The sequence below is a fragment of the Borostomias antarcticus genome (assembly GCF_949987555.1).
Source record: "Borostomias antarcticus genome assembly, chromosome: 1".
In the NCBI taxonomy this organism is placed as follows: domain Eukaryota; kingdom Metazoa; phylum Chordata; class Actinopteri; order Stomiiformes; family Stomiidae; genus Borostomias; species Borostomias antarcticus.
In genome coordinates, this window is record NC_140234.1 from 50,854,253 (window position 1) to 50,998,431 (window position 144,179).

The 144,179-nt window shown below is 43.0% G+C and overlaps 9 protein-coding genes and 1 long non-coding RNA gene across 10 annotated transcripts; 7 read left to right on the plus strand and 3 right to left on the minus strand.

Moving 5' to 3' along the window:
* Window positions 1-5,754: 5,754 nt before the first annotated feature.
* On the plus strand, window positions 5,755-6,417 carry LOC311312473 (claudin-4; the record flags this gene model as incomplete). The annotated part of the gene is made up of 1 exon (XM_084442435.1): window positions 5,755-6,417. The coding sequence occupies one exon, from the start codon at window positions 5,755-5,757 to the stop codon at window positions 6,415-6,417; it is 663 nt and encodes a 220-aa protein (XP_084298561.1).
* A 3,333-nt stretch (window positions 6,418-9,750) lies between these two features.
* Window positions 9,751-11,044, plus strand: LOC311312484 (claudin-4-like). The gene has a single exon (XM_084442446.1). The coding sequence runs from the start codon at window positions 9,856-9,858 to the stop codon at window positions 10,510-10,512; it is 657 nt and encodes a 218-aa protein (XP_084298572.1). The 5' UTR covers window positions 9,751-9,855; the 3' UTR covers window positions 10,513-11,044.
* Window positions 11,045-12,889: 1,845 nt separating this feature from the next.
* LOC311312494 (claudin-3-like) lies at window positions 12,890-13,537 on the plus strand (the record flags this gene model as incomplete). Its single annotated transcript, XM_084442455.1, has 1 exon — window positions 12,890-13,537. The coding sequence occupies one exon, from the start codon at window positions 12,890-12,892 to the stop codon at window positions 13,535-13,537; it is 648 nt and encodes a 215-aa protein (XP_084298581.1).
* A 5,329-nt stretch (window positions 13,538-18,866) lies between these two features.
* Window positions 18,867-41,772, minus strand: LOC311309568 (BICD family-like cargo adapter 1; the record flags this gene model as incomplete). The annotated part of the gene is made up of 10 exons (XM_084438898.1): window positions 18,867-20,127; window positions 20,564-20,684; window positions 20,981-21,087; window positions 21,736-21,813; window positions 23,348-23,512; window positions 31,320-31,502; window positions 31,756-31,902; window positions 34,372-34,488; window positions 39,647-39,862; window positions 41,527-41,772. The coding sequence occupies 10 exons, from the start codon at window positions 41,770-41,772 to the stop codon at window positions 19,891-19,893; spliced, it is 1,617 nt and encodes a 538-aa protein (XP_084295024.1). The 3' UTR covers window positions 18,867-19,890.
* A 3,208-nt stretch (window positions 41,773-44,980) lies between these two features.
* On the plus strand, window positions 44,981-47,374 carry chchd2 (coiled-coil-helix-coiled-coil-helix domain containing 2). The gene is made up of 4 exons (XM_084440381.1): window positions 44,981-45,158; window positions 45,715-45,976; window positions 46,274-46,460; window positions 46,928-47,374. Exons 1-4 carry the CDS (start codon window positions 45,109-45,111, stop codon window positions 46,936-46,938), a joined length of 510 nt encoding a protein of 169 aa, XP_084296507.1. The 5' UTR covers window positions 44,981-45,108; the 3' UTR covers window positions 46,939-47,374.
* Window positions 47,375-51,333: 3,959 nt separating this feature from the next.
* phkg1a (phosphorylase kinase, gamma 1a (muscle)) lies at window positions 51,334-72,072 on the plus strand (the record flags this gene model as incomplete). The annotated part of the gene is made up of 9 exons (XM_084448117.1): window positions 51,334-51,416; window positions 53,194-53,372; window positions 53,811-53,865; window positions 67,731-67,796; window positions 67,955-68,118; window positions 68,727-68,817; window positions 70,993-71,146; window positions 71,429-71,554; window positions 71,806-72,072. 9 exons carry the CDS (start codon window positions 51,334-51,336, stop codon window positions 72,070-72,072), a joined length of 1,185 nt encoding a protein of 394 aa, XP_084304243.1.
* Window positions 72,073-73,533: 1,461 nt separating this feature from the next.
* Window positions 73,534-84,731, minus strand: LOC311308837 (T-complex protein 1 subunit zeta). The gene is made up of 14 exons (XM_084437906.1): window positions 84,545-84,731; window positions 84,029-84,092; window positions 83,585-83,719; window positions 83,119-83,292; window positions 82,096-82,199; window positions 81,253-81,363; window positions 79,073-79,232; window positions 76,750-76,832; window positions 76,365-76,461; window positions 75,935-76,082; window positions 74,559-74,692; window positions 74,264-74,366; window positions 73,990-74,062; window positions 73,534-73,883 (listed from the first exon to the last, which is right to left on the minus strand). The coding sequence occupies exons 1-14, from the start codon at window positions 84,679-84,681 to the stop codon at window positions 73,811-73,813; spliced, it is 1,596 nt and encodes a 531-aa protein (XP_084294032.1). The 5' UTR covers window positions 84,682-84,731; the 3' UTR covers window positions 73,534-73,810.
* An 806-nt stretch (window positions 84,732-85,537) lies between these two features.
* Window positions 85,538-88,759, plus strand: psph (phosphoserine phosphatase). The gene is made up of 7 exons (XM_084444733.1): window positions 85,538-85,595; window positions 85,688-85,738; window positions 86,313-86,456; window positions 86,981-87,115; window positions 87,311-87,456; window positions 88,134-88,282; window positions 88,424-88,759. The coding sequence occupies exons 3-7, from the start codon at window positions 86,317-86,319 to the stop codon at window positions 88,532-88,534; spliced, it is 681 nt and encodes a 226-aa protein (XP_084300859.1). The 5' UTR covers window positions 85,538-85,595; window positions 85,688-85,738; window positions 86,313-86,316; the 3' UTR covers window positions 88,535-88,759.
* A 305-nt stretch (window positions 88,760-89,064) lies between these two features.
* On the minus strand, window positions 89,065-96,762 carry nipsnap2 (nipsnap homolog 2). Its single transcript, XM_084440604.1, has 10 exons — window positions 96,659-96,762; window positions 95,659-95,798; window positions 95,505-95,550; window positions 93,694-93,788; window positions 93,204-93,274; window positions 92,643-92,783; window positions 92,391-92,422; window positions 91,497-91,591; window positions 91,285-91,368; window positions 89,065-90,318 (listed from the first exon to the last, which is right to left on the minus strand). The coding sequence occupies exons 1-10, from the start codon at window positions 96,748-96,750 to the stop codon at window positions 90,254-90,256; spliced, it is 861 nt and encodes a 286-aa protein (XP_084296730.1). The 5' UTR covers window positions 96,751-96,762; the 3' UTR covers window positions 89,065-90,253.
* A 17,139-nt stretch (window positions 96,763-113,901) lies between these two features.
* On the plus strand, window positions 113,902-114,935 carry LOC311310942. Its single transcript, XR_014630528.1, has 3 exons — window positions 113,902-113,953; window positions 114,296-114,450; window positions 114,631-114,935. It is a non-coding gene; the product is annotated as an uncharacterized lncRNA (long non-coding RNA).
* The last annotated feature ends 29,244 nt before the right edge of the window (window positions 114,936-144,179 follow it).

Sequence of the window (144,179 nt, forward strand, 5' to 3'; positions counted from 1 at the left end):
TTTGCTGGAATGAACCAAAACAACTTTTAAGAACTCTGAAACAATAGGATGCCTGTGATTATTATTCATTTCCTCTTTTATAGAACATTCATTTCCCTGTCTAGATGACACAACAGGAACTAGGAGACAACAAACAAGTCACTCATGAGCAGAAGTTAAGAGCAGGATGTCCATCCTTAACATTTATTTTCAAGCAACAGAAAACAATAAATCTTTGTCTATGGACTTCTATGGACAGTGTATGGTCAAAGTTAATTATATACGTAAGTGTATAAGTATGAACAGATTCAGGGGCTGGAGCCAGGCTACAAAAATGTGTTAAGCACCCACAACATGGATAACAGTACAGTTGTTCCGTTTCCATGGCCTTTAAAAAAGCCTGTTGGGACACGACTTGTATGTTTTCACACAGGACACACTCTGATACTGTTAGTATCACATGACTTCAGTGTCACAACAACAAAAATCCCTGCCACCTCACACTGCACCTTTCAAAACCTTGCCACACCTTACAACAGACAAAAAGTAGAATAAAATTAAAAGCAGCTTAATCTCGCTAGCTTTACTTTAATATTATTATGTACAGGTGTATGACATATTTTGATATGGGATCGCTTTACATGTAGTTGTAAACAAATTGCAGATGTCACTCATAATTAACAAATATTTAAAAAATAATATTTCAGAAGAAATAATTTGCAGGTTAGAAGTAAGTGATGGAACACACCATTGTTCCTCACTGGGGAAAAGAAGAAGAATAAACTGCCTGTCTGTCTCTGAGGCTATTCAACCTACCATGAGAAACCCCTTCAGGGGAGCAAGTGACAGGTGTCAGCAGGCAGAGAGGACAGGCCTGGGCTTCACGCTAACGACTGCTGGCTTGATATTCATAAAAGCACAACCAGTCTGGGAAACTGGCTGGCCAACTTTTTATTCTCGTATAAAAGGAACATTTAATAAAGACTCATTTAACTTTTTTTTTTTTTAAACACAAAGCTTTTGTTATGTTTTTACTCTAGGCCATGTAATATACATTCATTGATACATAAAAGATCTTGGAGAGAATGCACTGATGAGTTCTGATTCAACTAAGGGGTAACTTCAATGTGGTTTTAGGTTACATTGTTGTAATCATTGAGGAAACCGAGATGAGTGTTTCTCCTCAACAGTTTAGGGAGAGTATGCATGAGTGGGTGTGCGTGTCTGCGTGGGTGGTAGGCCAGGATTGAGAAGGAGATGTGCGTGACGTCATTATTCCGTGCACTAGGGTCATTCTGAAGGTACGGAGTCAGAGTTTCAGTGGGTAATCTAAGCATCTACCCTGCGATTAGGTTCTTGGGTTACCTAGCAACTATGAGAACTGAGGGACCTTTAGTGACTCATGCATGTTCTGGAATGACGGCCGTGTCACATGACGTGTTAAAAAACATGCCTTTGACGGGGCCATCCACAGAATTAGAATTATAACCCTCTATTTTTAGATTTAATTAGGCTATCTATATGCAGTCATCAGGTGTATGACACATACACTTTATCTCGTATAAGGACTTATCAGGGGAGTCTAAAATACTTTTCTGAAGGATTTTTGGTTTACGGCCTTGAAAAAGCAAGTCCACAGAACAAGTTCCATTTAACGTTAAATATCACACTGTTTCCCACTAGATCATAGCCTCGTGAGACCATCCTGATCTCACAAGCTCGCATTCTGTTTCTCTCAAAGCAAACCATTTGGCGTGTCAGGTTAGGCCTAACTAGATCATACATCATAGCTGAATGATTCTATTTTGTGAGGCTCCGCCCGAGTAGATGGGGTTCAGCAAAGTCTGCGCCCTGTGGGGCTTCGCTACACTCATAGAACTAGGGTTACAATACGTAACCATCGTTACGTTCACAGACTTTACAATAAGATCACATACAGAGATAGATGTATGATGTGCAATAAGCATGAAGCGTTCAGGACACAAACAGTCTTGATTGCGCAATACCCTGAAAAAGACTGGGAGTGATGATGGGTGTGGTGAATTTTTGCTAGCTAATTTGCATATACCTAACTGTGAGAGTCAATGAAACACATTTTGATAATGTTTTACTGATGTGTAAGCCATTCATATTTTTGCATAGTTTTATCTAATCACTCTTTAGCTGATTGATCATTATTGAAAATGAAAACCTTCAGTAGCCTACACATAAGCAGAACAAACATGTTATTGACAAGGAACAGAGTCTCTCTTTCTGTCTCTCTCACCCTCCCTGTATGTGCTAACTGTTCCCAGAAGGCGAGTCTGTACTTGTTAGTAATTCATGGGAAATGTCATGTGTAGGAGTGACGGCTATATGCACCTGTTGTTACCATTATAAACCGGTCTAACCTGCTTCTGCTCCCATGGCAGGTGTTGAGGGTAAGCAGTCAAGTGTCTACATGTTACAGGTAGGTCTAACATATCCAGAGAAACGTCTGATAAAACACCTTTCAAAAGAGACTCCTTAAATGATAGGCTACTGTGCCGATGATTGGGGTAAACAAATAACTTTCACAGTAAACACCTCTGTCTTCATTTAGAGAAGATATCACACATGCAGTTACAATGTGCAATGCACACCCAGGATACCAAACTGTGACATCAAGGAGCTTGATATATATCCATAAAAATGTACATTTTCAAGTTAAAAACAGTACGATGTGTGACAATTTACTAGCTGTATTAAATTATTTTGAAAGCACCCACTGATGCCACATGGTGGCGCCTTGTAACACGTTAAAAAGCCCACCAATCAGAGTGGTGTTGTTATTCAAACTATCAGGAAGATATTTTGAAGGTTAGGTGTTTGCTTCCCTCTGAAAATGTAGGGGTGGGATCAATATACTGTATCCCCTCTTTCTTTCTGTGAAGCGCATTGTGTTTCCTTTGTGTATGAAATGCTCTATAAATAAAGTTTGATTGATTGATTGATTGATTGATTGATTGATTGATTGATTGAAACAATTACAGATACATAAAAGAATGGATTGCTATGGCTGTAATCTTTGTCTTAGGCAACCTCTACAGATATGAAGAGAATAATGGTATGGAGTGGATATTTCTCGAAGAGAATAGCTGTATTATAAAAAGTATAACGGTTTCTCATCAAAAATACATTGTTATATGACCCTTTGAGCGGAGAAATACCCAGGCCCTTATTGGTTCGAAAGACTAATAATATGTGTAGTAATCACCTTGTCAGAAAAATATTCTGAGCTCAGACCAGCTATTTTCCCAAATCAATTATTTTATGGAAACAGAAATATTAGGAGAGACTCAAGTAAATTCTTCATTCCAAATAAAATAAAAGAAGTTCACATTCTTACATAGATAGTACTGATAGCCTACATTATTACATACATTTAAAGTAGATAATTCTCCACTATGTTCTTTCTGTAAAACAGAAATTGAATCCTTTCTCACTTTCTACTGTATGCACTCTCAAGAGTTCTGGGTTGAAGTTGCTCTATTTTTGCTCTATTAGTTGATTTATCTGGGTTTTAAATGATTGACACCAATATTAGAAGACATGGTCTTGTTTCTGAATTGTAACACAGGGTCATAATCTAATGATGATGCTCTCAAGTTTATAGGAACAGGGTATATGTGTTGTTGGCAAACATCACACACAAGGCTAGAGCGCTTCAGACCACACCTAATATCCAAATATCTGTTTTGTGTTGAACTATCTCTTTATCTCTGTTTCTAAGATAACAACGAACAAGAAAGCTACAGTATTAAGACTTTATTGGATTTTGTTTTCTTTTCTTTATTATGTTTATTTTGTTATACTGTCTTTGTATTGTTCCACAAATCAATGTAAGGTGTTAATTTATATATATATGTGAATGTGTATTGTAATATTTGAAGTATGATCAATTAAAAATAAAATAAACCGTGTTAGCAAATGACTGTTCACCTTAGAGCTACCCTCCAACTGGTACAAGGATGAAGCAACAAAATGTTTTTTCTAATGATTTATATTTGAGTCAGTCATCATGATTGCGTTGGCCAGGGAATCACTTGGGCTGCTACTGTACCAGCAGCCAACATGCATAAATTAATAATGCAGAGCTTATCAAAGTCTCTCTCACTCTTTTCGTGATAAGGATGACATTATTTATATGACTTACAGTATGATAACATTATTTATGATAAATACCATGCAGCTGACGACTCAGGGATCTTTGATTTTCCTGCTGATAGTTTTAGCACTGTTAAACCTAAAGTTATAGGCTACAGTACATATTTAGCTGAAGGTAATTTACAGTTGGAGGCCTTAGAAACATAAGAAACTTCAGATCTAATTTATTCATTACTCCATGATTATCTGGTACTAAAAAACATAAACTGGAAACGAGACATGCAACGGGCATGTTTGAGGTGTTAATTTCTCTACCTGGGGGAGGTATGAGATTGTCTAGCTGTGGCCCCCATGCTGACCCTTGACCCTCGAGATGACCTCTGATCATGGGAAGAAGACTTATTAATCAACCGACCACGACAGGCAAGATAGGAAGAGTGTTGTTTATCAAAGTCATCAAGGCTCACAGGCGCACACAGAGGGATTCTCTTGCCTTTTATATACAACAAAGCACAGGAACCAAAACTAAGCCAAACCAAACACTGACCAACAAACAAGAGGCTAAAGGTGATATGTTTAACTGATAGTAGTGGAAGCAAGGAGCCGAGAGAGGATCAAATTGGGACAGAGATCAAATAAAGATGGCACTGACATTGAGGGACCTAAAGTATCTACCCATTTGAGCTGTACCCTAAACCTTAGGTATACAATAAATACATGTATTGCTTGTGATTTTGCAAAGTAATGTTTGTGTTGTGAATCATAGAGATCAGTGTGGGTCAGGTGGGATGCTCAAAGAATACAGTGGTATCCAGATGTATGGCCAGGCAGCTTGGTGTCCAGACATCTTATTTAATTTAATCGATTCATGTTTTAACACATTTTATTCAATTTATCAAAATAGCCTAATACTGTACACACATTCTGTGATGGGGCCCTAAATTCCCTTGATTCTGCCAGGGAGGGATTAGGTGTAACTCAATAAACAAAGCCTGCGATTGTCTGTCTTTACCTTGCTGCAGATCTCCTTCAGAAAGTGATTCAGCATTTTTGCTCAAGGTTAATGGTATAAAATGGACATGTTAGAAAGACTTGGGGGACTCTCTCACAGGCTTGGACATTGTTATCTATTTACAACTGTCATAGTAGGGAAACTACTTTCTCTGTGTTTGATATCCCATTAATGGGTGAAATTAGTATGATATGCATAAAGTCAGCATGAATTTATTAACACTGAAAAATACTGAATTCCTTTATGCCTTTGGCATGTATTAAAAGTGAAATATGTATCCCTGGCATTTTATTAGGCAACTGATCAATTAATTTTCAAGTGACCGCCCAGATGAGACCAGTTTTTCATAGCTGGAGAGTGGCTGTGAGAATATCAAAGCAACCCCTAAATATTGGTGTTATTTGAACGTAAATATGATGCCACTTTAAACTGACTCCACCTTCCATCTTCTAAGCAATAGAAAGAAGGTAGAATCTGTTTCTCCCTCCTTGCTCCCTCTCTCACTTTAAAGGCTTATCCAGGACTCTGAGCCAACGAGATCCGATATCGGCTTCATCTTAAGAGGGCTGAGCCTGAGACACAGAGCACCTTCTATCCAGAGCTACAAGGGAGAGAGAGTGTTCAACCCTGTACCAGCAATGTACTCAGCCGGCCTGGAAATCCTGGGGATGATCCTGTCAGTGGCGGGCTGGCTGGGGGTCATGGTGGCCTGCGGCCTGCCCATGTGGAGGGTGGCTGCTTACATCGGCCAGAACATCGTCATCTCGCAGGTGATCTGGGAGGGCCTGTGGATGAACTGCTCGGTGCAGAGCACGGGCCAGATGCACTGTAAGGTGCACGACTCCATGCTGGGGCTTCCGGTGGACCTGCAGGCGGCCCGTGCCCTGGTCATCGTCTCCATGGTGCTGTGCATCATCGGCATTGGCCTCTCGGTGGCCGGAGCTAAGTGCACCAACTGCAGCCCGGATGTAGGGAGTAAGCCTCGTATTGTGCTGGCGGCCGGGGTGACCTTCATCGTGGCGGGGCTGCTGCTGCTGGTGGCCGTTTCCTGGACAGCAAACGCCATCATCCTGGACTTCTACGACCCACTGCTGGAGGAGACGGGGAAGAGGGAGTTTGGTAATTCGCTGTACTTCGGTTGGGCTTCCTCCTGCCTGCTGATCCTAGGGGGAGCTATCCTCTGCTGCTCCTGTCCCCCAAAAGCACCGCGGAGTGGAAATGGCTCCATACCTCAGAGAATGGACTATTCAGCAGTGAAGCCCATATCTGCCAACGGATATACAAGGAGGGACTATGTGTGAACTTGCACTCTAAAGTTTCAAAGACTTCCCCTTTCTAGTTATGGGAAAAGCATAACCGAGCCCTATCTTTTGCCTAGGAGGGGTGCGTCCTAGGGCTACATGGGTATATGAAGATGAGGGACCATTTTGGACTAAGAAATGAAGATTGATGCAAACTATGTACTATTGTGTTATTTCATATTACTATATTTGTAGTATCAGGGCCAAGCATAGATGAGTCAAATACGTAAATTGGTACAATTAGAGAAAGTTTTCTATTTGAAAAAAAGTGTTTTATTTGGTTTCAGAAGAAAAACGTACTGGTAGCATTGCTCTTGGTCCTGAATGCTTTCCACCTCCCCCCTTTTTTTCTTTTGACACTGCACCTACTCTGAAAATTATATGAGAAGTAGCTAGGCTATTTCTGTGATTCATGCCAGTTGATTCCAAATGATTTATAATAAAACAAGAAACATATTTCATTCTGTGAGTAAACTTTCCTCATTCTGATTCCTTAATTTCACCTTTTACACTATTTATTACATTAATAAGATTATTAGGCCTATGAGGCATCAGCATCAGAATGCCAAGGAAGGAGAACTATCCCTGCAGCATTATGAGAGAAAAGAGCTATAGCCAAGATCAATCAACCTAACATAAAACCCAGCATGTAAACGCAACCTAAAGCTGCGTTTACATGCACACTTTTTTTTCAATCTGATTTAATTCAATCCGATTGAAGATTTCGGGCAAATGTTTAGCCTACATGGGTGATCTAATTGTTTACGCGTGTAATCATAAAAGCTGTGTGACATGCGCACGCAGGTAGGACTGAGTAAGTTACTATGGTTACAGAAGCTCAAGTCAACACTTTGGATATTGATATCGTCTGTTGTGGTGCTCTTAATGAAACAACAGCTTGTAGTTGGGGGAGCTACTGACTCTCCTACTGGACAACAACTGACTCCTACTGGACGTTTTGTGGACTTGTTTAAATAGGTCGTTATTCCTTATTTTCCTGCCGTCTAGTCGTCCAATAATGTTCAGTTCGGCGTTTGGTTTGAAAACAAACGCTCCGTTGTGGTCCAGTACTGCTTGGCAATTTACCCGCAAAAAATACGTGCCCTTTGACAGAGAGCATGCGCAGGAAGAACGCAGCCAAAAGTAATCCGTTTCTACATGATACTTGATCGTTTTCTGAAAGGTTTTTACACTACCCCTCTGTTTGGGCCTTTTTATTCGGATTGAGGTGTTTATATTGAGATTTTTTTCTTCGGTTTGGGCTTTTAAACCTATTATAATCGGATTATTATGCCCCATGTATACGTGCATAATTGAGACAGGAATAGCCTACTATTGAAGAACCAGACCTAAATAAATAGGCACAAGTATAAGGAAGGAGTTCATGCTGCAAAGCTTAACCCCATATCATCTGAAATCTAACCAACCCAGGCCTGCTACCCACTCAAACTAGGTTTTTATTTTATTTAAATGCTAATTTGAGCAGCAACAATGTCCTGCTTGTTGCAGAGTGGTGGATACCTTCTGCTGCTGTCTATTGTGCCCTTTGTTCCATTTGGCAGAGTGAAACCGAGACCCAGATAAAAGCCTCCATTTCAGTGTGGAGGTAATACACACTGTAATAACAGGGAGCACAACAACCACAATGCCTCCTTTGACTGGAAAATAGCCTTCTTGTAGCCTACCTTTGTTTACATTACTAACTTTGGAAAATACTAGAAGGAAGGTCTCTAAACATAAGAAAGTTGTTGTAAAACCAAGGGAGACATGTAGGCTAGCTAAAGAAGAAAACGTTTTGCAACTTAATTGCATTTCAACCACTAGAAAATACACAGCCAATCTGCAGCGCTGTTGCAGTACTGTACAGCATTACCATAACAGTCTTACAGCCTCCATACTATCAACTAAGAGTGCTTCCATGGAATTGAACCACTGCTTAATTAAAAACAGACTGTATTGTGTTACTATAGCAGTTCACCTGTGGTGCTCGAGGACTAGTAGTCACCTGTCTGTACCTGTCTACAAACAGTAGATACTGAACCATCTAAGGGCAGCAGCTGCAGTTTATAGGACTACTGCATACATACGTACTCCTACACATATCCTGAGGATGTAATAAAGCTGTTGGTGTACAGGCTGTTTGATCAAAATATAGACAAAGTTTGACTGATATGAAAATACATCACTCACTAAATTAAGGAAAACCACACATGTTTTGACCTTGAAAGATCTGGACTCTGATAAACAGATTGCAAAGGGGGCATGTGGAAACTTCTCATTTAATAGGATCTGACCACAATCAGGGCAGTACTCTTTCAGAACACAATACAGCCAGAATTTAAAGAGGCCCTTGAGACATGCATATGTGCTGTACCAATAGAACAATAGAAGCCATTGGGTCAAATACCCAAACCTGCGCTGCCAAATAATATACATTAATTGAACAGTAGGCTGTCAACACTAAACCAGACAGTTGAAAATTAGGTGAAATTCCCACTGTGACCTTGTTGGCAAGGACACTGATAAGACCAACTCCACACTAAATCAACTCTTGACAAAATTGCCCACTCACTCTGCATGCTTGTTTATGGGAATCATTTGAAAGCCTGTTTGTATCCCAAAACTTTACAATCGGCAAACAAAAGATAGAAGATAAGGCTGCTCACTTAATGCTATCACTCTTCAAAGACAGTTCTTTATGGAGATAGTAGTTACTTAAATGATTAAAATGTCAGACATCAGTACCAGGATATAGTCAAAATAAAGTGGAAATAACTCCACCCTGGATCTCAGTGTTACATTACATGGAATCAAATACAGCCCACCTGTACTAAAAGAAGGTCACACAACTGTGTTTGGCCAATAAAGAACTACTGAAAAGCAGCACAGGTGTTTCTAGCCAACTGCCTCTCAGGGTCACCTGCAGGGCAAAGCAGACAGAAAGCTGTGCATTCTTCCTGTGAACCGATCATGAGTCTACAAAGGCAGACGTCTAACCTGTGGAGTGGCAACCTGGTGTCGTTGGGAGTGGACACAATGGACATCTCACAGGAGTTCATGTTGTGTCCTCCACTTGTAATCATTATGTCCTTCCTTAACCTGTCGGCTATCCATTAACTATCTTTGCATCTGAGCTCTGGGAACTCATTTACCCTTCCTCCCCTCACCCAAACAGTTGGGGGAGCTACCGGTGACTGAACGGCTAAATCATTAATCTGAGCCATTTACATGCCAGGGCTGTGGTGGTTCAAAAAAAGAAGAAAAACGTTTTTTTTTTCCTTGGCCAATCCCCATGAAACTCCACCTTCTACTGTGAAGATAGCAGTGGGTATATGAGTGTTGAGAATTCCACAGTAGACTCAGTCCTTTGTGTAACGGGGATAGGGAAGACACCTGGACATTAACAGAAGAGGTCAAAAGTTGCAACAACAACAAAAAATGGCTGCAGTGGGATTAGAGATCCTGGGGGTGACTTTTGCTGTCCTGGGATGGATTTCTGCCATCGTGTCCTGCGCCCTGCCCATGTGGAGAGTGTCTGCTTTTATCGGGGTGAACATTGTCACGGCCCAGACCATCTGGGAAGGGATCTGGATGAGCTGCGTGGTCCACAGCACTGGACAGATGCAGTGTAAAGTCTACGACTCCATGCTGGCTCTGAGCGCTGACCTGCAGGCCGCCCGAGCCCTCACCATCATCTCCATCCTGGTGGGAATCGTGGGGGTACTGGTGGCCGTCATGGGGGCCAAGTGCACCAACTGTGTGGAGGAGGAGACAGCCAAAGCACGGGTGATGATCGCTGCCGGGGTGGCCTTCATCGTGGCCTCCCTAGCCCAGGTGATCCCCGTGTCCTGGACCGCCCACACCATCGTCATGGAGTTCTACAGCCTCGTCACCCCCGAGTCACAGAAGAGGGAGATCGGAGCTGGCCTGTACCTGGGCTGGGCGGCAGCCTCTTTCCTGCTCATCGGGGGATGCATCCTCTGCTGCAGCTGCCCCCCGCAAACAGAAAAGAGGTACAGCCAGCCATCGCGGATGGTGTACTCGCCAACCAGGTCAGTGGCCCCAAGCGGCTACGACAAGAGAGATTATGTCTGATCTGGCACCTATCTTCTCATGCATTTCCCAAGTGGAAAGGACATTAATGGCAACACTGAACTCCAGAAAAATGGTTTATAGCCACAATAATTTTTTTTGTTTTTTTGTAAGTTTTTGTATAGGGAAAATAACAAAAAGACTGATGGTTGCTGTACTAGAACCACATTAAACTGGACATACTTGGTCCAGGCCCTTTGCGGACATGAACTTGTATTTCAAACTAGATGTGGTGTACATACAAAACTAATTTACAGGATGTTGAAACCATTGATGTTTATTTTTTCCAAGTGCTTGAATGAAGACTGCTGCGAGGACAAATGCTGTTGCGTACATATTGTATGTCTGAAACACAGATTTGATATGTTTGATCATTTTTGCAATGTCTATCATATCTGTGATAAAAGTGTTTAATGTGTGTGGTGCATTTTTAAAAGTTTATCTAGAAGAACTTCAAGGATGTGTTGGCTTATTATAAAAATTAAAAAATAATTTTTGAGGATTGTTGGTGTGGCAATTAAACTGTTTTCTAATATGTAATTTCATGTGTCTTTATTAAAGTTGACTAAAGTAGAGAAAAGAAAGTAAATGTGTTACATTACAATACAAATATGTTTCTTGTAAATTCCAATAAAATTGCAGTTTCCCTGGCATAGATTAGGTCAGTCCCGCATATGTTAAAACTAACTTTCAATTGAAGTTCTCCAGGGAAAGTATTAATGGAGTTGTCACTGACAAGTGCACACATGATGGATCCTAATGCCAGCTTCCCAGGAATATTAAATGAACATCTTCCAAGGACTAACCTTTATCTAGATATATGCCCTTTATTTGTGCAACAACATACAGCTGCTCGTAGTCCATACCTTCCTTTACACATATTGCAGAAAATTTACAAAAATCACTCATATTTTGATACTGCATTAGAGGAAGTGTAGCTTATAAAGGCATCATTACACCTTCAAGCCTCTATAAGCACTAAATAATGTGTCAAAAGCAGCTACAACTGTATGTTATGCTTCATAAAAACCCATTATGTTGAATATGTCATATACCTGTGCTTCTTAAAGGGAGATATAAGGACAATAACCATGTAAATACATTGTCCTCAGTGATTTTGAAGGACTGATTCAAAACAGCATGTAAAAATGAAAGTAAGTAAAGTAAAGCACACTTCTTATGAATCCAAATCCAGATGCTTTGGAGTAGACCTATCTGATGCTACACCAGAACAGATCTCTCTTAAGATACCATAAACATTTTGTCTAAATGTGATGGCTCTGAATATATTCTTCTAGCAACACATACAAGAGGCCTTCAGTGGACTTTGAATAATAAGCTAGGGGAGCTTTGGGCCTCTTTCGTAGTCACTATCTACCTGGCTGTCTCCCATATGTCTGTTGACTCTCTGATAACAAGAATCCTTTCTTGTCTGACCCCCACTTTCGACCATTCCAGAAGCCCCAAAACAATGTGGTTGTTTGATAGTAAGGTGGAGGCCAGGCTGGCTTGTCAACACTGGGGTACGGAATGTTGGAGGAAAGTCTATTATCCCAGTTCCTGGGGCGTATCTAAGGAGGCCATCCTGGCCCTAAAGAATTCAAAAGCATTTTTGTGACAGACAAACATGGCCGTTAGACCCCATCAAACAAATGACCAGAGATCATTACTGGGAACCGGGGTTAGGCATTCTTCGCTTATGAGTTCTTTCAAAAAATGCTTTGTGAGAAAGCTTTGAGGAGCTTTGATGAGAGCTAATCTATTCATGGGATTTATGGGGCAGAAAATGTTCACAGAATATTTCAGTCCATCAATAATTATTAACCTATGTCCCACATTAACTGTGGTAGGTATTATGTGTGTGCTGCATTATATGCATGTCACCGTTCCTATCATAATTCTAATTCTAAGGAAAACGAATAACAGCTAAGGTCTACTTTGGCACGGAAGTATAAATTCTATTGTGTATAATTTACATTATATGCAAAGCTGAAGTTAAGATTTGATATTATTTTGACCCTGTTTTTAACAGCAGTAGGAATAACACTTGTGTGTCTGTTCAACTGTAAAAGCCATCCTTTGTAGCTCGAGCCATTGTGAGGGCAGTCATGTAAGTCGATAGCAGTCACGGTGCTGAAGAGCTTCCGTCCTTCCTCCACTTGGTGATGTCACCTCCCTCAAGGACTCCTCCCTTCACCTGATCTGGGATATAAAGGATACTTGTTTAGCGGCAGCCCCAGAAACATCATACACTCACAGGTAGGGGCTAAATTAAGTTAATTGGTGTTGAGTCTCTGGACTGTATCTCTCCAATAGACCCTCTGTCAGATCCTCTCTCAGGTGTGAAAGACACTGAAGGAGGTCAGGCGAGATTGACGTCATGTCTATAGGGTTGGAATTAGTGGGGATCACTCTGTGCATCTTGGGATGGATCATCGCCATCTTAGCCTGTGCTCTTCCCATGTGGAGGGTGACGGCCTTCATCGGCAGCAACATTGTTACGGCCCAGATTATATGGGAAGGCCTGTGGATGACTTGTGTGGTGCAGAGCACTGGACAGATGCAGTGTAAGGTATATGACTCCATGCTGGCCCTCTCCCAGGACCTGCAGGCGGCCCGCGCTCTTACGGTTATCTCCATCTTGCTGGCCATACTAGCCTTGCTAATTGCCGTCGCGGGGGCCAAATGCACCAACTGCATCGAGGACGAGTCGTCTAAGGCCAAGGTGATGATCATTTCTGGGATCTTCTTCATCGTGTCAGGGGTCATGCAGCTCATCCCAGTGTCCTGGTCAGCCAACACCATCATCAGGGACTTCTACAACCCCTTGCTGTCCGACGCACAGAGGAGGGAGCTGGGGGCAGCCATGTACATCGGCTGGGCGGCTGCAGCCCTCCTGATTTTGGGTGGGGGACTCCTCTGCTGCTCCTGTCCACCTCGTGAGAAGAGGTACAACCCATCACGGATGGCTTACTCTGTACCACGCTCCGCAGGTGGGCCCGGGTTTGAGAGGAAAGACTATGTGTGAACAATAGGGTAAAAAGACTATTTCCACAACCAAAACTATTTTCTACACCCTTTTTAATAACGGTGTGCCTAAAGAAAGGGCTCAGAGGAACGATGCCCACTGAGACTCCGCAATGAAGAATATATTTGATGTTACCTTTTATACATGTTTTGTTGGATTTGATACTCAATACCATTCCATATTTGTGTCTGTAATAATCTCTGTGCTTTTCAGTAGCTTAAAACAGGGTGAGAAAGATATTGTGAGTGGAAAAAATATATCTTTATTTGGCATTAGTGCGGACAAAAGAACAAGATCCATGATTATCAATCTATTCATATAGTTACACCTCAAGTAATTCACATCTTAGCACCAAATTATTAAAATCATCTGCAGCACATTTAGCATTCACAAGATATAGAAGCATAAACATCATGCTACTCTGGGTATCTTATTTCCCCATCATTATTTCCCCCTGTAGATTTAAGGTGACTGTACATGTAAGTAATACAATTTTGTCAAATAATCAATCATGCAGATTACATTTTGCTTAGACTACACAAACTAATGAGAACTTTGTGGATCTGCGTTTTTTTTCCTGTTCCATTTCCATTATGTGGACAGTGTGTGTGTGTGGGGGGGGGGGGGTGCAAGTTTTTCACAAGACTAAAGGAGATTTGTTTGAAATGTGATGGTGATGCTGTATCATCACTGTCATGGGTGAGACTGTGTGATGTAAATATTGTATAGCCTACAATGTACTGTTCTATCACTTGACTTGCACCTATACGCTCCAGAGAGATGGTTGCTAGGTGTATTCAACACAATAGCACACAGAGTAGGAGCCAAGGAGACGGTTCACTTCGTGATAAGGCAAATGGGTGCACCTGTGTCCAGCCACAACAATGCTGCAGTGTTTCTCCTACAGAGTTGATAGCACTTCACTTGCTTTTTTCAAATAAATATGGTTGTTTTTACATGTGTGTATTCTCAGTTTTAATTCTGAGAGTAATAGCTGAAAGTCCACATTATTTCTCTGGTATACTATTTTTTATCGACCCCATGCTCGGCTATAACATTCGCTGTTAAATAGCACTACATATTGATTGGTTTTTCACACCATGAAAGGTGACGATAATGATGGGATAAGGACCAGCAGCCTACATGTGCCTCTGTAAGGGTAGCCTGATATGCAATCCAAGAGGCTAGGTTACTGCCAGCTGGCAACTTAACCACACATGCTCTTAACAAATAGCCACAAGATCACCTCACAGCAGAGGTGACAAATGTTGGAACAAAATGAATTACAAAACAATAGAAAAATAAAGAGTGGAATGGTATTCGAACGTACAATTTCAAATATGATGTATAAGCAATGACACATTCATAAAAAACAGAAATTTAATATCCAATGGCAGCCAGAATACCTTTCTGGTGGCTGTGCAACTAGTGTTGTTTGAAACACTTATTGTAGCGCCATACAAAAGCAGTCTAAAATATTCATGAGCATCTCATAGTAAATATGAGAGCAGTCCCTTGAGACTGGGGTGGATCACCTTACCAGCCAACAGTTGTCTCTTCCTCCACAAACAGTAGACTAAGTCTCTCAAAACAAAGGGTATTACCATTTGACAAGTGGCCAAAATGACATTTTAAATGTGCATCATTCACATTTTTCCAACCATTTGCTGTTATCAAATAGATCTGTAGGAGTTAGTTTTACCATCATTAAAATCTAGTGTAATTTATCAGATGGCAGATTGTGGTTTTACCTAATATCTCAGGCTTGTTTCAATCAGTGAATCCTGCCTAACTTCAGGCCTAACTGTTAAGTGCATTGCATATACTGTATGATCCAAACAATAGGCCTATGTGATTACTGCAAAAACATCCTATAATTTGACAAATTGTTTTAAAATTCCCATTAGAACATCATTTTTGAATTGTATCTTATTTATGGTCCTACTATGGGGCAGTCAATAACAGTAGCCCCCCCCTCCCAAGTATTGAATGGATAAATGAACATACTGAACATACTACAATCATAAAGATTAAAACAAACAAGGCCTGAAATATTTCACTTTGTGTAATATAAATAAAGTGAATAATTTCACTTATTGAATTAAATTACGGAAAATAATGAACTTTTTCACAATATTCAATTTTTTTGGGATGCACCTGTATATCTACTGGCAAGGTCTTAGCTTCTGAGGTTTCCATTCTCTTGGTACCCTATAGTGACGTCAGAGAGCATTAGTAGTTTCCACAGATGTAGAGGCAGTAAGCATAACACTGCTTCACTTAAGCTAAGCTGTACATTTTGTTAAAACTAGGAACACATCCAACGAACACATAAACTAAGCCTAAATTGTACCCCATCTGCACACATTACGTGACAATTGAGGCGATTGTTCTGGCTCCTGAGGCACAGTACCTCTACTATGGCAACCAAGGCAGCTAGCCTGCCAGTCAGACTTCCTCGCAAAACAAAACAAAACATTTTTGCAAAAAGTTTTTTTTGCCTGGCTTCCAGGCTAAAGGCAGGCAGGCTGTTTGAAGTTGTTAATCATTGATAACTCTGCACTGCAGGGTATTTTGATGGTGGGTGGAGATGCATAGCCTACATGCCTCATGAAACCCAAGCTCTCCCTGAGGCATGCTGTGCAAAAAAAGTAGCCTATTGTCCAACCATAGACCTAGGCCGACCTTATTTAAATTTCAAAATTAACAATGAAGATATTTTATTAAAATAGTCCCGAGCATAATTCCATTATCATATATACAGATTAAATAGTGTTTGGCATGATACATAATTGTGTTGAGACTTCTGTTAAGTCAGAGGAACCTTGTTTGCACTGCCTCACAGTAGCCTAAACATTTAGCTACAAAATTCTCAGAAAGGAAACATAAAACGGGAGTTCAGGAAGTTCACCAGTCATTGAGTTTATACAGTAAATAAGGAGGCTGTAATCAAGCAGAATCTGCAATAGCATCAAATACCTCAGCTCGGCTGTCTACACGGTCTAATGGCTCCAGCGAAACCCTGGTCACATGACCGATACTGGGGCATGTGAGGGAGAGAGAGCACCTGGAGTTGTCAGGGAAGAGGCCTTCTCTTGTCCAGCCCTGAGACAAGGGAAACAGTCTCTCTGTGTGTTCACTCAGTGGGACCAGAAACCTACTCTGTCAGCTCAATACAATTCTAATGAAATAATGAATGACAGAACATACAGTACAGCTGCATGCTATTGATCCCATGATGTGTGACCCCACAGTAGAGACACTTTCATATAACAACACTTTAGATGTCCAAGGTGGCTTTGTTGACTCAGTGGAACATTCCAGTTGTGCCAGTGACGTGTGAAATGTATATTGCCTCTGTAGAATACAAAAGAATGATCTCTTGGATGAACTATCTATAGTTTATCTAAAGAGCAGTGCTATCTGAGGTGAGCTCCATATGGTCCCAGCAGTAATGAAAGCTGCTTGTGCAAACATCTGGTGGTGTTGAACTTCCTTCCCTGTCATTGATCCAGACCACAAGATAAACTACAGGTACTGTATATGAGAAAACCCAACACGAATGAAATGCTTTTGGCCTATCAATAGGTATCAGTGTCATTGAAAAGTATAACACTAAAGACAACATAAAGAAATTATTAGACTATCAAGATGTTCATCGTAAGATTTATGGTTGTATCATCTTGAACGATTTGCACACGCACATAATCCTTCTAGAGATAAAAACCCCAAATGCAACTTAGATAAACTTCAGAAAAGGGTTGATATACAGTATATCACCTCATAAAGAACCATGTCGAGACAACCTGTACCTGGAACACCTCTCTTTGTGAGGACAAACAGTACGAACCATTAACTAGGAGACACTTCTATACACATCCTCCCTGCATTCTTGAGTCATGTATGCCAAGGACCTTATCCTTTGAAATAATTAGTCTGAGATTACTGTAGGCCTTGAATGACCACACTGAGCAAAAAAATGAGGTTTACTTGTCTAAGCTACTGTCTAAACAGCTTGTTAATGTGAGAGAAAACAGGGCTCTGGTGAAACTGGATAGTTTAAAGATATTTAAAGAAGCAAAACATTCCAGGGGGTTGATGAAGCCAAGCAGGGAAAGGCCTTGCTTCACCTGTGTGCAGTGCCAATTAAATAAATCTCTCAGAGGTTTATAAAAGAACAGAATCTCAATGAACATTCAAAACATTCAAAAAATGAGAATGGAGGACGGAACACAGAAAAGTGGCTCATAAATCATCAAAGTGATGTTAATGTAGCAGAAGATACAACTGGGTGTGCAATTAAGAGTTGTGTTTTATAAACATATAACCTCAGCTGAGGACGTACCTCAGTCTACAAGCTAACCTGAAAGGAAACAGAAATACAGTATTGGGGCAGTTTTGACGCAAAACATTGATTTAACTAATTATGAAGCACAGTTCATGATCCTTAAGACAGTGAAAGAGATATTGGTTATACTGTATATCTGAATTGTTACTTCATGCGCAGAGTGATTCAGCGCCACCTGTAGGTTTAATGTTTAGTAGCAGTTTCCAACTGTAACTGCTCCAAAAGATCCTTTTGTGTCCCGAAAATTAATATAATTTTATTCAAACCATCGTCTTAACATATAAGCCTAGTTTATTTATGTGTGTATGTGTGTGTGTGTCTGCACATATACATGGCGATTGAAGCAATGGCATGCTCAGTTGTCATGGCAAGCAAAATACTTTTGAATGCCTCTTGAAAGTTTTTTTTTTAGGCTATTATACTTATTATGTAATGTAATTTGTCATCTGTGATCTGTCGAATTGGGACAATTAGGGCTATGCCTCACAGGCAACAGGCAATGACTAGGCTAACTTGAATCACAAACTTTAAAGGCACAACAAGCTAACTTTCCTTGAAGAGCAGTAAATGCCCCACATGTTCTTATAGAAAAAAAATACTTTATTACATGATGTTTGAGATACTAATTCTCTGAGTATACACACTATACACCACTACCAAATACAGTACATAGGCCTAAGCTATCTATGATAATGATGCATGCAGAATGTTCCCCTCAATTTGAGCATTATTTTCTTTCAGAATCTTTTAAGTACATGACCGCTTTTCAGCCATATTGTCTAAGGTACAAAAAAATGAAATGTTTTGCATGTACAGAACGAACTGGAGACACTCGTCATTTACCTAAGCAGCCTACAAAAGGTTGCATACTTTCCTTTCCTTCCACATAAGTCCCTATAGTAATGAGGCAAATACATACTGTACTTCACATGCAGTAATGTCCATGCAGTAATGTCTCTCCTTCTTCCAAATGGCATATGACCGTAAAAAAAAAGAAGCTGTCCACATACTGCACATTGATATTCAATGACTTACAGTGAAGTTCCAGTTTCCATGAACAGAACATTATAAATGCTCTTCAGATGAGGCCTCTTAAAAGAGTTTTCTGAGAAAAACAGTGTCTTTGTCCCTTTAACTATATGGCTCACTATGAAGCACAGATTATTTTCTCTCTTTTGATTTTGTCTCAGAATTGATGGCAACATTTGTATTTTTTTGTACTTACATCGACGTTAGACAATATCTGAACATTAAACAATACCAACATCTCAACACTAAACATCTGAACATGTTTACATCTTGTCTAATCCCAACAGACTTCATAACAACAGGACAACTAGAATAACATTAAAAAGAGGTATTATCTAACTGTGTAGATTTCTACGGTATGTCTGGCTGAATGTACAAAACAGTTATATGTGAATCACTGGATTATAACCTGTGGACCAGCCCAGTCCATCCATCAACTAAATTTCCCTTAAATCTCTGCTTTAGTGTGAAATCAATAGTCTGAACAAATACTGTCAGTTTTGTCACACACATTCACATTCAAAATTATAGTACATTTACAGTACAGTGTCAGGCACAAACAACTTCACATATGAAACAAAATTTCTCATTGTATGGTAACAACTTCCAATAGTCTTTCTTAGTGATTGTCCACCCCATGCTAGTATATTTAACTGCTCTATCATGCAAGTGTTTGGAAGGTTCTGAGTGACGTACATGTACTGTAGGCAATCTACAATAAGACTGCCAACTTCACTGTTGTCCAACTCTCGGACCTTAAGCATTTTTTTGACCCATTACCATGTGGAATTCAAACTATTTTCTCTGAAACACAACAGAGTCCTCTTTCTGTCTTCCTTGTTATTATCTACCATGATGTCTAGACCCACTCAACTTCAACCTGTAGTCCTTTCCTGTCTTGACTCGCTTTCTATAAGTGCCAGATGGTTAGGTTGACCCAATGTGCCAATCCTGTATGAAGAAGAACCAGCCTGGATTATTTGCCATGCTGGGCCACCTTGCTTCGTCTCAGCCAGTCTCTCCAGGGGGACTGAGCCTTCTCCTGCCCAGCCTCAGAGGCCCAGGATGGGGAGGAGGAGGGCCGGTGGGCCCTGGTGGAGGACATGCTGGGCCTCCGGAAGAAGGACATGGGGTTGGAGGGGGGTTTCCTCTGGACCTGCTCTGACTGATGCTGGGTCCTCAGCTGCTGGTTGATGATGATCTGGATATCATCCTGAGGGAAAAAACAGCAGATCATCATGAACCTTTTAGTAGGTTTTAATACATTTAAAATGCAATATTGTGTTATTTAATTATCAAATTACCTAATGAGATTATTATTATAGGCTGGCATGAGATTAAAAAAGCAAGGCAGTTCTTGTCAAGTCAACGTTCCGATTGATTTATTGAAATCTGGTGAACATACTGCACTACCTCATATGACCACTAGAGGGAAGCAGGCCACCAAGCAGATGGCCTGGCTGGCGACATGACTCAGCAGTAGAGGGGTATCCAGGCCATCTATCAATTAGATTTACCCAAAATGACAGGGCTTTAAAGATCTAGTCCCCGACCAAGTAAGGACATTAGTAGGACACAGGACTAAGTGAGAGAGCAGTTTCCCTGTACTGTTACGTGTCACTGGAGAGAGACTGTCTGGAGACACCCACCTGCCAGGCCTCCAGTTCCTGAGACAGCTCTAGTTTGCGCTGGATGGCCTCCAGGAGCTGGTTGTTCAGACACATCATGTCATTCTTACTCCGCACCAACTCTGCCTCCATCAAGTTCTTTCTAGTGACCAAACAAAGGACAAAATCCAGGTTTCAACAACAGTATTCAACAACCTCTAAGATATATTCCTTCATAATAACTCCACCATATGGCAAATACATTACATTTGTGTCTTTAGGCCTACATCTGTATCATACAGCATAACACTTTGTATAATATGTATAATCAAATCTGTTTAACATGACATGAAAGATGGGACATAAGAAAATTACACATCCACCCTCCGTCTACTATCGTTGTACCTTCCATCTATGGCTTGAAGTATAGGACTACATATGTAAATGAGGCGCACTGACTTTGCTATGGCTTCATCTCGGTCCCTGATGGCTTGCTGGGCCATTCCTTCTCCTCTGTTCTCCAGCTGGAGCCTCAACTTAGCGTTTTCCTCTTGGAGTCGGGAATTCTGTTTGGCAGAAGAGTTTGATGGTTAACACGGTGTTTACATGGTCTCTGAGTTGCCTGAGTGTTAATGTCATATATTACGTCTTTTATTTTGAGCTTATCGTCAGAACATGCAGCATTTCCACAGAAACATGGGGACAAATAATTATATAAACACACATGAAATACAGCATAACTGATAAATAGCTTGAATGTTGAATACTATTGCAATCCTGCAGGATCTTTATGACCACCAGGTGGGGCACAAAGCACACTTCCTGAGGTGAGCCAACTTTTGTGGCTGTGGCTTTGGTGTCTGTTTTGTTATGTAGACTGACATATGCTGTGAGACTTGCACAACCAAACTCGGTAGTATTTAGCTTTCTGCAAATACAAAGTATTTATGAAATTCTATAAAGCTCACAAACATTGATTAAGGAAAAAGAGGGATAAAACAGGCATTGCAATGTAATAAGACAGGACCAAGTAAGGCCAAAATACCATGTCATAATACTACGACGGAAGTAAACTTTACAGAGGATATATGACTAAATATCAGGCCTTGCTGTAGAACGGGAGCAGAGGTCAACACTGACACAACCAGTGCCTCTACTACCCCATCCGCTCCTGCACGAGTGACACGGTTCGGTCAGCAGGGCCTCACTGTTACCTGATCCAGCAGCTCCTGCATTGTGATCGGCTTCCCACACGGATTGCTCGTCACGCTGACAAAGGCTGGATTCAGCCCCTGGACAACACAAATGTTAACAGAGAGATCAAGTGTCACCCGTGCGCTCTATGGAGATTTACATCTACAGGAGAGTTTCCTATTTGTATGGGGGGAAGGGAGGGGGGGGCAGTCCAATGATACACTCAGGTTACAGGTCTGAATGGTGTATAAATGCCAAGGGCTACTGTTCAATCACCTGGCTGTTTGTGTTCACTCATAGACGGTTAATGTTTGTGCTTCATGTGAAAACACTACATCTCACAATAATGGTCATTATTATTCAAGGACAGTTTCGGAATTTAGCATTATAAGCCATGTTATAAGGTTATTTACGATTATATACAAAGGCCGATATCAAACTTTCGTCAAAGGGGGAACTCTCGAGATATAGCTCATCGCTGCTAATCCATTCAATGGATCCACAGGTGCATAGACAAAATCCCTCAAAAACACCATAAACTTGTTTTCAAAGACAGGAAACTCACTCTGTTTGCCAATGTTCTGGCAAAATAAATCACCAAAGTATACTTCCGATCGGATTTTATTGATCATATTATCCATATTATCCACTGATTTCTATTGACAACAAAGCCAGAGATGTTAAGATTCATCCGCGTCCCATATTTGTTTTGACCAACAAACACTTCTACTTAACACTATAAATGAAATACCAGCTACAAAGCAATCCTAGGCTTCTCGACTTGTTCTTGTTGTTGTGTAGCCCTGTGACCCGGACGTGGCTCTTCTTCTTCTACGGTAGCCTCCAAACTCAGTCAAGACCTCCCAAAGTTCAAGCGGAGTTTACAAACGTATCTACTGTGAGTGAAAATAGTTATATGCTAAATAATAAATAAAACCCAATCGGAAGTATACTTTGTGGCAATTTTTTGTAAGAACACTGGACACCAGTGACCACTGAGTGAATTTCCTGTCTATGAAAACAAGAGTTTATGGTGTTTTTGAGGGATTTTGTCTATGCACCTATGGATCCATTGTGTTAGCAGTGACGCGCTATATCTCGATAGTGCACCGTTTGGATGAAACTTTGATATTGGCCGTTGTATATGATTGTAAATAACCGTTTAACATGGCTTATAACGCTCAATTCCTGTCCTTTAAGACATAAAAGTAAGTTCAGGAAATCAGGTGTGGCAATATCATGTGATTAATCTTTTCTGTCTGTTCTGTGATGGCTCAGATTGGGAGACACTGTTGTTTTGACAGTTATTATAGCTATTGTTCAAGATAGAGGTAACACCTCCTATGACTTTGACCTGTAAATCATTCTCCTGTGCCTCATCTCTTGCAGTCACTATACACAGCTGCTGTATCTATGACTACCTGGAATATGGCATGTGAGATGTTAACAACAGCTCTAAGAAAAGCCTACATAGAAGCCTGAACTACTGGCCCTGCCATGACACGTAGTTGAAATTAGATTCAATAGACTCTGAAAAGCAAGGTAGAGTTCTTTTCGGTTTCCCCCCAGAGAACATTGGTGAATTGAATGTGGTTGGCCTTTTGTTGGCACAGTTCTGTGACTACGCCTCACCTGAGGGCAGTGGATGTGAGCCAGGTTTTGAGCCACGCCTTTCAGCTGGATAAGCATGGCCTGCAGGTCCTCCTCCTGACCCATGGCCTTTGGCCTCTCTGGGTGCATCACTTCCTGGGTCAGGGGCAGCAGTAGCCCCAGGATGCATGACAGGTCCTGGGTCATCTATGTATGGGAGAGGAGAGGGTGAAGTCATTTAATACAGATTTCAGGTATCCGTTTACACTCCACTCAGAGACAGTTCTATTCAAAATAGTTTTAGTTTAGTTTTAGTTTGCTTTTATGTTTAAACTGTTAAAATGGAGATGCCATGCTCAACTCGTATTACCTTGAAAAATACTTACAGAGTCATAGGTACATCTTAATAATGGATTTTTTCATTAAAAGCATTTAAGCTTTTAAGTATTTTTAAGTATTTTCTGTGGGTGTGGGTATTCCTTTTGAATGTTTTATTAAGACTACAATTAAATGAAAGATGAGATTATGATAAAACATTAAGCGATTACTAGGTCAGGTTTATTTTCAGAGCACAATGAGTATAGCTGCAAGACTGGATCTTATGTTCAGCCCTTGACTATTTTGTGTGTCAAGTTTCAAGACGTAAAAGGAAATGAGGGTTAAAGGATATCAAAAACTAGGTGAACCATTTTTTCTTCAACTTGACACATTTCCTCAAGACAATGACAAGCGTCATAAGTGACATCAGGTGACATGAGCAACTCAGTAAGGGTGTTTCTCTCTCTCTCTCACACTCACACTCACACTCACACTCACACTCACACTCACACTCACACACACACACACACACACACACACACACACACACACACACACACACACACACACACACACCTCATTACCATATCTGCTTCTTTAGATAACAAGGGACCATTAATTGTATTCAAAACTGTAATATATATTTATGTCTACAGGAACACAGATTAATGTGTTGGACGTTTAACTTATCTTGTTATCAACTGTCAATTGTTTACATTGTTGTGAATGCATGCACTGAGTTAGAGGTCCGAACATTCTACTAACATAGTTTCAATAAACAGGAAATGTTGTGAATGACTCACGGGAGCTATAATTCATCACCCTTTCCTGGAACAAAACAAGCAGAAATAAGGGCAGTGAGGATGTGAGATATTCCGTTTCTATCTCCTATTGTGCTCATAAAATGATTGGTCTAAACTACATTTGCAGTTCACTAGCCTGTGACAAAGCCCCTGCTAACAAATGTTTCCTTGTGGTTTGGTCTCTTTGAAGACAGGACATAGACACACATTACAGTTGAGGAGTGTTCCAGTGCGAAAGTGCTGTCACGCCTCGTCATACAGAACTTGTACAGGATGTTCCGTTGCTAAGTATCAGTCTTCCTTTTCTTCCAGCTAGCTGTACTGTGTGGGACTTAGATAACAGTTAGGTGGCCCTCAAAATTTGACCTCAAACATTTGTTGCATTCATATCTCATACACAGCATCTCTGTATATAAAGATATATTTCTAATTTCCATGTTTTAAACTTCGGAAAGTGCATAACCCACTACCTCTTCTCTATTTTCCAACAAGTTGGAAATGTGTCTTTGGTCTCATCACAGGGTACAATAAGAGAACATAAAAAGCACCATACTCGCTCGCATTCCTAATACACAGACAAGTATAAATTACAGGCAGAAGCACAGTACATACAGTAGAGCATATATCCGTTAGCTAGCATTACTGAAGAGTCTGGTCGCACCAGGGACCTCTTATGTATGTTCCTCTTTGCCGCGGGCATGCTAAAGCGCTGACCAGAGAGGGACTGATTTGTACAGGGTGTCCATTTGCTTCTGCGGTCATCCTATTAACATGTCAGCTGCATTCAATATCCTAGACAATTGAACCGTGCTCCTTGCATTGAGATTGCTAAAGCATACTGTGATGTTAAAAACAAGGATGCTCTCTCAACAAGGCTTAGAGCCAGGATATCTCTAAGATATGGCTAACCCCTCAAGCTTCCGAATTAAAAACATTCTCTGACTGGCTTACAATCAGTGTTATCAACGGGCTCAACTTGTCGATATATATCCCTAAATATTTAATGCATTGCACAATTTCAACAGGCTGGTCAGAGAGAGAGAGAGAGAGAGAGAGAGAGAGAGAAAGAGAGAGAGAGAGAGAGAGAGAGAGAGAGGTGAAGGAAGGTCACCATTATTAATCATGTGTTCCCTGGGTTTTCTCCATGTTGATTAGCAAGGCACTTGACTGACCTGCACCAGTCCTGAACAACAGACCTGATCAAAGTAAGAGCGATCATTCCCTACCTGGTCTTTATAAAACAGACCAACAAGGGCCATGTTATCTGCATACTTGAACAAATGTAGTGTTGCCCTGCAATTTCATTTTGTTGGTATAACATTATATCCATATGGCTTGACCAGCTGAGCGTGTGTAGTTTATTAGTTTGACAAGGTAAAAAATACACCAAGGAGTGTTGTGTGTGACAACAATCATCGAGGATGAACACAAAGTTAAAAACTGATTTCCAATGTGGTCCTCTCACATACAGATTGCACAACAAGTTGGCAGTGTATGATTAAACTGACAGCATTCAAGACAAAGGAGAGCGTGGTGGATTCCAGGGAGAAGAAGGCCCCACTTTCTCCAGTCTGCATCAGTGGGAGTGATGCGGAGATCATCAAGTCCTTTAAGTACCTGCATCCATCTGGACTACAAACTGGAATGGTCCACCAACACCAAGGCCATCTATAAGAAGGGCCTGAGCCAGCTTTTCTTTCTGAGAAGGCTTCAATGTCTGCTGACTTTGAACTGTTCATGGACTAACTTGCTTATATCATTGCTTTGCTCTTTCACTCTGCTCCTTGCACTATCAGAGCACTTGAATGTGTCTGAATGCTGAGTATATCTGGACTGCTATTGGACTTGGACATGCCTTTTTATTTCTTTATTGTTCTGGTCACTTTGCACTTTGCACACTGTAGTATTTGAATTGTTATTTGATTATGAGTGTTTGATTATTTGTGTTTATATACCTGTTGTCATCTGTGGTTTCATGTATCTGGCTGCTATAACGATTCATTTTCTAACCGGGGATTAATAAAGTCACCTATCTATCTATAGCTGTCTTTCCACTGTCGGGCCGAACGGTTCTGAGCACGCAGGGTAACGGTTCTGACAGTCTTTCCACCTGGAAACGGTTGGGTCCGTTCCCAGCACGATTCCCAAGGCACGGTTAGACAACCGTTCTCAGTGAAGCAGAACCATTCGAGCAAGTATTCACTGTTTGGTTGCACTTCACGTCAGTCTCTTGTCTCTAGTCTACCCTGTTGCGGAGCCTTGCTAGCTGCTGATAGCCTGTGTAATATAATGTTACTGTAGCCTAACTTAACTTGTTTCAATCACAAGAAAGCACAATCAACAGTTTTACTTTTTGTAGTTAGTGTGTAACGTTAGTTGTTACCTACTTTGATTTGTGTCGTCCTCCTGTGCCTATTATATTCTGCCAACAAGGACTTCCTCTCTCTTTCTCTGTCTAATTTTTTCAACACCATCACGTACGTACGTACGGTTTGTGCGCTCGCTCACGTAGGCACATAAAAAGAAAAAACATAAATAGTCCAAAATAAACCAAATCCTCCTCCATAATGTTAGTGGCCCGACAATGGAAAGACAGATGGTAACGGTTCTCACGAGTCCAGGACAGAACGGAGCCGAACGAAACTGCCTAGTAACCGTTCGGCCCGACAGTGGAAAGACAGCTTATATCTATATCTATCTATATTGAGAATAACAACAGTGATAAACGGTCAGTGGCTAGTTGCAAAACTAGAATGGAGAAGTAAGACGCCTCCTTCCCTCCACTAGTCTGGGGGTCCACCTTGGGCAAGTGGTAGTACCCCCTAGCCCCCCTACCTGGGGTTACAGGCAAAAACCCTGATGACAAAACAACCTAAAGGAAGAGAGACCCGGCCCGGAGGAAGCCCGGGGCCCTTGTCTGGAGCCAGGCCCAGACGGAGGGCCCGCCTGCGAGCGCCTGGTGGCCGGGCTTACCACGGAGCCCGGCCGGGCCCAGCCCGAATAAGCAACGTGGAAGCACCATCTCCTCCTCCATCGTCCCGTGGACCCACCACCCGCGGGAGGAATTGTCGGGGTCGGGTGCGCTGCCAACTAGGTGGCGGTGAAGGCGGGGGGCACCGACAGACCGGACCCGGGCGGCAAAGGCTGGCTCTGGGGACATGGAACGTGACCTCGCTGGGGGGGAAGGAGCCGGAGCTTGTGAGGGAGGTGGAGCGATACCAATTACACCTGGTGGGGATAACCTCCACGCACAGCACCGGCACCGGAACCAAACTCCTGGATAGGGGTTGGACCCTGTTCTTCTCCGGAGTTGCTCACGGTATGAGGCGTAAGGCAGGTGTGGCTATACTAGCTAGCCCCCAGCTGAGCGCCTCTGTGCTGGAGTTCACCCCAGTGGATGAGAGGGTCGCCTCCCTGCGCCTTAGGACTGTGGGGGGGGGACTCTGACTGTGGTTTGTGCTTATGCACCGAACAGCAGTTCAGAGTACTCGGCCTTCCTGCAGACCCTGAGTGGAGTCCTTTTGGGGGCTCCTGCAGGGGACTCCACTGTCCTACTGGGGGACTTCAATGCACACGTAGGCAATGATGGAGAAACTTGGAGGGGCGTGATTGGGAGGCATGGCCACCACGATCTGAACCCGAGTGGTGTTTTGTTGTTGGACTTCTGTGCTAGTCACGGTTTGGCCATAACAAACACCATGTTCGAACACAAGGATGCCCACAAGTACACCTGGCATCAGAACACCTTAGGCCGAAGGTCGATGATCGATTTCGTTATCGTATCATCTGATCTGAGGCCATGCGTTTTGGACACTCAGGTAAAGAGAGGGGCAGAGCTGTCCACTGATCACCATCTGGTGGTGAGCTGGTTTCGATGGCGGGGGAAACTTCTGGACAGACCTGGAAAACCCAAGCGTGTAGTGAGGGTGAACTGGGAACGTCTGGAGGAAGAGCCTGTCCGGAGAGATTTCAATTGCCACCTCTGGCGGAGCTTCTCAGGCATCCCTGTGGAGGTTGGGGACATCGAGCATGAGTGGTCGGTGTTCAAAGCCTCCATTGCTGAAGCTGCGGCTGGGAGCTGTGGCCTGAGGGCCATAGGTACCTCAAGGGGCGGTAACCCTCGGACACCGTGGTGGACAGCGGTGGTCAGGGAAGCCGTCCGACTGAAGAGGGAGGCCTTCCGGGATATGTTAGCCCGGGAGACCCCAGAAGCAGTTGCAGGGTATCGACTGGCCCGGAGGGCTGCGGCTTCGGCCGTGACCAAGACAAAGCAGCGGGTGTGGGAGGAGTTCGGAGAAACCATGGAGAAGGACTTTCGGTTGGCACCAAAGTGTTTCTGGAAGACCATCAGACACCTCAGGAAGGGAAAGAGGGGGGCCATCCAAGCTGTATACAGCAAGGAGGGGACACTGCTGAGCTCAACTGAGGAGGTTGTTGAGCGTTGGAAGGAGCACTTTGAGGAACTCCTGAACCCGACTAATCCACCCTCTACGATCGAGGCAGAGCCGGAAGATGATGGGGGGTGGTCAATTTCCTTGGAGGAGGTCACTGAGGTAGTCAAACAACTCCACAGTGGCAGAGCCCCAGGGACTGATGAGATCCGTCCAGAAATGCTGAAGGCGCTGGGTGTAGAGGGGCTGTCTTGGTTGACACGCCTCTGTAACATTGCGTGGAAGTCTGGGTCAGTGCCGAAGGAGTGGCAGACTGGGGTGGTGGTCCCAATATTCAAAAAAGGGGACCAGAGGGTGTGTGCGAACTATAGAGGCATCACATTACTCAGCCTCCCAGGGAAAGTTTACTCCAAGGTTCTGGAAAGGAGGGTCCGGCCGATAGTCGAACCTCAGATCGAAGAGGAACAATGCGGATTTCGTCCTGGTCGTGGAACTACCGACCAGCTCTTCACTCTCGCAAGGATCTTGGAGGGGGCTTGGGAGTTTGCCCAACCTGTCTACATGTGTTTTGTGGACTTGGAGAAGGCTTACGACCGGGTCCCTCGAGAGGTCTTGTGGAGGGTTATGCGGGAGTATGGGGTGAAGGGGTCCCTACTTGGGGCCATCCAATCCCTGTACACCCAGAGCGAGAGCTGTGTCCGGGTCCTCGGCAGTAAGTCGTCTTCCTTTCCGGTGGGGGTTGGCCTCCGCCAGGGCTGCGCTTTGTCACCAATCCTGTTTGTGATTTTCATGGACAGGATATCGAGGCGTAGCCGTGGGGAGGTGGGTTTGCAGTTCGGTGAGCTGGGGATCACGTCGCTGCTTTTTGCAGATGATGTGGTCCTGATGGCATCAGCTGCCTGCGACCTCCAGCACTCTCTGGATAGGTTCGCAACTGAGTGTGAAGCGGCTGGGATGAGAATAAGCACTTCTAAATCTGAGGCCATGGTTCTCAGCAGGAAACCAGTGGCCTGTCCGCTCCGAGTAGGAAATGAGTCCTTACCCCAAGTGAAGGAGTTCAAGTATCTGGGGGTCTTGTTCACGAGTGAGGGAACCATGGAGAGGGAGTTTGGCCGGAGAATCGGAGCAGCTGGTGCGGTTCTGCAGTCGCTTTACCGCACTGTTGTGACGAAAAGAGAGCTGAGCCAAAAGGCAAAGCTCTCGATCTACCGGTCTATCTTCGTCCCCACCCTCACCTATGGTCATGAAGGATGGGTCATGACCGAAAGAACGAGATCACGGATACAAGCGGCCGAAATGAGTTTTCTCCAGAGGGTGGCTGGGGTCTCCCTGAGAGATCGGGTGAGAAGTTCAGTCATCCGGGAGAGACTCGGAGTAGAGCCGCTGCTCCTTTGCGTCGAAAGGAGCCAGTTGAGGTGGTTCGGGCATCTAGTGAGGATGCCTCCTGGGCGCCTCCCTAGGGAGGTGTTCCAGGCGTGTCCGGCTGGGAGGAGGCCGCGGGGTAGACCCAGGACTAGGTGGCGGGACTACATCTCCGCACTGGCCTGTGAGCGGCTAAAGATTCCCCAGGCAGAGCTGGTTGATGCTGCTAGGGAAAGGGATGTCTGGGGCCCCCTGCTGGAGCTGCTGCCTCCGCGACCCGACCCCGGATAAGCGGATGAAGATGGATGGATGGATGGAACAGTGATAAAACACAGCCCTGGGGTAGTTCCTGAAGACTATCTCACCCGAGAGCATTCCATTTAAATAAACCCTCTAGAGTGCAATAGGCCAACATTTTCCACATTTCCATACCTGTATGACTCAGTGTCATAGTATGGACCAAAACAAAATCGGACAGACCTGGATCTCAACGCACCTGCTAGTCACACTGCCAAAGAAAGTCAACAAAGTACTAAGGAGTTTGATGTTTGCTTACCTACAGTAATATGGTTCTAAATCAGACTATGTAAGCATGAGGAGTGTATTGTTTGGAAAATCAATATTTTTCACTCTTGAATAGCTAGAGATAACATCCTCTATACAGACCAATAGACTATAGTGTTCAAAATTCCCATGATGTCAAAAGGCTAGGATTCTGAAAACCGACACAAGTCATTTGAACTACTGGACTAGCTTTAAACCAGCCTCTGTCTTTTCAAATAAGTCAATATCTGTTCCTCATTGTGACCATGGCCTAATCCAATCCCAAACTCATTCCCCTTCTCTACGGTAGCTAATCAAAGGGCTGCAAATTGGCCCCTGTTGTGAGCAGACCTACTGTATGCCCTTTTCTGGATCCCCGCCCTTTTCTCTGACACAGTGCTCTGTCCTCTGTTCCGTGTTGATGCCAAGACCTAAGCATTCTACTTGGAGACAGTTTCCTGCTGATGACCTCAACCCAGAGCTGTATATATGAATATGGCTCATTCGCATTGAACTCATTTACATGAATGTTCTGTACTTTCCCAATGCTACACCCTGGGATGTGTGTCCTATCATCCAGTACTGTAAGTCTCTTACCTCTTCTCTACTGAGGCCCAGGCCTATAGTGTCCAGACTGGTCTCCAGTTCGGACAGCAGGGAGGCGTCTCCAGGGTTACGGCTGTCCGGTAGGGAGCGCTCCTCCTGTAGCTCCTCCACCTGGGTCTGCAGCTGCTGGGAGCGACCCTGCACCACCTCCACCTCCCTCCACGCGTCCGTAAGCTACACAGACAGGAAGGCAGATTGTCATGGTTTTAACTCTGGATTGCCGAATCTCCCGTCTGCACAACAAATTTACCTTTGGGTACAAATAAAAGGAACCTTGACCTTGACCTCTATCATCTAGGTAGAGAGAGAAATCCTGACATGCCAGATTCCAGCCTCCAGTCTCACATGAAACTCCACTACCGCACATGTGTGGAATCCAGCATGGCAAGTCGCAGTTATAGTAGTGCGTGCGTGCGTGTGTGTCCACCTGCTGACTCTGTTGCTGGTTGTGTTGGTCCTGCAGGGCCAGGCGTGTGTGTAGGGAAGCCAGGCTGACCCGCAGGTCAGCGTTCTCCTGACACACGCTGGCCAGCCGCTCCTCCAGTGCCTGCTCCTTCTGTGTGAGACGAACCACCTGGACAAACAGAGGTAAACACACAAAGATAAGTACTGTATATGCACACGGTAATATTCCACAATTTCTTTATTTTTTTTTAATGGAATTAACTGTTGGCAATAGACTCAATAGACACCTTAAAACACCTAATGAATCTCATAAAAGCATAAAATTGTCCCTTAGGTTATCCTTAAACATCCTAGATGGGGTGCCCAAACAGTAAGTGAGTTATTGACAATATTCAAAATGGACGCCTTAACTGTTGACAGGCAACCAAAACACACCTAAAGAATCAAATGAAAGCATAGAATTTGACATGCATGTCCTTTATGTGATGCTAAGACACTCTAAAAGGATTGCAGAAACAAATCTTAAACAAGAAAGAGTTATTGACAATATTCCAAATGGCCGCCAAACTGTTTGTATTTGACCTAAAATACACCTGTGGGCTGTTGAAGAAATCCCAAATGACTGTCGAAACAGCCCGCATTTTTTAATCATCAAGTTGATTGAAGTAGGCCTATGGTTTGTCTTTAAAAAAGTGACCTTTGCACACCTACTTATTTTTTACTCTGCATCTTCTGTTTTTTTGTGTTTTTTTTTTTAATGATATTTTTCATTATTTTTGCAATTAAACATTTCTCATCTTTTTGCACACAGGATCTTACTTATTTTGCACTTGTCTTCTTTTCATGTACACTTTGTTTTCTTGTTTCCAGTTTCCAGAACTAGCAAAAGTCGCACTAGGATAGCGTTAATGTTAATGGCTAATGTACAATAATGTTCAGTTTGTTTACTTTGATTCCACTAAAGTTAATCACCTGGCTCCAAACTATTATGGTTTTACATTGTTTTATTTCAAGAGTCTCAACTCTGCACACCACAAGCTGAGGCTTCATGTGCAGGAACTAGCTTAAGTTGCAGACTAGGTTAACGTTAATGTTAATGGCTAATGTACAATTATGTTCAGTTTGTTTACTTTGATTCCACTAAAGTTTTATTATTCTTAAAAAGTACCACCACTGCCATCAGTGTTGTTAGACAGTATCAGTCAGTGGCATCACCTGGCTTGTCTAATTCAGGGTTTCAGCAGAGAATACCCAAATGTATTTTTTTTGCTGTTTTTGCCAATTTTTTTTCTTTGATTGGGAGTAGTGGCATTAAAACAACCATAACTTTGTGTAGGAAGTTCGTATTGAGTCCAGGTTTTTTCTACATAGTGTACGGTACAACCGGAGGAAAATGGGCAATGTATGTTGGTTTGATTCAGTCTTTGAAATGAGTCTATTAGCCTAACGTTAACAGTTATATAACGTTAGCAGGTAACGTTATGAAAATCTGTGGTTCACTTTCTAATTTCCCCAAACATTGGTGGATCCAGTGATTTTGTCAATGTCCATCTTGATTTGTTTGATAATTGCCTACATTTTAAGTCAGTGAGGTATAGTAATTTGACATAGCTAGCTAGCTAATGTTAGCTAACCTAACAGTAGCTAACAGTAATGTTAGCTTGGCTTAGCCCCTGATGTTTCATACCAAGAAAAGCCCCTGGTGTCAGTGTTTACCACAGGTTCTGATTCTATTTTTTAACCAGGCTTCATCCATTGTTCGGATTTCTATCCCCGAAGTTATGTAAATTTGCACACTTTAGCTACACAATGCCTAATTTGCATATGTAAACATGTTTTCAGAAGAAGTGTAATGCAAAGAAATATGGCTCTAATGTATGTAAATCATTAGTAATGTTTCATAGTGATATCTATAAGTACAATTTTTTACCCTATTTTTACCCTTTCACCTGCAGTGAGTTATGCCCCAATAGAGGGCTTGATCTCTGGTCACATGAAGGTTTTCACAATATATAATTTATGGATAATCTTTCCTTGGGTCTTTTAAAAGTTTTTTGTAGCAATTATCTATACATGATATATAAAATATCATTCATAAAAGGTTTTATTTGGAACATCCTTTCATTTAGATTTTTTTAGCCTATATTTGGTGTTTTAAGCTGTTAGAAATGTATTGAAGACATGTCTCATGGGTTACTTTGGGTGAATATGTTAATATTAGTCTATTTACTATACATGTGAAAGTTATAATCAGCACAATCATTCAAACTGTCAGGATTATATAGCCTTTTAGCAATCAATCCTAGGGCTTTTCTGGCAGGCGTTTTGAATTTTCCACTAAAAACAGCCTTTAGTGGGTCAAATTTTTGGGCATCCCGTCCGGAATTGTAAGATACATCTTAAAGAGGGTGTATACCAAATTTGGTGCTTTTTTCCGCTGTGTAACGATTAGATCATTTTTCTGGGATAATCCCCCCTACTATAGTGTGTGTGTGTGTGTGTGTGTGTGTGTGTGTGTGTGTGTGTGTGTGTGTGTGTGTGTGTGTGTGTGTGTGTGTGTGTGTGTGTGTGTGTGTTAACGCTGCACAGGTGGCAAAGACAGACAGAGAGTGTGTATGTGTGTGTGTGCCTACCATACCTGCTCCCTCATGGCGCTGAGCAGCTCCTCGTCTTGTGGCCTGTTGTGGCCCCTCTGTCTGAGCTCCTGTTTCAGGGCCTGCAGCTCGCTGGTCATAACCCTCTCCACCTCCATGGCCTAGCCAGCACCAGACACAAACCAGACACACATACGAGACACATATGAGAGACAGGGGAGCCTAGGGACAGAGGCACCGGGCTTAGGGGAGATACCCTGAAATACCAAAAACATCAGTGAAACATAAGCTGCTTCTTATTACGGTGTCTGAGATGGGGTAAATGTCTGACCCAGTAAGACCCAAGATATGAGTACGTAAGAGAAATACGATACTTTTAGAGAAAGATCGTTATTGTGGATCTCTGAGGTTAATGTCCTTCCAGTATGTGTTTCTAATGCTGTGAACCTTGGTGCATTATGGGGGAGGGACTAAGATCTATAGATAAGAGTCAGTTGAATTCCCTTTGCCTCAAGCACATGATCTCATGTTTTCAAAAATAACAAGAAACATCTTTCTTTGGGAGCGTTGTTCCATTAGAGGGGACTTTCAGCAATTATTGACATATGCCTCCGGACAAAAATCTTTGTGGAAAGTGGGACAGGAATCTGTGGGGACCATGCCAGTTCTCCAGTCCCCTGGCCCTCTCCCGGACCCCTGGTCCTGAGTCAGCGGTTTGCCGTGCTCCTGTCAGCTTCCATCACACTCACACCACACAGGATGAAAGGACCAGGGCAGATGGAGCAGAGCATCTTGGTCTTGGCAGTGACATCATCATGCCACATTAGACAGAGAGCATTGAATGGAAATGGGGTACAGAGGAGGGCGATGAGGGTGTGTGTGTGTGTGTGTGTGTGTGTGTGTGTGTGTGTGTGTGTGTGTGTGTGTGTGTGTGTGTGTGTGTGTGTGTGTTGGGTGGGGTGCGCCAAGTGAACACTGATAGACGGGAACAAAACAAAGCATGCATACACTGTAGACCAGTGGGAGAGCCACACGCTTGCATTCATCAGTCACCCCCCACCACCCGCCAATATGCATCCTACCCACAATAGAACAAGCAACTCACTGGGGATCCAGAGTCAGGACGCTCTATTTGTTAGGGACACAAAACCAAACACGACTCCCCCCCTAACTGGCATAACATAGCCTTGGCCTTCCACTACTCAAACAGTGACACACGCAGCAGCTGAGTCCCCCAGCAGTGAGACGCTTTAGAGGCCCATCCAAAGCATAGTGTTCCCCTGGGACTGAGAGATCACCTCAAACACAGAAGGATTTTTATCTTTCTGTTCTCTGGGGGTGATTTATCTCTCCATGGCTTCCCTCTCTGAGTGGCGTGATGCCCCCGGGAGTCAGAGGTCAAATAGAGGCCTCCAATTGGATGTCTTATTTTACGTAAACAGAAAGGGATTTGACAGGTGTGAATGTCACGGTTGTGAAGCTACTTCCAGTTGGGCATATCCATGGAAAGTGATGGTGTTTGAAGCCAAGATGAAAGGTGGTCTTTCTTAAGTTAAAGTTCTGCTTACAGTCTCAGGATGATAGCATCGACTCAGAGAACCTGGATAGAGATTATCATATAAGTAATAGCTGTCAACTTTGGGGGAAGAAAACATTCAAAAACATAATTTGGCTCTGACACAATATTTGGTGTAGCTGAAGTGTACTGGACAAATAGATGATGAATGCTCTTTCCGCCATTGAATAATAACTATAAATTTAGCCTAGAATTGCGTCAATAGCGATGTTCATTTCCTTGTTTTGAGATAAACCTTTGGTGGATGAATAAACTATTTCCTTGGAAGCCTTTTCCTGTAAGAGAGATTGCCCAATATAAAGGTATACAGTATTCTTGCTACATGTGATGGATGTTTAAACCAAGCCCAAAAGTTTCCATCTTATCAAGGTTACTCACTTTCAAGTCAAGTGTTTCTTTTTCAACATCACATGAAAATATTAAATTTCCTTGACACTAGCAGGTGTGTGTAGAATTTAAAATTCACCCTCATTTCAATTAACAGATATTAATGCATGCTTGTTTTAACAAAATTTAACAGATTGGGGCAGTAGGTAGCCCAGGGATTAGAGCACCCGAACAGTAATTAAAAGGTCCCTGGTTCGAGACTGGGCCAGGCCACTTGATAAGCAATTTCCCATCAATCATTGCTCAGTTTGAGCTAGTGATATTTAGTGAGATGGTTTGTCTTTGCCAGCCCTTAGGAAAATCCTCATAGAATCTTTGTCAAGCATAAAAAGTGACACATTTACAAAGTAAAACACTCTTCAATCAACAAAAAAGTTAATGCTGGACTGTTGTCTCTGTGGCTGAAAAAATACTTTTGGTGGGAGGTGGGAAAAATGCTGACATGATGGCATCAACCAAAATACTGACACCATCTACCTGGAATTTCCCTTCTAACTCAATGAGTGTTTGAATAACATTCAATGTCAGTGTGAAATCCTATAAGTGACTGGCAGAGATGAACATTGTTTTTGCAGTCACATCCCCTTGCAACAGCAGGATGAACAGACACAGTTGACATACTCCAGGTCCCAAGAGATTTGAACTGACTACAGCTTTCCTGAGAGTCCAGACCAGATTTTTTTATGATTGTTAGTTTAATACCTGATGGCAAAAAGTGATGACGCTTTGCTCTCACACTCTTACACACCGACACCCTCCCACAGATTCCTGTCATGCTCTGGCTACACTCTGAGTTCCGCCCACCCAGCCCTACACAACAGGAGCACTTGCTTACAGGAGTAACGTACTACCATGTATGATCCCATCATGATTATATATACTGTACAGACCCCCTTTAAAGATTTAAACGTTCACTCAGAAAATGGGCCTTGTTGTGTAGCATATGGTAATACCTACATCAAGGTAATATGCAGATATTGTACATAGTACCAGATCAACATACAGTGGACTCTCCCAGATAAATCTCCCTCATAAAAACAGAGAGGACTATCCAAATTCTCTCTCACACACACACACACACACACACACACACACTCACCATGCCAGGCATTGGTGCACACCTGGGGAGAGGGGCACGACCCTGCACTACGTCCGGCAGGGAGACGTCTGCTACGTTACCGTTCACGCCAACCTTCTCCTCAAGAACTTCTGAAACTGTCTCCAACTGTTCTTTGACTTTTACAGTTAAACAAAGTCCAGAGTCACCCATGGTGGAAGCCAGCCAGCCAAATAAGCCAAGTTCTCCACTTCCTCCTCCTTCAGAGCTTAGATAGAGAGATAGCCCATCCAAATGGACCTTTTCCTGTGAACTCGGGGAAACTGTGAGTGATACAGACCCTCACATCTTCAGACCACACACAGGGGTGGTATGACCATTAAGGTTCCTCTATCTTGACTTGAGTCAGAAAGTGTTGAGCTGTTTTCCCTAAGACGCTAAGTCTGTGAGCTCAAGTTAGCCATTCAACTTCCAGACCTACGACAAAACAAGACGTCAAGCTACACAGGTGGCCAGTCATGTGTCTCAGTAACCAATGTTTATGTCACGATCCTGAGGCTGGGCAGAACTACTCCCTTCTGGTAGGCTGGCACTAGTAATCCACTCAAGTTTGTCTAGCCTAGCCCACAACAGTATGACTTCAGCCAATCAGTTTCTCCTGCTGAGCAGATAACAGACCATAAAATATGCAATTGATTTCGGTGGCAGATTTACAGGTTTAGTTGTGGTTTGCAACTACACAAGCATGTTCATTGCTAGATAGATATCTAAGCAGACAATGAAGTGAAAAGTAATTTAAGTCACATTAACTGACAAGGAGATCTCAAAAGTATAGCTCATACCCACATGGCTTACTGAGTGGAAAGACTTATCCTAGGGTTAGGGTTCAATTTTATTCTCTCCTACATTTCAGTGAAGAACAGTTTAATGAATAACATTTATAAACTGAAAATGCTTGCTAAAATCAAATGAATTTGTCATATTTTTGTTATTTGAATGAGTCGTTTTCTATCTGTGACTCAATGCACCATTCACATCATGTTCTGAGAAATATGGGGTCTTGATGAACTGCACGTATTCTTATCTGCCTTTTGATAATTGCTGCACCGCCATGGCACTTGTTTGTGCTACTGTATTAGTAATATGAAGGAGAAGAACTCTTCTGAGAGTTTGCATTAACTCTGTGTATCTCTCTCCATGCTGCATGTAGAATAAAGACAGTTTTATACATGAAGCCACAAAGAGTGAAGACTGACTTTTCTTCCACACACACAATAGGGAGGCAAATTAGATTAATGAAAATATCTCTTTAGAATACAGTCCCATTTTTATTTTAGAATTGACTTGACATGAATGGACTTGACCTGAAACACTGTCATTTCCATACCTTAGAACTTTGTTCAAATCAGGTTGTGGTACATTCCTTTCCACTTGTTTGCATAATGTTTACATTTAGTCTCAGTCTTTACTGAATAATTTGCCTGAGGCAGGCAAACGATTGTCACTTATATCACAACCTAGTATACTGACATCTTCCACCTTTTACTCTACTGCTGACGTAAGTCAATTTATTCAACGGTATACTCATTTTATCTACCTTTTATTGCTTATAGTACACTGTATCTGACTGGCCTTGTTCTGAGCAACACCTCCCTGCAGATCATTTGTACAGTACATTTAGTTTCAGTGAGCAGATTGGGTAACACACCCCAATCTTATCAGGTCTGGCTCCAGCCCAAGTGTTAGAAACAGGCCCTGAGGGTTTGTTTCACCAAGGCTTATGTGCTACAATCTGAGTTTTGCTTTACCTTTCTGTCTTAATCCAGTGTGCCTTTGGTAAGCAATCTTTTCACGTATCCCCTGATATAGACCAAATAACAAAAGAGAACCTGGCCATAATGAGTTGAATTCATGAATTCCCTTAGGAATGCATGACAAACATAAACTTTGGAAAGCTTATATTGTAGGTGGTAACTGGAGAATAGAAACAACAACTCCAAAATTAAAGATTTTCACACATTTTTGAAACCTATAAAGTTGAGGTGATTGACACATTAGACAATGGTCTCTGGTGTCCATAAGTAGCCTACACAATATTTGGGGTTAGGGTTGACAAAATGTTTGACAAAGTACATTCATTTAGGCATACTAATTCTGATGTTCAAAAATGTCAAACATGTAGATTAACTATTAATTTAACACTATGTGTGAGGGTATACTTCTGGTCAACAAGGACATACAATATTGTACATCACAACACTGTATATCTCAAAAGAGTGAAGGAGTCAAAGGGACTCACGGTACTGAGCTGCTCGCGGAGGCGCTGGGTGTTTTCTTGGTGCTCCTGCTGGGCCCGGTCCTTGTCCCTCTCTGTTTGGCTGAGGGCCTGGGTCAGCCGCTCCACCTGGGAGCTCAGCTCCCTCGCGTCCCTCTCCAGGTCGCCCACCTGGCTCTCCCACTGGGACTGGCAGCCCTCCAGCTTCAGCCTCAGGTCATGTCTGCCCTGCTCCAGGTCCTGTAGGGCAAGATAAACGCATACACACACACACACACACACACACACACACACACACACACACACACACACACACACACACACACACACACACACACACACACGTTCCATGAATGGCTGGCAATGTGGGCCCTGCCAATGGCACTAACAGACCTAACTCACAGAGAAATAATCATTGGCATGGCAAATTAATGATGATAACCAGATTAACCACTAGATCAACCTACACAGTAATTACTTGAACATAATCAAAAATTGCCAAAATGTGATATAGCTGAAGAATCAAGATAATGAGTACACCAAGCACCCACAATAAGATGATGGGCCATAATGTTGAAAAAGATACATGGGTTTGATACATCTCAGTTTGATGACCCGTTTATTTTATCTATTACCCTAATGTGGCCTTCACAAGAACAAGACTGTAGATCACTCCACACCCAGCAGTAAATGTGTCTCTACAAGATCTCCTACTGTGGATTAATCTATGAATGTCTTGACACTAGTTAGATCAATGTGAGTTACAGCCAACCAAGCATTACCATGAAGGCTCACATACTGTAAGTATGTGTGCAGTATAGCTTAGAGATATACAGTAAATTTGAATAGCTTGGTGATTTAACCATATTACTTCATATTGGATGGATAAATCAAGACGGACTGACCCAAGGGATTATTCCCATAAAACAAAGATATGGTCTCAAACAGTTGCAGGTTGAGACTTTTGTGTGACCACCATCCTAGCTTTAGAGGATAGGGGATTGGTGGGCACTACTTCAGCATCGAATGTGCTTTCAGAGGTGCTTGCTACATGGTCAAGCCTCATGAGGGTGCTACAAACTACGGATGTTGCAGGTGCATAATTTCCTAAAACTAAACTGTGCTCACTAGATATTTGATAAAACAATGTAACAGATGTGGCTCATTTTGTTCCTAAGATGGAGGGTGCTGAGGGTGGAGGGTACTAATGCAACACCACAACTCCTGGAAGGGAAAAAAGGGCCTATTGTCCTTAAATGGAGGGATTTTTTCCCCTGATACACCTCAGTTCTGTGCTGAGATCTGTCAAGAGAGAGATACCGTAGGAGTTGATCAGATGACACAAAAACAAAATAGATTTTTAGATATCAGAGAAAGAATTCACTGTGTGCAGTAGACTTATGACAAGCTGTCTTTAAAGTAATTGCTTATCTGGAGTCATCTTATGCTGGCTATGTTGGAACATATTTTAAGAAAATATGATATTCCTCTAATTCTATGATCTAGCCTATTCAAACTTAGTTTGGGCATGGTAAAAGAGAGTTTATCTAATGTATAATAGTGCTCACCTAGAGGAGTAGGTTATTGCTGCTGTGTTCGATATTTCAAATAAACCTAGGCAACTTGTTAACATTGATTATATGATTTAAAATTATCAGTCGGACATAGGCAGACGTAGCCTGCTTTAGATCGAAACATAATCCAGAAATACATTCAAACTTAATCTCACCTATCCTACTTAAATCTGCGGGTATTAGTTTCAGAATCTCGTCAGTTTTTTTTCAAGTAGCCTAGATAGGCTACTTTGAATGCTAGGCTACATTCCAATTCATACAGTGGTAGCCTACGTAAAAGTAGGGTGCCGCATAATTTCGCAAGTCAATACAGCAGCGGAGTTATCTTACCTCAACCTTGTCTGCATATTGTTCATGAAGTTTTTGGCTCTCTTCTTTTAACTGACGATTTTCCAAGAGCAATGCGTTTCCCAGCTGGGCTGCCAAAATAACCTCTTCCTCCTTTTGTTTCAAAGCAGCTAAAAGTTCATTGGGGTCTTGATAATTTGTTATTTCCTCCGCATCATAATCGAAGTAGAAATCATCCTCCAATTCCAAGTTCTTCGATTTAAACCCCCATTCACCAAGCCGATCCATAGCGTTTAATTTGAGGAAAACAATAACTACAAAAAATATGCCATTTTGGCAAATAACCCTTCAGATAACCAGTCCTCTATTTGTATTAATCAGCTGCCAAGAGCACCTGTTCTCATTTCCATTGCCTTTGTGCGAATGAACCTCTGAAACGATAACCCGGCCTGTCGTCGAGCATTGGAGTGAAAGTAGGCAGGTTCCTTGTTGTCACTTGCAGGTGACGGGCCCCCAGGGATGTGGACAATAAAACCTATGCGTCGCTGTGCAACAGTTGCCTCCCCAAAGGATTTTAGAATGTAGTTTAGTTTAGAATGTATGGCTGAAAACTTGGCCGTGTCCGAAATGCATACTACCTGCTATATAGTATGCGAAATGTAGCATGCTACATCAAAACGGTGCATACTGCCTCTTGCCTGCTAGGTAGCCTACTATAGCATGTAGCAGGTAGTATGCATTTCGGACACGTACGGCCCATGTCTGGCACCTTCCAATTAATGGAGTGCACTTTGCATTTATTTTGGTGTATAATCCAAAAATACAAATAAATGTGAACTATTTTACTGAATTATTCTTGATAATCTCATGAGCTGTTTGAGTTATAAATCTATCCCAGGGCAACATTTTTGCAATTGCCTCATCATGTGTGCTCCCCTTGATACCCACCCTCTCCCCCACAAGATCTCTGTCTCAGTGATGTTCTCTTTCATGCCAAGGAGAGCTTCACCAAATAGCACCCTGCCTCGGCAGAGTCTGGGGCTGCAGCAAGTGTCCACATGGAGGACGTGTCTCGCTCTATTGTGAAGGCTCTACCAAGGGGTCATAGGGCATCCCCCGCAAGGCTTCGAGGAGCAGGGGGCAGCGGCGCCAGAATAAAAGAAGGAGCATCCTGACGCATGGCACGCTCATTGTTTTCGGGGGGGCCATGGCATCTGTACATATGGCAACGGGGAAAGCCCCAACACTGAGAGACTGTACATCAAGGCTTGTCCGCCAGCCATTGTTCCCATTGTCTCTGGTCAATTTATAGGCTGGTGATTAAAGGGAGTGTGCCGTAAGCGTGACACATGTGCCCTGACCACTGAACAAGGACAGAGGGCTAGAGTAGTACACCATTGTATCACAATATAGAAGAGGACAGTATCAGACCTGGTTATTTGAAAAAAAAGAAAAAAGAAATCAACTTATTCTATAAATACTTTTTTATATACAATAATTGTGTTCTATATTTCCAGTTCTTTGAATTGCACTTGCCATTATAGTTCAATTTCATCTTCAGTAAATGGTCAGATTAAAAATCCACCTGTCTCACACTGTTGTTTCACCCTAACTGAAAAATCAAGGTTAAATTATAGCCTCGAACAGTACTGTGTCGTGGCCAGACATTTTGCGGAGGAAGAGGAAGAAGGAGGAGACAAATGACAAAATGCATGAGGGTCTCTACCCGGACCCTAATTGTTTAAAACTTCTTAAATCTTTAAAACCATGTGCCTGAAATCTAAATGGCACAATGCCCGAGCACCTTTATTCTGCATCAATCAGGACTTGAACTTACAACATAGACACCAAGGGAAGGTCATGTTCTTGTTGAGCCAAGTGAGAAGCTAGCAGTTTGCCATTTGCTTGGCCTTTATCTATCTATCTATCTATCTATCTATCTATCTATCTATCTATCTATCTATCTATCTATCTATCTATCTATCTATCTATCTATCTATCTATCTATCTATCTATCTATCTATCTATCTATCTATCTATCTATCTATCTATCTATCTATCTATCTATCTATCTATCTATCTATCTATCTATCTATCTATCTATCTATCTATCTATCTATCTATCTATCTATCTATCTATCTATCTATCTATCTATCTATCTATCTATCTATCTATCTATCTGCTCCATGCGGGACAAACTGGCTTTTGGCTTGTCTAATTGCAGAGTGATAACTGCTGCTGTGCTAAATCAGTGGTCAATCAATACATTTGGCCGGATATAGACATTTTGTGTTGCGCTGTGGGCTCAATTTTTGAGAAGAAAAAAAAAAGGTCTGAGGATGCAGTGTAGCAATTGTGGTGTCAGTTGACCAAATATGGGTGAGAAGGAGTAATGGACTTCATAATTCCTGCCAGCTCGAACCATATGGACGACTTGGGCCTATTTTGATGGTGGTTGCAAATTGATAGCACGTACGGCTGATTTGTTGTGATTTTGTTGTGAAGTTGTAAGCTTTAGACGGTTGGTGTAGCGCCACCATCATTAAACAAATGATGGCTTTTGAAGTCTCGGCGCTACCATTAAATAACTTATTCAGACGCGTTCTGTCCGAGTTAATTTAATTTTCCGAGGTAGGTTAGTCTTCTTTGGTGGTGGCGGTCTCTTTGAAGCTTCAAAACCCAGCATTTGTTTAAATAGACCCTTTTGCTTAGGTAAGTGAAGTTTCATGTTTATCTGACACTTGTAAATATGAGCGCCTCTCCTAAATAGGCCGACACCGATTTATTTTGACGGCGAAGTCAATGGAGGGTGAAAGGACTGTAGTCTGGCATGAGCGAGCATGAGACTACAGGACTGAAAAGGGCTAGTCCAAGGGGAGAGTTATTTGAGTAACAAAAGGTTCAAGGGGGACATCTAGTGGATAAACGTATACAAAGCAGCCTCATATTCGCGACATTACCCTATCACAACACGAATACAAATCATACAACACGAATAGTAGGCCTACTACAAATCATAAAACACAAATTAGGCCAACAAATATGAACACAAAAGGACAAGAAAACACTAAAGCGTGAAGCATCTGCAAAGTAACTGCGAATTGGAAAACGCTGACATAAATGATGCATCGTTGTGCTAGTGCAATGACAATAAAGTAGACTAAAAATTTAAACATTAAAGAAAGCGCTGCATTGTGCAAAAACGACAACAGAAATGTCCCTTTACGACCTAAATAAGGGTAGCACCAGCCACAGTTAGCCTCGCGAGATCAGGAGGTCTCACGAGGCTAAACCACATTAGAGCTGTACGCGCCCGAGTGAGTTCTAAAACAATAATTAATTGGGGTGAGCTTGCGGCTGTACATTTCTTTCTTTTTCTCTTTTTATTAATTAATTAAATAATCTACCAAAATACTGATTATTGCGCGAGTACTATATTGTACATGGATATGACTGCCGGAAGTTCCCCGTGACACAAATGATGCAACACAGAACGTTCAGGATTATTAGATCCGAAGCCAAGGTCGACCACGCATTTCGTTAAAGACTGAACGATTGCTTTCTCTTTCTAAAAGAGATAACGTTACATTTTAAACAGTTGACTTGTCCTCGTAAGTATAACGATGCCAAGAGGAAGTAGAAGCCGAACATCTAGGATGGCTCCACCTGCCAGGTATGAATTATGCCAGAAACCAATGGCTGTGATAGCTACTAACGTTAGCTAGCTAACTAGCTAGCAAGTGCTGGCATCGGTTTTGGTTAGCTTCTGTCTCTCTCATAACTAACTAACTAATTCACTAACTAACTAACTAATTATCGTAAGCTAGATGCATGTGACATTGAGTTGAATGACCATGATGATTTAATTGATGCCTGTAAGCAAAAAGTTATCTTACTTCTTGCTATAGCTAGTGCTAGTTAAGTTCAGTCTATGCCTGTATAAACGGTTTATCATAAATTATCAATGTGAGTGCATGCTAACGATAATGGAATGTAACTTTGCCTTCATCAGCTACCTAACGTTAGCAAAGGTGGATAGCTAACGGTTGTTGGACTCTTTAGTTAGTTGACGTTACTAGTTAACAAGCCACCAGGATGCCGCTTTCTTGTAGCTAGAAGAATGTACAAATACTGCAATAATATGGCGGTATGAATTTTTCTTTACCTGTGGTTTTGATTGTGGTCATTTAATTTAACTCTTCTGTCCTCGTCTGTAATGTTAACCCCAGCCGGGCTCCACCACCACCTATGGCCAGGGCGGCACCCCCTCCATCCTACGCCCCAGTTCCTGCCCATGCCCCTCCGTCTGCTATGGCTGTCCCTGCTGCAGCCCCAAAGCAGCCTGGCATGTTTGCCCAGATGGCTACCACAGCCGCTGGCGTAGCTGTGGGCTCAGCTGTGGGGCACACCATAGGCCACGCCATGACTGGAGGCTTCGGTGGGGGGGGTGGAGGACAATCTGAGGCTGCCAGGCCTGATGTCACCTATCAGGTAAACAGAGCTTAGTCATGTGGATTGAGGTAGCTTTAAGGCACTGTCTAAATCAGGTGTCTAGCCAGGTGAACAACATATAACCAGATAAAGTAACAGGTTATTTAAAATTATTTTTCTCAAATATCATCTTGGAAGTTGATTATGGTCAAGGGGAAATGTGTGGCAAGGGGAAATGTGTGGCATGATGAATGGATATTCTTGGAGTGGACCTAAAGAAAATCACCACTGTTATATTACATTGTTTTTGGCATGATTGAGATGAATGACTCAACATCTATCTACTTTGTCTCTCAGGAGCCCTACCAGGCCCAACCTATGTACCATCAGCAGCCCCAGTCTATGTTCCAGCAGGAGCCAGCAGCCCCACAGAACTCCTGCTCCTACGAACTCAAGCAATTCATTGAGTGTGCCCAGACCCAGAGTGACCTCAAGCTGTGCGAAGGCTTCAGTGAGGTGCTCAAACAGTGCAAATTCTCCAATGGTAAGGTTGTGTGAGAATGTGTTTGTGAGTGTGGCTGCATAGTTTACGTCTCACCCATGGGATAGGTTAAGATGAGCTTTGTGTATTCCTGAATGCTGCATAGATGTCTGGAGTTAATTCAATTCAATTAAGTCTAACTTGTTGACATAGTCAAAGGAGCTTAGGGGTTATTAGTTGTTGATTTGGAAGTCTGTGGGATCCAGGGAGGCAAGGCTGAATATGATTTGGGCCTTAGTCCTTAGGGGTTACTTGTCACTCAAATAGTTTATAAACAGTAGAAAAGGGTATGAAAGACCTGCCTTGGCTTGGCATAGATGATTTTGTTTCTAAATCAGTCGATAGGTTTGGGAAACTATCACATTTTTATTTGCAGATATCAGTGGCCAGATTGTAGCAATGAAGACTTGAAATGTAAAACATGTCTAATGGAATTGAACTCAACTAATATAACTTCTTTCCTTCCATAGGACTGTCATGAGGGCGTGAAAAAGGCCTTGAGACCGCTGAACGCACACAGACTCCTCATGCACACATTTTTTAAGTAATAAAGGTGTAATTTTCAAAGGCTCAATAGGTTTGCTTTAGTCTGTCTGTTGATCAAATGCGGTCATTAATTATTATCAAACATTAATAATAAAAACATTCTTCTAGGTGATTTCTGCGAGTCTTTAAAGGGCAGTCTTACAGTACAGTATATATGTTTATATGTTCGTTTGGTGCATGTTTTAATGACGTTATCCCAAATGTTCTCTAAATCACTGATCAGTGAAATATTCAAATTTAGACTATTTCCCACGCAAAATGTAAACTCCAATGTTAGTGAATATTCTCCTGAAACCTACCAATTTCCATCCAGTGGATTATGGTTGTAACTTGTAAAGTCGCAATTTGCTTGTAACAAGCATAGGGCTCTAATAAAGCACTTGGATCATAATTTGTCAAGTTGTTTTTAATTATACCTTTTTCCCTTTCACCCAGCCTGGCACCGCATCTCCATGTTCAGTCCAGAACCACATTAGTCCAGTGTTTCCAACTTGGCGACTTTGTCGCTATGTCTGTCGACTTTCCAGACCGCTTGGCGACTTAATTAGTGCGACAAATCTAGCGAGTTTTTCTGGTAATTTGGAGAATGAATGTGTTGACAGAGCTCTGCAAAAGCATCTAACATATCCCGTTCTGCGGTTCACGTTACCACAGAGCTCACGAGATCCGAGTACAGCCAGGGCTGCAGTCTCCTCCTCACCACTCACACAGCACTCAGGCAGTCTGTCTAGATAGCAGCCCCGCAGCAAATATGTGATTAGTTTGTATGTCTACATTCATTAGGCTACTGCATGTCTGTAAAAAAAGTTAGCGTTATAGTTATATGGGAACAAACAAGTTGTAAATACAATTGTCAGCCTTTTCTATTCGTACTTCGTCAGTATTTTCTATTCATTTTGCCTCTTTCAGAATTGCATATTAAGTAAATTCGTTGATCATGTCATCTATCTACTTTTGGGAGAGCCAACAGTCTACTTCCCTTACAGAGGAGTTGGCAACACTGCATCAGTTCAGTCTTGCAGCTTGACTTGCAACACTTGTCCTGTCTCAATTTAGTTACAGTATGAAAAGTGGGCTATAAATCCCTGTGGTAGTCTAGCCGTCCTACCCATGAATAATTATGTGTCTATCTATTACAGTAGCCTAGGACATGTAAGCTGGGTTATTGTACGAATAAAAAGATGTGAACACCCGGTGAAGGTCTGCTCTTCAAGCAACGGTTTATTTTTAGCATCTGACATTAGCGCTCGCCGCTTTCCACCAGTTCACGTGAAGACGGTCTCAGTCGCTATCGTTCGCAAAGCGTCACTTGTTTCTGTTAATTTTTATGTCGTTATAAACGTGCTATTGTGTGAATAATAATGCGCTACCTCCACAAAAGGGACTAATCACTCGGTGTGTACCTTGAGATACGGTGGTGAGTAGGCTATAGGCTACTTCCAGGGAATCTACTGTAATTTGAGGTGGGCTATCTGCACTCGCATGTCAGCGTTGTAAAAGGTCAAATGGCGATATAGGGGTAAAAACAATAATGAGATAGATTGCTGAACTAGATACAATGGATTTACATGTATTTCCGTAGTATATTATACGGAGCTAGTGACCCCATATTATCATAGGCTACATAGGGTAGGTTTTTAAATTATCTGGTATTGGTTACTCTAAGATACATGCGCGCAATTCCCTTATAATCAGAATCCTAGCAGGACAAATATTGACTGATTGAATAATGCCATATGGTGTGACTGCATATCATTTATTGAGACTCAACAGCTCACGTCAATAGGCTATGTAATAATAATAATAATAATAATAATAAAAGTCCATTGTTTAGACGTTAGGCTATATACGTTCTTATTTTGTATTTATTAAAGGAGTAGTGTGCTATTTTGGACATTTAGCCCTATTCGTGGTCTATCTACCATACTACAACTACATAGAGACCATAATACCACAGTTCATTCCAGTATTGAGCTAGTTTCAGTTTTTATGCAGGCTCTCACTGGGCTCCAATAGAAGTCAATGGGGCATAGGCTACGTAAATGCATTGAATAACTATGATGAATGTGCTTTTCTGAAACGGGAAGCACAGGGTGTAATCTTACCAGTCTCAATATGCTCCCTTGTGAAGTGTATCACAAACGGAATATTTTTAGGTGTTTGGCATGACTTGCACATAGTCCTTTGTGAGAAAGGTGAAAACAAGCACCAGGGGAATGCTTATGTTCAAGCCATGACAAAGATGTTAAAATGTTTGGATTGCGATACATTTCACGGGAGAGCATACTGAGACTGCAGGTTACACGCTGTTCTTCCATTCTCGGAAAACCACTTTATCACAGTTTTACAATGCATTTATGTATGCTCCATTGACTTCCATTGTAGCCCAGTGACAGCCTGCATAAAAACTGCAGCTAGATCAATACTGGAACGATCAGTGAAATTCTGATCTCTATGTTTCAGGTTCATGGTAGACAGACCACAAATGGGGCTAAATGTACAAAATAGCACACTACCCCTTTAAATACTCAAGTTACACCCTTAGCATGTCTTTAATTTTATTTCGAGGGCATGTTGTGGGACATGTCCATTCTTTCCCTAGTAATTTTGGGGAATGATTGTATTGACAGATGCTATCGGTAACATACAGTAGGGTAACCCTATACGATGGTGCGCGACAGCCCTCGGTGACACACTTTTTCACAAAAAAGTTTAGCCTATGACGTCAAAAGTGTAAAGTATAAGCTAATTAGCCAACCAAGCCTCAAGTGTAGGCTTGATAGCAACAGCAACCAACAAGTTATTATTAGCTATATACAGTACATATATTATCTTTCCTTTCACACACACACTAACATATAGGGTTACTCTGCGTTACCGATAGCATCTGTCAACATGCAGGAAATGTATAATACCCATATTATTTCATTGTGAGAGGAGATTGTGAGCCTTACTGTACATTAGAAGGGCTAGTCTAACTAGACCAAAACCAGTTAGGTCACAAAGTGGTCTTCATACATGTGTTTAAATAGGCTACACAAAAATACAGGATAATAAGGAATACAACAGTGAGCTAAGGAACTACTTGAATATTAAACTTAGTCAATTATATTTAATCCCATATACAGTATATCGTTAGTGATGGGAATATGTGAAGTTTACATTATTATTATCAATCTCTGTGTGTACTTAGATGGTGTTAACAAGGGTAACCAAGTCCAGAATCACCACACTGTGTCACTCATCAAACTGCATCATCATTAACAATATACTGTATATGGGATTAAATATCATTGACTAAGTATATACGAATGTAAATGTTATCTGTAATGTTATAATGTTAATGTTGTTTATAATATCAAGTAGTTCCTTTCCTCACTGTTGTATTCCTTTTTATCCTGTATTTCCATTGTGTATTTAAACACATGTATAAAAACCAGTTTGTGACCTAACTGGCTTTGGTCTATAGCCCTTCTACTGTAAGGCTCACAATCACCTCTTACAATGAAATAATATGGGTATATTATACATTTCCTGAATCCTTAGAGTCCTGTGAATATTCCAGTTTTTGTGTTTTGTGTCCCTGGTGTTCCTAGATGCCACAGGGCTAAACGAAAGTATAAAGTTTAAGTGAAAATTGTGGAAAATGTGTTTTTTTGATGGTCCCCTTTAAAATAATACCAAACACAATATTATAAAACATAAAAAATGTTCTTACCATGAGCCTAAATCAGGATATGCACCAGCAGCTAAAATGCTACTTACTTTAGGGGGTGGGTAACGTCATGAGCTGGTTACTGTGACACACCACTCAGGAATGGTTATCATACCAAAATATAATCTACAAACATGAATCTTTTAAATAATTATAAGTAACCACCTTGAGTTGTACCGGAATCTGGCCTGGCTCATGGACTAGTATCCATCCGTACCTGTGTTATGTCATTATAGATAGATGTTAGTAGCTACATGTATCTGCATGTGAAACATACCAGCAGTTCAACCACAATGTGTCTCCCTCATACAGCCTCTCTGTACTCAACTGTAACATTCTGACATAAACTTAACTAAAATCAATGGGCATGTGCAGTGTTGGCAGTACTGTAAGATTCTACAAGTTTGCCCTAACAATTCTAGAATCTGTATTTTATTTGTCATTTATAGCGTCATTACAATATCTTACATTTAACAATTGGTTATCAGATCCTCATACAGGTATATTAGCAAGACCAGCTTAAATCCTTGAGTCGGGCAGTCTGCCTGCCCTACATTAAATGCACTGTTTGTTGTGTTTTCAGCACAGTTGCCTTGGATAACCTGTCTAGGTAACATGACCAAAGAGGACGAGATCCCTGATTGGGTGGGAGCCCAGGAGTTCTATGATAAATATGACCCCAAGGAGATCCTGGGAAGGTACTTATTCACAAATCTGATGATGAATTTGTAACCTGTTACATGTTGATGAACAGATAGATAGATAGATAGATATCTACTTCATTTATCCCCAAAGGCGAAGGGAAAAAAAACAGTTTAAACTACAGGACCTGAGGGGGGTCCCCCCGGTCTTTATTCGGCCACACAGTGACACACATTGCACACACAGCACACACACATGCAATTTTCAGGGGTCGCCGGTGGAAATTGTTCCCTGCATTTCTCCAATCTAAGCTGTCCTCCTCCAGGGGCAGCCAGGATCAATGGGTAGCTGTCGTTTGTGGCGCCCGGGGACCAAGTCCAAGTGCTCAGTCCAAGCTTTGTCAGAGACAGGACTGAAGAGCATCTGTTCTTCTGCATGTTTTTCGTATTGGGTTCTTTGGGAAGAAACCCTTGCGAACACAGGGAGAACATGCAAACTCTGCATACAAGGCCCGCAGACCTTCTTGCTGTGAGGAAACAGTACTAGGTACTACCACGTGTCTTGCTCAAGGTGCTGTGCCCAGGCACGGAACCTATAAAATATGGGTTAATTGGTTTCCCCCTTCAGAGACCTGTTTTTTTTGGGCTGAATGGTTCTTGCTAGAACCTTTCATGAAATGGGTATTTTATTTAGAGGGTTCTCCCACAACTGAAGAACACTAATTGTTCTAGGTAGCACCTTGTTTTCTAATTCTCGTCAGATATCACCCTCTATGACTATATTTGCTCAACTGCCCAGTTGATTCTGATCAAACACCAAACACAGCTGAGTTTCCTCAAAATCACTGGTAAGCCTGTCATCAAAGAGTCAGCTCTGAGTCACTGATTATTATTCTCATGGTGATGCGGTTATGTAACTCAGCTGACCATGTTCAGGCAGAATTAATTTGAGCGTGCTTTGTGGGCAAAGGTTTGGGGAACACCATGAGTGATTGGTCGGACTGTAAATGTATTAAGCAATATCACTCAGATTCACACATGCGGATTAAGGGGGTCACTGGTGTGGTCAGGACATTGTTCCTCTGCTAGCATTATTCACACACACGCATACTACACAACCTAGCTTCGGTACCCATGTCTACACTATTTGAACCTTAGCCACTGAGACTAGCTCAAAAATCTCTAATAAGACCAAATTGTTACAAGTACAGTAAAACAGTTTTACATATTTACCATCCTGGCCATGTGTCTAGAGAATGTTGTTTTGAAGCAGATATGGGTGTTTGCCAGAAGAAGTCATAATCAGGTGTGTGTGTGTGTGTGTGTGTGTGTGTGTGTGTGAGAGAGAGAGAGAATAAGTAAACCATTACCCCCCACCCCTTAAAAGGAGGTGTACAGTACACAGACTATTACAGTAGTATTGAGATAAACGGTTGTGATTGGTACGAACAAATTTCTGTTTGAGCGGCTTCCGTTAGAACAGTTGGATATCCAGACTGATCTGCAAAGTTAAATCGAATGTGAGCTCACGAGATACTGGCGACGCTAGGTCAAATCCCTAATAGGACACACAAAATTTTTCTTTTTAGTGTCCATATTTATTTTTTGTTGGGTTTGGTTAATCAGTAGAAAAAAAATCGATTATAAAATAAAAGATGCAACAGAATGCCCTGCCAGGGATTTGGACCCACCCATTGGATTTGACTGAATTAACTGTAGGAAATAATACACTGTACCGTAGATCATCCACTACAGTGAACATTACTGCATATTTTTAAAGATATCTCAATAGCCTTTTACCTTAGCTGATGTTATTCTATCTTGACTGTTTCAGGGGGGTGAGCAGTGTGGTACGCCGCTGCATAGACAAACGGACCTCTCAGGACTACGCTGTCAAGGTCATCGACATCACGCCCTCAGACAAGATGACACCCCAGGAGATCGAGGAGATCAGACAATCCACAGTAAAAGAGATTGATATTCTCAAGAAAGTCTTTGGACAAGAGAACATCAGTAAGTAAATCCAGAGATTTCTGTCCATATTACATGATACATCACACGCTGTAGCCACAAGGAAAGAATGTAATAGAGCATAGAGCATCACAGTTGTGACCTGAAAAATGTAAAGGCATTCAAATTATTCACATCCCAACAGAACATTATTTATTTTAATTAACTTTTTTTTAAATTTAACTTTTAATTTATTCTATGTTATAGGGGAAATTCTCACTAGGTTTCAGAATCAGAATCCGTTTATTGCCATGCAGTTTTTCATCGTGCTAGGAATTAGCTGTCAGTCGTGGTGCATAACGTTGAGACAGCATTATAACAGCTGAATATGTTCAAAAGTCAAAAAGCTCAGCTGTGTTGTGTAACAGTGCCTTGCTTTCCTAACTCATGACATCCAGATGTGGAACATGCCTGATTGACAAGTCTTTCCAATCTCTATAGTTCAGCTGAAGGACTGCTACGAGACCAAAGCCTTCTTCTTCCTGGTCTTTGACCTGTAAGTACCCAGAATACTTGATCTGATATAAAATACCATTCCCGCACAACATAAAACAACAGAACAAGTGTAACCGTACAGGTTATGCTAAAGACCCTTGAGTACACAGCAAGAGGAGGCGATATATATTTCTCACAATAATTTATTGGCAATTCCTTTAAGGACACATTTCCACCCATAGGGATGAACACAATATCACAACAATATAAAACCAGCTTATAAAACAGGGTGGTCAGGCGGCACTAATCCTGGGCACTATGCTTTAGTGAGACAATACGGTTGGGACCAATTGGGCTCCCCCTAATGGAGAGTTCGAGTAATGCTACTATTTACTTCACTGCACACGGTAAACCACAGCCACCCGTATCACTGCAAAAGGTATCACCACAATACACGGTAACACGTACCACTACAAATACACTGCACACGGTAAACCACAGCCACCCGTATCACTGCAAAAGGTATCACTACCATACACGGCAACACGTACCACTACAAATCCACTGCGTATAAGACGGCCAACGAAACGGGGCCGAGCACTCAAGATGGGGTATGGGGTACACTGTACCCAATAAGGCATGCGACACTACACACTAAACACTACCCAACGATATACTGGTCTTACAACTATAATAGTACCTAGAAGCGGGCAGCCGAGACTAGGCTTCCAACCAGAACCCTGCTAAAAACACTATCACCAATAAAAAGAACTACAACCTATTTGTAGAGGATAGTTCGTGTGGCGCCACCCATCCAAAACCCAACCCACGGCCTCGTCCAATCGGGGGAGGGATGAGAGGGAATTCCCGTTTTCGATGACGTCACTCGATCTTGCGCCTCTCAATGGGAGTCCCGGGAGCGAGGCATTCACGTTAGGCGTCCGTGGGTAGGCGTGGGTCGTTCCCACCGTCCTCGCTCGTAGCTCCGCGATGGTAGGCTGGTCCGTTGCGCTGTGGGCAAGAGGAGGGGAAAGGCAGAATCAGCCGCCGGACACACTACAGTCCCAAACACTGGCGTTGCTCAATTCGCACACGAGCAGTGGTAAGCAAGACTTCCCTTTGCTGTGGTGAATTGAGGGCGTTGTATGCTGAATCTCTCGCCGATCACCCCGCTGCACGGTCGGCTGGCCCAGTCCGGTGCGCGCGGTGGTCCAGGAGGGAAAAGGGCAGACTCAGTCGTAGCCAAAGTTAACACATCCGATATAGACAGATACGTGTGCTATCACGCCAGCAATGGGGTTGATCACTTTCCTTTACTGCGTAAAATGCGTGCGTTGTATCTCAATCTCCGGTGCGGTTCGGTGTAGGATGGTAGACCCGTCCCCGTCATTCGAGTCCTCGGGTACGTGGAAGAAACATCAGCCCCGGTAGAACGGAAGCACCGGCATTTGTACTCTCCCAATCATGGGGGTGATTGAGAACACCTGTGGAGAAGCAGGTAGACGTGCACACACACTCATTCACACAACTCCACTCTGACACACCCACTCATTCATACCAGTCATTCTACCCCGCTTCATTCGCCCCCCCTTTAACCGTGCTCGTCCCGAGCACGACTATAGTCAGTGTGTCTCAACCCTTAAGGTATAAACCGTGGTGGGGGTTTGCCACGATTGGGGCGGAGTGAATACCGCTGCGAATCGCCTTGGTCTGCCCCTAGTTGGTGCTCTGGGGCCTCCTGAGGCTGGGCAGTTGGGGCAGTCGGAGCTGATGCCATTGCTGGAGGGAAGGGTGGTCCTTGGATTGGCCTCGGTTGTCCAGATGTACGGCCGGGTTGAGGCGGAGCAGGTGGCTGCGGCTGGACCATCCACCTGCATGGCCAAATGGGCTGCGGTTGTCCATGTTGAGCACGTTCCGGATTACTCGCTGGAAGGTTCATACCCTGGTCGCCCCTCGTCGGCGCATCTCCTGGGCACGGCCTTAAGTTGTTGCGGTGGATGGTTCGGATGGGGCCGTCCTTCCCTTCTGGCCGTAGGGAGAAGACTGGGCGATCCGGTAGTTGGGAGACCACCACAAAAGGTGTTGGGAGCCACCGGGGGGCCAACTTCCCTTGGGCTTGGCGGCGAAAGTTCCTCATCAACACCCTCTCTCCTGGTAGCAGTGGCAAGCTCCGTGCGTTCCGGTTGTAGTTTTCCTCGTTCCAGTTATTACGCCGCTCGACGTTGTTGCGAACCGTGGCATAGGCTTGCAGGAGGGCTTGATGATGTCCTTTGACCCACCCGTCCAGGTCGTCTCTCTGTTGGGGCGGCGCGACTTCATGGAGCATGTCCACTGGAAGTCTGGCGTGACGGCCGAAGACGACGTAGTGGGGCGTCATGCCTGTGCTTGCATGGGTGGTATTGTTGAAGGCTTGCAAGAGTGCAGGTAGCTGGGCTGGCCACTGGGCTTGGTGCTTGGCTTCGATTGTGCTCAGTAGCGAGAGAAGTGTGCGGTTGAGCCTTTCGCAGGCCCCGTTGCCCTGCGGATGGTAGGGGGTCGTTCGTACCTTCTGGCAGCCATACATCGCACAGAGTTGCTGCATCAGAGCCGACTCAAATGCTCCCCCCCGGTCCGTGAGAATGCGTTCGGGACAGCCGAAGGGGAGGATGAGCGCAGTCCAGAGGGCTTTCACCGTAGTAGGAGCCGTCTGGTCCTTCGTGGGGACTGCCAGCGCGTAGCGAGAGAACAGATCTGTGATGACCAGAATATATTGGTAAGTGTCGGCAGGCCTTCCTAGGGTCAGGTAATCTATAGCTACAGTCTCGAAGGGATAGCTAGATGGAATGGAGCACAGAGGTGCCTTTGGCTGCGCACCCGCTTTTCCTACCACACAAGTGATGCACTCCGCCGACCAAGCCCGGGCATTTCTGCTCATACCTGTCCAGTAGAATCTCCTCCTTAGTAATGACATCATTCGGTCACCGTTTGGATGGCCTGCCGCCTTGTGGTAATCCTCCCACAGGGCCCGAGCTTGGGATTCCGGGACAACGATCTGTTTCACTGGAGCGCCCGTGTCTGGCTCAGTCACGTGTCTCACCAGGATCCCCTCACAAAGCTCCAGGTGAGCCCATTCGCGGAGTAGGCAGCGGAGCTGGGGGGACAAAGTAGAACGATCAATAGGTGTGAGGGGCTCACCTTCGGTTATCCCGGCATGGAGAAGCCGGAAGTCGGGGTCCCCCATCTGTCGCTCCCTCCATAGCTCCAGCTCAGAGGATCGGCCCATGGTGGCCTGTACAACGGCGCCCGTCGTCTCCCCTGGTAGTCGTGACAAGATGTCAGCATTTTGATTCTTCGTCCCAGGTCGGTACCGGATCTCATACGAGTAGTTGGCCAGTTGGGCTGCCCATCGCTGTTCAGTTGCTCCCAGCCTCGCGGTTTCGAGATGGACCAATGGGTTGTTGTCGGTGAATATGGTGACCTGCGCACCCCACAGATAATCCTTGAACTTTTCAGTGACTGCCCACTTCAGCGCCAACAACTCTAACTTGAAGGAGCTGTAGTTTTGGTCATTGCGTTCGGCGGGGTGGAGACTACGACTTGCATATGCAATGACCCTCTCTGTCCCATCTTGGACCTGGGACAGGACAGCCCCGAGACCATCCAGGCTAGCGTCTGTGTACAGCCGGAATGGGAGATGGAAGTCTGCGAAAGCCAGGATGGGGGCGCTGAGGAGGGCCTGCTTCAACTTGTCGAAAGCCACCTGACAGTCGTTCGTCCAGTGGATGGAGGCTGACGGCCTATTGGCTTGGCCTTGGAGGAGCTGGTGGAGTGGGGCTGCTATCTTGGAAAATCCCTGGATGAATCGTCGGTAGTAGCCCGCAAAGCCAAGAAAGGATCGCACCTGCTTGACTGTGGTAGGTGGTGCCCAGTCGCGGACAACAGCGGCCTTGTCGGGATCCGTTGCCACCCCCTGGCTACTGACTATATGTCCAAGGTAAGCCACCTTCTTCTGGAACAAGTGGCACTTGCGTGGCTGAAGCTTTAAGCCGTGGTCGTCGAGACGAGCGAATACTTGTTCCAAGTGTTGCAGGTGTGCAGCGAAGCTGGGGGAGTAGACGATCACATCATCAAGGTAGATGAGAAGATGGTCGTAGACCTGGGCCCCCAAGCAGCGCTGCATGAGCCTCTGAAAAGTGGCCGGGGCGTTGCAGAGGCCGAATGGCATCCTGTCAAATTGGTAGAGGCCGAAGGGCGTTGTGAAGGCGGTCTTCTCCTGATCTTCTGTCGCCACCTCCACCTGCCAATATCCGCTAGCCAAATCGAGGGTTGAATACCATTCCGACTTGGACAGGCTTGTGAGTGACTCTTCGATTCGTGGCAGTGGGAAGGAGTCTTTGTGGGTCACTGCGTTTAGTTTGCGGTAATCCACGCAGAATCTCCAAGACCCATCCTTCTTCCGGGCGAGGACCACTGGGGCAGCCCACGGACTCGAGCTCTCCCTCACGACCCCACTGTCCAGCATACCCTGCAGCAGTGATCGAAGTTCTGGGTAGAGACTTGGGGGAACAGGGCGGTAGCGTTCCCGTATCGGGGGAGCTGTGCCAGTCGGGATCTGGTGAGTGATGATCGCTGTCCTCCCAAAATCTTCATCGTGTGTGGCAAATACGTGCGACCACTTCCGTAGCAGGACTTCCAGCTGGGCTTGCTGATCCCCATCCAGGCCGTCGCCCTTTAGAGCCAGGGCTGGTTGGTCCTCACTCGGAGTCTGTGCAGTGTGCTGGACGTCCACCTCAATCGCCTGGGGGCCAGCGCTGCGCAACGTCAGGGTCGTCCTCCCCCTGATCTCGTGCGGGTCGATTTGGGTAACGGTGGCTAGGGGGCACCGTTGGGGCAGTTCAAGGGGGAAAGGGTTCGGGTTGCAGATGCGTAGGGGGACTCTCCCCCCTCGGGTCCAGGCCAGTGACCTAGCCACCCGCCATTCACGACCGTAGCCGTCCAGATCCTCCAGTAGAACCGGGCAATCCGCCAGGCCAGCAGCTTGTGGTACCTGGGCCCAGATGATTGTCTCCGTTGAGGGAGGCAGCATCACTGGGGGCTGTCGCTGTAGTCTGGCCACCCCCTGTAGTTCCACTCGAGTGGTTGAGGCCTCTGCCCTCTGGCAGGCCGCAAAGGCCACGTCCCACAACTTCTCTGCAGAGGGGGAGAAGATTGATTTAAAGGCTGCAACCCCTGGGTGCCCACCCTGAAAAATACGGGCCCAGCAATCTGTTACCACATTCATCCCCAGCAACCCATACTCCGTATTGATGCAGTCGTCTCGAACAATAACCACCCCCTTTTCCTTCACCTCTATACCCCCAATGATGAAATCAAGTACAGCATACCCCACGTAAGGGATGTTAAGTCCATTGGCTGCTTTCAAGGCCAGCCATGATATGCGGTCAGGGTCGCTTATGCATTCCCCTCCAAAGTGCCGCTGAAATAACGTTTGGCTCATGAGTGTGACTTGTGAACCAGTGTCAAGGATGCATGGAATCGTCTTACCCTGGATAGTCACTTCAATTTCTGGGCATCTTCCTACCATGGCGGGCCTTTGTGGGGGCACAATCGGGGGCCCCTCCCGGTTCACTTGCCCTGTTGTGACCGGGGTTGCCAAAAATCCTGTTGTGGCTGCCGGCGAGGGCAGAACCGTTGAATGTGTCCTGCTTCCCCGCAGTCACGGCAGATTGCACGGCCTTGGCCGTCCCACTGGTAGTGGGATAGCCCCGGAGGCGCCGACTCCAGGCGCTGACGTTGGGGGTTGTTCGGTTGCCGGCGCCAGAGTGGTTGAGGGGCTGCAGCGGCGGTTGGAGGTGTGGTGAGTTGTGCCGTGCTCAGGCGTTCCTGCAGCTCGTCTACCACAGACTTACTCAGGAGGGCCATCTGTTCTTTAAGCTCTTGGCGCAGCTCTTGGCGCAGCTCTGTCCGCAAGTCTTCCTTGATCTGCTGCCACTCAGGAGTTGTTGGTGGGGCTCTCCTAGATGCAGGGGCAAAAACGGGGCAGGCTTGAGCTTCTTCAGATCCTCCTAACTCTCGTTCTAATGCTCTTGCCTCCCGACAAGCCTCTGTGAAGGTGGTCGTCGAGTTCCTCCTGAGCTGCCGCTGTAGCTCTTGCTTCATGGGTACGGGTCTCAGACCCATGACGAATTGAGTCCGTAATAGCTCGTCGTCCGACCCCTGGTGTGGGTCTTGCGCTCTCCAACTGTGGTGCAGTTCCCGCAGCCGGAGGGTGAATGCCTTCACTTCCTCTCCAGGTTCTTGTTTGCAGTTAAAGAACTTTACTCGCAGCTGTGCTACCGACTTCTGTCCCCCATATAGCTTCTCTAGCTCCTCTAAGATTTTAACATCAGTGTTGCGCTCCTCTACAACCAACAGCGCCACCTCTCTTTTGGCATCTCCATCTAAGGCGCTCAACACAAAATCGACCCTTTGCTGTGCATTTAGCCCCTGGGCTCGAATACATGCTGCAATCTGATTTTTCCACTCTGGAAACCTTGATGACTCTCTTCCGTCAAACTTGGGCACCCAAGGCCCACCCATAAACCAAGGCATAACTACTGTTCCCTGGGGCTGCCCGCCAGCATCGTCAACGTCAACCATCTTGCTATGTAGGTCAAGGATCCTGCCGACAACGCCAAAAATGTAACCGTACAGGTTATGCTAAAGACCCTTGAGTACACAGCAAGAGGAGGCGATATATATTTCTCACAATAATTTATTGGCAATTCCTTTAAGGACACATTTCCACCCATAGGGATGAACACAATATCACAACAATATAAAACCAGCTTATAAAACAGGGTGGTCAGGCGGCACTAATCCTGGGCACTATGCTTTAGTGAGACAATACGGTTGGGACCAATTGGGCTCCCCCTAATGGAGAGTTCGAGTAATGCTACTATTTACTACACTGCACACGGTAAACCACAGCCACCCGTATCACTGCAAAAGGTATCACCACAATACACGGTAACACGTACCACTACAAATACACTGCACACGGTAAACCACAGCCACCCGTATCACTGCAAAAGGTATCACTACCATACACGGCAACACGTACCACTACAAATCCACTGCGTATAAGACGGCCAACGAAACGGGGCCGAGCACTCAAGATGGGGTATGGGGTACACTGTACCCAATAAGGCATGCGACACTACACACTAAACACTACCCAACGATATACTGGTCTTACAACTATAATAGTACCTAGAAGCGGGCAGCCGAGACTAGGCTTCCAACCAGAACCCTGCTAAAAACACTATCACCAATAAAAAGAACTACAACCTATTTGTAGAGGATAGTTCGTGTGGCGCCACCCATCCAAAACCCAACCCACGGCCTCGTCCAATCGGGGGAGGGATGAGAGGGAATTCCCGTTTTCGATGACGTCACTCGATCTTGCGCCTCTCAATGGGAGTCCCGGGAGCGAGGCATTCACGTTAGGCGTCCGTGGGTAGGCGTGGGTCGTTCCCACCGTCCTCGCTCGTAGCTCCGCGATGGTAGGCTGGTCCGTTGCGCTGTGGGCAAGAGGAGGGGAAAGGCAGAATCAGCCGCCGGACACACTACAGTCCCAAACACTGGCGTTGCTCAATTCGCACACGAGCAGTGGTAAGCAAGACTTCCCTTTGCTGTGGTGAATTGAGGGCGTTGTATGCTGAATCTCTCGCCGATCACCCCGCTGCACGGTCGGCTGGCCCAGTCCGGTGCGCGCGGTGGTCCAGGAGGGAAAAGGGCAGACTCAGTCGTAGCCAAAGTTAACACATCCGATATAGACAGATACGTGTGCTATCACGTGTCGTATCTTTTTGTCTTGACTTGGAAAGAATCTTCTGGAGAAAAATGCAGTTTAAACCAAATTTATTGAGCACGCCATTCGGTCAAATCTCGGCGGTACTGAATTCTCAGTCTCGTGTCCGAGTTGATATACTTGGCTTCAAGCCAATGAGCACAAAACAATTTTGCATACGAGGGAGGTACATTTACAACTGGTCTTGCAATTGGTCAATAGGTGTCACTGAGCTCTGCCCCCCCCTCCGGACATGGGGGCAGTCTTGGGGTTTTTCCGGTCCTGCTTTGATCACCTGTAGGCTTCCTGACTTCTTCTTCATAGGTGCCATCTCTATTGTTCCTCAGGGGCAAAGGAATGTTGACTCAGGACAGGACATGTGTTGTCATCTAGATGTTAAACTAATTAAGTTAACCAAGTTCCTACTGCAATGAAGTTGCTTGTAATTACAGAGTTCTATCTAAAATGGAGTTTATTCCTTATTCTTAGTAAATGATTACTAAATGAGAGTAATACAGATGTATTGATGTAATACCGTATAAAAATACACTACATATCCCCCCTTCGAGGCGTCCTAACGCCTCGACACAAAACAACATTAAACATAACAAACAATCCCCAAAACACATACAAATAACCAAATCATCACACAGCAACAAAGCAAATCGGGGGCCAGAGGTTACTAGCACTTAGCCCCTCCGAAGGAGAACAGCCCTCAGCGCTGTCTCATCTCCTCGTCTCACGCTGGAGCCATCTTCAGACATCAAACCCCCAGGTGTCGCAATCCTCTCTGACACCCAGAGAACAATGTCCGCAGCAAGATGGTAAGCTCACCCCGTCCGAAACAGGGAGAACACTCCAGGAATGTCCAAGAATGACCCTCAAGTCATCCGTGACTCCACACAGTTCATAGCTTCATGCTGGTGAGGGGCAACCACGCCTTGGTAGCCCACTAAATGCACTCCAGGATAGTCTGAAAACATCAACACAGAACTACACAAAAACACAGAACATCCTATAGACATAGACTAAACCTAAATTACTACAAAACAGAACAATCCAACCAAGGAGACGTGTACACACACCTGAATCAAAAACACAGGTGAAATGTAGACGACCCCCTGGTGTCTGATTAAACAAGAGAACAATATACAGACAACAGATGACCGTCAGCCCCCAGGATGGCATACACCAGGCCTTGCTAGGGCCCGGCCCCCAGGGTCCACGGTACCTGTAAAACAACACTTAACACAAACCGAGGTTAATGACAGAGGGGAAGGCCTAAAGCCAACTCCTCAATAGAATGCATAACCGAACAGCTTATGGCCATTCATTGACTATTGAAACACAAACTCCTAAATCAAAGTGAGAAACATAACCTATTTGAATTGACTAAACAGCTTTGTAAACCAATTATCTAAACTGATGTTATATGAAACCATAACTGAATACTCCTACTATTATGAAATTCCTATAATGAACTGAACTTAGCATCAAATCATTGATATCCATTCAACACACATGACTTTTTGTTTTTGTTTTTCTGAACAAAAAGATGGTTCATACTCTAGAGTCCATATTCAACTAGTTTGCTTCTATAATAATCTTCTGGAGACAAGTGTTTCTCCAAAATGTCACAGATGTAATAAAAAATATTCCTCATCACTTCAACTTCAATAATGAACTCAGGCTCAGAGGTGACAACGTAGGTTATCACCGCTATCATTCTCCTAAAAAATTGATTCTAAAAATGTAAGAAACTTATTGTATTGTAAATTGCTGATGACATCTAGCCAATGACATGTTTAACTTCCTCTTCACCCCCCTTTTTTTTTTTTTTTTTTTTTTTTTTTTTTGAATACTTCAGAATTAATAATCTCCCCCTGTCTGAGGCTGTTGGAAAACAGGGAACGGGAATGAAGATAACATCATTGGTTGTTGTTGTTGTTGTTCTTGTTCTGCAAAACAACAGCTTGTTTCTACTCCATTACTTTCCATTTTCCATTCAATAACTGACTTTGAGTGAGTTTGAGTTTCCTCTTCAGCTCAGCATCTTGTTCCTTCAACTACTTTCCAATTTCCTTCAACTACTTCCTAATCACCTTCAACTACTTCCTAATCTCCTTCAACTACTTCCTAATTTCCTTCAATTCTTCTTAAACTGGTACATCCTTGGTCCATGTTGTATCATCTTCCTTCGAGTCAGACTCCTCATTCACTTCTTCACTACTACTACTAGTCTGTTTCAATAGCAACGCTTCCTTTCTATACAGCACCTGTCATAATCTTTCTAATACTTTCATCATATCCTCCAATATCCACTCCTTCCTCTACAGAAGAGTCACTGTCGCTTCCACACTTTCCCTTCTTGTACATCTACTTCTTCTTCTTTTCAGCTGGTATCAGAGACTGAGCTAACTTCCTGGTTTTGCACTTCACATCAGGATGAGTTACAACGGTCGTCCTGGCATGTCCCTTCTGCATAATATCATTATTAACATCTCTGATTACATATCTTCCCTCAGAATTTAGCACAAGTAACTGTGTATAAGCCATAGTAGATTCCCTCCGAATGTCATAAGAATGCAAAGTCTAAACTTAATTCATGTGGGAGAACAGAGCATCACTCACTCAACAGCTTGTCCGTTGTGCTGTTGACTTCCTCTACTTCGGTTGGAGCTATAATTACTGCTTCTAATGCTGTGTTCTGTATCCGTCCCACTTTACTAAACAGCGTCAAGACTATTTAAGCACTCATAACTTGATAAACTGTTAACAATTCAAACTATCAATAAACCTATTAAGAATCTAACACTATAAAAATGAAGCTTTATCAATTATGTAATTAATAAAGAAATGAACGCTCAATCACTCACAGACATAGGACTGTTCTTGCTCTACCTAAACTGCCTATCCAGATATAATCCTGCTCAATCTCAACCCTAGTCTTCAGCACAGGGAGCGATCGGTCCCATTTAAGCACTTTTAATTTTTGCAAATTAAAAACCACAAAGCCCGGTTTGACGCAAGCTTAGGGTATTGTGCACCAGAGGACAATCCCCTCATTAATCGCTGTATGCCAGAAAATAATGAATTAAAATAAAAAATATTTTGACGTAGACATCGAAATGTCCACACCACTTTGCCTGTCAGCAAGTTGAGTCCTACTGTCCGTTCACTCACAGTCCTTTTACTCCATACACACAATATGCAAAGCGTAATATATGTATGTACGTCTATATCACTCTACTAAAGCAACGCTTAAACTGATGTTTATTCTATCAAAAACCAAGACACCTTTAAACCAGATATCCAACAGACCACCAATCACTCAAAACCCAAAGCTCAACACCAAACCATCTACATCCATTTAACAATCAAACACCCTCAAAACCACTTATATCCAGTATCAAGTAGAATTATTATATATACATATAATACTTATAATAATAAAAAGTTGAATAACTATAAATAATTAATCAAGTAATCAATAAAATATTGAAGAATTAATCAATTAATGGACTAACCATGTATCCTTATTATCAAATCAAGTAACCAAACCAATCAATCACCTTATCATAAAACACCAAGCCTTAAATGCAGGTCAACCACTCAAAACAATTAAATCAGGTGATCAGTCTAGTTCAATTAATGAGCATTAATCAGCAATTCAGGCTTACTTTTCAAGCAGGTGATGGATGGGTGGATGGATGGATGGCTGGTATGGACAAAAGCTTTTCCGGATATCACTGTAAACAGATTGACTCAAAGGGGAAAACCCAATTAATCACCAAGCACTGATAATTAAAAATATATGTGCTATTAACAACCCATTATTCTAAAGTCAAACTGTCATAAAACACACGAATACTCAAACAAATATAGAAAGCGGTCATATCTAACAAAGGCCACACGATGGCAGCATAGGACAACCTAATACACTTGAATCCATACAATCAAAACCAACTTGAACTGCAACCTATTAAACGCCACTAGATGGAGGCATAGGACAACAGAGGTGAGAAGGATGAAAGATTTCTTAATATCCCTAAAATCTGGCTAAAGTTATAATTGACTAGTGGATTGCTGCTAAGGATTCAACATCCACTTATGAATTTTATAAATTAACTATTCTTATCTAATCCAGTCGTCCCATACACCGCACGACCCACTGGATGAATTATATGTCCCTAATTTCTAAAGACAGGAAAGAGAGAGAAATAAGAGAGAAAGAAAGAGAGAGAGACAGATAGATAGAGAAACACAATTGGGTGACTTCACACCTACAAACCACAGCACAACCCCCCTGGCCAGTGAACGCGTTTCACCGACCCCCCCCTCTTCACAGCTGTTTGATGAGGGCTAGGAATTTACAACTCAGGGAGTTGCTTCACCCACAAAAGACAATTAAACAGGAAATATCAGCCAATATTATTTACATTAACTCAACTTTCAAACCTTACAATGTATAAAACCAACAAACACACAATCTCAACTTTTAAACTTTAAAGCACAAAACCCACAACGCACGGCTCTCCGTTCACACCTCAACTTTCACACCTCTCACAGCCCGTCTCCTCACACAAAGGCTGTGGACGCAGGCACACACACACACACAGGCTACAGTAGCCTACACACACACACACGTGGAGGAGAGAACAAAGGATCTCTATCCCCTCAACATCATTCAGAAAGTAAGAATATCTACATTAGACAATTACAAGAAACAGGACCAAATAGCAGACTGTTAAAAACGTACTTTAAAACGAGACAATACAGGACTCCGGTTTAGCCTGCTTTTACATACTGGTACCTCACACTTAACAAAAATATGCAATCCTATGCATTTAATTTAACCGGTTTTCCTTTAGAGACATCGAACTCCACTCAATGCTCAAGTCTTTCTCTAAACTCTGCGCTCTCGTATGCGTCTTTCTAAGACAATGCCCATACCGAGTCAGCACAACAATGCGTACACAATTTTAAATCTATTCTCCTTATTTATTGGAAGTTCTTTATGGCGTAAGCATAAAATAATTCGCAAGACGGTTTACCTCGATCAAGACTCGCGAGGTCGTTCGCTCTTGTCGTCCTTTGGCCGTTAGGTTCACGAGAGTTAATTGAAGTCGCTATCTTTCAAGGGTCTTGCAAACGTAGCTAGAATCGCCATCCCATCAACCATCGCCAATATGTCGTATCTTTTTGTCTTGACTTGGAAAGAATCTTCTGGAGAAAAATGCAGTTTAAACCAAATTTATTGAGCACGCCATTCGGTCAAATCTCGGCGGTACTGAATTCTCAGTCTCGTGTCCGAGTTGATATACTTGGCTTCAAGCCAATGAGCACAAAACAATTTTGCATACGAGGGAGGTACATTTACAACTGGTCTTGCAATTGGTCAATAGGTGTCACTGAGCTCTGCCCCCCCCTCCGGACATGGGGGCAGTCTTGGGGTTTTTCCGGTCCTGCTTTGATCACCTGTAGGCTTCCTGACTTCTTCTTCATAGGTGCCATCTCTATTGTTCCTCAGGGGCAAAGGAATGTTGACTCAGGACAGGACATGTGTTGTCATCTAGATGTTAAACTAATTAAGTTAACCAAGTTCCTACTGCAATGAAGTTGCTTGTAATTACAGAGTTCTATCTAAAATGGAGTTTATTCCTTATTCTTAGTAAATGATTACTAAATGAGAGTAATACAGATGTATTGATGTAATACCGTATAAAAATACACTACACACGCCAGCAATGGGGTTGATCACTTTCCTTTACTGCGTAAAATGCGTGCGTTGTATCTCAATCTCCGGTGCGGTTCGGTGTAGGATGGTAGACCCGTCCCCGTCATTCGAGTCCTCGGGTACGTGGAAGAAACATCAGCCCCGGTAGAACGGAAGCACCGGCATTTGTACTCTCCCAATCATGGGGGTGATTGAGAACACCTGTGGAGAAGCAGGTAGACGTGCACACACACTCATTCACACAACTCCACTCTGACACACCCACTCATTCATACCAGTCATTCTACCCCGCTTCACAAGCACAACTTAACCCAACTCTCTCATTCAGGATTTACAGGATGGAACAGAAAATACTTAAATGATATTATCTTTCTCTTAGGATGAAGAGAGGAGAGCTTTTTGACTACCTCACAGAAAAAGTTACCCTGAGCGAGAAGGAAACCAGGTTAGAATAATTTACTTTGATAGACTGCTTCACAATTTTACAGATGCAAGTGAATAGTTAGAGAATATTGAAGAAGTAATGGAACGGAAAATATTTAGTGTGTGGTTTATATGGAATAACAATGATTTGTGGATGACCATTTCTTCTTGGCCCTGAAGGAAGATCATGCGTGCTCTACTGGAGGTGGTCCAGTTCCTTCATTCCCAGAATATCGTCCACCGGGACTTGAAGCCTGAGAACATCTTACTGGACGATGACATGAACATCAAACTCACTGACTTTGGTTTCTCTGTGCAGCTCGAGCCAGGCCAGAGACTCAATGGTTAGCTACCTTTTAAAAATAGTCAGTGATGATGATCAGTTCAAACATATTTGTCAACATAAACATACTGAATCATTAATTATATAAGCACATTCCCAAACTATTAGTAGGAAGTTGGGATTAAAACCCATATATATTCCCTCTACTGAGGTGAAGCCTTGTGTTTGTGCACTAGCTGTCCGTGCTGTGTAGAGTAACTGCCTAGTTAGTCTGGTCTTGAGTTTAGTCTCCCAACCCCCTCCCCCATTGCTGTTAGTTCATCTGACAAAGGTTAAGATGCAACTGGACACTCATGGATACATTGACCTTTCCAAGGGGGACCCTGTGACTTTTTGGGACACACAGGACCTAGAGTCAGTTTTCAGAGACAAATGGTACAATACTATTTATGTCATTAAATATTCAGATGCAGATTGATTTCAGTATGTGGCGTACTGTATTGAGCAAATGCAGAAAGTATGTTACTCACTTCTTGCTCCCTTTTGTAAAAGACCAGTGCAAATCATTGATTGAGGAGCCCTGAGATGTTGATAAACTTGTTCAAGGATGAAAAGTTAATGTACTCAACAAGACCCTTATTTCAACATCTGTGCCCCCTCTCTCTCCAGAGGTGTGTGGGACCCCAGGTTACCTGGCTCCAGAGATCATCGAGTGCTCCATGGATCCAAACCACCCTGGATACAGCACTGCTGTCGACGTGTGAGTTCCCAAACTAATAGTCCCAAAAATGGTAAATGGACTGCATTTAGCGCTTTTATCCAATGCGCTTTACAATGGCCTCTCATTCACCCATTCACACACACATATTCACACACCATCATTCTCTGCTCAATGGGAGGAATTTGGGGTTCAGTGCCTTGCCCAAGGACACTTCATGTGGAGAGGAGAAGCCGGGATTCAAACCGCAGACCCAACGATCATTGGGCGACCTGCTCTACCTCTGACTATAAGGGGTCTCCATCCTCCTCAGGAGGTGTGGATGCTGCTCTCGTGAACAGCCTGAACACTTTCTATGCACACTTTTGAGACCAACAATGGCCGGATGGCCATCACACCTCAGGCGGAAGAGAGCGGAGATGAATAGAGAGCACCCATTCTCTCTGAACACGACGTCAGAAAGGTGTTTGAGCAAGTGAACACCAGGAAGGCCATGAGACCAGACAGTATCACAGGGTGGGTCCTCAAGGTGTGCACCGACCAATTGGCTCCTGTGTTCAGTGATATTCAACCTGTCCTTGGCCCAGTCAATTCGTCCCCACATGCTTCAAGAAGTCCTCCAACATCCCCGTACCCAAGACCAGCATACCTCAATGAGCCCTCACCTCTGTGGTGATGAAGTGCTTCGAGAGGCTGGTCAAGGACCACATCTGTTCCTCACTGCCCAGCACACTGGACTCCCTACAGTTCGCATACAGAACCAACAGATCCACAGAGGATGCAATTGTCCACTGTCCAGTGGAGGATGTGGGCAATCGCATCCTCTACCCTATCCCACCTAGACAAGAGAAGGGTAACATGTTGGGTTGAGACTGCTGTTCATTGACTACAGTTTAGCTTTTAACAGTATAACTGAGCCACCCAGGCTCGACACCAAGCTCAGGATATCCTGGGGCTAAGCAGTTCTGTTAATGGATCCTAGACTTCCTGTCAAATAGACCCCAGTGGTAAAGGTAGGCAATCACACCTCATCCCCTCTCACCCTCAACACTGGAGCCTCCCAGGGCTGTGTTCTGTCCCCGCTTCTGTACTCCATGTAGATTCACGACTGTGCAGCCACCTTTGACTCCAATTCCATCATTAAGTTTGCCGATGACACAGCAGTGATAGGCCTGACCTCCAATAATGATGAGAAGGCCTACCTGGAGATGGTGAGGCTCCTGACCCAGTGGTGTCAGGTAAACAACCTCCATCTGAATGTTAGCAAGACAAAGGAGATGCTGGTGGACTTTGGGAGGAAGCAGGACTGGAACTACTCCCCCTTAATCAACACACATAGACACTGTGGTGAAGACTGTACCACCTCAAACAACTGAAGAAATTAAGAGCGTCCCACCAGATTCGAGCTTCCACTCATGCGCAACCGAGAGTATCCTGACTGGGAATATCACCACCTGGTAAGGGAACAGCAGCACACAGGACCGCAAGGACCTACAGAGAGTGGTACAGTCAGCGGAACATACCTTAGGGGGGCCGCTTCTTTCTTTCCCCAAGCCATATAGCACCTGAATGACTAACTAATGTATACAGTGCCACTATATCTAGTCGGTAAGAATATCTAGTGTATATAACATAATCATACAAATGCAAATGACAATATATCTCACCCCCGGGATTATTTATGATAGCTATAACATGTACATAACACCCATGCCCCCACGGGTTATTTATAACCTTAAATATAGCATGTAAATAATCCGTCCATACCGGTGTCTTATCTTTATACTGTATAGATTGGTACTTCTTGTGTAATTTATAAATTGTGTACTGTAGTATTGTAGTTATCTGTAATGAGCGCATCTTGGAGCCGGTAGCAACATTGACTATACATTACATGATGTACGTGATGAATAAAATAATCTGATCTGACCTCCTGAGCCACAGCCGGCCCCCAAAAGCCACTACAGATTGAGTAGGGACAATTATACATTACCACTACTTACTTTCAGTGACCCAACTCATAAGAAAATATTCTACATATAACTTTTGACACTCTTCATAAACCTTCATTATCCGTCTTTTATTTTTTCTAATCAATCTGACTTTATATTAGCCTGGTCATTACTATAAACACTGTATAACACAGATTTATACAGTAGCATTAACAGATATAACACAGATTTACTTTTATTTTTTCACTTTTTGTTATGATTTCAGGTGGAGTTCAGGAGTGATTATGTACACTCTGCTGGCCGGATCCCCTCCCTTCTGGCACAGGAAACAGATGCTGATGCTCCGTATGATCCTGGCCGGGAAATACGAGTTCTCCTCTCCGGAATGGGACGACCGCTCAGACACCGTGAAAGACCTGGTAGGTTGGGATGGGACAAAAACAGAGGTCACATGCCATCATAGAACTTTAAAAGTTGGCTACACTAGAGTAGTAGTGTCATAATGCTCTAACTAGTCTAGGTGCTAATTTTACTGAGAATTATATGTAAACATTAAAGGAACGGACATTGTAGAGACAGGACAGACTTGCAAAGATATAGTATACAGTACCTACACCTTCTGTACAGTATTTAAGAGATGAGCAGCACAGACTCAGAGCTCCACGTTAATGCTTACCCATGGTTGGGTGTCCTGTTCTCAGATCTCCAGGATGTTGGTAGTAGACCCTCAGAAGCGTTACACAGCATCTGACGCCCTGAACCACTCCTTCTTCCAGCAATATGTGGTGGCTGAAGTTCGACACTTTAGCCCCTACAGAAAGTTCAAGGTGAGGGGAGCTGTTACAACCCGTTGAAGTTCTAGGTAGTGCTTCAACTTTGTACCCATCATAACGACCATTCAGACAGAATTAGGAGGCTTATTATGTCTGTGAATACTTGTCAATTCAGGGCACAAGTTGTAATTTAGCCTGCGAGTTGATGACTTCCTATGGAGAATACAGTAATTTCAAGGTGACAAATTCAGTGAGATATGAGTGGCCTACTTGTTGCACTTGACTCATCCTGTACCCATTTCCAGGTTATCTGCATGACGGTGCTCGCCACCATGCGTATCTACTGCAGCTACCGCCGTGCCAAGCCTGTCACCAAGGAAGTGATCAAGAGCGATCCGTACGCCATCAAACCCATTCGCAAGTTGATCGACGCCTGTGCCTTCAAGATCTATGGACACTGGGTGAAGAAGGGGCAGACCCAGAACAGAGCCGCCCTTTTCGAGAACACTCCCAAGGCCATCCTGCTGTCCATAGCGGCTGAGGCGGAGTCGCCGCCCCATCACATGTGGTAACACTGATTCTCTGTCCCTGTGGGAGTGGGTTGGGGGGCGGCCATGCTGCATCCCAGTTCCCTACCTAATCCTCTTGGTTAAGTGTGTACTTGTATTCTTCAATTGGGTGAAGACTGGGAAAATATGGGAGGGAACCATCTCTTGGTGTATACTTGCATCAGTCTAATGTCTTCAAATGTATTAGTAGGATTGTACATGGGTGGACACTTCAGAGGAAAGGTGGTAAGAGACTCAGAGGATGATGTAGGGTGAGGTTACCATGGGTCAGTTTTGCTTTTGTTCATCTCCGTGGTAAGGCTGTTTGGATGGAGGGAAGCTGAATCCAAGTCCGTGCCTTGGATCAACTTAACCCTGGAGGTAAAGATTTCACTCAAGTAAGGCATGCCTTTTGTATAAAAGGTCAAGGTACATGCAACTGTAGCACTGAAGGGTATTGAAGTATAGCACTTAGTTCAGATTTAGCATCACTTGCTCTCTACCGAAAATGGCTGAGAGATCAGTGGGTGGATGTTACTGGTGACTACACTGAAATGTTTTTAGTAATGTTAATTCTTTTTTGTAGTATGGATTGAACTAAAGTGAGAATGACAAACACTAACGACTTGTCTTGTAGTATTAGAGCAGAATAAATAGACATCAGAACATCATCACCTGAAGATTGTGGATGAATAAACATGATTATGCATTAAATATATATACACTGTCATTATGTGGGGTGTGAAATCATGTAGAGTTCAGGGATGAAGTACATAACATCAGTGCAATGCATCTTCTAGCGTCATAAAACACTGGGCAGTGTAAGCATTTTAATCACTACAAGTGTGAAACAATTTAAACGTCAGCTAATAATGAATTTGTTGTGTATGCATATGGCAGTTTCGTCATAGAAGAATAAAAGGTTAGTACTATAAACAGGGCTGAAAATTAACACCTGCCACCGGCCAAATGCAGGCAAAATTTCCAATTAGCGACTAGATTTCGGAAGGCTATCTGAAAATATATATATACTTGGTCGGTAGATTTCATCTACAGTCCCCTTGGCAGGTGACTCACCGTGAGCCAAAAAGTTAATTTTCACCCCTGACTATAAATCTAAATCTGCATCAACCTGCTCGCAATAAAGCTTTCTCCCAGTATTTCTAGGAGGGGCAAAGAACCTGCATACTTGAATGGCATGTACTGTACTTAAAAATGTGTTGCCTTTTTATTTTGCTTTTATGTAGGTTTTACTGTACTAGGGTCATTTACTGTGAACCGTTTGAAAGGAGCATGCAAATGTATAAGGGGAGTTTCAAATGTATGCTAAAATATTCATAAAAACAACCTGATTAATTCGAGTCAAATAATTTGACATTTTAAGACTTGATTTTCATGACTATTACTATCACTTTTTTTTCCACCCCCCACTTCAGTGATAATGATCAACTCAAGAACAATTGCAGAGCAAACCTACAGGTTTATTACATGGAGGTAACACATTCTCAGTATGACGATCCATAATGAAAAAAACAACTCAAAACGTAGATTCGATGAGGGAAATGGAGTGTCCATGGATAAAATGACAAAACAGAGCATACTGTATTACACATTGGCGGCTATACTTCAGGAACAAGCAGAGGCATGTGTGTTTCTCCCCATTTAGGATGGCCACCTTCTATAACTAGTCCATACTTCCAGCCAGTCCATATGGCTGCTCTAGTAGTTAGCATCCCAAGTGCTGGAGATCCGGTTTCTGACCTTAGCCCTTCAGGGATGACATACCGGCTCTCATGATCTCATCCACCAACAGGATGTTACTGGCGATTACCGTGCTGTGGATAGAAGCAACACACAAGAATTAAATTGGAAAGATGAATCTAATTTAAAATGTGTTGATAATAGGGACCCTGTCTCTTCTATGACGCTGCATACTCTTACCATGAGTGAAGAAGCTGTTTCTTAACACTGTAGTTGTCCCAGATACCTGCCTCGGCAGCAAGAATTGGTTCACCTACAGATCACAGCAACACCATTAGCAGAAGAAATTAATAGTTTCAAATGTCCTCTTAATTTACATTTTCTTCCACACCAAATCCCTTTAGAAATATGTATGACACACCATGCAACGGAGTCATGTAATTAAGTATTAATTCAAGTTGAAATTCAAGTCATCTCTGACATTTAATAGGCGTTTTGTCATTATATTCCATACCAGAGCTCAGGTCCACTCCTACATGCTGGCCACTCTCTTTGAACTCAGTCTGGAGTTTGACCAGGGTCTCCTGGGCATCGTAGCCAGAGTTCTGTGCCAGGACCTACAAAGAGGGGACCAAACAGTTGTCATACAGTAATCTCCTAGAGAAAGAAACTTAATAAAACATAACTAGAGTACTGAATTAAGAGAATCCTTATATATTGTACTATAGTGCATACTATACAGTACTCCTGCAGAAAGTTCTGATTCTTTATTAAAAGGTAGCCACAGTTTTCTCATGATTGGCGAGTACCTTGGGGATGATGAGCAGAGCATCAGCAAAAGCCTGCACCCCCAGCTGAGCCCTGCCCTTCACAGAGGACTTGTGCTTCACCAGAGCGTCGGCCACAGCCACCTCGAATGCCCCTGCCCCCGCCACCACACTACCTGCAATAACACAAGCATCAATTGGGTCAGTGTTTGTACAGCAAGCATTATGGAGCTCCAACATCATAGGTCGACAGTGTACATTGATTTAATCTCCATAGTTCATGATTCAGAGCTCTAGGGTAAAGGCAGATCCGACGGTGTCTGTTAAGAAGTGCAAATACCGACACAAGAAAACAGGATGGTATTTCTCAAGTCTTTGGTGCAACACTGGGCTTTCAAGTCAATAGGGGAGCTTCTGATGTCGATGTTGCGATATGCTTACCGTTATTGAAACTGGACTACGAGTCACAGATCTTTCTGACGTGCCGCCATTGATTATTGAGTTTCAATAGTAGTTAGCATCGCAACAATATCGCCATCAGAAGCAGCTAAGGGCTTCAAAGGGCTTCAAAATTCACTAATCTTCAATTCAAAACTCATCTTCAATTATAGGGCTGAGTATTGGCAAGGAACTCACGATACATGGGTCATGATACGATACATATCACGATACAGTGCGATATGATACATTACAGATTGCAATGACCGTCCCTCCTTTTCTTTTTCTGTATCGATACTGTACTGCGGAAAACCGATAAGAGTATCGTGGAACAAAATATTGTGATGTATTGCTGTATCGATTTTATTACACAGTGAATGCACTGCACTGAACAAAACTATTTTGTGAGTCTCTGTTAAATAGACCTTATTTTCGGCATTTTCCCCATAGGGAGCTTGACGGAAATGCTAACTGTTCAGCCTACATAGTGAAGACCTCACCACTATATTTACATTCATGAAGAAAATATCATGTTTCCATTCCTTCATTGCCACAAAGGAACATGCATCATGGGTGGGGGTGACGACATATTTACTGTGCACTTGTTGATTGTAATGATTGAGCAGTTGAGACTGTGTTTATGTACTCTTTGCCGCTATGAAGTCATGGGAGGTAAGCTACTGTAACAAGCAACCTGCACAAGTTACGTTGCTCAGGACCTGGTCATCTTAGCCCACACTGGTAATCATAGGAATCGAAGACTCACAACTACCTGTATTCACTCTTGTATTGAGTAGATGAGGCACAGACTAGCACTCGTCCCTCATGAAAAGAAGTGAAAAGTTGCTTTAGCATGGTGTCTGACTGTATTCACTACTGACAGAGTAACACAGAATTCAGCCATGCCTAAAATTCTATCCAAGCATTCAATAAAGAACATTCCTTTGATAAAGCCAAGGTGGGTGTTCGGGCGCACTCACCGTCCTCGATGGCGTTCTTGACGGCCCTCAGCCCATCTCTCACAGCGTCTTTGATCTGGGTAAGTGTGTGTTTGTTTGGTCCCTTTACCAACAGGGTCACTGAGCGAGGGTTCCCACACTTCTCAATGAATGTGAACTTCTCCTCTCCCTAGAATAGAAAAGGCATTTCTTAAAATGTTGCAATGCACATCTTCTCAATATCAGTATCAAGCTGTAGGCATGTCATCCATAGGCTGATCTTATAGGTATTTGGAGTGACTGCGGTATGGACCCAGTGATTCAAAAGATGTTGAAAGACAAGTCCTCAGGTGAAAGACCCTACTGATAGACAGTTGAGCTTTACCAGGACGTGAGGTCCAGACAGAGGATGTGATGTCATGTCATACCAGAGTGTGTTTATAAGAGATATAGACAGAGGATGTGATCGTACCAGAGTGTGTTCATAAACCAGACCAGCATGGCCCAGGCAGTCCGGCGTGAGGTCATCCACCGAGTTCATGGCGATTCCTCCGCAGGCGAGGGTGAGCCTAGGGTTGGAGTAGGGAGACACACACACACACACACACACACACAGACATCAGACATCAGACACAGACATCAGACACAGACATCAGACACTGCGCTAGATGCTGCTGTATTCACTCTGGCAAGGCATGGACAAAGCACATTTCAGCGCTCATGCTTGGATAAAGTGGAAGAGTGAAAGTTTGCTGTAGCAGGGTGTCTGACTGCATTCACTACTGGCAAAGTGACACAGAATTCAGCCATGCAGAAATAAAATAAGGAAATTGATCCACAAGGATAAGAATGGTTACCTCTCCATATTCCTCCTCTTTGCTCTACGTAGAGCTACAATACCCTCCTTGGCCAGCGCATCCAGGGAATGGGGATCAATGCCCTGTTAGGAGGTAAATACAGTGTAGTTACAATGACAATCAAAATCTAAATGACAGTGTTTCCTATCAATTACCTATTAATTTTTCCTGCCATAGTCTCATAAATCAGTATTATAAATAATTATTTAGGCTACCGAAAGTATTTGACTTCTCATAATAATATAAATAAAAGATCTTGAACGCCGTTGTGTTTTGTGCTGTGCAATAGGCTACTTCAAGCATCCATCACTCAGTCAGCCAGCCAGCCAGCCAGCCAGCCCCTCCCCGCGTGCCGTAGGCGAGCACTCACTGACACTCGCGCTGGAGTTTCTCAGAAGATGGAAGTGAAGAAGTATTTTGAGGACTCGTTGAGGTAACTTTAGTTGCAGTATCCACTGTAATTGTCCACTAGTACAAACTTAATTTAGCCTATGTAACATTATATCTAGCTAGCTAATGTTAGGCAATTTTCCAGGCTAGCTAGATTATAAGCAGCTACACTGACAACTAGCATTGGCTAGCTAAAGTAGGCTAATGTTACCCAATGTTAACTAGCTAACAACATAACGTTAGATAGGTTTGCTCAGGGCTGCCCAGGGCTGCCAAGTTTGACCAAAAGTTTGAAGTGAGAGTCTAAAGCTTAATATGTTTGTACTCTTGATTTTCAGGTTATGAGAAGAGAGAGCCGAGATGAGGAAGAATCTCAAAAACATCGGCGCGACCTGCCATGCCTCATCGCTTTGGCTCTGGCAGAAAAAAAGAAAGATAAAAAAGCCCAGGAAAATCCAATGCTCAGATTCAGGGTGCAAAGTTTGCTAATAGGGAGCCATACTTACTCATCATTCTCTCTAGCGCGCGCGCGCACGCACGCACGCACGCACACACACAATCAATCTCGTTTACCATGCTTTGTGGGTGTGACTTCTTTGCCCACGTCATCCCCTTTCATAACCAAATGTGTTTATGACTAAATTATTATTCTCCCTTCTCGATTTTGCTCTCCCAGATTGAGGTATGATGTATTTAAAATGTGCAACATTTTTTTCCGGTGGTGCAGGGTCTGAGGTCCATAGCCTGGTATGACTATCCCGATCTAACGAGCTCACTGCTTCACTCCGCAATATCGGTCTGGCCTTTACCCCATAGAGAGCGATTACGTGGGCGGGGGTACTTGCCTTGACAGACAAATACCTTCATCCAGTCAGTGTTCAGCAAACTTTTGCCAAATCCAGTTGGAAGAACAGCAAAAACGTCTTTTCCACCGAGAAACTCCGCTAGTGCATACTCTTGTTCTTGTTTAAATGTTGATTAAGTCTATTTCTGCAATAACTGCACTTACAGATGCGTTTATTCGTTAACGTTACCACTCGTTGCTTTGGGAGCCGCCATGTTTGTTTAGCGAGCAGCAGTGACATGAACCAAGCAGGGGCTGCTTTCCATTGTGGGGCAGGACAGTAGTTAAAACGCAGTCCCTGATTGGCCCGGTATGGTCTGGATTTTGGCATAATCGCTCTGGAGGAGGCGAAGGCCAGACCGTTCTGCGTGAGTGAAACAGAATGTGAGCTCGCGAGAATGGGATGGTCGTACCAGGCTAGGAAGTCCACCCCCCATAGTCTCACAAATTCCTGTGGGAAACAATGAATGTACTTACATTACATAGCCTACAGGTGCATCTCAGAAATGTTGAATATTGTGGAAAGTTCATTATTTTCTGTTATTTCATTCAAAAAGTTAAACTTTCATATATTATAGATTCATTACACATCAAGTGAAATATTTCAAGGCTGATTGCCTCCATGCCATGCTCCATGTTGATGCAGTAATTTGTGCAAAAGGAGCCCCAACCAAGTATTGAGTGCATAAATGAACATACTGAACATACTGTGCAATCAAAGATTAAAACAAAAAAGGCTTGAAATATTTCAGTTTATGTAATGGATCTAGAATACATGAAAGTTTCACTTTTGAAATTAAATTACAGAAAATAAAATTTTTCACAATATTCTAATTTTTTGGGATGCACCTGTATGTTCACGCTGGTTACAACATTAGTTGTACTGGTCTGATGAATACATGTGAAGGAGAATGAAGCTCCTCCAATGCAGAGGTACAGACCACACTTTACTGTAGCACAGAGTAAAGACCAGGGGAGCTACATAGCACACATGGGTGTTCACTGTGCAGTAACATAACTGAGTGTTTTTATTCATTTAAAAGCCATACACACGTCACAGTGATGACATCCTTAAAAATATTGGCATACCTTCTGGTTGATTACCACAAAGCCTTTGGACCCGTCGGCACACACTGCTTTCTTCAGCTCAATGATCTTCTTGATGCGGTCCTCAATGAACTTCCTCTCTGCAGAGACCAGCTTCTCTCTCTCATTAGCACTCTTGTAGAAGAAGCCAGAGTTGACCTCACTGAAAGAGAGTTGCAAACGAAGGTTTTTAAAATCTAAATAGAATGATCATAATATGGTCTATAATAAAGTTACATATTAATAAAGGCATAGTTTGGTATTTAGCCTCATAAGCCCCGTTATAAGGTTATTTCCAATTATACATGTCACAGCGAAGTACACGATGGATCTCTGTGGGCATATACAGTTGTAGTCAAAAGTTTACATACTCTTATTTTTTTGTCAGAGTAATTGGAGCAGACACTTCTTTAAACAAAAAAAATCGTGAAGTTTCTTCTTCATTATTCAATTTACCTTCTGTAAAAACTGGTCAACTGGCAGCCAAACAGGCCACCCAGAGCATTATACTACCACCGCCATACTTGAGGATAGGCATGGTGTTCTTGGGGTTAAAGGCCTCACCTTGTCTACTCCATTAATATTTCTGGTCACTGTGGCCAAACAGCTAAATTTTGGTTTCATCTGACCACAGAACTTTCCACCAGAAGGCCTTTTCTTTGTCCATGTGATCATTCTCTGCGTCAACAGTCAACAGTCAACATTCTCTGCGCTACGATCGGATTGTTGCTGACGAATGACGACGACAATATTCTCGGCACCAACAACGATCGTAGCGCAGAGAATGTGAGCCGGAGAATAGCCAGTCTGCGCGCTGGCCTGTGCGCATGCGTGCTGGAGCAAGTGGGGAAAGGCGTGTAAAGATCATATTACAGAGGCTAAAGACCCCGTATTTGAAAACAACAACAATGCCTCGCGTTGAGGAATCTCAACTGTCGATTCATTCAATCTGATTGATGAAAACAACCGTTTAGCGGCTGAAAATGGATTTTGAGAAACTGCATTCCCGTTGCCCCGATCACCGTCATTACATGGATATACTGGCTCGCGCTGGATTTTAAATTTCTTCTACCGGCCTCCGAACTACACCAAAGTGATCTCGGTGAGTCAAACTTCTTATAATATGTCGTAAATAAGGTCCAGGTTGTCAAAAACGAGCATTGCCCTTTAATAACAGAACATTTATAGGCTACAATTTATTTACGGGCAATAATCCAATAATCCAGACCCAGCATCGAAATATTAAAGTTAACACCTCAGCGAGGGGTAAGTGTTCACAGTACAATATTACAGTCAAGGGTTATTTTATTAGGCTATTATATTCATGAAAAATCTTTAATAAAAAAAAAGTATAAATTTGAATATCGTTCGAACTCTACTAAATTAATTTGAATATATTCGAACTCAATTTCATGGCACTTTTGACAGCCCTATCAGCAGCAAACTTCAATCGAGCCTTAAGGTTTCTGGAGCAAGGGCTTCTAATTCATTGCAGACCTGCTTTTTGGTGGTTCTCGGTTGACTTTCTCTCAGCAGCAGGTAATAGCTTGCATTTTCTTCCTGATCAAGGCAGTGGAACTGTGCCATGATTTTATACTTACAAACAATTGTTTGCACAGTTGATCTTGGGACCTGAAGTTGCTTTGAAATAGCTCCACGTGACTTTACTCACTTGTTTACTCAATGATCCGCTTTTTCAGATCTGTGCTGAGCTCCTTTGACTTTTCCACTGTAGCATTTGTGGCTGAGTCTAAAGATGTATTAAATGAGCCCTATTTAAATGGGCTCAGAGAAGTCACCAGCTGTAGTCAATCATAATCACTCACAAGAAGTTAAAAGGCCATGCCACAAAGCTAATTAATTGACCCAGCAGATTTGGTCACATCACTAAACCCATAATAAATTCATAAAAGAACCAGACTTCATGAATGTTTTTGTAACAAACAATCACTCTATTACAGAAATAAAAGAGTTGTAGAAATTATTGGAAACTCAAGAATGCCATGACATACATGTTCTTCACAAGTGTACAGTATGTAGACTTCTGCACACAACTGTAGATGGTTAGCTGGGCATCTATATGCCCAGAAAGATCAATTGCATACTGCTGCTGCTAATACACCCAAGGTGCTACACCCTCTGTCCACCATTAACAGCTACTGCAAGCTACACATTATACCTACGTTTTCTCATACTCCAAAGACACATTGCATGTGAGCACATAGGCATCCTCCACCCGCTTCTTCATGTCCGGATGGCGGGCACCGTGGTCCAACACCAGGCCTCGGATCAGCCTATGGAGTTGGACACAAATCACTCAGGCTTTGTTCACACGGCCGTGAAATGTGACCCAAATCCGATCTTTTTGCCTATATGCGACTGATGATTTTTTCATGACCGTGTGAACAGCGCAAGTCACATGAAATCAGATTTTTTTTAATCCAACCTGGGTCGCTTTCAGAGGTGGTATTATATCGGACACGTCTGATGTTTTGCAACGTGCCAGCTGTCTGAACAGTCATGTCGTGTTTAATGCAACTTTTACGTCACTCTGAGTGACAGAGTGACAATCGTCACAATTCTGAGCCGGTTCCTTGGTGGTAACTACAAAAAATACCATTTGCTCATACTGTCGCCGGCTTCCACTGCACAAATACTTGAAAATCAACACGTAGTAATGGCTAAGTTCAGTTGTGGTGGTAACGTTATCCATGGTTAACGTTACTTCCGTAAACAGTACGCTGCGTGACGTCTTTGTTATTGTTTTTCTGCGCATGCGGGTCTGTTCAGGGCCGTAGGCTGTTCACACGGGAGTCAAATATAGGTCAAATAAAGGTTACATTTACAAAGTAATGTGAACAGCTAAACAAAAAAATCGGATCTGTGTAAAAAATCGGAATTGAGCATTAAAACCTGCCACGTGAACTAAGCCTCATTGGATGCATAAATGCAAAGTTTACAATGGCACTAACAATTTTCTATGGCCTCTGTCACAGGACTAGTAGAAGAGGAGAGTGAGTGCTCACACTGTGTCGCTGTCCGTCTTATGTTTCATCTCCATGATCTCCACCATAAAGAGGTCGATGGCCTCATCGGGTTTGTGGATGGCCAGCACCGCATCAACAACCGCCTGGGGAAAGGAAATCAATGAGTTTGTTTTTCATCAAATGAATGCAAGGAGCTTAAAAACACATCTAATACGAACACAATCACATTCTTCAAACACAGATAGTCTATTGGTAGGGGCGAGGCAGATATCCAAAAGGCTGAACAATAATATGTCGACCAAACAAGTTTACCCAGTGTGCCCCTATCATTATTGTTTAAAGTCTAATGTGCCACAGACATGGATATATTGTTTTGGAGGGCTATTGTTGAGAATAATGAATTATTTTGGTGAATTTTGTCAAAATTACATTCATACATCTTCCAATTTAGAGTCCATAAAAATGTTGACTTTTGTAATGAAAGCCTTGATGCAAAATACACACTCCGTTCACTGTCTCATCGTAGCTGTTTCACATTGCAATCCGTATCCGTCGAAAGACTCTGCTGTCCTGACGTCAGTGGGCAATTCGTTCCATCACTGCGGGGCCAGGACAGAGAAGAGCCATGACCGTGTCGATCGACCGCAGGGGCCTTGGAGTAACGGGGCAACCAGTCGCCCCGAGGTAGCAGAGCGTAGCGGTCGGGAGGGGGTATAGGGTTTGACCATGGCCTGGAGGTAGGAGGGGGCTGTTCCTTTCATTGCCCTGTAGGCTAGCGCCAGAGTTTTAGACTGGATGCGAGCCGCTACAAGGAGCCAGTGTAGAGAATGGAGAAGGGAAGTTGTGAGATGGGAGAACTTGGGACACCAGGCGAGCAGCAGCTTTCTGCATCAGTTCCAGGGGTTTAATGGTTGATGCCTTGGCCCCAGCAAGGAGGGAGTTGCAGTAGTCGGTGGGGGGTGTTAAACTAATGCCTTGGTGAATACATGGTGTATGCCCAAACACCGAGTAACACCGGTATCACCGACAACCGTGACAAGCCTACCACACACACACACTTACCTCTGTCAGCAGGTCTGCTAGTTCAGCATGGACCTTGGTTCTGAGGGAGGTCCGGGCCACATGGATGAGGGTCTCTCTGTCCATCTCCTTGGTCACCTTCACCTGCTCCAGTACCTCCAGGGCTTTCTCTTTGGCCGCCTCAAAGCCCTCCGCTATTATACGTGGATGAAGGCCCTATGAGGAAACACAGGCAGTTACATTAAATGTGTTGTAAATGTGACCAGGACAAAATCTAACCATGATTTTCTGCATAAAGACTTCACTGGCTTGCCAGGTCCCAGCCAAGGCTCTACATGTCAGCGTTGTTACCGAACCACCTCTACTATATAAGTCTATACTTGGGAAAAAGCTGTGCTGAGATACAAGGTCTACCAGCATTGCAGATATTTAAATTAGTGTGAAGCAGGCCATTCAGCCAACTATCCACCCAACGATTCATCCATGCTAATGGCTCTCTGGATCTCACCTCAGAAACATACAGGTCTGCTTGTTTCAGGAGCTCTCCTATGATGAGAACGTTAGACGTTGTGCCGTCTCCAGTGATGTCATCCTGTGCTGTGGCCACCTTGGCAATCAGGGATGCTGTGGGATGCTGGATTTGCTAAGTATAAGAAAGAGGTCAAGTAGTAAATTCACAGCAGTGTGGTTAAAACATTTTTTTGTACTGGTCTGATGAATACATGTGAAGGAGAATGAAGCTCCTCCAATGCAGAGGTACAGACCACATTTTACTGTAGCACAGATTATAGACCAGGGGAGCTACTTAGCACACATGGGTGTTCACTGTGCGTCTCTAAACTTAGTGTCATTATCATAACAGGAAAGATACCAACTGATGACATGATCCACTTTCCCTGCAGAGGAGCATTCATGATTGACATTCACACGTAAATTTATATGAGTGTCTTACCATTTCATGCAACAAGACATTGCCATCTTTGGTCAGCTTTATGTCACCAGCCCCAGACACAAGCCTGCAGGCAATAATATGATTATGTATAACGATTAATGCGTGTTTTTATTTTACACGCACAACTCAAGATCTGACAATCAACATTGCAGCTCTAATGTCATAACTACTGAATCAGACACAGACAAGACATTTATCTGAAACCACTCCCTTCCTTTTTCTGCGTCATGTTAGCAAGCATAGCTAACATTAGCTAGCTAACGTTAGCTATACTAGCTACAACTGAAGCCACAACCAGTTAGCTAGCTAGCTAAAAATTCTTTATTCAGGCTCTATGTTGTTTCAGTTAATTAGTTTGGGATTAATGAAATGTACCGTCATGGAGATGAGACACTATCGCACTGAAAACAATGTCCCAGGACCAAGCTAGCTATAGGTTGTCAGGCTAACAGCGTTCGCTACGGCGGTTTAGCACCAAGCTTAGCTAGCTATGCTCAGGTAACATGACACACTCACATTTTCAATGTTCCTTTGGGTCCCAAATTACTCTTTAACACATCCTGAAGACCACGAGCAGCACTTATATTAACGGCAAGAGCCGCTTGAGCACGAGCCACTTCGGCTTTCGGATTTAAGGCTTTTATGGCACTCATGATAGCGATACGATAGCAATAACCGATGAATACACGTTGTTGCACTTGCAGCTTGCTAACTAATAGCTAGCATCAACTGGGGAGCGTGCTTCTTCTGGAACTATCCAAGCTTCACACGCGGAGATTCAAAGGATCCGCCCTCGTGTACAATTATTGGCCACTTAGATAGAATATAATCCAAATTCGCTTCTATGATTGGTAGCATTTGTTGTCAGTATACTAAGAGCGGACATTGCACGGGACATGGGCGGTGCCAAGCCTCTACAACTTCAAGAGGGTCAGTTTGACCAAAATATGCGCAACTGGCAGCAACAACAACCCCCTAAAACCCTGACCAGGCAGCGAGATTACTTTTCGCAACCCAGTTTAGCAAGAACACCATAGAGTTTAGGGTTAAGGTCTTCCTTAACCCTAAATTCAATGGTGTTATCGCTAAACTGGGTTGCGAAACGCGTACCCGCGACCAGGCAGCATCTTGGCACGGCAATCCTACTTATGAATAAAGTTGATACCAGATGGTTTGGGGAAATGTTTCATGGGTGCCTCTGCCTGGTGTCGTCAGCACACGCAAAAGCATTTTTATTTACCTGTGTAGCGATCTGCAAAGGACGTCTTTGCACTAGCTGGCCTGTCCTGCACCCTGTATCGTCTACAACAGAGTATGCCTTAACCCTAGTCAAATTCCTAATATGTGTGAACCATGGAATGGTGTGAACCAAATACATGACAATAAATAGATCTTGATCATGGTGGCCCTAGCCTCGTGTCACCAGGCTCTCGGTTGCCCCGGCCTATATTGTCCGGCCCAGTTGTGGGCGGTCCCACGTACCGGCTTTCTTTGCCATTCAACATTTCTCCTCGCCAGTCCATCTATTGAGAGGTTCGCCTAGAACAGAAGTAACAACGCCGTACCAGTAAGAATTTATGACAAGTTATGCTTAATTAAACTTATTTTTTCTCACTGAGGAGCAACCTGCAGTTCGATCATATTCCTTCATATTTCCAGCTTCGAAGAGTGCAAATCAAGGGAAAGAAAAATAGAACGTTTATTTCGCAGGTAATGCAAGCTTCATACATAGAAACCTGTATTGTTACATAATCTTGCATTTGACCTCACGCTATCAATGTAACTTTGTGTTTGAAGCCAGCCAATATCGTTGGAGTCAAAACTCATTGGTACAGCCATTTTGTCCATTAAGCGCATTTGCCTGACTCTTTTCACCGAGTAGGGTGACGCAACATTTGCAGGTTTTGTCCTTTTCCATTACGAAAAATGTGCATTATTGTACTATTATAGGCTACGTTTACATTATTGATATAGTTTCAAAGACACTGGTGAGGTCAGCGGTGCACGTAACCGTCGATGATCTGTGTGGTCATGGGGGCAAATCTAGCTAGCCCAGTGTAATTGTCCTTCCCAAGAAAATGATTGCATGTATTGCTCCGCCATTCAATTAAAACCGATAGATGGCTGTCAGCTCCAAGTTATTACGTTTTCCTATCTCGTGACCCCTCAGAATTACATTAGTGGTCCCGAGCCCTATCACTGTGTGACAGTTAAACATGTCAGATATACAGGGAAAATCTCCGTTTTTTTCTCACGTGATTCTTTCTTGTGTCTGTTGTTTCAGCATAATGACAACTTTATCACAGACAAAGGAAATCTTCAGGAGAGCAGATGCTGTCTGTTTCGACGTGGACAGCACTGTTATCAGAGAGGAGGGCATTGATGAGCTGGCCAAATTCTGCGGAGTTGGAGATGCAGTCACAGAGATGTGTGTACAGAGGAGCATATCTATGTTCCTAGGGTCCTATTTTCCCCATCTCTATGTTTCCAGGGTCCTATGTTCCCCAGCTCAGACATGGACACACAGGAGTCCGACGTGGGCAAGCATGCCTGGTCTCGCTGGCGGCCAGAGGAACTGAGATATGCTTGCTGTCCGCGCACCTCCATGCTGGATGCAGGCACCATCCATGTGGACACACGGGTCAGGCGTGGACACAGGAGTCAAATGAGTCCCTGACAATCAAAACCTTTTGAGAAGTTTACTTAATATTGAACTGGGGAACATACCGTAGGACCCTGGGAACATAGAGCTGGAGAACATAGGACCCTGGGAACAGAGGAATGACCCTGTGTACAGTAGGCTAGTGTACCCATTTCACATTACTATATCAGTGAAAACATGTTACTTTATATTCTGTATCCACAGTCCTCTGCAATGCAGGCATTTTTGACACCATCACGGTTTTTGACATTAGCTGAGAACATTGTGCTGTTCTCATTTTGTTACGTCAGGACTCGCAAGGCCATGGGTGGGTCTATGACTTTCAAAACAGCACTGACAGATCGTCTCTCCATCATCCGATGCTCAAGAGAACAAGTGAACAAACTGATAACTGACCACCCGCCCCAGTTGACTGCGGGTATCAAGTACGTGTGTGTAGGCTACATTTCTGTCTCTTTCCTTTTTCAACACAACCCAATCATTATCATCAACCTCATCTGGATATTGCCACATCCTACACTTTATTTCTAAGGTGTGTTGGACCTCAAATTACCATAATTAGAATGTTGCTGTATCAACAAAGGACATACAGTAAACTCAGTTCTCCTTTTATAATTCAGGGAGCTTGTGGAAAGATTGCACCAGCGCAATGTGAAGGTGTTCCTCATCTCAGGTGGTTTCCGCTGCATCGTGGAGCACGTCGCCTCTCAGCTCAACATTCCCCTCGATTATGTCTACGCCAACCGCCTCAAGTTCTACTTCAATGGTGAGGAGGGCAGAGCAATGTTGTACCAGGTCCAGCTATGGAAGACGGCTCTTCTCTGTCCTGGCCCCGCAGTGGTGGAATAAATTGCCCAATGATGTCAGGACAGCAGTCGTCGCTCAAAACTCACCATGTATTACCAGGATCCTCCCTCTTAAGCACCTATTGTATTTTTAGTTTGCTACTCTTGCACTTTAGTGCCTTTAGCACTAGATTATGATCTTAGTCACTTGTTTAGAAAGGAGATAAGCTTGTGACTTCTGGTGAGTAGTAGTACACTGACTTCTACATTAAATGCAATAATTCTAAGACACTTTCGATAAAAGCATCTGCTAAATGACTAATGTAATGTAAGATATTGGACAGGTGTTTAAATATCAGGGTTTACATAGTGATGGTTGTAGTGAGATGTGAGCGCTTGTTTGACTGAAAACATTTGTATTTTACATTTCTTAATTTAAGGTATCCCCAGGAATGCTGGGCACAGGGCACTCAAATAAATTAGAGCAGTCATATACTATGTGTTGAGCTCATCGTGAAGTGTGAATGTCTACAAACAAGTTCAGAAGGGCACAACAAATCCAAACCTATTGAAAGCTAATACCCATGTACAGTAGCCCTATTCTAAAACATTTTCTCCCTTTTGTTCTTAATGAAATCCCTGTTTATTTACCCCCTAGGTGAGTATGCAGGATTTGATGAGAACCAGCCCACAGCTGAGAGTGGCGGGAAAGGCAGGGTGATCAGCATGCTGAAGGAGCAGTACGACTTAAAGAACGTGGTGATGATTGGTGATGGTGCTACAGACCTGGAGACCTGTCCCCCTGCAGTAAATGTCCACACACTCACACAACCTTAGTGGGATGGGTGATCAGTTGTAGTGTCTAAAGAACTGCATCAGTTTTGTATAGTGGAAAATAATTATCTTACAAGTTTAACAACACTGACATCGCTGCATGTTGTTTTTCAGAGTGCCTTCATTGGATTTGGTGGAAATGTTGTGAGACAGCAGGTGAAGGAGCAGTGCTCTTGGTACATCACAAGTTTTGGAGAGCTGCTAAAAGAACTGGAGAAGATCTAAAAAGGGATATGTGGGCCCTTTTACAACTTCTGTTACTAATACTAACATCAGTGTTTTATTTACACCCAATGGTGTGCCTTGACAGTTTTATCCAGTGCACTTTTAGTATTTTTCCACATATTCAGTCAATATTTTACACTACAATAGTGAGAGAACTTATCTTTTTGAGGGTTTATAGCCCTTGGTGATTTTATACTTGTAGATAATACTAAAAGGTAACTCAAAGATTACTATAATTATTAACAAATATACTCATGAAGGGATTTGTTTTTAAACGGCACCACTGCATTGCAGTGTGCATTAGAGATGTTTTAAAATGACACGATAATAAAGAAGTGTAAAATTCAGATTGGCATGTGTGGTTTTTAAATGGTAAATGGACTGCACTTATATATTTAGGCCTGGCCATTTTATCAACACAATAGCATTTATTTAGCTAACACTAGATAATGACACTGCTCCAGAAGTTCTTTAAATAATTTTATTTACGTAGTGACATTATTGCCACCACTGTCCATAATTAAGCCGTATATCGGAAAAACCAAGATGAGCATACTACTATTGAACCTCTGATATCACAATGAGCAGTAGCATGACCTCACAATTAGTTTGAATTTCAGTCCCTCATTGATAGTCGAGTAGTGGTTTCACACATCAAAGTATTCAATGATTATGCCCTGAACATGTTCAAACAGTTAAAACATGTTTTCTGAAAACTGGGCATGCAATCATTTTCAAAAAAGATAAAACAAAAGCCATGTTCACCAACATAGTATGATGAAAACACATCAAGCTTATTGCATATTGAGAAGGGGAGAAAACTGAGAGAATGCCCACAAAATGCAATTAAAGCAGATACTTAGGGGGGGGGGGAAGAAATCACAGACAACATTTGGGTTTTAATATACCTCAGTGATAATTGGCCTGGGCTCCTTTATACAACTCAGTAATCATGATCTCCAGCAAGCTCTGCTTTGTTGATATAATTGACCATACAGTACAACAGAAACTGTTTCCAAAATAGTTTATCATCCACTTCCCCATTTGGGCTGTTTCAGATTGACCCAGTAACCTCATTGTTTCACAGCATTGCTTACAGCAGACTTTACAAAAAGTGCCATTTGCCATTAATACAATAGACAATGTAATAGATGTATTCAATATTTACATTAAATAAATTAATACATAAATAACTACTACACTGCACATTGAGCATGTTTAGCGCTTTTTGCCAAGTCTTGCCATAATAGCCCAAAGAAATAGACTCATTCACTGCATAAATTCTGGTACAGTAGCTCCTTTCAAAGCAGCACTTTGGTTGGTTTCCTAGAATAGAGATCACCTGTGGCCGACTGACCTGTTTTAATGTGACACGGCATGTTGAACAATATGTCTCCACCCCACTGTCAGGAGGTTTGAATATGTTGATTCTGCCCGTCCTGCCTAAGAACAAAAACATTTGTGCGCTCACAGGGCTATCGCTATTTAAGCCACACTCGACATGGACGTGATGTTAACTTCACCTGCGGTGTCTTGGTGACTTGTTATTAAGTTCTAACTATTTGCTGGTGCAAGTCAGAAATGGGTGAGGTAAAATAAAGCTGGTTGGCAACATTGACAGGAGGTTGTGAAAACGGCATTGAAATATTTGGACGTGATTTTTTTGACATTTAAAAGGGTGAGGTTTATCTTCAGCTTTCTTCAGTGTCTTCTCTTACTTTACTGCAAAGGGGAAGCCTTCATAGGGATCATGATCCTGGAATCCATGTGTTGAATGAGAGGAACTGGAATAGGAGAGACACTGTCAGATATGAGTATTTGGTATTGAAAAAATCCACTAGAAAGATTATAGTGATTTGGTCTATAAAATGTCTACAAAGGGCTGAGAGAATAAGCTGCTATTTGAATGCTTATTAGCACAAGAAAATGCCTCAATGTTGGCATGGTTTTCTCATGATCCTCTCACTTGGCACAATATCCAGGGTGGTTATGCTTAGTATCATATGCTTACTTTGAAATAAAGTATATTGCTTTCAGAGATGGTTACACTGCTGTCAGAAGTATTACTGTTATAAATAAGTTATATTCTGTACCCCCCATTACTGTCTCTTCTTGTTAAGGCAGCTGTGGCCTGTTGTAAAATACAATCTGTTTTGTCTTCTGCTAGGGATCAAAACTTACACCCATCATAAACACAGGATTCTTGGTATTGATTATAAGAATGTATATACAGTACACGGCTCAAAAACATTAAGGGAACGCCAGTCATCAATCATCATTGCGCTTCTCCATGAACGAAATAACCAAGTTGAAAATCTTTACTGATTACATTGTGCAATTCGCCGAGAAGAAAATGACGGTCAATGGAAACCAAAATCATTAACCCATTGAGGGCTGGATGTGATTAAGTGTGCGTAAGTGTTCCATTATTTGTTTTGTGCATTATATATATATATATATATATATATATATATATATATATATATATATATATACTGTATATATATATTTCACGGTGACTGCTCTCTGTGCACGTAAAATAAAGACGGGAAAAAACATAAATAATGATGGTCAGCGCAAGTTCTGTTGTCTGAATATTAAAGAAGATTAAATTATTAATTTCTTGCACATATTCCAAATTGTTTGGAACACTCGTCTCAATGAATCATGTCAAGGACATCATCATCAACCTCTGATGGATGCACAGAGGGGAGACAGGGTGTTTGATACTGCATGTTTCTCCAACTTACCCGTGTAATACACAACCTCGTCCCAACCCTCATGCTGCCAGGCTGCGCTCCTTGTGTCTTCTCTGGACTGGAGGTCTTTGTAGGCTGGAATCAACACGCAACATGAAGCACCATGTCAGTAAGTGAAGTGAGGAACACCACGTCATACATGTATAGTAGCTAGTCTCCTCCAGCAGCTGTGTACATAAGCATTTGAAACCGGTCCTGCTTACCCCAGAGATGGTGCACCATGTAGAGGTTCCCGATTTGGGAGAAGAATCCACCTACTGCCTCTCGGTTGTGCTGGCGGTAGCCAATGGCTCTGGCCCTACACAACACAGTTGGCCAGTTATACACAACCCCATCGAAGGACACACAATTATCTGCCCAGATCTACCATTGCTTATAGGCCTACTGGAGGTGTTATCTGAACCTTTGATGACATGATCACAATGTTGACACTGGTTCTACACTTGTAGGGTTAAGGAGGTAAGCTAACACTCTATAACAATTGAAAGCATGAACAGAGAAGCATATACACATCTATAGTGTGGTTGGAGATATTTCATTAAATCAGCAATTCCCAAGTCTACCCAATGTATATACAATTATTTCAATCATAATAATCACAGGCAGCAATTTTGATTATAGCCAAACTATACAATATACATTTACTTTGTAAGTGTTTCATGTTGATACCACTGTAGCATGAATCAAAATCTGAATCTCTTCCAATAATTACAAAAAGCAAAAATCAACAAATTACATACTCAGTGACTACTTTCAATCACATAAAATGGATTTTGGCAGTTGCAAACAATTTGGAAGAATTATTATTATTTGTCATGTGAAACAGAATGAATATGTTTTAAGCATAAACCTGACAAAATGGAACTGTTGACTCAAATTCCAGATGGAAAGCAACAACTGCATTCTGTAGTCAGAAGGATACTGTGGAGAACTTTCAGCTGAAATATTCCCTAACCCCTGCCACAGGGATGAAATAGTGCAGTATCAAAATAGACTGTCTCAGTGGATTAGCTCTTAATGAGAAAATGACATGAAGATTCATGTCAAAATGTATTCTGTAACTACAGCAGAGCGATTCAAATGTAATCAGGTCTTACCAGTAATTACCCCACTCAATCATTGTTCCAGGCTGGAAAGGAGAACACAGAAGAGAAGCTTTGATTGAAATACAAAATATTCAAGTCAAAGTGTTAGTTACTTAATAACTAATAATAATAATAACTTAATTAACTTAATAAAATAAGTTCCCTAAATAATACCTCTTCAGTACTTATAACAAATAGCAAAAGTTCACCCCTCCCTCAGTTAACCTTCTGACTGTCAGGAGGTTAGTTTGTTTCAGTACGCACTCTGAGCTGGTAGGACCTCAGCTCGTAGATGTTGGGTCCCTGTCTAGGGACAGGCTCGTTCCAGAAGCTGAACTCCAGGAGGAGCTGGTTCCTACGAGACAGTAGCATCTTCCCTCTCTCCTGCCTGTACTCCATGAACTCCTGTCCAGAGACATCAATATCAAGAGTCAATTCTCATGGTAGACTGCCACATCAAAAAAGGCATGGAGCGATATACTGGAGATATTCTGTGCACAAACAAGGGACCATGCAGAGGAGAAGTGGAATGGCATTGTACATTTATGTTTCTATCCCTGAGAATCCCCAGCAGACACAGAAGAGCCAGTGGAGTGTTGCAGGGAGAGACTTCCTTTATGCACCAGCTACCAAATCCTGGTCTACTGCACTGAGACCAAGACCTGTTAAGATGCGTTTGACTCTACATTGACTCAGTCTTTCATTTTTCCCTGCACAAGACAGGTTAATTACCAAACTGAACTGTATAAAATACATTGTCATATGCACTCTGCACAAACAACAAGCAGAGGTACTCAAAAGATAATCCATAGTTCAGTAATTTACCTTGTTCTGCCTGAGTTTATTCATCACCTCAGTGAGAGCCGGGTAGCCCCCTCTATACCGCCACATATGGACTGGAAAACACACCCACACCGTCCATTGTTAGTGCATTGTTTCCACTGTAATCAATTGTTAATGTATAACCAATACAAAACAATACGATTTTTGTGTCAGAGGTATACTGTTACAGTACCAGCACAGTATATAGTCATGTAATAATTCAGTAGTATAATCACAAATAATCAGAAAGGGTAACTCCAAACATGATAAGTATGGTAACGTTTCTTCTGTCAAGCTACAGTACTTAGATTACCTTGGTTAGAACAAGTGTACTATAGTACATATCCCTCTAACCATTACATTGTTATTCTTCATTGGAGGGGAATAGAACTGTTCCTATAGCAAACCGGTCTAACCCTGAGTATATGCACATGACCCAGTTCATTAACTACAGGTTGGCATGGAGTGTGTGCTTTCATGCCAGCATTCCTACCAGCCTGGTCTTGCTCCCCATACCAGGTATTCCAGGTGCCCACCAGCTCACACGGGTAGTACTTATCAGCATGGATTGAAGGCAAGACCTCCTCACTGTGTTGAATGAAACAAAACTTCATCTACACATCTCACAATGAAAATATATCATGGTCAAAATCAGTTGATAAAACATAGGCCTATATCCAAGAATGATGAGTTGGTGTATCTATATTGACACATCCAGATTTCTAAAGCTTTTACTTCAAGATTCAAGATCAGTTTATTTGCCATGTATATGGTTTACACATACTAGGAATTTGCCTAGAGTGATGGCATACGCTGAGGGAGACGACATACTGTAGGACAGGGTGCTGGACAGGGCAATGCAAAGACATGACAGTCCAAATACAAAATACAATATAACCAATAAAAAGAAAGGCACAAATGGAAAATGACGCAATATATATATATATATATAGAATGGAGTATGGTGAATGTATATACAGTGTGTGTGCAGAGTGTAGTGTGATGGATGAGCTATGTTTTATAATGTGTGCAATGTGTGTGCCGTTGTGATATGTGGTACAATCAGAGGTTGTGTGCAAGTGGGGAAAAGGGTGCAGAGTCAGTGGATGGGGGCATTGTTGGGGAACACGAGCCTTGTTGATAATGGCCGTGGGGAAAAAGCTGTATTTGTGGCGCGTAGTCCCTGACCGCAGTCTCCTGCCAGAGGGGAGTGGTTAAAAGAGACCGTGAACAGGATGGGAGGGGTTGGCCACAGTATTTTTGTCCGTTTCAGGGCCCTGGAGGTGTGCAGGTCCTGTAGGGATGGCAGTTTACAACCGATCACCCTCTCAGCAGTGCGGATGATACGCTGTAGTCTGGTCTTGTCTTAATCTGTTGCGGTGGAGAAGCTGATGTTCAGCTCCCACTTGAGGTCCCGGGAGATGGTGGTTCCCAGGAAGCAGGAGTCGTCAAGAGGCCACTGGAGTGTCATTCAGAATGATGGGGGGTAGGGGGGCTGGGTTCTTTCGAAAGTCTACAACCATCTCCACTGTCTTAAGATCGTTGAACTCCAGGTTGTTTTGGCCACAACAGGACAGCAGCTGGTCGATCTCCCACCTGTAGGTGGAGTCATCGCCCTTGGAGATGAGTTCGGTGAGGGTGGTGTCGTCTGCAAACTTCAGGAGCTTGGCAGACTGGTGGCTGGATGTGCAGCTATTCGTGTACAGGGAGAAAAGTAGAAGGGATGAATACAGCCTTGGGAGGAGCTTGTGCTGATGGTCCAACTGCAGGTGGAGTCGGGCATGCACAGTTGAGAGAGTACGCCCTCCAGAGTGGGTGGGAGGATGGTGTTGAAAGCAGATATGAAGTCCACAAACAGGATCCTGGCGTAGGTTCCTGCGTAGTCCAGGTGCTGGAGAATGTAATGTAGGGCCATGTTTACTGCGTCGTCCACTGACCTGTTGGCTCTAAAGCTGCAGTCTTGAAAGGACTTGGAAAGCTTTTTTTTCTATTTGTTTTAATCAATAAAAGGAAACACTAAAACATAAAACCACAATACTCATCTGCCAACTGTGTTGCGTTCCTGTATTAAAACCAGTTGTGTACATGTTCCAACACCAGTAAATGCTGCTATGAGTTATCTCAAGTATGGGTAGAGACATTCTCCGACACACGCATGCCAATCACCTCACAGGAATAGAACGAACTCTTCACAACGCAAATATCAGGCAGGCCATTTGACAAGTAATTTAATATCACCACTAACACAACACACACATAGACAACAGACAATATGGATAGTAGAACAGAGGGCAGACTACTCACCACAGTTTGTTGTATGCATCCAGGCATTCTGGTTTGACATTATGGACTGTAACAGTAAATAAGAGCTAATTTAGACCCTTATGCTTCTGTTGAAAGGGTGTTTCACTCAAATAAACCTTAATTGATCCCCCCAAAAATGCAGTAAGACACTTACACTGAATTTTGTAGAGGTTGCTCTCCTCATTCTTGGTCAACAAATGAGAGTGTGCATCTTTTCTGGGATCAACTTTTCTCACAAACAGCGACTTAAACCAGCTGTCTTCTCGGTTTCTGTTACTTGATGCTCCCAAACCCCTGCAGATCAGTAAGATTGTTAGTGCATATTCAGAATTTAGAATGACTTTGGAAACATTTAAATAGTTAAATTCAAGAAATTGCCCTTTATTCTGGCCATATAACACCCATCTGTGAGGTCTAGATCTGTATCTCTACATCCATCCTCTATCTACTGTATGAATGAGGATAACTCCAAATGTACACAAAATAAAGCATTGCCTAAGCAGCCCTCCTATTGGACAACCCCTTATTTAGGACAACAATTAGCCAACAATAGTATGTTTCATTTGAACACATTAAAGTTGTAGAAAGCTGATGACCATTACCTCTACTGGCTTCAACCAGCACTGCCATGGACATACAAATATCTAAACAAAATGAAGGTGTAGCCTAAATGGCTGATGTTGACTTTGTGGTATAAACAATGTCCATGTATAACAATGCCACATGTAGCAATATTGTTTAGCAATATTGAAAATGGCAAGGTAGCCAACATATAACATGGAATAATGACCTTGAGCAATTGTAAGAATTGCTGTTAGTAAGGCAGAAGCTAACGTGTTGTGATAGCTATCAATTCACCATTTAAAGTTAGTCCCGGACAATTTTGCAGTATAAACAAAAAAGGTGTACATCACAAAATTGTCCAGTTTGCAGAGAATTATTCTGCCATGCAAAGGCCAGGGTAGTCTGGCTATCGCAAGCTAGTTAGCGCGCTAGCAGCCAGTCAGCTAGTGCTAGCTAGGTCCACTTTTGCATGCCGCGTAGCTAGGTAGCTACCTTGCGAAGGGGGCTACAAGGTCCAAGACACAGACTAAAATGAATTTCATAACTGCTACAGGTTAAGAACTAAACGTGCATAATAATCACAGCCACACCTGCTTAAAACGGCAATCTGTCCTGTCGACCGGGCCCTGTTTTTAGCCTGATCCAGGCCACTGCCAAATCTCTGAAGGACTCGGGTCGCCATCTTTCATTGATATTACGGTCCTGTGCAAAAACATGCGACTGGGGTTGTCCAAACTTGCCACCAGGTGGTAGTAGAATACCATCCACAGTGAACAGGTCACTCATTGCCCCTGATGCTCCAGACTCTGGCCCTATTTCTGAATCAGATTCTGAATCAGATTTTTTTTTTTTTAAGAAGATCCTTGTTGCTACCCCTTGCTTGCCACACACAACATGTAAGCATAGCCACATGTTTTCAACGTCTCTGGTACAATCAAGGCCCAGGCCCATCAAAGAGCACAATTCCATCAGGTGAGCTAACCTGATTTGCTTCCAGAGAAAGAGAATGTGAGCTCGCGAAATCAGGATGGTCTCACGACGCTACAGGTGAGCTAGCCAGAAAGCAAGCCAAAAAAATATCCAAATTGACTGCATATGCTAGCTAGCGAAATACCACTATGATTGCAACTAGTTAGCTAGCATAACTGTCATAACCTTCGAGACAGACTTCACTTAATGAGAATATTTTATTTTTTAATATATCTTCTGATTTCTCATGCATTTCTTCCTGCCTTGCTTTATTACAGCCAGAATAAACGGGCCTGTTCTGGAGAGGATAACTGACACATGCCCAAATTGACAGAGATGAGAATTTGGCAGAATCATGAGAAAGAGAATGTATGACATTATTGAATGCATTATTAATTACAGCATGGAGTAGAAATAGTGTTTCATTCTTTGGTGACACTTATTAGATCATGGTATGACTTTTAAAAAGAATGGTTAGGCTACATCACATAAATGCTACCTCAATGTTGTAGCAATCAGTCCTGGTAATTTTCTTTTATCTGTTCCCTGTTCTGAACAAGTCTCATCCTTTTATGGTCACTTGGTGTGTGGAAGTAAGTGAAAAAAAGGGGAGGTGTTTGAGTCCAGGCATTCCGGTGGTTGTAATTCTTTGCACATGGTTCTTGAGGCCTCAATCAAAAGCCTGGCAGCAGCCGAAGGCAGCTCATAGTTGGGCATGAGGGCTCACTAAGCCCTTCCCAAAGCATGAAAGCCTCTACAAGTCTGGAAAGAGGATAGATGGCCCTGCTGCCTGAGTGGAACAAATCCACAATGTACAATAGGCCTTACATGTTTTCGACACAGGAAATAGCTTATATTATAGGCCTACTAGGCCAACTAAAACTAAGCTACACATGTAATATGTGTCTTGTTTACAATAAACTGAAACCAAACCAGAAATGATAATTATTTTAGTAATAAGTTCAATAAACTGAATGTGGTGGTTACAGATGCTGTTATTTTGAAAGACTCAATTGACCCGCATTGCGCGAAACTGAGCTATCAGGAGGAGGCGAAAGGAGTCGAATTTGTCAGGACAACAGCAGTGGCCATCATTAGCCTATCTCTCGAGTGAACATTTGTCACTCAGAACATTTGTCAGATCCTGTATCTAGCTATAATTTGCTATTGAAGAAAAACACAGACAATGCCAAAATACTGTAGCCTGGTACGACCATCCCGTTCTCGCGAGCTCACATTCTGTTTCACTAACGCAGAACGGTCTGGCCTTCGCCTCCTCCAGAGCGATTATGCCAAAATCCAGACCATACCGGGCCAATCAGGGACTGCGTTTTAACTGCTGTCCTGCCCCACAGTGGAAAGCAGCCCCTGATTGGTTTGTGTCCCTGCCGCTCGCTAAACAAACATGGCGGCTCCCGAAGAGTGGTAACGTTAACGTTAGAAGAATACACGCAGCTATAAGTGCAGTTATTGCAGAAATAGACTTAATCACAACACTTAAACAAGAACAAGAGTATGCACTAGCGGAGTTTCTCGGTGGAAAATACGTTTTTGACATTCTTCCAACTGGATTTGGCAAAAGTTTGCTGAACGCTCATTGGCTGAAGGTGTTTGTCTGTCAAGGCAAGTACCCCCGCCCACATAATCGCTCTCTATGGGGCGAAGGCCAGACCGATATTGCGGAGCGAAGCAGTGAGCTCGCTAGATCGGGATGGTCATACAAGACTAAAAATACTGTGCAATTTGTGGAATCAAGGATTCACCTGCACCGACGGGAGTGAGTTTCCATTGGTTGCAGCAACACCGCAAAAAGTCCAAAGAACTCAGGTAAATGAAACATCTGTGCGTCGGCTGTCATCTTTTGTGTAAGTGTGTGCTCCCGCATATTTTTCGTTTTGTTTAACTAACTTTATAGGGTATGCTAGAGCTAGAGGGTTAGCATGGCGCACCCGCCTCAAGTCCCCTTCCTCCTACACGTTTTTTGTTGTAGTCCTCGTTATTTTGCTTCCGGGGATTTGTCGACGCAGCAAATCCCGAAGTGCAGACTTCGTGAACATGCTTTGTTTACATGGAGCAACTATAGTCAAGGAAACCACTTTTTTATATATTGTTTTGTGGGTGTCTAGTTGTTGAACCCAATGTTGTTGTAGGGTGGAATTTTCCTTAAAGCAATCACGATATTTGGACCTTTACAAACATGTCTGGTGCTAATTCTCCAATTAGATTTACTAAAAGTCGGCTAAGCTGAATCGTCCAAACAGTCTACTCAGAAAGATAATACATTGACATTTATTGCCTTTTAAAACTTGCGCCCCTGGGGCGCAGCATTCAGTCGAAGTGCGCATGCGTAACGTTGTGCTTAAACAACACAGTAGTAGCTAACCATTCCGGCGTCTATGGATATCATGTGGTTTTTTTTTAGCTCAATGATATCATGGCGGAGTTGAGAAAACCGAAGTAAAACATCACAGAGGAAGCCAGAAAAAGACAATCTGATAACGTTACGACACTGCAGTTACTCGCAGAGCCTGTTGGGGCGCAGTTCCGAGAAAATCGGAGAAAACGCTATGCATTACTTTAACTGACCTGAGACATTGAGACTGTCATCTTTTTTGAGCAATGAAGAAGTGGTGCTTTTTGCAAGATCTATGGTTGCCCCCGTTTGGTGTCATGAGGGAACTGCAGCGAAGGCCTTAAAAACTCCTTCAGGACTTCAGCCCTGTTTCTGACAGTGATCTTTGCTGATTGAGTTTCAAATGGTTCTCTTTGGATGAAATCAATGAATCCAAGGCAAAGCAGATGGCTTGGCACTGATGATAGTGCTATGCCTTTCTGTGTTGATGTGTGTTGTCTTACTGGTCTCAGAGGGATATCTCTGATAAAATCAACGTGTTGATTGTTGGGATTAATAGAAAGTACACTCTTACAATTACGTTTTCCAATGCCAAGAGGAAATTAGCAATGTTTATAGGCCTACATAAATAAAAAGGGAGATGTTGTTTAGCCTAAATCATGTAACATTCCCAGTACAAAAGAAAAATGTATTTGCATATGAGAAGTGCAGAGTGTGGGAGCACTTTTTGGGTCTTTCCAAACACCTTGGGGTAGAATCGGTTAGTGGTACGTGTATCCTGTTGTGCAGTTGTGTTTTTCTGTTGAGCAGGACAGCAGCAATTGGTAGGCTATAGGTTGGGCGGTGGGGGCATTACTTGAAGAGCGGTTGACTTTCTGGGTGTTGGCCAGGAGTTATCTATTCCTTGAGGTGGTGGTTGAGATCTGTAGGTCAGTGGGAAGTAGCATAATCCCACTTGGATAGAAAGTAAGGATCAGCCTTTGGCTGTGTTGCCTGGGGGAGGATGTATGATGTTGAAAGACCCAAAACACCCTCTGATGATCCCAGGAAACATCACTCATGATTTGTCTAGGAACATTTATCAAAAAAGATACATCTTTTATTATGATGGTTCCTTCTGACTCTTTTCACAGTCTTTGCCTGAACTGCTTGGATAGATTATCTCTCTTTTGTCATGTCGTCATGTTTTATCTATGGAGTGATAAAGTGCACTCTGTAGCCTAGAATTCAAAGAAACAGGTGATGATTGTCGAAAGGTTCCACATAGCATCTCATCTTTGTATCAGCACACTCAATTTAAGTTCAGTATTCATTCTCCTTTATTGTTGATTATGGTAGTTTATTAATACTAAACAGATTCCTGTAACATTCATTCTGTGTTAAGATGTTGTGTAGACTAGATAACCTATTCTCAGGGTATTTGCACACAGTGCATTTTGCTTGTAATCCGATTCTGTTTTTGAGGTGTTGTTGTTGATGCTGGTCCACATTAGTAACATTTTATTACAGGACCTTTCAGGGGTCGCTGGTGGAAATTGTCTCCTGCATTTATCCCATCCCAGCCGTCCTCCAGGAACAGCCAGGCAGCCATCGTTCATGGCGCCAGGGGGCCAAGTCCAAGTGCTCAGTCCAAGTCCTGGTCTTCTGCATGTTTTTCGTATTCGCCTCTTTGGGAGGAAACTCTTGCAAACACGGGGAGAACATGCAAACTCTGCACAGAAAGTCCCGGAGACCTTCTTGCTGTGAGGCGACAGTATTAGGTACTGATCCACCGTGCCACATGTGAGCGATTGAGGTTCAGTGTCTTGCTCAAGGACACTTCGGCAAAACGCCAGGAGCTGGGATCGAACCGCAGACCTTGCATTCCCCAGCCGGCCGCTCTGTCTCCCGAGCTACGTGCCGCCCCTAAATGGGCAGTTTATTTGGCGCATGAGTGGAGGCAAAGGATGAACTCATTCATCATGTGAAAGACAGAGGAGGGGAAAAAGGAACATGTTTTGCACTTGACTTTAGAGGAATGCTTACCCCCCTTGGAATTCAGCATGACTCCTTGGAAGGATTTGTTTTTAATCCAGAGATATAAATAATAAGTGAGCACATCAAAGGCAGACCAGTTGGCCAGAACAGCCTCTTTTGAGGCAAAATGTGGAAATGTCTAGACTAGCCTTGTGACTTTCAGATACTTCTTTCTGTAAAGTACCTTCTTATGCTTAAGGAAAGGACGCAAAGAGTAGTGTAACGAATCTGTGTAATCTGAAGATTCACTTTTTGTCGCTGACACACAGCAGTGCTCAGTATCTGAACCAGACTAATGAGGGATTGTAGGCCAAATGAAGATTTAATGTTTTTCATTTTTAGAGAGAGTTGTACCATCAGAATACATCCTAGAAGAAAGTATTTTATAAATCTTGTATGCCCGTGTAAACCATACATTTCAGCATGATTAAGTTAAAAGGAGAATATTTTATTTTGAGTATTTTATTTTGGTGGGATTTAAACCTGGGTCTCCCGCAGGACAGGCACCATTTTAACCAGGTATGCCGATGAAAAGCTAGCTCTTCATAGCCATGGGTGGATGATATTTATACTGGGGAGTCATTTGGTTACACCCAGCATTAGTCTTACCAGTTTCATCAGCCTTGAGAGTTTTTAATGACAATATCAATATTCCCTGGTTTTTGCCTAAGACATGTTTCAACTTGCTAGGCTAGGCTGCAATATTGTCCGTTCACTCAGTTACTGTAAGAGTGCAGTGTGAAACAGGATAGCTCAAATGGCATTGTTCTGTCAGGCTTGGATTGCCTGTATCTAGGAATGGAGCACAACAACTCTAATCTCATCATCAGATAGGCAACATAAAAAATTAAATGTGTCTGGACTCAGTCTGTGCCAGAAGTCTTGCCCTCAAATAGTTTGGATTGCAATGACATAGCCTAACTGAAAACAATAATTTTTTTGTAGCCTACATTTCTTGTATTTGAGTGAGATCTTCAACTCTCATCTCCTTTATAGATACTTTAGCCATAGTGGACATCTGTGATATCAGGTGAAACGCATGGACATTTGAGCCTCATAAATGCTTTATGCTACTAATTCATAACATATTTGGAAGGCATGAAGCAGACTGTGTTGCCACAGGATTTGTCCCCGAATTTTTTAAATGTTTGATTAACCACATTAACGCGTCATGTCCAGAAATTAAGTTAAAAGTTGTTAAATATTTTCCACTGTTTAGTGACAAACATCACTGCATGGCTTTCGTGAAGGATGCTAGAGTCTCTGTGGAATATATAAACACAATGACCATTGTGTTCAGCCCTTGTAATGAAGTTATCACAGTAATGGGACTGAACACATCCGTGCCTTTGTGTTGGAATCATAGAAATTCCTGTTTTGTTTACTCTATGCCTCTATTCTCCCTTTACTTCAGCACTGGCTGTGAAACATTTCCAAAATTAGAGTCGCACACGCTCTCATACATTTAATAAAGAACAAATGTTTTCCTTTTCTCCACTGAGATTTAATTTGTCATTTTCTTAAGCAGCTGTTGGCCAGGCGAATAGATGCATCATGCTTCCACTTTTGTAAAGATTTGTCATCTATTAGTTTATGTGCGTAAGAAGTATTGGTCAGTCAATATGTCAGAAAATATACTATTTTAACATTGAGTTATACAAATGTTTCTTTTTACAAAGAATTGAATGATGCCTAATGAATAGGGCTTTAATGAGCAGGGCCTGCGGTACTTCTGTTTTCAGAGATTCCATCATTTCTAGGAATAGCCTGAATGTACTTTCTAAAGCTGAAAGTTGATGTCGAAATCATTTGTGGCATTTGTCAATTAAAGAGACATATGGAGGGAATAAATTATTATAAATGGTTCCCTCTACGAAACATTTACTGCACTGGCAATCCAGATGGTTAGATTAGATAGATGGAACTGAGTAAATGAGCTGGGATCAGGATGAAGCCCAGCGGGGCATTTACTACCCTCTCATGGACTTAAAAACAGATTTACATTTTCCTTCTTGCTGTTTAATATTCAGTAAGTCTGTGGTTCTTGCACAGATTAGTGCTGTTTTGCAGACAGCAAATGTCATCGCAAATTTAACAAGATCATCATTTTCATTTCTGAATTTGCCCTTAAGGTCCCTCTTGACTGGCTCTCTAAGTAAGTAAGTAAGTAAGTAGTAAGTAAGTAAGTAAGTAAGTCCTTCCTCTGGGTTCTGAAAGAATATTTATTATTGAAAAAATGTATCAAGATTTTGATCAAATGTTTTTATTATTAATATACTTGTATTATAAAATGTAATTGGGTCAAAGACGTGCAATTTTTTAGGTTAACAATTGAAAATAAATTTAAAGATTACTTGCATACATTCTTTTCTGACTTAAAAAGTTGTGGTTTTAATTCATTTCGAGAGAATTATTGAGTAAAAATAGCAAAAATGTCTAAGTGGTGTAACCATAAAAACTGAGTACAGAAAAATTCTAATTCCTCAAAAGAGCTGAAAGTCTAAAAAAACAAACATATAAACTAGTTTGGCATAATCTTACATAAGAACTATTTTAAAGTTAATAAAAGAAGTGGAACTATATTGTTCTGGATATTATAAATAATCTGGGGAAGTCAATTTAGGTCAGGTCAATTTACACACTGTAAGTGTCTAGATGGTGTAACCACCATATAAGGAGGTTTTTTTTGTGCGTGGCTGGCCAGCCGCGCAGCTAGAATAGCAAATGCCGAGTAGTCGTCACTGCCTTTGTCCCGTTATTGACCTGCAGTTCTATGTTGCTACCAAAAGAGGCAGTGGTCCCAGAACCTTTTTCGGCCAAAGGAGGGCAGCAACAGGCTTAGATAGACAGGGCCAGTGTTCCTTGTTCAGTTGGCAGCAACAGGCTTAGATAGACTGTTACTTGTTCAGTTTCAGCATTTCAATTTTTTTTTTTTTTTATAAGTATTTCTGTTAGTTATACATTATATTTCTTTATTATTTCAGAGACCACACACTCACTGTCTGTTTATGTAAGTGAAGAGAATTGAAAGGTCAAATAATGTGTATAAAGGGTTTATAGAGGGGTCCACAGACCCAATATGATGCGAGGGGACGGAGTCTTGCCACCACGCCACTGTCCACGCCATGGACCCCACAAATCAGCCCCTTAGAGGGCTAGAGAAACACGGTCTTCACCGGGGGGGCAGGTGGGTAGCCTAGAGAGGGGTCCACAGGCCGCGACCCAATATGACACGAGGGGGCGGAGTCTTGCCACCACGCCACTGTCCACGCCACGGACCCCACAAATCAGCCCCTGAGAGGGCTAGAGAAACACGGTCTTCACTGGTGGGGGCAGGTGGGTGGCCCGGAGAGAGGTACACTGTCCACGACCAGCTCTGACACCAGGGGGCGGAGTCTCGCCTTCACGCCACTATCCACCCCACGGATCCCACAACTCAGCCCCTGAGTGGGCTAGAGAAACACGGTCTTCACGGGTGGGGGCAGATGGGAAGCCCGGAGAGGGTTCCACTGCCCCCGACCCAATATGACGTGAGGGGCGGAGTCTTGCCACCACACCACGGACCCCACAACTCAGCCCTTGAGTGGGCTAGAGACACATGGTCTTCACTGGTGGGGGCAGGTGAGTGGCCCGGAGAGAGGTACACTGTCCATGACCAGCTCTGACCCAAGGGGCCGGAGTCTCGCCATCACGCCACTATCCACGCCACGGGTCCCACAACTCGGCCCCTGAGTGGGCTAGAGACACACTTGTCTTCACCAGTGGGGGCAGGTGGGTAGCCCAGAGAGGGGTCCACAGCCCCCGACCCAATATGATGCAAGGGGGCGAAGTCTTGCCACCACGCCACGGACCCCACAAATCAGCCCCTGAGAGGGCTAGAGAAACACGGTAATCACCGGTGGGGGCAGGTGGGCGGCCGGAGAGAGGTAGACTGTCCACGACCAGCTCTGACCTGAGGGGGCGGAGTCTCGTCATCAAGCCACTATCCACGCCACGGATCCCACAACTCAGCCCCTGAGTGGGCTAGAGACACACTTGTCTTCACCGGTGGGGGCAGGTGGGTAGCCCAGAGAGGGGTCCACAGCCCCCGACCCAATATGACGTGAGGGGGCGGAGTCTCGCTACCACGCCATGGACCCCACAACTCAGCCCTCGAGTGGGCTAGAGACACAGGGTCTTAACTGGTAGGGGCAGGTGGGAGGCCCGAAGAGGGGTACCCTGTCTCGCCATTACACCACTATCCACGCCAAGGGTCCCACAACTCAGCCCCTGAGTTGGCTAGAGACCCACGGCCTTCACCAGTGGGTACAAGGACATTGCCCAGAGGTCACTGTACTGCGCTCAATCAGCTCTGACCCAAGCAGGCGGAGTCTCGCCACCACGCCACTATCCATGCCATGAACTCCACAACTCAGCCCCTGAGCAGGCTAGAGACACACGGTTTTTACCAGTGGGTGTATGGAGATTGCCCGGAAGCAACTGCACTACACCCGAACTGCTCTGACGTGAGGGGGCGGAGTCTTGCCACCAAGCCACGGACCCCGCGGCCAATGGGCCTAGGATATAGACAATTAACGACCGGTGGAATGGTGGTGGAGCATCCATCGGAGACCCGCTGTAGGTCCGCTAGCCTTGTGTTATATTCCACCGGAGGTAAAGCAATACATCGCGATATTTGGACCTTTACAAACATGTCTGGTGCTAATTCTCCAACTAGATTTACTAAAAGTAAGCTGAATCGTCCAAACAGTCTACTCAGAAAGATAATACATTGACATTTATTACCTTATAAAGGGTCGCAGCATTCAGTCGATGTGCGCATGCGCAACGTTGTGCTTAAACAACACAGTAGTAGCTAACTATTCCAGCGTCTATGGGTATCATGCATTTTTTAGCTCAATGATATCATGACGGAGATGAGAAAACCGAAGCGAAACATCACGGAGGAAGCCAGAAAAATAAAAAGACAATCTGATAACGTTACAACAGTACGACAGTGCACTTACTCACAGAACCTGTGGGGGCGCAGTTCCGAGAAAACGCGATGTATTGCTTTAATTTATCAGACATCATTTCATGTCATTTCAATTCACAGTTATTTCAGCGGATGAACTGTTGTCTCATGTAAAAGATCCATCACGGTTCGGCCCCCCCTCCACTCACCAGCGTAGTTAGTTTCCGTTCATCCACCATGGGTTCGACAAGAGGGGCATCAAGAGGTGACTGCCAAATCCCATTTAGAATAAGTTTGTTTGGTCAATCTGCTTTTTCATACACTACTGCACACGAGTGCAAAAACATTGATTATTGATCTTTATCATAAAAACAAGTATGTTTGAAAGTAGCTAGGTCAACTAGCTAGCTTTCATGGGTGTCCATGTAAATGCCTGACAAATTTGATTTTAAATGTAAATGTCAAATGGTGTAACCATTTGATCTTTCCTGATCAGCTCCATGAGTTGAAGGAACTAGTCAGTCATCCAGAGGCAAAACCACAAACTACTGCGATTGTTTCTCCGTACGTGAACATCTGATGATTACAGCGCCTCTTGGCAACAGGTCAGCTAAAGGTTTAATTACATTAACGCTACAGCATTTTTCAGTTTGTGTATTATGTTTTTTATGGTTTAATAAGCTCAATGATTTTGAATAAAGTGCTTAAACTTGTGTACTTGTTCATATTTACAGGGGAAAGCTTCATGATTGTTAACAATTTGTAAACTTGTTCCTGAAACCTGTGTAGCAGTCTACCAGGTTTTAAAAGTATGTATGATATGTTTTCTTTTTTAGATACTTTAATGTTTATAGTGCAGTCTGTAGGCGTTTGACAACAATGGACGACTACAAGTCCATTCCTTTACAATGCAGGCTATGGTGATGCGCCCTCTCTATACTAAATTCAGATGCTGATCGGCCATCTCTACACTAAAATCCTGATCTAAGGCTAATATAAGCCCAAAAAGGTGGGGTAATCTGAGAATTTCACAAAGTAATTGTGCATCACCTGTTTAAGCAGCCGAGATTGACACAGCTGATAGCCGATCGGCTAATCATTGCTAGTTTTGCGTCCGACGTCCCATTCATATCTCAGCCAAACACAACTATGCTTGAACTCTCCTACTTTTATCTTCCCAGCTTGTGCTTCTTGAGAATGATCATTATTATCTATGGGGGAGGTGAGAAGCTTGTGCAGTGGAGGGATTCTTTATTGGGAATTAGCTGTTGGTTGTATTCAGACATAACATAGGCTGGTACTGTCAAGGGTCACAGCCGACACACATAACATAAAACTGCCGATAGCTAGTTCAATCATGATGTAACTAAGATATCTGCTAAAAAAAATTAAAAAATCCACTGACAAATTTGGGTACAATGTCCGCAAACCCTTAAGCTAGCTTGCCAAATTACTGTCGCCTCAACGTCAACCATATTTGTTGATAAATTATTGACCGGAGACATCGCAAAGAGTTGTGGGAGCAAAAGTGACCATCGCTTGTTCACTTCGAAAACGACCGTTACGAAGGGCCCTTCGAAGGGAGTACTTTTGCACCTTTCAGATTGGAACACCCTTCAATATGGCAGCGGTGGGCGCTGGGCGTGGCCCTGATTATGTTCCCTTCAAAGGGTAGAACCCTTAATAATGGACATAGCAAGACTGTGTACTGCAAGTCGCTATATTTTCCCCGCACACATTACAGTTTGAGGGCAGTGACATGCGCTGATTGCGCATTGAGACTTTACAAGACGGTGCAAGACAGCAGGTTTGACTTGTATGATTCTCCAGTAGTAGTAGCCTAGTAGCCTAACTACAATGAGTCTATTAACCTTATAACATTGTTAAGGTTTTCATTTTATTTTGGTCCTTGATTGCTTAATTCAGCACCTGATCACGCACACAGAACTTCCAGTTATGGAAAACCAAATGGAAAAGATAGACTGCAAGTGTTTCTCATCCATTTGAAAAGTTAGGATTGAGCAATGAGCAATGTACTCTTTATAATCAATGAACGGTGCTATGCTGGCAATGTTATGTTGTGAGTGTTAAGTTTAGTCTTGATTAAATGTTTGACACTGATGCACAACGTTGATTGTGTAGTCTCTGCATACATTGAAAGTGAAACAATCTAAGGTACTTATGCTTACTGGCTGATTTAACCCCAACAAATTAACATTTTTGATCCCTGGGTTACATATTTGTCTTCTGTAACTATAATGTGGTGTGTTAGTAATGTTGAACTTGGTTTGTTGGGAGGAAAAAAGGATGGGAAACTTCTGTAACGGAACGGAAAGTATAGTATAGCTTTGCACAGCTCTGAGTCTAAACACAGAATGCAGGTGAGGTTGTTGTTTTTTTGGGGGGTGGGAGGTGCTATAATTGCTCAGTCATCTGTGGTTTGCAGTCCTGACTTTATAGTCTAAAACCCCATGTAATTTCCATTTTACAGAAAAAAATACCTTTCTATGGCTCATTACTGGCCTAGACTTCCCATGTTTGTGCAGGCATGCCGCCTCTTGATGTGAGCTGGAAAATGAACAGTGGGATTTCCGCAGCTCCTCGATGTGCGATGCCAAAGTGTAGATGAGCAAATTGAAGATATTATACTGTAAGAGACCACCAAGTGAGATAGTATCGTCATCAAATCGAACTCGTCCAGACTTTTCAAGACAAACATCTCTGTGGGGCGTCTCTGGCACATCAGTGGGTGAGGTCTTGCAGTGTGATTATGGTGAGAGGCCGAGGAAAGGCCTCATACACGGTGCCTGATTGGACAGATCGGCAGTGCCGTGCTTTAGGAAATACTGAGGTGTTCCTCATTACAAGGCAGACTGAATCATGGAGTTTGCTTGCAATCTTGAACCACGTGATTCTCACTGGCACCTTCTCTGGGCATGGAAACAGAGAGCCCAGCAGATGTGATACAAACCCAATATTTTAATCTTGTGTGTTTCTTTGTGATGTAAGAGCAATGCCTCAACCTCTGGCCTACTAGAGGCTGTTCCTCTGACCTTCTGGAGGCTGTTCCTATGGCCTTCTGGAGGCTGTTCCTCTGGCCATCTAGAGGCTGTTCCTCTGGCCTTCTGGAGGCTGTTCCTATGGCCTTCTGGAGGCTGTTCCTCGGGCCATCTAGAGGCTGTTCCTCTGGCCTTCTGGAGGCTGTTCCTCTGGTCTTCTGGAGGTTGTTCCTCTGGCCATCTAGAAGCTGTTCCTCTGGCCTTCTGGAGGCTGTTCCTCTGGCCTTCTGGAGGCTGTTCCTCTGGCCCTGCTTAGGATCTCTCTCTGATTGCGCAATGCTCACTATTTGCAAAGCCCCCAGTTTAGAAGAGGGATTTTTGGGGGACAACATGATTTAACTGTCGGGATCGAAGTAGGAAGCCAGTCTCTTTTTTTCTTTCTCCCTCTCTTTTTTGGTTGCAGGGACCTTACAATGTCCTGCTTTAGTTTTAATTACTCCGCTTAACAAAGCGGTGTGGACACAGTCAACATTACCTAATGGAACTCTCTCTGCTTATAAAAAGCTGCTATAAATTGTGCTAAAATCATAAGGCTATAGTACATGGTCATGTTTCACTTTGTCAGGGACAGTTTTGTCCTGCTACATGCATAGAAAGTCATTACAGACGTAATTGCAGTGCCCACTGTTTGCCTATCCAAACATAGAGGTGCTATTTACTACATGTGCTATTGGATACATATAAAAGTAGAGATTTATGCATGTAGCATTTGTCTTGCTTACATTATGTCAGTTTGCTGACAAAACCATCAGGTTTATGACTGCATCTCTATAGCAAATGACATCATCCGTGGCTATCCAGAACTAAAGAAGCATAAATAAAATAGTGAGCATAAATATGGTAATTACCACAGTCAGTCATCTGGTCAGGCGTATCAGCTTCATCAGTGCTGCTGTAGTGATGTATGGTTATAATGAATACACCCTCTGAGCCACTCCCATAAAGAACAGTAATTACTCCAGCTTTAAAAACAGTTATAAACCAACAGTATGTTGCTCAGCTGACAACAAAGGCAGCATGGTTTGCCGTGACATTGTAGACATGGTAGTAATCACGCCAGTCATAATTCTAAGTTACCAATGGAAATATGATTATTTTTATAAACATTTTCCCTTCAGACACTTTTCACAATAGGCCAGGGCCTGGTACTGTAGATTGAGAGATTCTTTGTAGAAGTAAAATAATTTCACACAGTCCAGATATGTCTACCTTCTCTGTCTGAGCTGCCCAAACACTGCACGCTTTCTTTGTAATGCCCAGACAACAGGTCAGAGGTGTTGATGATAAATTAACCGGACGAATCTCAAGGCCAAGAATAAGATTATGCAGAGGAATGAGAACAGGCCACTCAGCCAGCGCAGCTCAGTGTCCTGGATTTGTTTGCCTGGGAACGATTTAACTTTTAGATCACGTCTCCTGGCAAATGGACAGGTACCCACAGATCACAGCGGTGTGTTCCTCAGAGGGCCAATCATTACATCCAGCTGGGCTGATGAGGAAGTTGCTCCAGTGGTTTGACTCCCTAATGAAATTGCAGACACGTTGCAGTCAACCTGGCTCTTGTCATGCTTGTTCTACTGGGTTTGAGGTGAACATGCTGACATTTGATTGATGAATGGTGCATATTTTCTCTCTCCTGTCTTAATCTTTTTCACTTTACGTCATTTCAAGACAGATGTTTTCTCATGGACATCTTTAGAGTGGAGTGGCGTGGACGTTAATTTTTGCGGTGTTAAGTGTTGAGATATCATCAGGTAATAGATGGTGATGATGACAGATGATGGCACATCAAATGTGCCTTGGGCTCTTTGCAGCAGGGATTTTGGTACTGATGGATGGGGGGCATTGTGAGATATGCTGAATAACGGTGGAGAAAACAACTGATTGTCAGCACACAGCCTCTTCAGGATAATAGTCACTGATTGACTGTTGATGAATCAATCATAATTATTTACTCATATCAGATCAGATAGTTTTGGCTTTAGTGACCACCTTGTGCATGGGGGTCTAGACACAATGATGCTTTGTTCACTAATGTGTTATGATTAACGTTATTAACAGGGTACAAGGTGTGATGTGGAGTGGGTTTGGTAGAACTCCACTTGTTTGAATGAATTTTTCTGTGTTCTGTCGGGGTATAGTGTCTCCCCTCACATACCCCCTGGATTGTCGTAACCCGCCTCCAGAAAGAAGGTCCTTTCCAGAGTCCTGGAATTCTAATTCTAGTGAATGGTTTCAGTCTCTTTGCTGGAGGAAGGATGTAATGATGCGTGTAAAAGATTGTCTCTAGTGAAGTTTTCACTGTCCTGTGGTATATTTAGTTGATAAAGTTGCCTTAACTAGTCGTTCCATGTGTGTCACTACAGTAAGTTTGATATGAGGCATACCTGGCAAGGTATGGATATAATTGAAAATTAGGTCTTGCAGTCAATGAGATTGACGGCGCATTAATACTAATTGTTATGCGGTCGCAGCCGTGGGTTACAGAATATTTTACCACGGCTGCTAGCCAATCAGAATCAAGTATCCAAACTCTCCGTTGTAGAAGAATAAGTACTCCCCCCCCCCTACGTCAGTGATACCCCCACCCTCCTCCTCCATCGTGCCCATTACTCAGAACACCTGCTTCCTCAGCAGGGCTTATATGGTCATGGAGGGCCTCACTGGTCTGATCTGAGCAGAAATAGACAAATATTACAAACTGAAATTGATACCTGAACTTAAGTATAGTCATAAAGATAGAAGTCTAGACTTTAGATTATGTTCAGACTGCATGAGGTTGTAGCAAACTACATTTCATAATATAATTACGTTTACATTTTTTAAAGCACCCAAAGTGCTTTGCAATGGTCTTCTCATTCACACATGTGGAGAGCGGCAAACAAACTGTGCCAGCGTCCACTACATTCACACACCAATGGTGGCTAGATACCATGTAAGCATGTGCTGCCTCAACCCATTGGGAGCAACTTGGGGTTCAGTGTCATTCATAACGACACTTTCAACATGCTAACAGGAGGGGCAGGGATTCGAACCTCCAACCCGTCATTGGACGACCTGCTCCACCTCCTGAGCTACAGCTGCTCCAGAACACAGCAGAAAACACTTTATTACCCAGTTGCCTTCCTGAACCCCCTTCCTCCCACACGGCCTGGGGCCTGCTTGAGGTAGTCCATAATGGCTGCCTTCACATTCCCCTCGGCCACCTTATGGAGTGTCAGGACAGCTTCTGCAATGTAGTAAGACATTAGTAAGAAAATAACCTCTATAGGGTTACAGTTTCCTCACCCCTCTTAAATAGATTGAGAGAGCAGTCAAAGGGGTTGATTTGTAGAATAATATTTAGTCTGCAACTGAAGATGATCTCATGCAGTCAAGTCTAACATGACTGCTCTTCCCTTTCCTCTTAGCTAGAGACATCAGGAGAATTTATTTACGAAAAAGAACATAAATCTCCTTCAAACATTACAATATCATATACATCAACGTACATGGATGAAAGACAAACAAAACGTGGCATCTGCAATTGAAGATAATCTGCGCTTATAAGGAAATTAAATATATTCACATTCCCATGCAACGCAAACACAACAGGAGGATTGTAACTTAGCCATGGAATGTTGCTAGCGTATTTCTCGACAGCTAAAAACGTATTATCAGCAGACAAAAATTAACAGAAATCACACTGCATACCAGGACATATAAACGTGATATTGAAAGTCACTATTGGACTGGTATAATTACCTTGTATGTAGTCCTTCTTGATTTCTCTACTATATCATGTATGTATGTTCATGGTTTTATTCATTTTAATGAGGTATTTCGTGCTTGGCTGAAACCGGTTTATGTACTGCCGTCATATAGCTGGGTTAGATGGCAGCCTAGTATAAACGTGTTATTGAAATCAATAATCACTCTGGTATAATTAATTTGTATGTTGTCCCACATGACTTCTCTACTACATCATGTATTTATTTACACATATTTATACATTTTATGCCATATTTTGTGACGAGTTTGAATTTGGTTTGACAAATCACCGGGTTGAATCAGGGCGACGGGGAAACCTCCGGTTGAAAATATGTCGGTTGCTCACTGGGTTGCTATCTTTGGTGCGCTGGTTTACAGCCATGCACAAAAATACATTACTGCCCATTATTGAGATGTGTGTCACGACTAGGGCCGTGTCCGAATTGCATACTACCTGCTACATGCTATATAGTAGGCACTATATAGTATGCATACTGCATACTATATAGTACCTACTGTTCCACAAAACGCGTGTAGTATGTGAGAAAATACAGCATGCTACTCGAGTCATCCAGCGGAAGTGACGGGTTACGATACTGTTTACTCCCGCGAAGCTGTGGTACAATTATCCGGTGTTTTCTGTGATCATTTTGTGTATTATCCACAAAAATGTAGCCTTTTCCTGTCATGGGATGTGCGGCTGCTGCTGCCGCCAGGAGAAGTCGTGTTTACGCTGCAAGGAGAAGAGCCGTCATGAGATCTTCTCGACATGCTTGTAGTTGAGGTAAATATTGAACGTTAGCTTGCTAGCTACGCTAGTTAGCTAGGTTAGTTGATAGCCCCGCATGTACTGGCTTGGGGCTAGCTATACTGTTACATTTGTACCAGGGATGTTATATTAAATAGATTCTGAGAGACAGGTAAGCAAAACAATAAAACTCAACTCATTTTAAAGAGGTGGGTAAACTGAGTTTACCTGGGTTTACTCATCACTACACGCCTGCTTTGTAATGTTACATTTTAGCTCTACAGATAATGACATCTATCTATTATCACATTGTAAAGACAAGTATATGCCATACGCACAAATGAGTTAAAGTTTGCCCTAATAATATTCCCCCTGTAGGCTCACATGGAAGACAGAGGTCCTCACCAAGTCAACCTCCACGTCCCTGCTGAGGACCTATTTTGACGGCTGGACACAAGGAGGGACTTCAGATTGTCAAAATCGACACAGAGGAACCTTGGTGATGGTCAGGAGGATGGGGCAAGACCATGGAGGTGCTAATAATAGCAATAACAATAATAATAATTCATTGCATTTAGAGCTTTTCTCAGTACTCACCCTTTACAATGGTCTTGTCATCTTGCCAGCATTACGTTAGTCATTTATTTAGCAGACACTTTTGTGTGTCTGCTAAGCGACTTACAGTAGGCTTAATTGCATTTAACCATTTAAAGGTTGAAGACCTTGATGGGGGCCATGGTCCTGCTGCTGCAGATCATCCCAACCCTGGAGATGGCCTCAGAAAGTGTCTCGCAGCGGCAGCATCAGCACCAGCACAAGCTGCCTGGATCCCAGCTCTTGGTGAGCACGACTACCCACATCCTGCCATAAGTAGTCAGTCTATCAGTTCATGAGTGTGCTTTACCTTGTTCCTTATAGACAGCCTTGAGGCTTTAAACACTGATCAGTTGGTTATAGGCAGCCTTGAGGCATTTGTTTAAATGTATGTGTAACACTGTACATAGTAATCAGTTTAAGTATTTTGGGGGGGAGACAACAGATCAGCGTTCTCCTGTCAGTACCTTTTGCAAGGAAAGCTAATGATCTGACCAAATATAAACAAGTCAAAAGTATATTTGAAGACCATTGTGTAATAAAAATATCCAAGAAATGTTTATGGTTGTGTTTCTTCCATTATACATGTAAAGGTTACTTCTTGATGTATTAACATTTCAACAAAGTGTAATATCTACACATCAGACACATTGTCTTGATATGTCTACAGGTCATGTACAGTAACTTGGAAGGTCTTACAACACGCAGAGCGCTTTGGACATGTAACTCCCTTATCAAGTAGTCGTTAGTCAGACACATTAAACTGAAGCTTTCATAACCGTCTCTGAATAATTCCAATGAAGCATTGTGAACCAACATGTGTGTTCCGTCTTTCATGCCTAATTGCAAACTACAATGTCCATTAGGAATGTTCTTTTACTCTAATGACTGGTTTTAGGTATAGTGACATTTGTTCTTTGACTGGGAAGACATTACAAGGAATGACACACAAACACCAATTTAATTCAAGAAAATACATTTAATAAAAAATAACAAAAACAATAATGGAACAAGATAAAACAGTTTTTTTTGACTGAGGCTTCTAGAAGCAACATCAGCCGGTCCTCCCTCTCCTTAAACAACCCCCTTTCCTCCCTCCACTCAGCCTTCATCTCTGCCTTCTCTCTCCCCCATTCAACATCAGCCGGTCATCCCTCTGGAGGACGGCCAACTCTTCCCTGTTTACGGGGAAGAGAAACCACGCTGAAAGGCTTGGAGTAAGTTAACTAACGTATGCATTGTTGTTCAGAAGCAATCCAGCGGTCTGTTTACTTTGGATATTGATTTATGTAGGACCTACATCTTAGAAGCTGGGCTGCAGGGGACGACGGAGACAGCCTGGATAAAGCACGCAGAGAACCTTGTAGCCATGTACAAGGTGATTTTGATCTACAGGCTACATGATAGCAAAGATATTGATAGGGACTCACAGTTTGTATGACACTAGAAATCTTATCTAACCTCATAGGACCTAAAGAGCCCCAGAACTGGGGTCAGCACAGAGGGAGGGGAGGCCACAGCCGCTTCGTGGAAGTGGTACGGGGTCTTGGAAGAGGCGATGGGGGCCACCCATGCAGCCGTCCTCCAGAGGATCATCGTCCCTGGTGTGGTCGTTGGTCCCTGTAATACATCCAGAAGTATTATGGGACAATGAATATTAATATATGATATATGAACAGTTGAACTCGTTTAAATCATGGAATGAACAGACAATTGTTTAAACAACTTCCAGTAACGTTAGGCTCGGTGGCTTAGGTTAGCCATTTAACAACTCATCACAATTTTGACATTTCTTGCACATTTCTTAAGCGATCATGGTCATATTACATGGAAATGTTAGTCTGTTTCTCTCGATTCTAGCTATAGAAACATCTAAGATTTGACATGAATACGTTTTGAGCAAGAGCCGTCTGAACACCTGTAACGTTAGCAGCCTATTAACATTAACTGGGCTAGCTAGCTAACGTAACGTCCACCACAGAGATCAATGCAAGCAGCTAGCTATCATGACGTTCTTTTTCGAAATGTCATTTCTACCCCACCTATATACACAAAACTGCATTTGTAGCTCTGTGTCGTTATAACTAAGATATCTGTCCGGAAAAATAATTTTTCCATCGACAAATTAAGTCAATACTTACATTTGAAAACTCCCGCTGCGGTCCCGGAGACCTCTTCGTTCGCCATCTTTTTTTATTTTTCTCACAGCCCAGTGACGTTTCACCTCTCGACTTCCGGAACAGTATGCTCTGGACTATGCTACATTTACGCCCATTTTTTCGCCGATTTCGCCTACTATATAGTACCTACTATATAGTAGGCGAAATACAGTATGCACAGTTTTGATGCAGCATGCTGCATCTCGCCTACTATATAGCAAGTAGTATGCAATTCGGACACGGCCTAGGTGTGTATACTAGGGGTGTGCCCGAATACGGTATTCGGATGAGCACAAATAGTAGCTTTTTCCCGAATAGTAAATTCGTACGAATATTGGGAAAAATATTCGGGAGGGGGGAGAACAGTCAAATAGGCTACTGTATGAGTGAGCGATGCGTGCACGTTCTGTCTGAGGGAGAGAGAGAAGCTGCATTTCCATTACACCTTTTCGCAAAATAAAAGCGATATTTCTAAAGTTTTGACAAAGTACAATTGCGACTTGTAGGTGTTTCCATTGAAAGGTGTTTTGCACAAGAGACGTAATTCTTGTAGTCTAGTCTCGTGACACCACACAATTCACGTAAAGCGCAACCAGGAAGTAAACCATGAATGTATTAAGTAAACAAACTGTTGTAATATTTGAACTTTATTTTAGCTTTCCCCTCGGCTCCGCTCTTAAACAGTGCGCGTTTCTCGTATCGTTGCTTTAGGGTCTTTCACTTGCTCCGGAGGCATATCACGTCATTTTTTGAAGCGAGCAAATCACGTGACCCCTACCTCATCTTCTCCTGCCTAAATTCGAAAAAAGTGTTTCCATTACGCTTTTGCGATATACTTCTATAGTGAAACTTCTGAAAAACCACCTCATGAGAGCGTAAAAACGTTTTATCGAAATTTGAGAGGTTTTTCGAAATGTAGGTGTTTCCATTACCGATTTTTTATTGCAATATTTAGGTTTTGCGCAATTCTAGGTGTAATGGAAACGCGACTAGAGAGAGAGGCGCATGCGCTTGCAGTCTAGCACCTGCTGTCTGTCTAGACAACGTGGAGAGGGAGATAAAGTTTGGAGCGTGCTGAGGATCCAGATAGTAGGCAGGCAACGAACGTAAGCAGCACCAAGGGCTTTTGTCCCTAGTTAACTGGTTTATTGAGACAGTTATTGGATTTTGTTTTCTTGTCGTAGCCTACCTGCTGCAATAGCCTATGTGAACTGTAGAGTTTGTTTGAGCAGAGGAGGACCGGTAGCTAGCTTGTTAGCTCAGTGTAGTATATCTAGCTAACGCTAGCTATTTCAGCTACGCATGCTCAGCCTCTCACTAGCCTATATAATATCTGGCTATTTTGAAATATGAAATAATGATGAATGTATATTTTAACAACTGAAACACAACTGATCAAATGTTTGATCCATGCCGTTCAGTTATCAGCACAACAGAGTAGTCTAGTGTAGGCCTAAGATAGGCTATAATCAAAGTCCTTATCTCTGATATAACAATAATAAACTATTTAAACAGATTTAAAAAATAATAAGAATAATTTCACTACAATACCCTACTTACCCATGGTTTAAGCACCTACATGTAGGCTACATTTAATTTTATAATTAATTTCAATTATATTTATAGTAATACATGTTAATTGCTGGGTTTGTGAAAACCGTTACTAGTAGGCTACACCACGCTGCCTGTGTCACATGGTTGCAGATAATATATTAGATATTATGACACGGGCGAAATAGAGCTACTATAGCTGTTCTAGCAAAGTTGCTATGAGGACTTATATTTTGATTTAGAAAAAAAATGTCAGTTTCTAACTAAATGTAGAATGTCCCCCAGTTAAGGGTGGTGGTGGGGTTCTGACACTTCATAGTTTGTTAAAATAAAAACATACAGGATGATGATGATGAGGAATTATACTTCATAATGAATGATAATAATAATATATATAAACAGCTATTCTGCGTTGAAAGCACAGCAATTGCAATGCCAATTAATATTAGGCTAAAGAAATGACATTTCCCCACAGTTTAAACCGTTTTGAACCGACTTCCGATTTAAGCCCCACCCACTTCCGAATACGAATAATTAGCTGTCAAATACAAATACAAATAGTGGGCTCCCGGCACACCCCTAGTGTATACTGTAGGCAGCAAGGTAGAGCCTAAATGCAGATGGAGAGAGGCGAAGAGAAGTTTAATTCCGAAAATAATCACAGGAACACGGGGTCACAGTATGACACCAAACAAGGAATGGACTCAAATATAAAGGGAAGCTAATCAGGGACAAAACAGTGTACTACGTAGTGCTTACATCGAGACACAGGTGCAGACAATCACACAGGAGGACAGACCGTGAAGGGTTAACAAACACTAGGAGACACTAGGGAAGGGAAGAGAAGACACAAGGGAGCTAGAGGGGGCACAGAACTGAGGGGGACAAGAACTAGACAAGCTGAGTAGCAAAACACAGTTAACACAAACACAGAGAAACCAACTGTGGGCACAAAAGGAGAGGGAACACAAACACTAGGGCAGGGAGCAAAAGTGAAGTCACAGGAAGCAGGGCGGGACCTGACAATGGGTGCAGATTTGAGAATAGAGTATGCTTAATTATTTAGAGATCTCTACGGTGGCCGACGCGTGCAAATCACAACGGCAAATCCGGAACACAACGGCAAGTTCAAAAAACACAACCGCAAAGTTCAAACACAACAACAAAGTTAAAAAACACAACAGCAAGTCAGAAAACACAACTGCAAGTCGGAAACACAAATGCAATACAGAATACACAACAGCAAGAGAGAAAACACAATCGCCAAATGGAAACCACGATTGCAACTCCCAAAAACACAACGACAATAACCAGAAATCACATTAGAAATGTGTCAACCGGAAAGGGATTTACTACTTGTTGAATCTGATTGGGCAGCTATAGTGTCAATAACAGTGGGACGTGCGTGAAACGAATACTTAAATGAATTTGAAATGATACGTTTAATGACTGGGTTTAAGAATGGAACTATTTTTCTCCCACATGCAGGAGCCTATCTTGCCTCCTGCCAGGCTGTTGTTATAAATAAGAAGTTCTTAACTACTTGCCTGGTAAATAAAGGTTATTGATTGCTGATGAGCTAGCTAGCTAATTGTCATTGATGTCATATCAAATATTGGACATTTTTATCTATAGCTAGTTTCCTGCTTTAGTAGGCTAGTGGCCTCTAAGTAGTTTGCACAAAACAGCTGATCAGACGTTACGATGCGCTAGGCTCTTGGCTAGTCTATGTGACACGTAGATGGCAATAATAGCTAAAATAATGAAGATATGTTTCGAGTATATCTGTGGTGGTGATAGGATAACATTCATATACAGAGAGAGGACGAGTAGTTGTTTTGTTGTATATTATTTCAATATACAACAGAGATCATCTACAAAATAGATTACATCCTAATTCGTAGCATCATCCATGTCTAAATCCCGAGCAGCCTCCCAACACTTGGCCAACTCAACATCTGTCCTCTGTAAGGAAATCAGGTTACTGCGTGTCATAGCTGGGTAGGCTCGGACACAAGGTTTTTACTCTGGAGCATGCTCTGACTACGAGCACTTGTGTCAGCGGTAGGCGAAGTGGGCATAGATGGAACTGGGGCAGTTGATGAGTCAGACAACTCAGTCGCGAACACGGTATCAACCAAGTCAACTACCTCACTCAGTCCTGCGCACGGGTAGGCTACATGCGCACACAGGGAACACTTCAGGAAACCTAGCTCTGGGCCAACACATCAGGCTGTAGAACAGAGGGATATGTTCCAAAATCTCCAGCATAGGCATAACCCTGCCACCAGCAATATCGTTACCGAGCAAGAACATTTACACCTATTGGAAAAGACGGACGCACGGCCACCTTACACTCCACTGGCTATCACAACTGAAGTTCCCCAGATGGAGAGGCACCGACACATAGCTCATTTCGATGTCCTGCACCAATACACTAGAACCAGTGGAAGACTTTTCAGAGAAAGGCAGAATATCAGAGAGTATAAAAGACTGGGCTGCTCCCGTATCTCTCAATATGCGCACTGGATACTGGTCCGCCGCCGTGCCACAGAGAGACACCCACCCACAGGAACGGTGCGTAACCAGGCTGCAGTGAACCGCGCACTCCACCCAACTGGCGCTACTGGTTGCACCAAACCAACCTCCTTGGGGTGTTTGCTGGGCTGCGACATTTTGCGTTTCAACATGAAGCAGTCGGCCCTTACTCCAGCCAACCAGCTAACGTCAAAATCACTAGGACAAGAATGAATGAATGATGATGCTACGAATTAGGATGTAATCTATTTTGTAGAGAATGATGATTGAAATAATATATAACAAAACAACTACTCGTCCTCTCTCTGTATATTAATGTTATCCTATCACCACCACAGATATACTCAAAACATATCTTCATTATTTTCGCTATTATTGCCATCTACGTGTCACATAGACTAGCCAAGAGCCTGGCTATGCATCGTAACGTCTGATCAGCTGTTTTGTGCAAACTACTTAGAGGCCACTAGCCTCCTAAAGCAGGAAACTAGCTATAGATAAAAATGTCCAATATTTGATATGACATCAATGAGCTAGCTAGCTAGCTCATCAGCAATCAATAACCTTTATTTATCCAGGCAAGTAGTTATTTATAACAACAGCCTGGCAGGAGGCAAGATAACAGACTGGCAGGAGGCAAGATAGGCTCCTGCATGTGGGAGAAAAATAGTTCCATTCTTAAACCCAGTCATTAAACGTATCATTTCAAATTAATTTGAGTATTCGCTTCCCGCACATGTCCCACTGTTATTGACACTATAGCTGCCCAATCAGATTCAACAAGTAGTAAATCCCTTTCCGGTTGACACATTTCTAATGTGATTTCTGGTTATTGTCGTTGTGTTTTTGGGAGTTGCAATCGTGGTTTCCAATTTGCGATTGTGTTTTCTCTCTTGCAGTTGTGTTTTCTGACTTGCTGTTGTGTTTTTTAACTTTGTTGTTGTGTTTGAACTTTGCGGTTGTGTTTTTTGGACTTGCCGTTGTGTTCCGGATTTGCCGTTGTGATTTGCACGCGTCGGCCACCGTAGATCTCTGCTTTTAATCAATCATGGCAAACCATGCACAGAATCCCAGAAACAGATTAAACGATATGGACACTTCTTAAAGTCACGATTGTGCAAGCATCTCTTGCTTTTATTGATATGATGTTTCAGAAGAGACAAAAAAGCCTAAGAAATGACGTTTATGTTTGAGTAATATTGCAGCTGCAAACCATTATAGGAATCTGCCCTGAATTAGGTTTGTATAAAAGCATTTTTGTCTTGCATTAATATTGGTTGAGAAGATCAAATTTGATACCATTTGTGGCTTTGGAAGACGATAACAAATGGCTCATATAGCCTGACTGGACAAGGGATACTTTTTAGTGTGGGTCCTTTTTCATCTGTGGTTCTACTGTACAGTATACGTCCAAGACCGTCTTCTTCTAAATGTTGTATACAGTACCACCAATGATCAACAATTGCTTATATATCTTGGCAGGGTTCAAAATTAATGGTGGGCCCGATTATTTATGATGCTGTTTGCTAATTTTAAGTATCACATTAAGGGGCAAAACAATGGGAGACAGGCAGGCGAGTGAATTGAGAAGCGACCTGCAGTGTTGGGCAGGAAAGCGGCAGGCTCATTTCTTTCATGCGTGAGGGAACTTATCTAGTCTGCTGTGTGCAGCATTATTTTTCAGGCGATCAATCCTGAAACAGTTGAGCTAAGAAATGAAAAAACTTTTCCATTGTATTTGTTACTGTTTACTCTATATCCTGCACCTGATGAAAAGTGTTAAGGGATGCATTTGACATGCCTTATCCTCCGTTGTTGGCTGGTGCAAGCCTGAGACGCATGACCACAAAGCCTGGGAGTTGTTCGTCCCCAGGGCAACACTAAATTACCACTGCCAGACAGTTGTTTTTTTTGGTGTTTCCTCGAGCAGTGTTTAAGTTATTGGCTTGGAAGCACACTGGGTCGGACTGAGATGGCCTTGCTCCTGGTCTCTGCCACGCACAGCCTCCTTTTCAAACTCAAATAGAGTGGATCTAGTGGACAAGCACAGCTGCAGTGTTCACAGTGCTCAATCAGTCCCTCACTATCTTTTTGTTTTGACCTATTGAACTTTAGGTCAGCCTATCTGATCTGTTAGAGCAGTGTACTGCCTCCCCTGGCTAGATTCCCATTATTTGCACACTGACGGGATACTAGCCAATGGGTCACACCACTAATTTGGTGTGTAATTTAGTAAAGTAGTTCAGTCCTCTTGGGACTTGCCCTCCACCTTTTTCAAGAACTATACTGTAACTTAAGGCTCGTTCAGACTTCATGGCTTAAGTTGTTGAGTCCTTATTCAGTATTCACACAGGCACTTAAGAGGGTCATCCATCACTGTACTGCAGAATTCAGGTGGACCTGCTTCCCTAAAGACTTCTTCAGTTTTATATAGGGAGACACTTTATAAGACATTGTTACCTGCACTTCACCCAAATGTTTCAAATGTTACGTCATGTTCTCTGTTTAAATGTACTATGCAACCATGCTGTTGAAAGCATGAACATCTGAAAATCATTATCTGCAAACTTTTTAAGCGACAGTAAAATTTCAACTATTTCCAGATACGTAAGTTAACAAGGTGAGATCACCCAGAGAGCAGTGCTAGCTTTCTTAAAGGACGATGGGGAATTCCCTCTCGGTGTAGCATGGGAAGCTAATTTTGATGTTAGACTGAGGTGGGCAAGTACAGCGCAGAATATTGAAAAATAAAACTGAAGAGATTATTAGGGAGACCATGCATTAGTCCATTAGTGGTTACATAGTAGACCATGCATCCATTAGAGGTTACATATGGTTTGAGTTTAAAAGAATTCCCTGTATGTTTTTACTCTAGTTTCCTCTGCTTGATTGATAACATTCTCACGGTTGTTAGTGTTTGTTATGGAGATGCACGTAATTCCAGGCTGTTCCTGGAACAGCCTGGAATTACGGCCTGTTCCAGGCTGTTCCAGGGAGGGCCTTCCAGGGAGGTTATGGGGAGTCTCAGTCCCAGATGGAGGACTCTGACATTGTCATGGAATTCTGCTCTGACGGCATGCGGCAAAATGCTGCCTCCATCTGAGAGCAATTTGTCACTCGTGCAAAGTCAACAGTCATAAGAGGGGGGGGGGGGGCACTGAAAAGTCATTGAATCCAATAATTTGATTTGTTTTGTACTACACTGACGGAGAAAGAAAAAAAAAACGCATTTGAAGGAAAAATGGAGACAGGATGAGATGTGCTCAGTCCTTTAGCCTACTGAGGTCATTAGTGAGCACTGCTAAACACGAAAGAGAGATGATGACTGACATTAATGATTTAAGTCAAATGCATTGATTGAAAGTGGAAACTGGACAAGTACTGGATCACACTCTTGGGTATAGCCCATCAAAGATCATTGGGGAATCTAGGGAACCTTGCGTGTTACTGTATTGTTTAAAAATGTTTAATTGCATGCTTACTTTTCACTTCATTGTTACTACTGACAAATCGACATTTGACAAAGTATTATACTTAGACGTGTCCAGTATCAAATCTCCTGTGCAGAAGTGTTTCATCCATAGGGCTACATGGTTAGCAAAAAAGATGAGAGGGGCATCAGTACTAGGTTACTTCATAGCCAATGGCAAAAACATGGCCCAATCATTTTTGTTTATTTTTGTTCCAGTTGATTTAAATGTCTGTCGATCATTTCTCCTATGATCTAGGAAAATTAGTTGGAACACACCAGCCTGACATGACACATCATTCCATGTTTGTTAGTTTTTAATACTTTTTTCTTTATTTTTTTTTACATATTGACTCAATCTACTTGGCCATAGGTAATCCTCATAGCATTGCCTAATGCGATTTTTATGGAATTCCAGTCCATGCAATAGACAGTTCTGTTTTTTTTTTTTTTTTTTTTTTTTAAATCTTTTTCTGTCTGCCAAGTCCCATTGATCCATACATAGTTATTTATTTTGAAGGAAAACTTGTCCAAGAAATAACTTAGAGCTCTGACAGCTGCAGGTGTATCCTCCATTACACCCTTACAACTGTATGTCATCTCAATTTGTCAATAGTAGAATATATTTGTAACATTTGACAATCATTTCTAATTCACTAATTTATAGCCCACTGTATTTTATGTGTTTTTTGTGTTAGCTGCGTATTTAATAATAGTGGAAAAATATTGGACGGTTAAGATGTGCAGCTTGATCATTAGTGTAAGATGCATATTTGATCTTATTAATCAGGTCAATCATATGTGTGATTATAAATAAAGGTCTGAGACAATGAGCCTCCCTTCACAGAACATCAAGACAACCCTCCCCCCAATATATTTAGTAAGATATTACATTTAGCTGTAAAAAAAATAAAAATAAAAAGAAGAAAAAAAGATCAGAACTATTGTTAATTGCTAATGCAACTATTGATTGCCAATGCTTTTAATTCTTTATGGTTTTACTTTTATTGTTTCTTTTAAATCTGTCCTCACTGTGTTTGAATGATTTATGTTTTTATCCGTCTCTTTTTATGTAAAGCACTGTGTGCTACATAGATTTTTATGAATGGTGCTACATAAATAAAATGACATTGACATTGACATCAATGCTAAAATTGGTAATTGCTCTGTTAGCTAACATTATAGGTCAACAAGCTGACAATCATGGGCTAGCTTATCTCTGCATTTTAGCTGCATTTAAACAGTCTCAAGAGCTGTGCTGCTTCCACAGAAGTTTACATTAAATTATATAAGGGATAACATATGGTCAGCCAGTCATTATCAATAAATGAGCCCAACAGTGCATTCGGAACCCTGACGTGAAGCCAACATCTTACATTAATTAATAGTAGCTATCCAACTCAACCTTCCATGACTGCAAAAGCGGGAGGAAACAGTTGTTTTTTTCAACAATGACATGACATTATGTCTACCTCAGTTTTGGCTTCAGTTTTTAACTAAAAAATGAAAACCTAATAATTGGACTGTTTTCATTTAGCCCCTCCCCTGAACTCTCTGGTGCCCCCATGGGAAAGCCTGCCTCACACTTTGAAAACCTCTTCTATAAATCAACTACTCTTAGAAATGGCAGATAAGGTTGGAATCCCTCCTACCTACAAATTTATGACTGAATTGTTGGAAATGGTCACTCCAGAACTAAATTCTGGATGCTAGTCAGTGTTGTAAGCCAGAATGCAGTCCCTCTTGTTTCTGAACTCCAACATTTTCCTATCCATATGTTATTTCTATACTGTGGATCTGACATATGCAACATGGTAAGCATTCCACCTGGCCTATTGTGAAATTGCTTGCTGGGAAACTAATTTAGATTTAATCCGGTTTGCTATGTGCCAATTTGACTTTGGGATTATTGTAAATTGATTCACTGTCTTGGTTTATGAAATCATACTATCCAGCTGTGAATAATTTTCATTTTCACAATGACATAGTCTTTGGCAGCTGTGTGACATGCACATGTTTATCTTTTTTTGTTGAAAACTTCATCAGCATTTAGGCCTAGTAAAAGTCATTAGATTAAGTATTTTAATTAGTGTAATTTGTTTTCATCAAGGCTAAGCTTATCCTGTGACCTCATTCGTCTCAATCCAATTGATGAATCTGGCATCAATATTTAGAAAATTCTTTCTAATTTGTTAATTTTTATGTTGTCACTCAATCCACATTAGTGCCATTTTGTTGTTGGGCTGGTATCTGTGCGTGGTCAGTTCCAGGTATGCAGTAGATTGTATATTTTCTGCTTTTTCTCTTGATCGTGGTCCTTACTTAAATGTATGTGCTTGACAAAGATCTGGTGCATCAGTTCCTCATGGAGCCACATGACATACCAAACCTGACCACTCCACAGTAGAGATCACATCACTCATCTCTGCAATGGCATGGAACTCAAACTATTAATCACCAGATTATCTTAGAAGAATCAACCCTGTAAGTATGAAAACATTTGTACGTTTTTGTATACTTATGCGTACACCATTTGTGCTACAGTAACACTGGCCAGACCAACCAAAGACCAAAGTTCTTGTGTTTTACTAAAAGGGAGTGTGAAATCGATGGTCAACTGCTGACATTCCCTGTAATTGAAATGCACACTCTTCATTTATCATGGCCTAAGATCCCAAAAGATCCTCTCACTACAACACTACAGCTGAACCAATACCCAGAGGCCACCAGAATACCTAAGGATAATTATTATTACAGCACAAAAGCAATGACATATACTGTAGCTGCACTGTATTTTTAGCAGTATTTGATTTATGACATTTCACCTCCATTTTGGGGAGACAGAGCTATTTGAAGTCATAAATCTTAAAATGGATGACAATATGTTGATAGAGATTGTATAATGCCTTTTGGCAAAAACTTTGTCCTTCTGGTCACTGTGATCTGACATATTTGAAAGTTATTGAATTGATGTACATCTTTGGTTACTGGTATGTGGCTGCATGTCACAGCTGCATCATTAAAGTATTTACAATAATAGACTCATGATGAGTTGTCATGTTTTCACCATTGAAATATAGGCCTATGTAGGTTCTCATAAATACTCATTGGGGATATTTGCCTCAGCGACCACTAGGGCGAGAGGTTTAGTTTTTGGTCGCGTGTTCGTTCATTCGTTCGTTCATTCTTTAGCAGGATTATGCAAAAACTAGGCTATTAGACTGATTTTCATGAAACTCGGTTGAGGGGTGTAGCATGGGCCAACTTTGCTTTTTTCATTCGTTTAAACTTTTATATCATTAAAACTTTGTTTTAAAATTTCAGTTTAGTTTTAATTAGTTTTTAAAGTGGGTTTGCTAGTTTAGTTTCGTTTTTTTGGGGGGGGGAAATGCTTAGTTTTAGTTCAGTTTTTATTAGTTTCATGTATTAGTTGGATTTTTTTCTGCGCTAGACATGCTGATTTTGTTAGCTCTCGTTGTTTCACTCCATTTGAAACAGACCATCTGGCGCACGTCAGGTTACTTCTGCGCAGGGGCACAGAAATGGAATACATACATACATGGAACACAATAGAAATGAAGGATAGATTTCATATCCACCCAAAATACTAGGTTAATGTATGAAATGAAAAAGACTAAAACTAAAGACATTTTCTGTTTCATTTTATTTTATTTTATTTAGTTTTGTAAACACACAATACCGTTAAAGTTAGTCATCGTTTTTTGTAAAGCCTAGTTTTTATTGTGTATTATATGTATTTCAGTTAACTAAAATGTTTTTTTTCATACCTTTGTTTTCTTTTTCTTTTTTTTTTCATTACCTATAATAAACTTGCTTAGAACCCCTTAGATTTTGATACCAATCCGAATCACTGGGCGATATACTAATTAAAAGAAAACTTGAAGCTGGGGAACAATGATCTATTAAGGGGTGGGGGTGGGGAAACAATAGACCAATTGTGATTTGCTCTGTCCGATGTTGCTGTGGGATGAAGGCCAATCACATCACAATTAACACCAGAACAGCTACGCTCAAAACTCCTAAGCTTCGTTCGGCAACTTTTTCGTGTCTCAGCACAGCAGTGGGCTAAAGCCTTTTATTTCCCTCTTGAATAGTCACATATGTCTTATTTTCATCTGTAGCACAAAGTCTTTTTATAATTTAGCAATTACGATGGCAACCGACAACCATTAGACAGCATAGCTTGGTGCAACATCGTTAGACTGCTAGATATCTTACCTAGACTAGTTTAAGTGGGTTTGCTTGCAGTATTCTACCTACCTACCGAGCTAACTACTTGGCTAATGACAGTCATTTTATCATATCAGTGTTCTACAGTAACTTTAGTTCAACAAGGCTTTATTTGTTTCATTCCCATTGCCAAAGCAAACCATACACTCATAACATGATGCAGATATAAATATTAAGGTATAGAATAAATTCATTCATGAATGTAATGGATGGATGGATAATTGTGTGTCTGTGTCTGTTCTCTTTCATAGCAGAGCTGCTTGGTATTGACTACCTGCAGAGTCAGACTGGACGGCCCCTGAAGAAGGTGAACTCCGACTCAGGGGAGACAGAGGATATGCTGGAGTATGTGGATGAGGGCAAGGAAGAAGATGAGGGCTTTGAGGAAGACCAAACAAATGATCTCACTGTGTCAAGTCTCCTCGATGAGCCGAGGTTCCCTGTCTCCTCCCAGCCTGGTCCCTCTTCTGAACCCCTCTCCTCCTGGCTGCTTTACAAAACACGCTTAAACTCCAGGACAGAATCACTCTAAATGAATTCAAAAGTGATGTAAAGGCTATAGAAACCCAATCTATTGGTAGTTGTAATTGTTAACTGATCATCATATGAACTATTACTGATTTTGTGCTTTGAGCTAGTCTTGTTAATATTTGTTGTCATTGTTGTAGCAGTTGTTATTGTTGTTTTTTGTTGTCATTGTGTATCGTAACCTTTGTGTTTAGTTATGTATCGTAACCTTTATGTCTTTTTTTCAGGAAACTGTGTTGCTGCCACTCTTGGCCAGGATTCTATTGTAAAAGATATTTTAATCTCAGTTAGTTTTTAACCTGGTTAAATAAAGGTATATATATATAAATGCCCCCTCCCTGGCTGCTGTGGTATGTAAATACATTATTATTTGTAAAATAAAAAATAAAAAAATCACTGGATCTGTGTTTCGTCCCATTTCATGTTGTCAAATGTTGTTGCCTACCTCTGTTTTTTTTAAGGCTGTGGATGACTTCTGGTGAACCAGGCATGGACAGTTGACGACTTGGCAGAGTATCTGGTGGAGTTGAGGAACCAGACCACTCTCACCCTAACCAACCAGCAGGTCAGGAACATTTATTTCCTTGCTACTTTCCCTCTGTGCCCTGTCATATATGTTCACACGTGCACATGTTTTAGTTTTAGTTTGTCATGTGCTGTTGTGTTCACTTTCTGCTTAGGTGTGGCAGAAATTGATGGACTATGACAAGCAGAGGGTGGTGTTTGCTGCCAGACACCAGAGCAGGGTAGACACAGGGAAGTTCAGGTCTCCTAAGAAGAGGCAGGAGTTCACTCCAGGGGTGGAGAGTGTGAAGAGGCACGCACTCACCACCACTGTCCCGCTGGCCCATTGGCCAGATTGCTGCCACTGATCTTTGTCAGGCTCTGTGCCAGATGGGATGGACAGAGGCATGGACACTGGGCTAGTTAACCCTCTACCCCTCCCCTCCCGGAGGCATGGACACTGGGCTAGTGCTCCACTACCCCTCCCCTCCGGAGGCATGGACACTGGACTAGTGCTCCTCTACCCCTCCCCTCCCGGAGGCATGGACACTGGACTAGTGCCTCTCTTCTTTTACCCCCCAGAGGGGTATTATTATTGTATATTGCATTTGTGTGCTTCACGAGTATAAATAAAGGTTTGAAAATGAAACGAAAGAGTAATGGAAACTGGACTTTATTTCTGTATATAGTTGTGTAACTTATGTCTTCGTCTGTAATGACTGATCTCCATCCACTCCCTGTCTCCCATGGCTCTTAGGTTTAGTGCTCATCTAAAGATAACAGAAACAAGTGCACAGTAAACATGTTGTCCCCCACCCATGATGCATATTCCTTTGTGGCAATGATGGAGAGGAAACATGGAATTTCATTTTGAATTAATATGATACACTACTAGTACTAATATATGAGACCCCTAACATGTAAAACAATGAGCAAACAAGCCAGGAATTTTTTCTTTGATCTAAACACTGGATTTGAAAAGTAGAAGTGTCCCTCAGTAGAAAACACTATAGCCTACTTTTACTGAAATACATAGCATACTAGTTTCAGTGTTCAAATCATAATGTACTGGCAATGGGAAAAACAACTTTCTGTATGACGACTACTACTATGTGAGCTCTAACCAGCTCATGTGGATGATGATGCTGGTCAAGCTAAAAAGGCCCCTGGCTAGAATGGACTGAAATACTACTAGAGTTTTTGTGTAGAAAGCAACAACTGAGCGCAGTTTTAATGGATAAGTCCATGCATCTGTATGGTCAAAAGTCTTATAATGAATGGTGAAATGAATCCTATAATGAACATATCTAGTGCTACTAAACACCTCAAGCTCTACACTCTGCGGATTTAGAAAGTACATGGTTTCCCGAGTAAACTTGTGAGACTTTACTGAGACACCTAGTTTTTGATATAAAAATCTAAATGTACCTGTCAATGGGAAAATGCATTGGAAAGGCGCCACTTTTGTGGTGGGTTCTGGTACTACCGGCTATCACCACGTGGGGGACAATAATAAGAATATCAATAGTTACAACCAGTGGCATTTTCTCCTATATGCCAAGGTAGGCCTGGCATACCATACTGTAAAGACAAGATCCTTATAAAACTTGATTTCTGTGCCTTCTTTCAGTAAAAAATCGACTTTTTGACTTAACTGGATCTTGTACTCTGCCATATCGCTTCATTCTCCTCTGTGTTTTGGTAGTGCTCCGTCACCCCCTACAGGCCTCATGAAAATAAACAGTCCAACTAGCTTCATTCACTTAACATTGTAGGCCAGCTAAAAGGCTTCTGGCTTACGGAAGTCAAGGCAAATTAAAAATCAACCAATTAAATTAGCAAAATACAAAACCCTGAAAAATGTTGTCATCGGTTGAGATGTAACCTAACCTGTGATTTGTCAAAATGCTTAAAAGTGGGCTTAGTGTATGGCAACTCCAGAGCTTATATTGGAATTACCATTGACATTTTAACATTGGGACTGTTTATCCAATCAAAACTTGTCATGATTGTCCCGCCATTCAGCTGGCTGTCAATCACACAAGGAGAGCTATGACCTCCGGGATTAACTAATCGCAAAAGGCCGCAATTAATATGATTAATAATTTTGCTTTGAATTGAGTGTGCTAAGACTACACGGACGAATCACAGGCGCTTATGCTGTCTGACCAATCTAATGCGTTCCCGCGGAGTGCGCTGTGCACAGCAATTTCACTGAGAAGACAGACAGCAGTAGGACAAGACAAGTGTCACAAGAGTACCCGCAGCCATGAGTAGTGGAAAAATGAGCGAAAACGAGGTCAGTGAGTTAGTAGCAAGAAAGGGATCAATGTGGGAGCATTTTGGTTACGAAAAAGATGAAGTCGCTCAAGCCCAGCAGGTCATATTCAAACTGCAGAGCTAAAGCTATTACTTATCTTTTGTCATAATCGTGCAGCCCCAATAGCCACTCATCATTTCACCATTTCACAGCACAAACGCCCACTTGCTTAGCTGTAATCCTTCGACAGGTGAATTATCTGCAGACCTCAGAAACAGGATTGTGTCAAGGCATAGATCTGGAGAAGGGTATGGAAAATGTTCTGCAGCTTTACAGGTCCAAAAGAGTACAGTGGCCACCATCATTCATACAGTAAATGGAAGAAGTTTGGAACCACCAAGAATCTTCCTAGACCTGGCCATTGGCCAAACTGAGCAATCAGGGAAGACGGGCCTTGGCCAGGGAGGTGAGCAGGAACCTGAGAGTCACTCTGGCAGAGCTCCAGTGTATCCTTGTGGAGATGGGTGAACCTTTCAAAAGATCAACCATCCAGGCAGCACTCCACCAATCAGGCCTTGGTAGAGGGGCCAGACGGAAGCCACCCCTTAGTTAAAAGCACATGACAGCCCGCTTGGAGTTTGCCAAAAGGCACTTAGAGCTCTAGATTCTCTGATCTGATGAAACCAAAATGTAACTTTTTGGCCTGCATACCAAGAGTCACGTCTGGAAGAAACCAGGCTAATCATCACCGGGCTAATACCATCCCTACAGTGAAGTGTGGTGGCGGCAGTATCATGATGTGGGGATGGAGAGTCTGCTGCGGACAGGGGGTGGTAGTCCGTGTCCCTGGTGTCTGTATCCATATCGCCAGTGCGAGCACACCCAACAGTGCTGTTGTCCCTATTATGGCACCAACGCGCTGGTCGAACTCAGACAACGGTGGGCACGCCGGCACGCCGGCAGTGGCCTGCATATCTCTCCTCAAGATTAAACATTCACGATTCCTTTATTTGTCACATGCAGCCTAATGTCCAGTCACAATGAAATGATGCTGCCGGCTCCAAGGTTATGGTCATTACAGATGAAACTCTAACACTCAATTTACAAATGACACAATAAGGACCATTTCTATACAGTATGTAGATAAGATCAGATAAGTAGAGTACCTCTTTTGTCAACTGCTAGCGTTGACAGCTGTGCAGGCTATATAGCCAACATTTTTGTAGACTGTAGGCTTGTATATTGTATTCTATCATGTTGACATTTTGCACTGTTCTGCCTCGCTTTGTTTATGCACCAAGGCAAATTCCTCGTATTAGGAGGCCTACTTGGCTGAATTAAAATCAGATTTTGATTGCCCATGCTGGATTCGAAATGCAGTCCTCTGACTTGCTAACGCACCTGACACGACCTCACCTAAACCATTATGCTATCGAAAAGCTGACGAGTGGTGTGCGCGAATGCCTGGAGAAGTGACATCTGCGCACGACCCTGGAGTTGCATATCCTTATATGGGTCTGGCGGGGAGTTTACCTATGCTAATTCATGTGAGCGGCCACAGGCTTTGAACTTGAGAAACCATGAGATTTGTCATTAAGAGAAGTCAGGTGCGAACTCTTCCAGCGGTTTACGAACACGTCGTGAATCAGACGGGAGCTTTCCTTAGAAACGTTCTTAGGAAGAAATTTAAGAACAGAACTTAAGAAGATATTGGTGAATGAGCCCCAATGACCCTAAGCACTCAGCCAAGATAACAAAAGAGTGGCTTCAGGCCAAGTCTGTGAATGTCCTTGAGTGGCCAAGCCAAAGCCCAGACTTGAACCTGATTGAACATCTCTGGAGAGACCTGAAAATGTCTGTGCACCGACACTCCACATCTAACTTGATGGAGCTTGACAGGATCTGCAGTGAAGAATGGGAGAAACTGTCCAAAAATAGGTGTGCCAAGCTTGTAGCCTCATACTCAAAAGCACTTGTGGCTGTAATTGCTGCCAAAGGTGCTTCAACAAAGTAAGAGTAAAAGGTGTGAATACAGTACATAAACAAAAACTTTTTTCACTTTGTCATTATGGGGTATTGTGTGTAGATTGATGAGGGGAAAAAATCAATACATTTTGGAATAAGGCTGTAACATATCAGAATCTGGAAAAAGTGAAGGGGTGTGCAGACTTTCCGGCTGGACTGTATCTGATGCCAGACACCACTGGTTACAACTATGTATCGCAACATACATACATATGTATCTAGACAACTCGTTTTGAGAAGCCCCATGGAAACCGTATGGCACCATTATGCAGGGAGCATTCGTTGGAGACAGTTATCCATACTGTACGTGGCTTACTGACATTACGCCATACAGAGTACACACTGGCTAAACGTTGGCTTATAGCCTATCAATTGACATCATTTGAATTTAGTAATTTATAAGTTTTACAATCCAAAGGCATGAATTCACATGAGAAAGAAGAAAGAAAGGAGAGGGCTGCAGCGTTCCTCAGGTAGGCCTAAACTTCTGAAAACTTGATTGAAGGTGCTCTGTAGGACTCATTTTGGGGCAGTATCCAATGAATAAAACAGAAGATGGTCCCAGGCAGCTCTTCAAGGTTAAAACGCCTTTATTTAAGTGGCTATGTCATTATAAAAACTTTTTATAAAGTAAATTTTTATAATGACATAGCCGCTTAAATAAAGGCTTTTTAACCATGAAGAGCTGCCTGGGACCATCTTCTGTTTTATGCATAAATTCACATGCTGAGTCATTGGCTGCCATTTTAAGTGCCCTGTAACATCATATCAATATACCTACGTACAGTACCCTGTGTTCCATGATGTCTCCGTTTGCAATCTCTGAGTGAGTTGCGATAATTATGTGCAGTCTGAAAATAGAGTTAATGTATTACACCAAGGCACCTGCGATATGTACAGTAGAATTACAACATGCTTTAGAATGAATTCATCATCATACGTCTATTTGGAATATTGTGTTTAACATCAGACTCGCGGCTGACTTTGTCATTGTCTCATTCCCATGAAGTGCTTTAGATGAATGAAGTGAAATGTGATATGAAGAGAAATTAGGCTTGTTGCACGTTGAAAGAAACATACTTAATGTCCAGAGACCCCTAGCTGCTTCCATTTTCTTAATGTATCACCAGAAAATGTTATTGTTATTATTGTTATTATTATTGTTGTTATTGTTATTTATTGTTACTATTATTATTATTATTATTATTATGGCCTGTGTGGGAACATCCCATTTGTGGCCCAGCTTTTTAAAGCTGTAGACCATCTGAACAACTGTGTCCTCCTGAAAAGTCTGAGTGGGTTTGTGCTCCCGCAGGTACTGTCAGTCATTTCAATCTCCCTCCTGGTGAGTGTAACAGAACCTGTCTAGAGACATTTAAAACCCTCTGAATCCCGGAACGGGAGTTCTCCTGTCACTTGAGCGCTCTTTATTTTCCAGACATCTCTTAAAGGTCATAGTTCCAGCTCTGTGGGAATGCAGTCTCTGACATTACATGAACGATAGATCCTGTCCCACCGCCAACTTGAAGACAGACGCTACACACTCCGGCACAGTTGAATTCTGGGTAGTTTTCGCTGACTGCACTTTTCATTTGCCTTCGTTCATGGGAACATTTCTTGGGTTTGAGAGCATTGATTGATTTTCTGGTATAACAGGGGTCATGTGAAAATACCCAGGCTGTCACGTTGTAATTCCAGTGTCGTTCATTTACTTTTGATTAGAAAAGTGAACATTGAGGTTTTAAATTTTCACAATACTGAGAATACAGTGTGTGAAATAGCAAATAATTCATACAGATTTCACCCTCCACTATAGATGGAAGCCTATTTTGTCCAGGATGTGTAGACCATAATAGTCCCCCACCCGATGAAATCGATGGGGGGGGGGGGGTATTAATTTGACCCCTGTATATTATGCGTGTGTGCGTTCGTTTGTCCATTCGTTCATCCATCACACGTACCAAAGCCCACCACCAGGGGGCGCTCACCACTATGTTGGTGTCTCAGTAAAATTATAGTCTATTCTGCTCAGGAGCCTGTCTGCTTTCTAAATTTAAAGTTCAGCTCTAAGTTCCTATGAATTGAACAGATATAACAGTAAAACTATACAGACAGCAGATGGAGGTATAGATTTCAAGAACATACTCCTGAAAGGAAACACTCTGTTGTGGACATTATAAATGAACAGTAGCTAATCATACCGTGTTATTGCATGGCCTGTTTTCAATGTTGTTGCTGTTTTTTTTTTTTTTAAATGACGTTTTCATTACGTATTTTTTGTCCTACAGAAAGTTCATCGCTTGCCCTTCTTTTTATTACGGGCCAGGCCGCCTCAGCTGCCGGTCCCTCTTGTATTTCCCAATATTCTTCTGAATCTGAATGTTCTTCCTAGGACGTCTGACTTCTCATGCATGAAAAATCACCAAACTTTGCACATAGGTCCAGGAGCCGGTTGCACCAGCTGATCTTAAGTTCCATCTTAAGTTCCGTCCTAAAGTCCATACTAAACCCTGAAACTAGCTAGTTTGATCTTAAAGTTGTGCTTATCTTTGGTTGCACCACGGAGACGTAAGTTTCATCTTTGTTACACTGGCAAAAAGTCCACACTAACTAAAATATTGTCGCAGAATATTACGTTTTCGCTGTCTTAGCCAATCATCGCCACCCGCCTCAGGCCGGCTGCGCAGTCGCTCCGTTTGTGTGAAGCAAGCAAGAATAATCCTTTCCCCCTATTTACCAAATTGTTTTAATAGGCTATAGTTTATTATAGCCTATTCATTAACCTACTTGTAGCGAGTGGACGATAGCAACTCATCCTATTTGCATTATAATTAACCACAATAACGATGTGATCCTTTCGGAAATTCAAGTAGGCTAGCCTAATCAATCGCTGTGTAGGCTAACGTTATAGTCATTTTTAATGTACAGTAACATGTTAACGTTAGCTATAGGCTCATAGCTATAGCTAGCTAAGTTCAACCTGTACGTGTAACCTGTCAAGATTGTGTACAAATATGTCTCGTGTCAGTATAGCTATTTGAACACTATAAACGATTATCGATAACATGTCTCGTGCCCCATGTTTTAGTTATATCAAGATTAAACTAACTATTGGCACCGGTGTGCTTATTGGTGTCATATTTATTCAGTTTAAGTAATTTCAAGATCGAGCTAGCCACCTTTAGCTCAATTGGCTCAGTTGCTGGTTAGCGATGAGAGGGGGAGTCCCAGCCGAGTTGATAACGCTCCGTTGCGGGTTGGGGGGATGCAACGGTCGGCTGGGATCCTGCCTCTCATAGCTAACCAGCAACTGGTCAGTGGACTGTACCAGGCAGCCTACGTTATGTCTGAATCAAATAACGTTATCAAACAAGTTTGGGAACTAGCTGGCTAGGATCATTTAAGCATAACAATCCAACGGCTAACTCACCCAAAATAACCTCTCCACTGCACACGCTTCTCACCAGCCGCAATAATAATAAACACAAGCTACCGAGTGCAACGTTAGCCCTGCTAACATAGATAATTAATTTGGAGGAGAGTGTTGCAGCTGGACTGAGTGCCCCGTTATTGTCCGTTGGATGCTGGATGTCAATTGCTAGCAGGTCAGTGATCCTTTATATAAGGGTTCTTGGGAGCCAAAAACGCCAGTACAAATCAATATCATCAAAATTGTCTAGGGTGTAGCCTATCGCGCAAAACGCGCTGCCATGGCAAAATAGCGTTTTCTTCATGATCCTCTTCAAAATTTCTCTCTCGACGAAGCGCCATGGCTACCATTATGCCATTTGGCAAATTATGCCAAAGGAATACTTACACCTACTAAGGGTTAGGTGTAACATTTAAGTTATAACTTAGGCCTACGTTGGACTTCAGCTGGTGCAACCCAAAAATCTAAGTAGGACGTAAACTCCACCCTAAGTTAGAACTTAAGTTCAAACTAGGCTAAGTTTGAACTTACTTATCAGCTGGTGCAACCCAGTCCAGACCTATACCTAACTTCAGCTAGAGCTAGCAAAGAAAGCTAGCGCAGCTAGTAGGTAAGTTGATGTGAGCTAGCAAGGAAAGCTAGTGCAGCTAGTAGAGAAAGAGCAATATAACACGTTAGCAACCTGTTTGTTAGTGTCAGCTATTGCATTACCACCCCTTTATTTAGTGACCTGAGCTTTTAGCTTAGCTTTCGAGCGTACCTGGGTAGCAAGCCTGCGGGGGGAGGTAAGACCTTCCCCACTTTGTTTGTTTGTCTTGTTTTCTGTTTTGGGCGGTATCCCCGGGGGGAACTCTGGTGAGCCTGGTAACACCGCTGAAGACTAGTCAGGCTTAGCTAGTCAGAGCAGAAGATTCTGAACTAGAAAGGAGATACAGGTACGCTCAGGGTTTAGCGTCAAAAGTAAAAATGGACACGGACGCGCTAAAGAAAGAGAGGGCAAAGATAAAGACTGCATTCACAAAAAGGGCCAACTACATTCTCAGAAAGGCAGCGACCATGGTGCAGGATGAGCTGAAAAGGGAGTGGAAATGATTTTCTCATGATGCAAGAAAGATCCTCTCTGCAAATGATGACTATGAGGCTGATCTACTGGCTGAGGTGAACGACGATGCAGAGGCGCTCGACGGGCAGCACAGAGCAGACATTGAGAGAGTAACCAGAGAGTGTGAGCTTAAAGTTGAAGAGGTGAACCGGTTCGGAAACAAGACCACCATAGCCATCGTCCATCATTGTCATCCGCTTATCCAGGGTCGGGTCGCGGAGGCAGCAGTTCCAGCAGGGTGCCCCAGACATCCCTTTCCCTAGCAGCATCAAGCAGCTCTGCCTGGGGAATCTTTAGCCGCTCACAGGCCAGTGCGGAGATGTAGTCCCGCCACCTGGTCCTGGGTCTACCCCATGGCCTCCTCCCAGCCGGACACGCCTGGAACACCTCCCTAGGGAGGCGCCCAGGAGGCTTCCTCACTAGATGCCCGAACTACCTCAACTGGCTCCTTTCGACACAAAGGAGCAGCGGCTCTACTCCGAGTCTCCCCCGGATGACTGAACTTCTCACCCGATCTCTCAGGGAGACCCCAGCCACCCTCCAGAGAAAACTAATTTTGGACGCTTGTATCCATGATCTCGTTCTTTCGGTCATGACCAATCCTTCATGACCATAGGTGAGGGTTGGGATGAAGATAGAATGGTAGATAGCTCTCTTTTCATCACAACAGTGCAGTAAAGCGACTGCAGAACCGCACCAGCTGCTCCGATTCTCCGGCCAAACTCCCTCTCCATGGTTCCCTCACTCATGAACAAGACCCCCAGATACTTGAACTCAGGGAACTTGGGGTAAGGACTAGGGATGGGTCTCGTTCATTTTTATCGATACTGATACCATTATTGAGACTGCTTAACGATTCAAGTCTTTATCGATCCCACTATTGATACCCTACTTTTATACTATTTGATGGAAAGACAAGACAACTATTAATTCTTAAAAGAGCCGAATTGCTATTGTTTTATTTGGGATTGTGACACTACTGATGCACAGGGCATAACATGAAAATACAAAAAATAAATTATACTGCATATAAATTAAATAAAGTACTAGCAGACTCAGGATACAATAGCAGATTCTGGGTTCTTGTAAAACTAAAGACCTAGGCTAGTAAGGCTACTTATTTAGAAAAGCTAACGGTAGCTAACTTTAGGTATAGCTGGCTAGCTGCAGTACGTTACTACTAGTCTAATGAATGAACCACTGTAAGTTATAGCTTTAAGCCGATGACAATCTAGCTAGCAAAGAAGACATCTACAGTAGCACTAGATTTAAGTACTGTCAATGTCAACAAACGGGACTTATTGAGGTGCGCACAGCATGCATACCTGGGGTGCTAGAAGAGGCCGAGACTATCAAATGTAGTGCAAGTCCCAATTCTAATCTGATGGGCACCAATTTAAGTGCTTTAGCATAGACATTGTATTTCCCCCCTTGCAGGAAAATATCTTAGAGCACAGGTTGCATTTCACCTCTTTTGTGAAATGTAACCACACTTTAGATTGCTTTGTGTGCTCAGCCATTCTCTCTGCCAAAATGAGAAATAAAGCGGTGCGGGAGGCCATTGTATCTTTTTTTTAAAAATTTAAACCGCGGATGGATTGAAATGACGTGACTCGTCTCACGAGATTTAAAATTGACATTACGTTATCATAGGACGTGCTAGTCTCGATAGCAGAATCGATAAGCTCGGGTCTGCCTTTTTATCGAGTTTCTCGAAATCCTTCCTTAATAGAACCGGTTTTCGAGACCCATCCCTAGTAAGGACTAATTTCCTACTTGGAGAGGACAAACCACCAGTTTCCTGCTGAGAACCATGGCCTCAGATTTAGAGGTGCTGATTCTCATCTCAGCCGCTTCACACTCAGTTGCGAACCGATCCAGAGAGTGCTGGAGGTCGCAAGCCGATGATACCATCAGGACCACATCATCTTCAAACAACAGCGACGCAATCCCCAGCTCACCGAACTGCAAACCCACATCCCCATGGCTACGCCTCGATACCCTCTCCATGAAAATCACAAACAGGATTGGTGACAAAGCGCAGCCCTGGTGGAGGCCAACCCCCACCGGAAAGGAAACCGTCTTACTTCCGAGGACATGGACACAGCTCTCGCTCTGGGTGTACAGGGATTGGATGGCCCTAAGTAGGGACCCCGTCACTTCATACTCCTGCATAACCCTCCACAAGACCTCTCGAGGGACCCGGTCATAAGCCTTCTCCAAAGTACATGTAGACAGGTTGGGCAAACTCCCAAGCCCCCTCCAAGATCCATGCGAGAGTGAAGAGCTGGTCGGTGGTTCCATGACCAGGACGGAATCCGCATTGTTCCTCTTCAATCTGAGGTTCGACTATCGGCCGGACCCTCCTCTCCAGCACCTTAGAGTACACTTTCCCTGGGAGGCTGAGTAATGTGATGCCTCTGTAGTTGGCACACACCCTCTGGCCCCCTTTTTTGAGTATTGGGACCACCACCCCAGTCTGCCACTCTGGCACTGACCCAGACTTCCACGCAATGTTAAAGAGGCGTGTCAACCAAGACAGCCCCTCAACACCCAGCGCCTTCAGCATTTCTGGACAGATCTCATCAGTCCCTGGAGCTTTGCCACTGTGGAGTTGTTTGACTACCTCAGTGTCCTCCAGGGAAATTGACGATGACCCCCCTTCATCTTCTGGCTCTGCCTCGATCGTAGAGGGTGAGTTAATCGGGTTCAGGAGTTTCTCAAAGTGCTCCTTCCAATGCTCAACGACCTCCTCAGTTGAGGTCAGCAGTGTCCGATCCTTGCTGTACACAGCTTGGATGGTCCCCCGCTTTCCCTTCCTGAGGTGTTGGATGGTCTTCCAGAAACACCTTGGTGCTGACCAAAAGTCCTTCTCCATGGTTTCTCCGAACTCCTCCCACACCCGCCGCTTTGCCTTGGTCACGGCCAAGGCCGCAGCCCTCCAGGCCCGTCGATACCCTGCAACTGCTTCTGGGGTCTCCCGGGCTAACCTGTCCCGGAAGGCCTCCTTCTTCAGTCGGACGGCTTCCCTGACCACTAGTGTCCACCACGGTATCCAAGGGTTACCGCCCCTTACATCACATTACATTACAGTCATTTAGCAGACACGTTTATCCAAAGCGACTAACAATAATTGCATTTAACGTAGGAAAAGCCAATGTACTACTACTTGCCAGAACTCAGTGCATCTTCTCTCTAAAACAAGTGACTAAAAGCATAATCTAGTGCTGAAGGCAAAGTGCAAGAATAGCAATCTAAAATACAATACAATACAATAAAATACAATAAGTGCTTAGGAGGGAGGATTGTTGTAGTACTTCTTGAAGAGGTGAGTTTTGAGCCTGCGACGAAAGATGGGCAGCGACTCTGCTGTCCTGACATCAGTGGGCAGTTCGTTCCACCACTGTGGGGCCAGGACAGAGAAGAGCCGTGACCGTTTCGATTGACCGCAGGGGCCTCGGAGTGAGGGGGCAACCAGTCGCCCCGAGGTAGCAGAGCATAACGGTCAGGAGGGGGTGTAGGGTTTGACCATGGCCTGGAGGTAGGAGGGGGCTGTTCCTTTCCCTGTAGGCTAGCGCCAGAGTTTTAAACTGGTTGGTGCAGGGGCATGTAGAGCCATTTTTGCTTCCAGCTGTGTGAGCCTTTGGACTTGCTCCTCTTGATCTAGAGCCAGCTTCTTGACCATTTTGGTTAGTTCAGAGAGTTCCGAGGTGGGCTTCACTGCCTCAGCTCTGTCTACTGCACCTCCCTGCCTTCCTCCCACAGCCACATAAACCTGGCTGAACAGTTTCTTTGGTTTGCTTTGGGGGTGGAACTTCTTTGTCTCCCTTTTTCGAAGAAGTTTCGAAGTTCTGCTTGCAGTTCACGGAAACCCAGGAGCCTTGGTTTCATGGGGGCGATCCTTAGGTACACCTCTTCATCATTCAACCCTCTGAGAAACTATCGAGTTAGTTTGCCATCACGGCCTGGGAACGGTTGCCCCCCACTCTGAGCATCCTCCACAGAACGTAGTGTGGCCTCCAGTGTTATGGCATAGGAACATGCAGATTCACCCGCTCTCTGGATTCTCTCATAGAAGTAAGCTAATGGATCCAGAGATCTTTGAATGTCCCCGTATTCAGCTCTCAGTTCATCAAATGCTCTCTCAGGCTGCTGTTCATGGGGGGGGGGGTTAAGACCAGTCTTCTCGCTTCACCGCTCAGATGTCGCACCACTGTTGCAATGCTGATATGTGTGGGCAGCCCTCCAGCGTCAAGAAGATACTGCATGTCACGTATCCAGTCTTCAATGAGGTCTTGACAGTCAGGGTTTCCACTGAAGACTTGCACATTCTTCACCTGGTGTGTCTGTGTGAAACTAGCAGGTGCGGGCAGGGCAGGGGCCTGGTGTGTCAGTGTGAAAGTAGCAGGGCTGGGCTGGACAGGGGCCTGCTGTGTCTGTATGAAGCTAGCAGGGCTGGGCTGGACAGGGCCGTTTCCTGCCGGTCCCCAGGTATGAGCTACTGGGGGTGACACGTTCTGATAGGGGTGTATGGACGTTCGCACAGCCTGAGTAGGGACTGGAAACTGGGGGGCAGGGGGGACTGGAGGGTGAGAGAGGGATCGGTGACTCATACCTTGTGGCGTTGGAAGCATACAAGGTGGCTGGTAATACATGCATACCGCTCACTAAGGTTGGTGAGAAGGGCAGTGGGCCTTGCCTGGTTGCCAGAAGTGTACCCAATTGACATGGGTGGCTGTGGGGCATACATTCTGTCCTGGGGAAGGTGTATCTGGGGTCGTGGTACGTGCCTGGTATCCTCCAGGGCTGGGATTGGTTCAGTTGCTGGGGGAGTGAGTATACTGGCCGGTGGGGCATGTCCAGTGGTGTGTGTGATATTGCACTTGGGATTATATGTGGCCTCCTCATTTACTGTCCACTGTAGCTTGTAAACCTTGATCCTGGCCAACTGCTTGCCCGGCAGTGTGATATAGAGTCTGTCTCACTGTGGAGAGTCCCCGCCCCAGTGGCCGATGAGGGGCATCTTCCTGAGAGCTCTGCATATTCCCTCTTCTGCAGACTACTGAGCTCAGTGTGGTGCGTGTACAAGTACGTGTTGCACTTCACTATGATGGGTGTGTTATCAGTGGGGATGTCAGTATAGTGATGTATTTGTGTCAGTAACAGTCACAGTAAAATTACAGTAATAGTAATTAGGGATGCACCGATGCATCGGCCGAACATCGGCATCGATGCCATCGGCCCATCGGCAAATAAAATGACATTCACCGATGGTAGTGGCCGATGTTATGTCGCAACAATTATGGCTTTTTTTGTTGCAAAACGTAACCTACCCAGCTGCAGATTCGGAGAAGATCCATTACGTCACAAACGCACGTGTAGTTTGCTTTCAAATTAAAGTGAAATAAAAATGTGGGCCGTGTGGGAATATTTCACCATCTCAGACAAAGATATGCGCTATGCAACTTGTAAAACTTGTTCAAGTGACATTTCAATAGGAGGTACTACAGCCACAAAAGGGGGAATAAAAATAAAATAAACATCTGCCATCGGCATCGGCCATCGGCCGGATTGTTATTTTAAACATCGGCATCGGCCCAGAATTTTGCAATCGGTGCATCCCTAATAGTAATGCACTTTCCCCCCCACTTACTATAAACAGAAACATTCAATTCAGCATTCAAATTCAACATTCATTGGCTTGAATGTACGTACCAAAACCAAAATATTTGGGCAAGGAGCCCAAAGAGAGAGAAGGGAGAAAGAAGAGAGGAGAAAAACAAAAAACAAATATATAATATATATATCACTCTTCTGCAGTGAACAGACAGCTATAAGCACTTCTCACTAA

What these genes read in the sequence shown, in the direction of transcription:
- chchd2 (XM_084440381.1), top strand. Translation starts at nt 45,109, where the DNA reads ATGCCAAGAGGAAGTAGAAGCCGAACATCTAGGATGGCTCCACCTGCC. An exon ending in AGGATGGCTCCACCTGCCAG is followed by an intron (nt 45,159 to 45,714) that starts GTATGAATTATG and finishes TGTTAACCCCAG; the next exon opens with CCGGGCTCCACCACCACCTA. An exon ending in GGCCTGATGTCACCTATCAG is followed by an intron (nt 45,977 to 46,273) that starts GTAAACAGAGCT and finishes TTTGTCTCTCAG; the next exon opens with GAGCCCTACCAGGCCCAACC.
- nipsnap2 (XM_084440604.1), bottom strand. Translation starts at nt 96,750, where the DNA reads ATGGCGACCCGAGTCCTTCAGAGATTTGGCAGTGGCCTGGATCAGGCT. An exon ending in CAACCTCTACAAAATTCAGT is followed by an intron (nt 95,551 to 95,658) that starts GTAAGTGTCTTA and finishes TTACTGTTACAG; the next exon opens with TCCATAATGTCAAACCAGAA. An exon ending in ATTGAGTGGGGTAATTACTG is followed by an intron (nt 91,592 to 92,390) that starts GTAAGACCTGAT and finishes TGTGTTGTGTAG; the next exon opens with GGCCAGAGCCATTGGCTACC.
- psph (XM_084444733.1), top strand. Translation starts at nt 86,317, where the DNA reads ATGACAACTTTATCACAGACAAAGGAAATCTTCAGGAGAGCAGATGCT. An exon ending in CAGTTGACTGCGGGTATCAA is followed by an intron (nt 87,116 to 87,310) that starts GTACGTGTGTGT and finishes TTTATAATTCAG; the next exon opens with GGAGCTTGTGGAAAGATTGC. An exon ending in TGGAGACCTGTCCCCCTGCA is followed by an intron (nt 88,283 to 88,423) that starts GTAAATGTCCAC and finishes GTTGTTTTTCAG; the next exon opens with AGTGCCTTCATTGGATTTGG.
- LOC311312484 (XM_084442446.1), top strand. Translation starts at nt 9,856, where the DNA reads ATGGCTGCAGTGGGATTAGAGATCCTGGGGGTGACTTTTGCTGTCCTG.
- LOC311308837 (XM_084437906.1), bottom strand. Translation starts at nt 84,681, where the DNA reads ATGAGTGCCATAAAAGCCTTAAATCCGAAAGCCGAAGTGGCTCGTGCT. An exon ending in CCCAAAGGAACATTGAAAAT is followed by an intron (nt 84,093 to 84,544) that starts GTGAGTGTGTCA and finishes TATTGCCTGCAG; the next exon opens with GCTTGTGTCTGGGGCTGGTG. An exon ending in AAACAGCTTCTTCACTCATG is followed by an intron (nt 73,884 to 73,989) that starts GTAAGAGTATGC and finishes TTCTATCCACAG; the next exon opens with CACGGTAATCGCCAGTAACA.